The 144179-nt window shown below is 34.8% G+C and overlaps 2 protein-coding genes and 1 long non-coding RNA gene across 6 annotated transcripts; 1 reads left to right on the forward strand and 2 right to left on the reverse strand.

Annotated features, from left to right (window-relative positions):
* Positions 1-1711: 1711 nt before the first annotated feature.
* Positions 1712-10414, reverse strand: LOC128546087 (beta,beta-carotene 15,15'-dioxygenase-like). Of its 2 annotated transcripts, XM_053543964.1 has the most exons (4): positions 9369-10413; positions 7669-7770; positions 5357-5468; positions 1712-5110 (listed from the first exon to the last, which is right to left on the reverse strand). In XM_053543964.1, exons 2-4 carry the CDS (start codon positions 7732-7734, stop codon positions 4950-4952), a joined length of 339 nt encoding a protein of 112 aa, XP_053399939.1. In that variant the 5' UTR covers positions 7735-7770; positions 9369-10413; the 3' UTR covers positions 1712-4949. The 2 variants fall into 2 exon arrangements, with proteins under 2 accessions (XP_053399939.1, XP_053399941.1); XM_053543966.1 differs by having other exon boundaries at positions 7669-10414.
* Positions 10415-14865: 4451 nt separating this feature from the next.
* On the reverse strand, positions 14866-84855 carry LOC123542144 (uncharacterized). Of its 2 annotated transcripts, XM_053543951.1 has the most exons (6): positions 84555-84855; positions 73842-74021; positions 66046-66295; positions 53834-54087; positions 15694-15764; positions 14866-15016 (listed from the first exon to the last, which is right to left on the reverse strand). In XM_053543951.1, exons 1-5 carry the CDS (start codon positions 84789-84791, stop codon positions 15720-15722), a joined length of 966 nt encoding a protein of 321 aa, XP_053399926.1. In that variant the 5' UTR covers positions 84792-84855; the 3' UTR covers positions 14866-15016; positions 15694-15719. The 2 variants fall into 2 exon arrangements, with proteins under 2 accessions (XP_053399926.1, XP_053399919.1); XM_053543944.1 differs by lacking the exons at positions 14866-15016; positions 15694-15764 and having other exon boundaries at positions 47990-54087.
* A 43915-nt stretch (positions 84856-128770) lies between these two features.
* Positions 128771-134250, forward strand: LOC128557144 (uncharacterized). Of its 2 annotated transcripts, none has more exons than XR_008371062.1 (2): positions 128771-129537; positions 130126-134250. It is a non-coding gene; the product is annotated as an uncharacterized LOC128557144 (long non-coding RNA). The 2 variants fall into 2 exon arrangements; XR_008371061.1 differs by lacking the exon at positions 128771-129537 and adding an exon at positions 129561-129732.
* Positions 134251-144179: the final 9929 nt, after the last annotated feature.

A 144179-nucleotide genomic window follows, 5' to 3' on the forward strand; every position in this document is an offset into this window, starting at 1 on the left:
CAGATGCATACCCAGGTGGTGTGGAATGTGTCTCCCAACCACCACTTTATTTCCCTAATTTTCACTTGAAAAAAAGTGGATGGATGACAGCCGAGCTTCTAGCCGACTTTTTGTTCTGATGTTTATGTTTTAGCCTCAACCGGAAGTACGGAGCTAGGAATTTTAAAACACCCGCCGTGTAGAATCATTAACCGTTCCTCATTCCCCAGATATATTAAAGAATTAATAATGATAAATAACCAGTAAGATAGATATGCCTTTATATCTACCCTGTCCTGTTTATACAGAAAATCGACCGGGGCCAAACTACGAAACCGCTCCCCTGCCACCTTAATGTTTTGAAAATAGAAATTGCAAGACGCGAAAAGAAGTAAATTCAGCGGGTTGTATTTAACGAACTGTAATTTTCTTATATAAAAGTTAACACTCTCTTTTCTTTTTGGCTTTCTAAAGTAGCGATATAGTTCTTTATGGGAATATAAATCTCTGAAAATCTGCTAGAAGATGCCGAAAAACCGTTTTAAAGTGAGTTTATTTTATATAAAATAAAGAACAGCCGGATTTAGTGCTGTTCAGCATAAAGAGCAAATCTCGCAAAGATCACGTATAAACTGACTGAGATCTCGTTTTACCAGTGTATGAAACAGACAGCAGAAGGATAAATTTTTGTATCGTGAAAAACTTTCTGTCAGATCTTTTGTTTATAATGATTATGGTGTTGTTTTAATGTATTAGTATTTTCTACACGGGGAAGGAATGCATTTATAATTGGAAGTCTGAGAAATCAACAGCTGCTGTTTGAAAATTGGACCCGATTTGGTTTATTACATGCAGGCCGTATCGCCAGTGCAATACTTTAATAAGCGTCTGTTGACTGGATCATGAGTGATCAAGTCAGCAAACGTTTCAGTAAGATATTGCGGTGACACGAGCTTACGCAAGCTTATCTCCTGTTGCCATTCTGTGTATTTTATACTTCTTTGATGATAGATATGACTAAGGTGTATTCCTATATGCATCAAAGACATTCACCTACTAGAGGGCGCGCATAAAATTCATTTTCGTTGTTCTTGAGAAGCGAAGGAGCGAACTTGCGAGCCCGTGTAGCGTAGTCCAGTGTCATCTAAAGAAGTCCGAGTAAAAAAAGAGTCGTATTTACCCTTTTTGGCGTAGATCACACATTTTCAGTGCTAGAATGCATTCTGCTTGGGCTAAGATGGTTTTCCTGCTGATATTCAAAGGAGTGTCAATTTGGTCAATCGAATTTAAAACACAAGCCTATATGCGTCTTGTTAGGGTAGCAGACTACAATTGAAGTGGTTCGTAGTTTATATGAATCAATACAGGGTTTAAATTACTGACCTTTATCCTATAAGATCCTAGTTAAAACCTGTCCCGTGTGTATTGTTTTATCAAAAGGTTCGGGTATAATCTATATGTTTTAATGTAGGGAATATTGTTTAAACAATGAAAGCATACACTTAGAAATATTAAATTATCATGAAAAGTAATGCAGTACAACCATATTGTGCCTCAATTTCATTAATGCTACCTTATCATGAAAAGTCCCATTAACATCAGATAAAAGTACTGGGTATTATTATCAAAACATCCTTGCCCATATGTTGGGAGAAAGGCGAAAAAATAATGAAAAGGGTAACAAAACTAACAAATATATGTAGCTGCAATTTATTTACAATGAATAATATTAATGGACATACTTTGATCAATTTGTATCAGGGAAGTAATAACATTAGTGACAGCTTTGATCATTCGCAACTATAACTCAAGGGAATGACGTAACTATTTATCAACAGCGCATATCAATATCAGTTTTTTTGTAAAACTGGAACGCTTAAACATCGTTATATAAATGGGATATTTATAAATTATATATGTATACATTAACTGTAACAGCAATTTTGCAGGTAAGCAGCTTGTCTCTTAGAAGTAAGTATATCATATAAATAACAGGTCTTACATATATGAATTTATATTGATGTAAATTTTTAGCTGCATTCTTTCTTAAGCAATGTTATTCTTCTTTTTTCTTGCCCTGAAGAACAACAAAATTAAAGTTTCAAACTATTTAATTCCAAAATTGTGACAATTGCAATGTGCACGTTAACTACACTTTTCTGAACAAATGTATCTGATAGAAACTTAAGAGTATCATAAGTATTGAAAAAATACGGTCTCAGTACATCTTTTCTTGCATAATAATCGGTCTTCTTTGAAATTAACTTGTTTCACGTTTGATTAAAATTCGCCTTCGTGTTTCTGTATAATCACCGTACTACTCGCTTGTTTCAGTGCAAGATAGAAATATTTGTATTTATTAAATATATATATATATATTTTAATTTTAGCTCAATTATGGTAAAACATTAAATAAATAGATGATAAACGTTTGTTTGCCCGTATGATCATACTATCTGCCATCGAGTGATTACCAGACACAATATTTTCACAAGTAGCGCAGTGAAATATAATTTGTTTCTGTTGGGTATAACGTCGTACCGACACAATTATAGGTCATATGCGACTTCCGAGCTTTGATGGTGGAGCATTACTTCATCACGATCGGGCACCTGGGTAGAGCCATCGCACCTCCGTAAGCTAGCTGGATGGCTTCCTCACTTGAAGAATTCAACGCCCCGAGTGAGGCTCAAACCCACATCGGTGAGAGGCAAGTGATTTGAAGTCAGCGACCTTTACCACTTGGCTACGGAGGCCCCTGCAGTGAAATATAATCTTATATATGATCTTACATGTAAAACAAAAATAATGCTCTTACCGGTTCATGATCCAAATCTTACCAGATTTGTCAGCACAACGTCACGCGCAACATCGTAACGTCACTGACAATATCATAACGCCGCGCGCAACATCGTAACGTCACTGACAATATCATAACGTCACGCGCAATATCGTAACGTCACTGACAATATCATAACGTCGCGCGTAATAGCGTAACGTCACTGACAATATCATAACGTCACGCACAACATCGTAACGTCACTGTCAATATCATAACGTCGCGCGCAACATCATACCGTCATTGGCAACTTCATGGGATCACAATTTTAATGTTTGAAAATGTTAATTAAAATTTTCTGATATATATTGATTTCTCTTTCATGAAATGTTATGTATGTTTCCACTTACGAACTTGTATATGAAATAAAGTTTATCTTTGTCATATGTTTTAACACGAATTTCTGATTATTTAAAATTGAGTTTCGCTAGCGTTTACGTGTAGTTCTGTGCCAGAAAAATCATATTTAATATTTTCACTGCGAAAAATGCTTTTTATCCATTGATATTTTTCAATAATCCACTGAAAACGTAAAAATGTAGTTGATTGGAAGGAATGCATTAATTATATGAGGTAATGTGAATTCTATTCTACATTTAAGGGAGCTATTTTCTAAGATCTTATAAAACACTGAGACTTTTAATTAATCTTGATAATATTCGTATTTTTTTTCAGAATGGACGGTTCTGAATTCGGACTCAAAGCTTTGAACAGAAAAGTAATATACGATAATATTGTACTTATCTGTGTTATCAACACATTTGTGGTGATAGGATATTGTGGAAATATCTTGTCAGTATTTTTCTTTGGAATTAAGGAAAGACAACACACAAACGATGCACTTATAGCATTGTTAACCACGAGTAACGCTATTGCAAATATTGTTGCTCTAGGGGAGCTCGCAAAATACATAAACTACTTTACTTTTCACAATGAAATCGGATGCAAAGTGCATTATTTTCTGACACATTCTTTTACAAAGATTTCTGGTGTAATGCTTCTTTTTATTGCTTTGGATCGCCACCGGTTGTTATGCCACCCGTTCTCATGGCAATTAACACCAAAAATAATTTCAATAAGTTTATCATCTGTAGTTCTGTATTTAGTTTCTTCGTCCGCTGTTCAGCTTGGGATCGCTCATATTGAGCGTTTAGAAATAGTAAGGTATGACCACAATGGAACTGTACTCGAAGATTTGAAACGGGTGGAGCTGACGAGGGAAACAAACAGAACTGAACTTGTTCTAGATGAATTCGTGACCAATAAAACATGTCTGAAATTTGAATGCGGAAATATGACATCTGCAATAAATGGAACTAAGTTATCACATGTGAAAGAGTTAAATAAGACATCGGCGCACGCCACATTCATGACTGCACATGTTTGTACAAATATGGGTAGATTAAATGAAACAGATGACATAATACGCGAAATATTTAATGTTTCAGACCTTGTAGTAACCGTAACTTCTTTTTTATTGATACTGTACTGCTATGGTACCACTGTAAAAGTCATGTTTGACCACTGGAAACAAAGGAAGAAACTTTCTAGACAAAATAATGAAAGGTTCCGCGCAGACATCAAAATAACTCTAATGACTGTGACTATTACTGTCATGTCGCTGCTTTCTTTCACTCCCTATTATGTTGCAAAAGCCCTCCAAAACAGAACTCTTGTAAGTAGCGATCAAATTAGATTAAGAATTATCTTAGCGAGCTACATGATAAACAACACAGTCGACCCGTATGTACTTCTGGCGTTCATTCCAAATTTTAGACGCTTTGTCAAGCATCTGTTCTGTTGTGGTGGCAGTAAGAGGAGTTGCACAAGACCGCCTCAGCAAGAAGAAATCACATCATTTCAATAGTGCACAACTTGCAAGCATGCATGTTAGACATAATGAATAAAACTGCATTAATATATGTGTGGAAGTGATTTATGAGGCAAGGTATTTCCAGCATTCTCCCGTTGTTATAGAAACCATTGTTCCTATGAGCTACACTTACGGCCAAAGAATGCCAAAATAACAGCAGATATTTTTCAAATGCAGTCTTGAAGTATAATATTCAGTCTAATGTTATTGGAATAGGAATACTCTTTTGTACAATTTTGCCAAACAGCAAGTTCATTTTCACTGATTAGTTTTAAACATGCCATGGAAGCCATTTGTAAATCGTGAAACATCAAACTCTGCTCTGGCAATTTCTGTCATAGATTTTGCATCTAACATCAACAGGAAGGCGTTCTTCCCTTTGTCAAACTCAGAATTGTTCACGCATGATAACAACACACCTGGAAAATGATATTCAGTTATTAAAATTGAATCAAATGTTAAAATAGTTTGACTTTAAAAGTTAGATTTAAAAAGTAAACAGAAATTCATATATCACTTGATAGTTTTAATATATCAAAGGCATTTCACCCAAATCTTGGTTAGACTATCCAAACATTTTAATTCAAATCTTCAAATCCATACAGAATATATATTTAAAAATATCATTTTTTTTGGTATTTCAATGATATAAAAAATTACAATACCATCATCTTCCTCTGTACCGTCGGGGTTAGGTACAAACACTGGTTCTGATGGATAGCAATTGTCTTCACTCCATTCCTTGAATGTCTTTGTGTTGATGTCAATCTTCATAACCTGAAAAAGATCTTCATCTAAAATAATCAATATATTTACCGGATACCAGGTTGATTAACTGACCGACAGTGCACACAAGAAGTGTTTATTTACATGTCGTCAGAACTAAGTTTTGACTTAAGCCAAGTAAAGTGTTGAATACATGTAGAAGAACATAGAGCATTAAATGTGATCCAGCGATTTATATATTAAGGAGACATGTAATAAATTCCATTCATGATACCCACGATTAACGTTTGGTTAACCATTGAACACAAGAGCTGTCGGAGGACAGCAACGCTCGGCTATTCAACAGCCTTGTCAATTGAATGAATATAAAAGTCGAAAAAGGGACATAATTTTGTAACATTGCAAAACAGGGTTATGGAACCTGTACAGTGCATATCAGCTCATGACAATGGAAAAGTGTGTGAAGTTTCAATCCTTTCCCATTAGTAGGTACTGAGATATCAGCTTACATACAAAAACTTAACCAAAAACCGCTAGGTAAAACAGGGGCATAATTCTGTAAAAATTCAAATTAGAGTTATAGAACCTATACATCATGACAATGAACAAGTGTGTGAAGTTTCAATCCACTCCCATTAGTTGGTACTGAGATAGTAGCTTACATATAAAAACTTAACCAAAACTGCTAAGTGAAAAAAGGGGCATGAATTTGTCAAAAAGCAAAAAAGTCTTTCTTTGAAGCTGAGCGAATGTTTAATATTTCAGTAATTTCTTAAATTTATTCATCTGATATTTCATAGGATGTGTTGTAAAATAGCGACAAACGCTACGTCTCATTTTTTTATTTTCAGCAAAGATATTTGTAAACCATGCGTAAATTTATCAAAGGTATGGTGTTTATCTTAAGGTGATATTCATGATTTTGTTTCATTTCACACTTGGGTACATACATAAGCAAATATAAACTCAAATAATTAAGACCCGACGAAATCTAGTGACTTTCATCCCCCACAATCATTCTGATGATAGTGGTATAATCAAACCAATATGTTACAAGATGACGGATGGAAAATTGTAGGCTATCCTTTACTAATGTGTTCGCATCATTTCATCTGTTAGCTCTGTTAAACTACCAAAGAAGACCTAAGGCGAAGAACTCTAGATTGACCAATGAATCGAAGCCAAAATAACAGCAGTGGTGAAAAGTGGAGGAAACACTAAATCGTTCCATTTCCCAACAAATGATCAGGCTGACAATATATGACATTCATTTGTTAAAAAAATTCAAATCCATAGGCGTAGGAGAAGCCTGTAATTATGAGAGTGTGGATGGGGGGGCAGCATAATTATGTTTTTCTCAGAAAAAAGTAGATAAAGGAAAAAAGTCAATTTAGGAGAACATTTAGATGTACTGATATGGATTTGATGTAGTGGCAGTTTTTTGGTCGTCTGAAAAGCTTCATGGAAATTCTGGGTAGGTTTAGCTGACCGGCACCCCTTGTCTACCCCCTCCCCACACCCCCTAACTTTGAGTTAGCTCCTGTACTATTGTAAATGATATAGAACATTCACACTTTTCTCTTGCAACTAACAACTGTTTTGTCGGCCCTTCTGAGGCCCTGTCAGGAAAGTTTTGTTGCGTCAAAATTAAAAATGTATTATTTTCAATCATTAAAAGAATCTATACCAATATTTTTAGTGCGGAAAATTTTATATAATGTGAGTTGTTTGTTTGTATTGTTTTAGGTTTAACGCCGTTTTTCAGCAGTATTTCAGTTATGTAACGGCGGGCAGTTAACCTAACCAGTATTCCTGGATTCCGGACCAGTACAAACCTGTTCTCACACAATGTCGTTCACCATATTGTCACGGAGAACATACGCCCCGCGATATTTTATGCTTTACTCATTTCGGAGCATCTCCCTGCCTCTTCGGGCACCATTCACCGGAAATAAACTTACACAACGAGCAGCTATCATCAAATATAACTGTAACAAGTTAAACTAGTCGCAGTAAAGCTACCACATCGGAACGGATCCTGGTTGAGCTCGAACCATTGACCACCCTTTCCCCGAGGATGTCTAAACCACTAAACCAATAGGCTTTGGTGTGTATCATACGAAATAGTTTTCATTCCAAGACAAAAGTGTTGGGATGAAATTATTAGACCATTAGATTATTCGTATGTTTATACCAATTCAAAAGTTATTACACAAGTTAAATGTTTTGCAAATGTAATTAAAATACTTACTGTGTTGAAATGTGTTCCTTTCGGATGCCATCCTACCCCGTAAACATATCTATACTTTTTTGCCATTGAAACGAGGATAGTTTATTTGCGGGAACTCCATACCTAAATAGATACTTGTGATAGTTAAATACAGAAATGAGTACAATCTAAGTTTTCTGCTGTAATAAGTTTTACAGAAATTCAATTCGACATTTTTATAATTGTAAGGCCTAAAAGCAGGTGCTTTACACGAGCCTCGTGTAAAAACTGTTACAGATAATGTCTCAAGTAACCAAACCAAACAAGCACACTGGAAGACGGTTAACTATCCTAGAGTACACAATATCGACGCACCTAATAAACACCACGGCATATAAAGCTTTAAATATTAAGAGTAACTGAAAAATATACGTTTTCATAAATTTTGTGCGTCTTTCTTCATTTGGACATGCTTTTGCGTAAGCAGTCTGGCAGTATTAACTAAAACAGTGTATTGACACATGTTAATAAACATTGCCGAAACAAGAGTACACAGAAACGACGCACTTTACTTGTTTAACTTTTACTTCTTGTATAACCAATGCAACATTCACCAAAAATGTGATAAAGTTCTTTTTTAAAAGCTTTCCTCAACGCATTTGTGTTTCATTACATTGTATGACCTATCACTGATCATGGCTTTGCTCTGTTAAAAATAAAAGATGATTTTGCCATCACCTGCTTGAAAAGGTCGATAACTAACATATTATAAGCCAGCACAACTTACTTAAGTGCGGAATTACAACAATAACAAGAGCTGTCCGTAAGACAGCCAAGCTCGACTATTCGAAATATTGGCCCAGAAGCAGGAAAATATTACCCAAAAAAGTTAAATATCAAAAGAGTCTTAAGTTCAAAAGGGGACATAATTTGACCAAAATGCATATCAGTTATGGGATTTGCAGCTATCAACTAGTTTTATAACCCCGAAGGCACATGTCAAATTTCAATTCAATATCTGCATTATTTTTGGAGATAGAAACTTGCATGTAAAACTTTAACCAAAATTTTCTAAGTTCAAAAGGGGGCATAATTTGCCCAAAATACATGCCAGAGTTATGAGACTTGACCCAGTGAGGTTGGTAATTGATATAGAAAAAGAAAAAATAAGTTTCAAATCTATATGCCTTTTAGTAATAGCTGTATGTACTTGCACGCAAAACTTTAACCAGGATTTTCTAAGTCCAAAAAGGGGAATAATTTGCTCAAAATACATGTCAGAGTTATGGGACTTGACCCAGTGAGGTTGGTAATTGACCTAGAAAAAGAAAAAATAAGTTTCAAAGCTATATGCCTTTAATTGATGGCTGTATGTACTTGCATGCAAAAACTTAACCAAGGTGTGACGCCGACGCCGACGCCGACGCCAGGGTGAGTAGAATAGCTAGACTATTCTTCGAATAGTCGAGCTAAAAATTATGAAATTTATGACTTTGTCACTTGAATGCCGTGTGACATACACGAATACAAGGTCAAAACAAATATGGCGTCAAAATCAATGATGTACACGACGATGCTACTTGAAACGTGTATAATACAGATAACTGAAATATTAAAAACATTGTTATAATTTTATGCTAAAATGTCTTCTGGCAGTTTAAATGAGAAGACAGTGCCGACAAATATTAAAGCATACTGCTCTAAACAAGCATGTAATGGAAATGCCAGCAACTAAAGCCTACCTGTGTCAGCAAGTGTCTCATAAGTACAATGCACTGTGTCGTCTGCCGTCTTTTCTGCTTTGGCTTCAAACTCTGTTAATTCCACCAAGTTTTTGTTGCGCTGCGTCTGGATATATAGCAGCAGATATTTTTGCGGATGGGACCTCTATAGCCGTGTGGTTACGGTCGCTGACAACCGATTACTTGCCACGAACTGATGTGGGTTCGAAACCTCGCATGGGATGTAGAAATCTTCATATGCGGACGCTATCAATCTGGTTTACAGAAGATTGCTAGTTGTATCCGCTTGAAATAATTCCTTCACCAGCAAAAGCTGTAAAAATCGCTAAGTAACCCAAGTTGTGGTAGTCAGACTTTTAGCCCAGTGAAAAAGTAGTTAAAGCCTATATTCACAGATCCAAGATGAAACATTCAAAATAAATAGGACTGGACATACATCAAAAGAATGATAACAGGCTACTCTCAAAACTACTACGTACATTATGTTACTACATCTTCGGTGTAAGCCTTCATTTTCAAGAAAATGTTAGGAGCTTTTGGTAATGTGCTTCTAATCACTACAAGATTGTGGGGTAGGGATGGCTTACTCCGCTTGCACATCATTGATACTAATTATTCTATTACAACCACGGGTTGCGCTATTCATATGCATTTTGTTTCGCTTGAGCATACTCCTTATAAGAAATAAGGCAAAATGTAATAGCATATGACATGACGATATTTCCTGAAATTGAAAGATTTGAAAATTTCCTCGCTGCGCTCGCAAATCATGATTACATAATAATTACATTTGGTAATAATCTAGTAGCAAATAAAAAGATCTGCTCACGTAGCATAATATTATTCAGAGGAATAGATATTTCTTTCCAAGCATTAAATTTTCAGCTCACTTTGCTTCCGTGTCTTCATTTAATATCCTTTATACCAAAGGCCATGAACAGAGACAAATAGTCATGTTTAATATCTCCTTATATACATCACGCAAAAATAGACTTTAAAAGTATAAAAAAAAGTTCAAGCTCCTCCACCGCCCCCCCCCCCTCCCACCCCCAAACTTAATGTCTGTGCTCTGCTAACAACACACAGGAATTGTAAATTTACATCACTGCTCCTATAATAAAATATACCTGTTGGTTTACTCTCAAGGGTAGAACATATCGGCGAGGTTCTGGTGCGTCAATCTTCCTCCAGTTTTCCTCACATTGTGCCGAGGTTAGATCTTTCAGATATACGTATTTAAGTGCATCCTGGGACGTAAGTGCGCAGAAGTCCAGCACAATGTGACTTTATAAGAAACAGACATTAAGATACTTTTTTGCTTTTTCTTCTGCTTCGCTAAAAACGTATTGCAGTACTTCTTGGCTAAGAATTTTTGTCAAAAAAAAATCACATTTAAAAGCTTTTTATTTATGTTAGTATTGCATTAAACTCTGCAACTGATAACCAGTATTTTAGCACTAGCAGGAATTAATCCAAAATTTACTTCGTTAGAACATGCAATGCCAAATTATAAAAAAAATTCAAAGCACAGGAACTCGACACTTGGAACTTGTTCTCCTGATACATGTTTAGAAAATAGATTTCAAGAAATAAAGTGCAGAAATATTGTAAGGTAATTCATCATACCTCCATTTTCGTAAGCGTTTATATGATGAAACACCATCAGCGGGTCTGCCTCGTATTTGATGCCCGGGTTCACCTCCTCACCTGTTTTCTTGTCAATAATGCGAAATCGTGTCTGAAATTCACAAGGAAGCAAAGATGAATTAAGGATCATAAGCACAAATGAATATAAATATGTCAACTAATGATAAAATTTCAAATCATAAAAGTAACTGTACTTGAACATGCTGAATATTTCAGAACTGACTTTTGCAATGTTTGACATAAATTCGAACTACGTGTATTATAACATGATTATCGGGCAGGCAGAACGGCTCTTCCCTTTGTCATTCTTTTTGTGTAATATCATACAGATATATGCAAATTCGACCCAGTATCTCATGTTTTTTAATAAATTACTTTCATTGTTACTGCAAGCCTGACATCACAATAGCTCTCTTGGCTAAGGCAAATTCTCTAGGCAACAGAATGTGTGAAAAACGAATGTTTTTTTGTTTACCTTAATAGTAGAGTGCCAGTCGAGGGAATCACTTATAGGGGCTCCACGTAGTTTTGCCGTCAATATTTTCAGTAGATTTAGAAATATCGGCTGTTCAACATACACATAGTAATTATCCGTCATCCCGAAACTGTGTATATAGTTTACACTCATTTTCCCAGAGTATTCTATTGATGAAATAACCTGTCCTTTCGGAAACTCGTCGGTGTTCTCTTAGAAGAAATAAAATAAATGTTTTAGTTGATTTCTTCAAAGTACCTCATTCTACGTCTCTTCATCTGAATAGTGCAGAGACGAACAGTATCTTCTCGAATGACACTCATACTCCTCTTGTATGTTAATTTTTATCTGGTCGTCTAGGGCGATTAAAGTAGGCTAAAAACAGTATCTAACTTAAAACAATAACATTAATGAAGATAGACTAAAATAAACAACTTCACACTGTCAGGTATTATTCATCGTGCATAAACGAGATAAAATGTTTCTGAATTACAAATTTCATAGGTTTCGAAGTATTTTGTCAGTTTTAGATAAACATACACACACACACACGCAAGCACGCACACAGATATATAAAGCGTCTAGCAGTATTGACGAGAGTCTTTCTTCTTTTTTTGGGAGTGGGGGGGGGGGAGCGGGAGGAGCGGGGGGGGGGGGGGGGGGGGGTTAACATCGCACCGACACAATTATAGGTCATATGGCGACTTTCCAGCTTTGATTGTGGAGGAAGACCCCAGGTGCCCCTCCGTGCATTATTTCATCACGAGCGGGTACCTGGGTTGAACCACCGATATTCCATTAGCCAGCTGGACGGCTTCCTCACATAAAGAATTCAACGCCCCGAGTAAGGCTTGAACCCATATCGATGAGGGGTAAGTGATTTGAAGTCAGCGACCTTAACCACTCGGCCACGGAGGCCCTGGTCTTTTTTAAACTGACAGCGACCGGAGAAGCTGTATGGTTTGTTCTCTCTATATTCAGTTTGATAACAATTTGAACGAACATTATATTTTACCAGTATTGCATACCTTTCTTTGGAGGAAATTTGATGATACAGATTTTTGGTCTTCCTTTGTAAGAGTTTCCGATATTGTGAATAGTTCCATCAGCGTCGTAGTGAGGGTGAGCAGTAGCTGAGTTAACCGCCACATACTGAGCCAAAATATACCTGCATGTATACAAGCATAACACGTACAGTAGTTACCATTTAAATCTGTACTTTTTATTGTTATACTAATTCAAGATATTACTAAAAACTACAAAAAGATGGTTTAAAGACACACCACAACTGTATTCTTTTGTATTTCCATAATGGTACTTATACGTGGTTTGCATGAAAAACTGAGAAGTAACTAGTTTCTAGCTACAAATTGACAGCGACATATATAAGGCCAAGACAATGTGTATAATGTCTAATATATCATTAAATTAATGTAGCAGTATGCACAGTACTTGATGCATTAAGGTGAGTTTAAGCCACACTTTGTTTCTATAGTGTAATATAATATCATTCTATGTTTTTAAAACTACATGAGTATACTCGAAAGAAAATGGCTGAAGTTTGCTGATGAATTTGCGAAAACACAATAATCAGGGAGGACCTAAATTTTGCACATGCCATCTTGTAGAATAGCTGTATTATACCAGTATTATTAGAATGATTTGCACGAAGTTCATGCAGTAGGAAAAAGTAGGCCATTAGGTCGTGATGGTTCTTTAAAAGATTAAAATGTACGTGCTTGTATTGTTAAAATAGTATCGTTGGCCATAAATTACTGTCTTTTGATCATAAACAGATGTCTGATAAGCATAAACGGTGTACTGCGACCTTAAACTGGTATCTGGTGGCCTTGTCACCTTAAACTGGCGTCTTAAATACATGTACAATATAACTGATGTAAATATTAAGTATCTAGGTTCTTGCAGTGATTTTGATTTAATCAATGACTTATTGAGAGCTTCTAAAACAAACTGTTTTCAATTATGTTTAAGTAAGTTTCTGAATTAAATACTGTATACTTCGGCTGTCCCCGGGAGAGTTGAATTTTCAAAGATTCTTCTCTCATTTGAAAAACAAATGTCTGTCTTTACAGGAAAATGTTTATATGAACATATGTCATAACAAAGATGAAACTATATTCATAGAATCTAGATATAATTGCTCTAATAACTTACCCTTTCTAACGTCTCATGAGTGGTTGGATCTACTCTTATGATAAAATTAGTCTCTGTAGAGGCATACAGTTCGTCTTTTAAGGGATATAAGTTGACATTTGTGTTATCGACGTCTTTGTCTACCGTGAAATAGCTTAGAAATCTGAAATTGCATCACGTTAAAGTAACTGAAATACCTGATACTCAGAGAGTTTAGCCAAACAACACCGAGTTCAGCTGACGTGTTTATGGAATTGGATGGAAAAACAGTTATATTTTTACAGGTGATAAATTGCATGTCTAAAAAGAATACTCAGTAAATGTACATCTGCTGAACAAGCTACTATAAGGAAGTACAATAATTAACAAGTACAATAATTTACTGTAGTTTTCTTCTCCATTCATTATAGTATAACTACAATGCTAACAGTCATTTTCTTCTCCAGTTTTACTTTGTATTTTCAGCACTTGTATTGCTACAAGTTATACCTAATTTTGAACACAGCTGCATACCTTTGAAATATATTTTGACAAGGGTCAGGAACGGGCAAAGTTCCGAATCCAGAGATAACAATTCTTTGTGCCGCCACATTCTTCTTATATGACTCGCTTTTCAGAAAGCGATTCTGGTAGGTCACTTTCTTCTTTTCTACATAAGATATCAACATTTACACGTAGAGATACTTGCTTGCTTAAAAGTACATTCACTTCTCCATTTTATGTAATGAATGATACACCTTTTGTATGGATTGCAACTTACTAAAAGCTTACCTCACTTACAACTTGAATTTGACAAACAAGACCAAATTCTATTGCCTTTTTTTGATTAATGTAGTCTTTAAAACTTTAAAGGGCTAACGGTCAACCTGATATATTTTATATACAGGTATTTTAGTTACTGTAAAACACATTGTATTCTTTCTTGTCTAACAACCGCTTAGCTCAGTCGGTCTACAGATCGCGGGATCGCAAGTTCGATTGCAAGTTTCGATTTGATAAAAGACACTGTGTCTGAAATCATTTGTCCTCCACCTCTGGCAATTCATGTGGGGAAGTTGGCAGTTACTTGCGGAGAACAGGTTAGTACTGGTATAGAATCCAGGAACACTGGTTAGGTTAACTGCCCGCCGTTACAAGACTGAAATACTGTTGAAAAAAGGCGTTAAACCCAAAACAAACAAACAAACAAACAAACAAACAACTTTGAATAAACTGATATACCTATGTGGAATCTTGTGACCATTGAAAGAGGATCGAACCAATGATTGTATTTGTACTCTCCAACTTCGTAAATACCAGGACCATTTCTATACAGACTACCACATATCCTTCCAGGAATATCTCCCGTAAATAATGTACCATTGTCATATACCTTTAAAGCAACAAACAGGAATTTATAAACAAAAATTATCTATTCCCAATCTGAAGCCCTTATTACAAAAAAACCTACCTTAGGTTGCACTCTTACTGATAGAGTTATGAAATAATGAACATTGAATTTTAACATATACTATAAAGTTCGAAATGCAGGTGGGTTCTTTTTTTGTTGATTTTAGAGCCAGGTACATTCACAAACACAAACATGCTATCTGGAAAATTCTAATTTGAAGGTGACATATATATCCCGATGAAATAGCTCACTTGAGCCGCGCCATGAGAAAACCAACATAGTGGCTTTGCGACCAGCATGGATCCAGACCAGATCCATGCTGTTCGCTTTCAAAGCCTATTACAATTAGAGAAACCGTTAGTGAACAGCATGGATCCAGACCAGACTGCGCCGATGCGAAGGCTGGTCTGGATCCATGCTGGTCACAAAGCCACTATGTTGGTTTTCTCATGGCGCGGCTCATTTGGGTAGAAACCATGATATTCTTTGCCAGTATAATAAATGATTTCAAAATATGTGTTATGTGTTATATGTATTTACAATGATGTAGAAATTACAAATTTGATCATACTATGAACTTGAATTCATTATCATGTTACAATATTTGTGCTAATGTAATAATCCACAATAGCGGTATAAATCGGACTTAAATAAAATACCTGTAATTTTCCCTTCGACAGGCTTTTCATGTTCGTCTTTGATTGTCTGGAATAACTTGTGCATCTTCAATCTGAAAACAAAATAAATATGCAATTGTACAATTTATTTTCATATAAATGAAGACGCATAGACTAAAATATTGTTGTTCTTATAAATTTGTATTCCAATTCATCACTTTTAAATCATTTCCAACTAATAACAAAAAAAAATCCTAATTTTTGTTGACATCCAAACTCAAAAGTCTTGTCCGTTGGCGGAGCAATATAGTTGTGGGCTAGTTTCCTAAAGTATGACGAAATAAAGTGGACCCAGTCACTAACACTCAAACCAAGAAAGGGCAGAGCAACGTAGTGGTTACTTTAAGTATGTGTCAGTCTTTTCTATTCAGCAGAAGGTGTGCACTTCCAACGAAAACATTTTGGAACTTAGTAAGTAGTCTGTTAGTAAGGTAATTAATTGATTGGGATAATTCAGGCATACTGCTTTTACTTAACTATGTAATGGCTCAAAACTTGCCCAGGCAGTATTTTGCCATGGTCCTGCCATGGTAGTAAATATGTTAATTTATTTACTAAAAAAATAACAAGGCGAATTCCTGTTGTTCATGCATAAGAAAAATGGAAGACCTTATTATATTTGAACCCGAATCAAGATCATGTCATAAAAGAATGAAACTAGATGCCCACAGGCAACATGTCGAGCCCGCCAGTTTTTAAAATAGATTATTAAGCAAAATAGAATCAAAGCAGTACATAACGAGAATTTATAGTCGGTTAAAAATCTCATCAGAGATAATGTTACTTGTCATTGTCTTTCCGACTCAATTAAAAAATCTTATCTTAGAATGTCAAATGTGGGCGTTTGCTTGATGTGAAGTTTCTCGATTGTTTGCCTACATATGTGTCTCCGATAAATGAAACTGTTTGATTTCTTTTAAGCAAAATTGAATCAAAGCATATCAACGGGACATTTGCGTCTCCTCCCGATGATTTTCATGTGTATAGTTCTTTTTCTTATCTCAAAACTGCATGGAAGTCGAAACAGCAGGATCTTAAGGTAGATACAGGTCTAGTTTCTAGCTTGGTGGACCCCACTGACTTCTACTGTTGTTTTAGCAGGGTCGGTCGTTTGTACAAACATTTTTAACAAGGTAGCGGAGTTTAAAGACAACAACCCATGAATAAATGAAGTAGGGTTGCAACATTATTAATGTTTTGGTGTCACGATTACTCGTCGTGACATCAGTACATTTTATTTCTAGGGTCGACTAAACAAGAAGTTGATTTCGCAGAAATGTGTAGAATTATACAATCCCCTTCTTCAAGAATTGTGAAAACTGGTGTATTTAATATGTGATATCGTGTTAAATTTTGAAAAATAATAAGATTTTTCTATTCTACTCGATACTTTGAACCTAGCTAAATAAAAATACTTTTTAAAGTATGTCTTCTAGCTTACAGACTAAGTTAAGAGTAAGATTCTTATTTGTCAAAACATTATTCTATATATCTGAAAATTGTGTTTTTGATTTGTGGAAGGCGACAAAATGGCTTTTCATTAAAAAGTAGCCTTATTTTTAATACATAACGATTTGTCAAGAAAACATTCACTCAAACATTATACGTACAATAGACTGGTGAACATAGAAAGTAGTATTGATTAGGTCAAGAATGTGTATTATTTGTTGTTGCCTGCTGCCAACTGCTTTCGAATTCTTAACCTTTCTAGAACAGTCCTCACTTATATCAATCCTGCTAGAACAAATCATGATTCTCGTTTAATTTATCTATTAAGCCTCACAATTTAGCAAACAGTCATGGGAGATGAGCAAATTTAAAGTCTTTGCGATCTGATTATTTGGAGAATGATCTTGGAGTTAACTTTTGAGGTGTTGAATGTTTGGAGTTGAACTTTTCTGTGTGTTGTGCCTGCAGTAAGTGTATTCTGATACTGTACGATGTGCATTTCCTGTAGTCTTCTGATTTTACAATATTATTTTCATATCCTTCTAATTTGCGCTTATAATTGATGGGTGTAACCAGCATTTATTGGTTGTGTTGAATTAAAATTTATTTCATTAAGTTATGAGTTCATATAAAAGCAGTTTAAAAAATCTAGTCTACATGCATTCGGCGGTACAAGTGCGTTAAAAAACGGCCGCACATTTTTTTTTTACCAGTGCGTTGTATTGTTCATGATATTTAATTAAATTACGCTAGAATAGTCTGTGCTATGTGTCGGGGAAGTAATTTCTGGCGCAGTTTAAATTATGGTAAATAAATATATCAAGTGTTTGAGAGTTTTCCTACATTACACTTCAATAAAATAAGGTTGAAATTTTTGCTATGTAAATGGCTGTCATTCAATTAAACTTGACAAAGGGACATGTTTAACGTCCAAATGTTAAAAGGCGCCCTGTGCAAATTTAATGTTATTGCACTAACTTCTTATCAGAACCACATGTTTTTCGAAAGGTTTCAACCTTTCTGTGCTTTCAGCGCTTTGATTGTATTTTACGTTGTCTACCTAGAGGCGGATATCGACAAGTCAAAAAAATATAACGATATTCAACTCTCGAGTACAATTATTTGGACTAACCGGACAGGCGATTCCGGTAATTTTCCCCATGCCGGTAAAACGCATCCGGCACCCCCATGCCAGATGACTCTCGTGCTGTTAATGACAAATAGCGATTCATGCATTGATTATGTATTGTTTTTGTAAAACGAAAAAATCAGATACCCTGATAGTCTCACTCCGTTCCCTTTAGTATTTTTTTTATTCAAAATACGTTACTCTACGGTAAGAATACGGGAACTTTGTTATTATGCGTCACTTAAACGTCATGAAATCACTTCTGCTTACGGTCCCGTGATTTGTGTACATACTTCACTATAAGAAAGAGTGCTACAAAGGAAGTATTTCTATTTTTTATTTATTTATTTTTTTTTTTTTTTTGGATTTAACCACAGGAGCTTTGTGATAGAATTTCAGGCTCCTGTGATTTAACGTCGCACCGGCACATGATAGGTCATATGGCGACTTTCCAGCTTTTAATGGTGGAGGAAGACCCTATGTGCCCCTCCTGGGTAGAACCACCGGCCTTCCGTAAGCCAACTGGATGGCTTCCTCACACGAAGAATTCAAAGCCCCGAGTGAGGCTCGAACCCACGTATTTTTATTTGCTTTATCTATTCTATCATTTGTAAGATACGGTATGCAAGAAAAATAATCTGTCAGAATAAGAAGCTTCTATCTACCTATACGATATGCAAGAAAAAAATCAGTCACGTTTACGAATCGGGTAGAAATAACCGTCCCCCGGCCACCTGCGCATGGGCGGTAATGAGGCTTGTTCATCTGTATAAAATCAACATAATTTGTTTGCAAACAACATATTGGAAAATAGCTAACAAGAACTATTTAATATTCTATATTTAACATTTTGCTTTTCCGACACTTACATCTCTTCTATTTTTATTTTTACTTACGGTAACTTGACATGAACAACCAAGATGGCGTCACAAAATTAGGGTTGGTCACATTATTTATCCCTATAGACAATATGCTGCTATAGAGGTCTAAAGATGCATTTTAATCATTTAACACACACATAAACAATTGTAAAAATGCATTTAATTTATAAAATTATAGAATCAAATGTTCTAAAACTCACCATGAAAACTAGTCAATTTTTGTCCGTATTTTGTATAAAAGTTATGTATCCAAAGTGAAAAAAATTTATATCCTCATCTTTGAATGTGTCCTTCAGGTGCTCCACCTATGAACAAAAGAACTTATCCACTGAGTTTTATGCTATTTGCTCTGGAATTTCATCAGGAAATTCCAGAGCAAATAGCATAAAACTCAGTGGATAAGTTCTTTTGTTCATAGGTGGAGCACCTGAAGGACACATTCTAAGATATGAGGATATAATTTTTTTTCAGTTTGGATACATAACTTTTCTGCAAAATGCGCACAAAAATTGACTAGATTTCATGGTGAGTTTCAGAACATTTGATTATATATTTTTATAAGTTAAAAGCATTTTCACAAGTGTTTATGTGTGTGTTAAATGATTAAAATGCATCTTTAGACCCCTGTAGCAGCATATCGTCTATAAGAGTAAATAATGTGACCAACCCTAATTTCGTGACGCCATCTTGGTTTTCTCTGTCAAGTTACCTTAACTGTTAAATTAAAAAGAAATACTAATTACTCACATAACTTTGCTCTAATTATCCAAAAGAAATCCAATATTGCAAGTTAAATAACTCTTAATCACCACACTTCCCTCTAGAATTAGTCAAACAATTTTGTAACACTGAGCCATTTGTCTGGACTAAATCACACAGTAATACTGTCATACACGTACAAGTGACCAGCGAAAATCACGGTATATTTGCTACAACACAAGGCGTTTATTTTTCATTTGTATTTTACGTCGTGACATGTTCTGCTTGAGTACTCTGTGCTTATTCGCCTGTATAGATAATTGTGTATTCATTAGTCTTTACAAATGTATAATGATGTTATAATGATGTTATAATATATAAAGGACACTTTACGATGTCAAATCGTAAAATAAATAGCGGTTTAGTAGTTTAATTTGTATCTGAATACATAACGCGTGAGTTAAGCCGCGTTTGATATTAGATATTTACCGATTTGTTTTGTCTTGGTTTATCTTTATTTTAATTGATTCAATAATGCATATTCCTCCTCACGACAACATTGTCAACTTACTGCATTCATTGAAATAGCAAATGTGCCATGAACGCGAGACAATGCGAGTTTTCTTTGGTAAAGTCCAGTAGTGGTAAAGTCCGGTAGATATCCTTAGGACAGCCAGCACATTTCTATGCAATCCAGGCATATGCATGTTTTTGACAACACAGAAAATGACGTCACTCGACCTTCAGCTATTTCCGGAAGTAAAGAACGAAAGTAGACATGCTTCCGTCAAAATTTTCTAATGGGGAGTCAATTTTCAGCATTTTCTCACGATTTGAAAATGACTGGCCTTTAGCACGACATGTCAGCTTTTCATCTACGAAAACATTGTCCATTTGAACTCGGAATAAACACAAATTCCACAGGGGTCCGTAACGGAGCAAGGGTATATGGAGATTTTTTGATCTTCGTTAAATCGCTCAAATGTCCTTTTTGATGTCTGAAAGTGTCAGTATATGCCTCGAATGTAAGATGTTTCCGTATTTGAGAGCTGCAGACCTAGACATTTCAGAAATATTTTCAAAATGAGTTTCTTGTAATAAATGTTGATTCTGCGGAAGCGTGAAAGGGCCATCAGATGCTTATAACGTTTTATTACGTTACAGTTGCAGAAAGGTTAAACAGATTTCCTAAAATGCATTTTAAACGTTATTTTTGTCTCAGACGTCTGTTTTCGTGCAAACGTGTTAAAAATGTCGTAAAACACTAATTTTTAGAAAACAAAATGATTTTCCTAATATACAGATTTCCTAAAATGCATTTTTAAAGCTATTTTTGTCTTAAATGTCTGTTTTCGTACAAACGTGTTAAAAATGTCGAAAAAGGATTTTCCTAATATCCTTAGGGCAACCGGCACATTTCTATGCAATCTCGCCAGGCATATGTATGTTTCTGACAACACAGAAAATGACTTCACTCGACATTCAGCTTTTTCCGGAAGTAAAGAAAATGAAAGTAGAGGCATACAGACACTAAATAGAAAAATGGCGCGAAAAAAAATCCGCATAATGGCGGATAAAAATAGTCCTCAGTTTTTTTGCTCTGTAGAGCTATTTTCCTTATTTTCTTTGCATTTTTTTTTTGCTAAAATCACATGACAGATCTATGCTTAACATGTAGATTTCATAATGAAATAACAACATGACAAAATATTTCATGGAAACTTGGATCATACACCACCAGTATAATTTAGGGTCTCATTTTTTAGCTGATTTTGCAGTTTGTGTGTTTGACTGAAATTATTTTTCTTGCATCAAACATGACCCCCACTTTTCTTTTGATTTTTAGTTAGCACTGACAATATTCCTCAAGAAAATGTAAGTTACAGACATTTAAAATGGGTCCTGATGTGTGCTGCGGTCATTGGAAATAGGTCAGTTTTATAAAGAATAAAGAACAACAACTATTTAGTGTGTTATAACCTAGACATACTAAACTTGAAAACGAAAGTCGCCTTTGGATTGGTCGATAGTCAGGGGTCACGCGCAGGGGTCACCCCGTCGAAATGTATGCGCGTGGACTTTTGTTGTTTTGCTAATTGGGAGTCAATTTTCAGCATTAGCACGACATGTCAGCTTTTCATCTAAAACATATTTGAACTCGGAATAAACACAAATCCCACAGGGGTCCGTAACGGAGCAAGGGTACATAGAGATTTTTGGAACTTCGTCAAACCGCTCTAAAGGTCCTGTTTGATGTTGTCTGAAAGTCAGTATATGCCTCGGATGGAAGATATTTCCGTATTTGAGAGCTACAGACCTAGACATTTTTTTTTCAAAATGAATTTCTTGTAATAAATGTTGATTCTACGGAAGCGTGAAAGGGCCATCAGACGCTTATACGTTTTATTACGTTACAAGTGCTGAAAGGTTATGACGACTTATTACATGACTTGAGGTTTTGAGTTATCAGCTAGCCGTTGATAAGTCGTGTTTTGTCGGAAGAAATCATACCTTATATCAGTGCAATAACGATCCCACTAAATTTGTGCTAATAAGTGTTAACTGGCATTCATTACCACTTTGCAGACAGAAAAAATTGAAACATTTTCAGACTGGTTCCCAGGCTCCTGTTTTGTATATGATGATACATTTTATGATATATATGTATTTGGCTCTCGTCAATTTTGCATCAAAATGGACCTTTTGAGCGATTTGACGAAATTCCATAAATCTCCATATACCTTGCTCCGTTACGGACCACTGTGGGATTTGTGTTTATTCCGAGTTCAAATATGTTTTCGTAGATGAAAAGCTGACTTGTCGTGCTAAAGCACAGGTTTATTCAATTCGTTAGAAAATGCTGAAAATTGACTCTCCATTAGCAAAAAAGAAAAAGGAAAAAAAAGAAGAAGTCCACGCGCATTCATTTAGACAGGGTGACCCCTGCGCGTGACCACTGACTATCGACCAATGCAAATACGACTTTCGTTTTCAAGTTTAGCTTGTCTACTTTCATTTTCTTTACCTCCGGAAATAGCTGAAGGTCGAGTAACGTCATTTTCTGTGTTGTCAAAAACATACCTATGTCTGGCGAGACTGCATAAAAATGTGCCCGGTGTCCTAAGGATATCACGTGCAAACAAGCTTTCCCATTTGTTTTCTACCTGGAATAGATTTTTCTTACTTTTCCAAAAAGATAATTTTTGTGTCAGTTTTAAATTTTCTTGATCTAATATTTTACGATTACTATGCATCAAATATGAACCAGACAAGAAAATCGTATATTTTTCATCGTTACAGTAGTACTCTTTAAGAGCTTGAATGCATTTCTGAAGAATACTTGCTTTGATAATATGCCATTCTAATATCCAGTTTAAATTGTAAATTTTCCCCATTTGGATGGGGATGTACCTCAGGCTACATCTTATGGTGTATATATTTGTCAATTAATTCGATTTTTAAAGTGTGTAGTCATGTCAAGGATTTCAATGTATCAATATATTACAAGTAAACTTCTTCAGCAAGGCTATCGTTATTACAAATTGCGTAAATATTTTGCTAAATTTTACTATCGTAATTCTGATTTGGTTTTAAAATTCAATAGTAATTTAAAGACACTTCTGCGAGAAGGTATTTCAAAACCCGTTTTTTTTATGGGGATGTGGTTTACAAACTTCGTAAGATCTTGGGTCATGGTAATTTTCCAACTATATCTGGTAAAATTATAAAACATTTTATTAAAAGAGGTTACGACCCAACTGTTTTGAGACATACCGCATGTTTAGTGTTCAACCCGTTTACAGTTGGACACTACGCTTCCCCCATTGGGAGAGAGGGGTGGGGGGACTCTATGATAAGCAGTTTTTAAATCCCACCAGGACTGAACTGTTTTGATGTCTGTCTTCTGGCCTGTTTCGTCGGGCCCTTAAGGGTGTTTTTCTTGTTGCTCTGTCTTCTGCAAAGGTATATACGTTTTTGGTCCTTAAGGTTTGCTTTTTTATAGTTATACAGGAACATTTTTGTGTTTTACATGCCATGCCCTTTTGTTTCCATTACATGTGTTAAAGATTCACCTGGCGGGGATTACTTTTATTTACACTGTCCTTGTCTTTGGAACATGGTGGGGGTAAGAGTAAGGTTGGGTGCCCACCATAAACCGGTTTAAGCTCCCCAGTGGTGTTTGCCACTGACCGTTCCAAGGCGGTGCCCCACTGTGTTCCTTTGTTTGTTCGTTTTGTGTTGCGTGTGTGTGTTTGTGGTGTGCACGTCTGCGTGCTGTGCGTTTCGTTTTGTGGAGGCTGCGTTTTCGGAACATGGCATTCCCTGTTTGATATTTTTCCTTGTATTTTTAGAATATTATCAATTTTAAAAATGTACAAAATCTGCATTTACTAATGTAACTGGACTCCATTTGAATTTCCATGAAGACTTTTTAAATTAGTTCTCTTTTTAGTACCAAAGTAAACAAAGTATACTTGTTATTATTACAATGTAGTATGAATATACAAGTTCAGTTAAGGGACTTCCTTGTTGCAGTTAGTTATATTTTAAGGTAAATAAATGGTTACAATCTATTCGACACAATAGTACGGTGCCCGTAATGTGACACGTGAAACTTTTTTTATTTCGTTTTACGAATAAGATTTCGTAAAAACGAATTATTATTTCGCAAAAACAAAATGTTATTTCGTAAAAACTAAATGTTATTTCGTAAAAACAAAATCTTATTTCGTAAAAACGAAATAAAAAGAAAGTTTCACATGTCACTTTACGGGCACCGTACAATAGCATAGAAGTACATCTTTTCTGTGAACTAAATATTTACGAATGTTTTATACTTTTATCACCAGATTGTTTTTTGTCCTTCTCGACAAAATATGCAGATTTCATGGCAACGTTGCTAGTAAGTTTAAAAGATACATTAATTTGTTATTTAAATTTTAGATGTGATAAGCTACGGTCATTACATAAGGAAAATGTACATGTATTAACGTGTTTCAGCAGTATAATATATTTGTTTAATAAACATTAGTATGAACTGCATTCATTCGCAACTATCTTGTGAACGGCGTATTTATCAAACGCACGCAATTCATCTATATATTCTTTATCAATACGTTTTTCCTAAAACATGAAAGGCTTAAACATCAATCTATAAAAATATCAATAAATATACAAAGCCTTGGCATCGTTGATATAACAGAGTCTGAATGCTTATTTGAATGATACGAACACATAAGATACACAGGCAGAAAGAACAGACATTCGATACATTTTTAGTTCTACGATTTCAGTTCACTACAAACTAAAACAGAAGTTTGACAACTGGATGAAAATGCCATGAAATGTTAGTAGAGATTGTTATGAATTTGTAAAATAGTTGCTTTTCTTTTAAACAGTATATCTAATTGTTGGGCATAATTTTGATTATTGTCTCTATGATTGAGTATGTTTTTACTCTCTGATGGCCTCATGGAAGATTAGCATCAGTAAAATGTCACCATTTATAAATGAAAGAAAAGAATTTACTTACTTACGTTTTAAATGAAAGAAAAGAATTTACTTACTTACGTTTGAGGTCCCATATGGTTCTGGGACGATCTGTGTATGAAATGAATTGGAACCACTGCCTTACCCTTGCATGATCGTAAGAGGCGACTAATAGGGTCTTAACACTTGGTTTTGCAGTAACTCTGTGATTCCAGCCGGTATGCAAATTTTGATTCCATACCTTCTTTTTTTCGATGTAAATGAGATGTGGAACCAAAATTTGTAGTCCTGTTTGGCGCCATATAACCTATACTGTGTTGGTGCGCCGTAAAACCCAAATACATTGTAAATAAATAAATACTTACGTTTGAGAGTCAACATAGACTAGGTCGTTGACAACTTAATAACGATTACTTGTGATTTTACTTTTGTTTCTTAGTCAACTGATTCTGTCTTAACCACAAGTGTATTTTAATGAATCTGTTCGAGTAAAGTTTTACTATAGAGTTTGTACAAATCAGCATCAGTTTGCCCACAATATTAAAATACCCTGGTGTGCGTCAGTTAGAAAGTTTGGTGAGTGTATTCTTGTACATGTAGAGGCATACAGATGCTAGATTAAATTATGATTTTTTGTTTTTAAATTCAAGAGAAAATTTTCTCTTAAGATTATTCTATGCATGTTTCATATAGTATCTATTATAAGAACAAATTGTGGTATTTAGTATGATCCTCCATTTGAAGGAATAAAACTCCCAATTCTCAAAACCTGGCTTACTCTTATAGGTTACCCCTACTGAGCAATTAAACAGACCAAAATTATGTTACTTTAAAACCTGGCATCATTTTTAAATAATAAATGAACGGTTTTAGAAAATGCATCTCAGATAATCTTAACATGGATAAATTCTTAATCCATTACCTGCCATTCTTTCTTTTGATATTTTTTTTCACATGTTTTTAATTTAGTATAATATAATGTTTGATACGAAATAAAATCTGGATGTTTTCAATAAAATGTATAAATGCTGACATATACATCCTTCGACAGACTATAACATGCAAATGTTTGTCTTAACCAAATGGTAAGATATAAGTAAAAAATTTCTACATTATATTTTATCATATAGTCGATTTTCTATCTGGTTATAGATTACGATTTTTTTTCTCCTTTTTTGTTGGGTTTAACGTCACACCGACACAATCATAGGTCATATGGCGACTTTCCAGTTTTGATAGTTGAGGAAGAATCCAGGTGCCCCTCCGTGCATCACGAGCGGGTACCTGGGTAGAACCACCGGCCTTCCGTAAGCAAGCTGGATGGCTTCCTCACATAAAAAATTCTACACCCCAAGTGAGGCTCGAACCCACATCAGTGAGAGGCAAGTGATTTGAAGTCAACGACCTTAACCACTCGGTCACGGAGGCCCCCTTGTTTGTTTTGGATTTTACGCCGTTTTTCAACAGTATTTCAGTAACGGCGGACAGTTAACGAACCTAACCAGTGTTCCTGGATTCTGTACCAGTACAAACCTGTTCTCCTCAAATAACTGCCAACTTCCCCACAAGAATCAGAGGTGGAGGACGAATGATTGCAGATATTGATTATGACTGATTTCAATTAATTTTCGCATATCTACGCTAAAGTTCTTCATACATTACTATAAAGAAAACCTAAAATGAGCATAATGATCTTCATTATAGTTTATGCGTCAATATATACAATTGGAGCAGTGCCACTGTAATATAATGGCATGAACTTCGGCCTGAAATTATGTTTTTCAACGCAAATATATTTTGCCTGAAAAAAACGAGTCACGCACAAAACGTATAGTTGGCGCACGCTACCTTAACGTGAAAAATCAATATTTTTCTTCGAAATTAAAAATCAATATTTTTCTTCGAAATTACAAATTTTCTAACACAAGAGCCGCGCTATTTCTCGGTACAGATATATCTGTAAATGAATGTTAAAATGATACCCTTCCTTTGGAAAATTAATGTACTTTTATAAACAGATTTGTGTTACTTTTATATCTGTAACTGCATGTCTTGTTTTCATAGAAACAATAAAACATTTTACCTTAAAGCAAACAAGATAAAACTTTAAAACAAGAAATGCGGCAATGCCAAGAAACCAGGTTTTCAACACTTTTCATAAGAATAAACAAGAGTGCCAGAATGTCACAATATACGCCCGTCACAGCAAATTTCTTTACTCTAGCACCTGTATGCGCAGATGTAATTTTAATTTTGTGGTTGTTTAGTAATCATAATTTTTTTGTTTTTCTAAGTCCACAAAAAAACTCCTTACCAGGTAGAGATACCTTAAAATACACCTAAAATTAGAAAGTAACAACTATGTTGTACCACAGAAAAGTGGTCTTGGTTTTTCCCTACGGTCAATTATAAAAAATGTTACAATATAAGTTATTTATAGTAACAACTAAGGGAAGTTAATCTTAAAAACAAAATACAAAAATCCTTACCAGGTAGAGATTGGTCAAAATACACCTCAAAATTGGATGTAACATGCATGTTGTACTACAGAAAAGTGGTCTCGATTTTTCCCTACGTCTAGTAATGAAAAAGTTACAATATAAGCTATTTATAGTAACAACAAAGGGAAGTAATTCTAAAGAAGGGAACTGCGCAAGACACTTCGTCTCATGATGGTGTATAATTGTGCCAAGTTACATCAAAATCCCTCTATGCATGAAGAAGATATGCTCCGGACAAAGTTTTCATTCTTGTATCCTTTGACCTCTAAGTGTGACCTTGACCTTAGACCTAGGGACCTGGTTCTTGCGCATGACACTCCGTCTCATGATAATGAACAATTGAGCCAACTTTCATCAAAATCCCTCCATGCATGTAGAAGATATGTTAACCCTAACCCTATTTTTAGTAACAATGACCTTGACCTTGATCCCAGAAACCCCAAAATCAATCCCAAGCTAGAACTTTATATAAGTTTTCTATACACCAAGTTTCATCACGATAGCTCATTCCTAAGTTAAGTTATTGACCAGAAACCCTTTTTCTATTTTAAGTAACAGTGACCTCGACCTTGACCCCAGAAACCCCAAAATCAATCCCAGCCTTTGTCTTGGTATAAGCTATATACATACCAAGTTTTATTCAAATATCTTTAACAATACAAAAGTTATTGACCGGAAACCCTTTTTCTATTTAAAGTAAAAGTGACCTTGACCTTGACCCCAGAAACCCCAAAATAAATCCCAGCCTTTGTCTTGATATAAGCTAGAAACATACCAAGTTTTATTCAAATATCTTTACCGAAACAAAAGTTATTGACCGGAAACACCAGTTTGACGCCACCTCAGCCGCCCGCCCGCCCGACCGACATCTACCCCGATCTAATAACTCAGGTTTTCGTTGAAAACCTGAATAAAAAAAAAGATTGATGAATCAGACGTTATCAAAATAATTCGTCTAAATACAATCATGACACGTATTTGCTGACAATATTGGCAAGTTTCTGAGGTCGAAAAATTCACAACTGATTAAGGTTTAGGAGTATATCACCAAAACACAGAAATATTTTATAAACGAATAACATCGTTACCAATATTTTACTTAACCTTTATATGTTCTGCCGTACTGTCCCGTACTGAAAATATTCTGAAAAAGTTGTCCCCCTTTGAAAATGAAAGCCATTTGTAAAGAAATAAAAATAAACAATTGCTGAAACTGTTTTCCACTAAATTATGTGAAATTTCAACACTCGCAAGCGATTGCAAATGAATCAAAACCAACATGTGTAACAGTTCTTTGAAAATGGTGAGTTTTTGAAGGCGTTTGACTGCCCGGAAGTGGGTCTCATTTAGGCAGTCCTGTTTTCGGAATTCAATGTTTATTTTAGTATACTGATAATTGTTTTGTTGTTTCAGTAATGATAGCGTGTATATTAGGCAATAGAAAATTAGTTTTTAGATTCTCATCCCCGCCCGCCCCTATATGAAACCCCCCGCCTCGAAATTTTTATTAGTCAAAATTCGGATATCCAAAATTTTATATCCGGATACCAGTACACTTGCATAAACATTGCATAATTCTCAAGTTTAAAGAAAATGTTTGACATATTGTGGTGATGCAAAGACAATTTAACAGCATTTGACAGTATCTGATATTAAAATTTACCATGACATTACCTCTTATTATAATAAATTAAGAGAAATGATAATAAAATATCGGCAATTCACACGACTAGCAGACGTTCCGGCAACCTACTTTCGATTTCAAAAACTTTTAGAAAAAGATAAAGCCAATGTATTTTCTTATCCTGATTTGATTGTTATTGATTTTTATTGATTATAAATAAGTATCTGTTGTCTGGATTTCAATATGTCAATTGTGTTTTACAGGAACATTTGCCTTCGTGGGGAAGCCTGACATGCCATTTTCACGTGCAAAGAATACTGAACTAACTGGCTATTTGTTTCATAGATCTGGAAATAGGATAAAAATATGTTATGTATGCAAGTGCATCTAATTAAGAAACATCTAAAAAAAAATCTGGTGTAAAACTACTAGATTCCTCGTATTTTATACTTTAAGCTCAAAAGTCAATAGCATCATTATCGGTTACAGGGGTATATATAGCTTTTAGCACATGCTCAGCAGGATGACAGATTGATTGTTCTTTACAGGTCGTTGTTGTACTTTGACAAAACTAAATATTTTGAATTTGCAAACACTGAACAGACAAATATTGATTTGCCATTGTTGTAGATTTAATTATTTGTAGATCTACAGGATACAATCAACCTTCAGACAAAATGATTTACTATCACATTATAAATAAGATAAAAGTTTATCACATGAAATTATTTTTTTCCCCATAAACATATGTATTTCAAAATGAGTTTAACATATAAAAGATTTCAAAGACACAGCAACATACACTAAAATATCAATACAGTGATATTTCAAATATAATTTGTCAAATTGACCTCCAGACTCCCATATTTCCAAATTAAAAAATAAAAAATAAAAAGTGCCCACCCTCCCCATTTTTTCTCAAAATTCGGATGAGAATCTAAATATTTATTTTCTCTGGCCTTACTTATATTACTCTACAAAACAAGTGTCAGTATACTGATATAAGCATTGAATTCCGAAAAAAGAACTGTTTAAACAGGCCCCACTTCCTGACAGTCAAGTGTTTTTAAAAACTCACCATTTTCAAGGAACTGTTACACATGTTTGTTTTGATGCATTTGTAATAGCGTGAGAGTGTTGAAATTTCACATAACCAGGTGAAACACAGTTTTCAACGATTGTTTATTTTTATTTCTTTACAAATGGCATTCATTTTCAAAGGGGGACAACTTTTTCAGAATATTTTCAGTACGGGACAGTACGGCAGAACATGTAATGGTCAGGTAAAATATTGGTAACGATGTTGTTCGTTTATAAAATATTTCTGTGTTTTGGTGATATACTCCTAAACCTTAAAACCATTGTAGACATTCGCTACAAAAATCGAGCTGGTGTCCAAATGATAAAAATGAATATATTACATAAATGCTGAGTATAAATTTCAAAACTAATTAAGAATTATCAGTATGTGAGTTAACCAAACACGATACAGGAGTCTTAATATCACACTAATTCATTTTCACTAGTTTCTTGTTAACCCCAATGAAATATACGAGGGGCGTTCAATATGTAATGTTACTCCGTATGTAGTTCAGGTTTATGGAATATTATAAAGCAATTTATTTGAAACACAATGCTACATAAATGATAAAAATCGTTAGATTCAAAGTAAAAATATAATCATTTGAGTGAGGTGTACTCGGGTATACTGGACAATTTTATGTCCAAAATATTGAGATTGTAATATGCAATTCCTTGATTCTACTATTCAACAACTAGATCTATAGCTCAGTTTAAACAGATGAAACAAATCATGATATTTACAAAAACATTTGAAAACTAAAATGAAAAAAGTTTAAAACAGTATTAAATTGAGTGTGTGTATCTTTACTCGAAAAATGATAAGTTGAGTACGATAAGCCTCTGCAATTTTGTCAGGCGCGATAATCATCATTTAAAAAATTCTTGTATCTTAAGTTGATACTAGTACCTTAATTCTCGATTGCGAAACTAGTTCTTACAACTTTGATTAATCGCTCTCAACACCCATTCCAGATGGAATCAACCTCGAGTTTAGAATATTTTAGTTGTGTTGTAAAATTAAAAATGCAATAAATAGTTTAAAACGAAGGCAAACTCACCACAAATTGCTGTACCTTGTAGAAAATGATATTTTGTGATTTTACAAGTTATTCTATTTTTCTGAGACTCTGGATGCCCAGGACAAACCTAAATTATAATTATGGTCCAGTATACCTGAGTACACCTCACTCAAATGATTATATGTTTACTTTGAACCTGTCGATAATTTATAATTTATATAGCATTGTGTTCCCAATAAATTGCTCTATAATGTGCCGAAAACCGCATCTAAAAAAACAGCGGTTACGGAACTACATACGGAATAACATTACATATTGAACGCCCCTCGTACAGTGAAATGATATTTGTCATTAGTGACCATCATCAACATTGCCTTTGTTGTTACAGATAACATTGTTTTTAATTAAATGTGAAGCTTTTCTGAGTTTAATATGTATCTATTTATTTCCCCCAAGACTTTTCATTTTCCCGATTGGAATATGCTAGGATATAAAATAGTTAAATGATATCAACCAACATAGTCTTATTATTATTCTTTTTAATGTTTTATCATGTCTGCTTTATGGTAAAATATTTTATTGTGAACATACATTCACAGATTTTACAGATATTGAAGTATCACAGATCTATCACAAATCTATGTATTAAAGTGCATTAATTTTCAAATGGAAGGGTATACTTTTTACATTCACTTACAGATATTAAATTATCACCAATCTATGTACAAAACTTCATTCATTTTCGAATGGAGGAATATCATTATACAATCATCTCTATTGCCCATGGGAAATTTAAATGAATTTTGTGGTGCAACGTATTCTACATGTATGACCAGTTGTCTCTGCAACAAAGAGACTGTTCTTATGAAAATTGAAACAATAAGTTATCATCTCGGTAAAATATCTTCAAAAGTTTGCATGTATTTAACTGAACCACCAACACATATCACCTCCAACGCCCTGTAACTGGGCTGCTAAAGATAGTAAAACATTAATTATCTCACAGGTCTTCAAATATGGTAATGATACATTATTCTTATACAGACGGTGTTTCACATGTCATAGAATATATTTGTTGATAAGTATCATGTTTGTCCACATTAGATTTTTATCAATACAGAAAATATCTTAAGGTTTAGCAATATATCACCAAACCAACAAAACTATTTGGTAAATGAATAAGATCTTTACCATCTGTCTATCTGTCCAATATACGTTTTACTGTACTGTCCCATATGACTGGATACTTTAAACAGTCTGAAAAAAATGCCTCTCAGCACTGGGACGTCTTTGCAAATGCACCAAAACGAAGATATGCAACAGTTCATTCAGATATCAGTAAATTGACAATTGTTTTGTAGGGTAATGTACATGTTTTCTACGCTGTTCAATTTTCATGCAAAACAATTCTTTCTTTCCATGATTTTGTGTGGTTTGAATTTTTTTTCAAAATATGGACCTAGCCGTTAAGATAAAAATTATAGACCATTTGAGTCGTGCCATGAGAAAACCAACATAGTGGGTTTGCGACCAGCATGGATCCAGACCAGCCTGCGCATCCACGCAGGCTGGTCAGGAGCCATGCTGTTCGCTTTCAAAGCCTATTGGAATTAGAGAAACTGTTAGCGAACAGCATGGATCCTGACCAGACTGCGCGGATGCGCAGTCTGGTCTGGATCCATGCTGGTCGAAAACCCACTATGTTGGTTTTCTCATGGCACGGCTCATTTATTGAAATCACCATATTACAATGAATCAAAATAAACTCAATTTGTGTTTATTAGTGCGTATAAATATAGGAATTTATGATCCCTTGTGAAATAAAGCAGTGTTATTCTAAGTAGGCACGCAAAGCTATAATTTCTGCTTATTCTGTTATAAAATTTTAATCCTGTCCATATCATTTTCACGCACGAGCATTTCACGGGCGTGGTCAATTTATATATAAAATCGGTTCATTTCTTCACTAAAACTCGACGCTTCGTGTACAATAGTAATGTACATGACATGTTTGAGGACCTATTGTTTTTCAGAAACGTTGCCAGAGAACTAAAAGGAGAGAGGATTCAAGTGAATTGCAGATAATTAAATTGTTGAACAAAATTTGTCGTTTTAAGTTAATTACTAATTCCTGTGTTATTTGTGTCGAAAAATAATAAGCTATTCAATAATACCACAACTGGATTCTTTTCATGGGAAGCCCCCGTTTTTTGTAGAATAAGTAGCTACAAACATCAATCTTTCTTTGTTACCATTTTGAGAAGAAATTGCGTTTTTTGACATTAAGTCAGCTGACGACTTTGCATATGTCATGTCCTAGATTTGACACATCACCAAGTTTGCATGATTTTGGATAAAAGCACATATTTGTAACACAGCTTATGCAGTCACACTTGTTAGGCCACACTTAGTGAATAAAGAAAAGATCTTCAGTTCTTTGATGACAAGTGATCTCAATGTGTAGATCAAACGAGACCATGGAAGCCTTAATGTAAGTTTTTTGTAGTGACAATTTTGTGAGTATACGAAGGATTTTGCTTAACATGCAGAAAAGGACGATGTTGATGAAGACGACTGGTGATCAAGACGATTACGAGGAGCGTCCAATAAATAATGATACTCCATGTGTAGTTCCGTAACCGGTGGTTATTTTGAATGCGGATTTCAGCACATTATAGAGCAATTTATTAAAAACAAAATGCCATATGCATGATAAAACTCGGTAAATTCATGGTAAAAATATAATCATTTGAGTGAGGTGTACTCAGGTATACCGGACCATAGCAAATATAATCATAAGTTAGGTTTGTATTGGGCATCCAGGGTCTCAGAATAATAGAATAACTCAGAAAATCACAAAATTCTATCGTTTTTTTACGAGGTAAAGCAATTTGTGATGAGTTTGAGTTTTTTTAACTACTTATTGCGTTTTTTCATTTACAACAACTAAAACATCTAAGCTCAAGGTTGACTCCATCTGGAATGAGTCTCGAGAGCGATTAATTTGAGTTGTTAGAACTTGTTTCGCAATCGAGAATGAAGAAATTAGTATCAACTTAAAAACAAGGTTTTTTTTAACGACGAACATCACACCTGACAAAATTGCAGACTACTGCGGAGGCTTATTGTACTCAACTTATCATTTTTCGATTTAAAAGATACACATTCCATTTGATACTGTCATCAATTTTTTTTTTATTTTAGTTTTCAAATGTTTATGTAAAGATGATGATTTGTTTTAACTATTTAAACTGAAAATTGAACTACAGTTCTAGTTGTTGAATAGTAGAATCAAGGAATTGCATATTACAATCTCAATATTTGGACATAAAATGGTCCAGTATACCTGAGTACACCTCACTCAAATGATTATATTTTACTTTGAACCTTCCGATTTTTATCATTCTTATGGCATTTTGTTTTCAATAAACTGCTCTATAATTTGCTGAAAACCGCATTATGATAATATTGGAGGGTCCCAGTAGGCATTTGACGTCGGTTAGACGTCGTATAGACGTCGGACCCCGACGTCGGATTAACGTTGGATTTTGGTTGGATTTGCAAACCGTTTAGACGTCGGATCCCGACGTTGGCTAGACGTCGCAAACCGACCATTTTCCAACCTAAATCTAACCACTTTTCAACCAAAATCTGACCAAATTTTCTACGTAATTTGCGGTCTAACAAGTGATCAACACATGTATTTTATCATCTTTATTTTATATTATGACGACGTAAGTCAAATACAATAAGTCCAAAAAGTAATCCGATAATTGAAACTTTCAAGTTTCGTCAGTTTTGCATGATTCTTCAACTCCGTTAATATTTCCATCTGAAATGTATAAAATTTGTCAGTTTTATCATTTCATAAAAATAGAAAATTTATATAAATATACTAGTGCTATTAATAAGAGCTTAATTACTAAGTGCAAAACAAATATGTAATATTTTAAATTCTATGAAAAATCTTCTATAATTTCGTAAAATGTAAAAGTTTGGTGTTAATTGAAATTGCTTTACAAACAAATATGCATCAGACTGTGAAAAAAAACGGAACATTAATCTGTATAACTATTAAAATAAGTATAATTTTTAAAAATCTGTTACTCACTTTGCGGATCCCTCCCTTTGTGTAAAGTATTTATAAACTTGCCCTATCTTATCCCAACAAATATCAAATTACAGGAAGACTGTGTAAACCGATGCAGGCTTATCTCGCGGATGTATGACTAATAAATTAACATGAGAAGAGAAGATCCTTAGGTAGAATAATTTATACATGTGTATAGAATGCACTTTTATCTTGAACAGTTTAAAATTCGTGAACAAATCCGTTTCCGAAAATAGACAATCTCATGCGATATTATAATATAATTAACAATATTTGATGTGCGAATGAACTATTATTTATAAGCGCATGTCCAGGCCTTTATGAAAACATTTAATTTATATAATAAATAGTAAATATCTTGAAACTATACTAGCAAAATTATACTAGTTTAAAAGTTTTATAATTCATAACATTTTTCAGACTTTCTATCCAACCTAATTCCAACGTCTTCTAGACGTCTAAGTCTGACGTCTATTAGACGTCGTGGATATGACGTTGGTTAGACGTTGGATTCGAGTCGCCGACGTCGCGACCAAAATCCAACGTCTAACCAACGTCGATACGACGTCAGGTGTTTACTGGGGTGATAACGACGATCATCAATTTTATTACCGCTATTGTCACAAAAACTGATATTGGTGTTATTTCCTAATGGTTTTCTTTCATAGTTATAGTAATGATGATACCTCCAATTATAACTGTGTTAAAATTCCGAAAAGAGCATTCATTTAATTTATGCATCATATATATGACAGTGTTAAATTTGGTTAAGTATAGAGTGGTACAATTGTTTTGTTCTGTTTTATGTTTTAGTAGATATTGAAATTAGCCGAACGTAAAGAAAACATACATGAGGAAATAATATTTTGTGCTGGTATCTGGTAAATTTGTTGGTAAAAGTTGATTTGGTAGCAACAGTAGGGGAAACTTCCCGTTCGGGAAATCATTTATGGGTTTTTCCCTACTTCCTGAACGGGAAACTTGTTACTTTTTATAGTAACATGCTTCCCGTTCGGGAAGCAATATCGAACGTTTTAGACCAATTTCATTAATAATAGCCGGTGCATATAGAGGATAATTGTTGGTTTCGGTGTAATATCACGTTATAATTTCACCGAGTGGGCACCAGAAGTGATATTTTCACGAGTGGCGCAGCCACGAGTGAAAATAACAACTTTTGGTGTTCACGAGTGAAATTACCGTGATATTACATCGATACCAACAATTTTTCTGTTTATTTTATGTCTAAAACTCTACTTTTGTTGTGTTTATTTCAATAAAATGTCGAAATTTGCGGGAAATTTTATCAGGAAGCATCGCAAAGATGACGTCATTTTAACGACGTCATCGTCATATTGTTTCCGGCTTTCAGTACGCTCGGTAAACTTTTTGACATTAATCCGGGTATCAGATTTGATAATTTTCACTGAGTGGCCAGTGAGATTATCAGGATATAATTCACCGTTATATTTCGATAAACCACCGAAAAACATAAAATAAAAGAATATACATAAGATTTGCAAATTGAATATGCAACATTAAACTTGAATGATATATCTAAATTTCTACCGTTCAAAAATTTTTTAAATGTCTTATTGAATTTTTTATTTGACAGTGAAATTGACCAATTTCTTCAGAAATTGCTTAAAACAAGGGTGAAAGTATGGAATATAAAATCAGAGTTTCCCCAATTGGAAACCTAACTTCCTGATCGGGAAACCTAGCCTTTTAGTTACTTCACAACCAGGAAACTGAAAGCGTTCAGAATATTTATTCTTTTATTTTGTTATAAAAAGCAATTATTTCAAATTTCAAGTTTTCAGGGAATTGTGATCCTGTAATTTGATGTGTCTGGTTCCCCAGGACTCTAACAGACTCATATGAGTTTGGGTTCAAAGGCAGTGGGTCAGTTATTTGAATATTTACTTTAGACACATTCCAAGATTTTGTCTTGTGTGACTCCAGCATAGTTTCTGACGTAAATGTATTTCTTTCTCCTTATAGGTCGTCTGATTTAAAAAAAAAAAAAAAAAAAAAAAAACATCTATGAGGCATTTTGATAAAATAATTGCCCTTTACTGTACTTGGACAATTTTAGTTTCTTGGTTAATTTTTTTGTTTAGGTAAAAAAAACTATAAAAGCTACAGTTTTTACAGTTTTGAAACTTTGCACACTTGTTTATCATCGATCATTCGGGACTATATAGTTCAAGAACCATAACTCTAATCAGCATTTTGTCAGAATTACGGCCATTTTTGTAGTCTTAGAAAATCCCAACTATATCTTTTTAAGATCTCTTGTATGTGTTACTACATAATGCTCAACTTTTGCCAGTGCTTGACTCTGAATTAGAGCTTTGCAAGTACAAATTTTAATAGTAAAATTCAAATCATAGTTATGAGGATTTTTCTCCTAGTGAAGACTTTGATAGTAAACAACTATTTTAATTTTCAAGTCAGAATCTTTGATAGTAACAGAGATATTTGACTTCATTAAAAACTTTTTTAAAAAAAAGTGTAGTAAGTTAAAAAGGGGCATAACTCTGTCAAAATTCAAATCAGTGTTATGGGGATTGTTTCTCCTGGTGTAGACTTTAATAGTAAAAAACTATTTTAATCTTTGATAGTAACAGAGATATCTGACTTTTATCAAAAATTTCTACACTACAAAATCAAAGTTAAAAAGGGGCCTAACTCTGGTAAATATGAGGATTGTTTTCTGGTGTAGACTTTGACAGTGAATACCTATTGTAAGTTTTAAGTCAAAAACTTTGACAGTTGCAGAGATATTTGACTTTATCATAAACTTTAACAAAAAATCTAAGTTAAAAAGGAGAATAATTATATCATAAGTCAAATCAGAGTTACGTGGATTGGTGTAGACTTCGATAGTAAATAACATTTTTTTAAGACTGAAGTCATATTTTTGTTTACTTCTCTTTTTAGGTTTAAAACAGCCTGAAAGAGCATTTGTCGCCTTTGCATTTGGGTGTGCAGAAAAGGAAGACATATTAAGAGATTGTAATTCTGTATCAGCTATAAATAGAGACACAGAATCCTTGATTAACTTGAATTTTGATAAATATAAAAGTGAAAGAAACAAAATAGTTACATCTTTTCTTGAAGGTATCACATCTTACACAGTGAAAACACAAAATACTGTAAGAGCATGTGCTGTATTTGAACAGATTTACAGTTTCAGGTAGATGCATCTTATGGCCCCAGTTTTCTTTATGTTTAATGTTTTACAATATCAAGCAGCACAAGGTTAATTGTCTGTCAGTATTGGTTCTAATCTTTAGCTCGATTTTTAGAAGAAAAAGTTGAGCTTGCGATGGCGTCGCCCTTGATTAAAGTTTTTTAAAAGTCAAATATCTCTGTTCCTATCAAAGCATAAACTAGTATTCCAAAACAATATATACTCTGAAACCAAACCATGAGCTTATAGGGACTTGTCACTGCTTTATTCTATGTCATTATAAGTAAACCCCTTTCATATTTTATCGCTATGTTTTGTAATACTGTAAGTTATATTATCATGTATAATAAGTTACCTAAAGAACAGAATTTAATTAATAATTAATAATATTTCTGGTTCTAGCATATGACAGTATACTACTAAAGCTACTTTTTCGAATTTCTTAAGTTTGTTCAAATATTTTCAATTTGAAAAATACATTTGGTATCACCTTGATCTGGAAAAGCATTATGTATCCCTCGTGAACAAAATCAGAATTTTACATTGAAAAACATCTAGCATCAAAAATTGTCCTGCTTTTGGTATTTCTCAATATCACTTTGTATCAAACTAGATACTGTGAATTTATTACTGAAAAAACGATTTGGCATCAATTAAGGTAAAAACTGTACCTATACAAATATGTTTAATAGTATCGGTCTGTGTTGCTTGATCTACTTTCTTTGCATTCTGTATAATAGTTTTAAAGTTTTCAATGTAGGAGACACAGCCTTTGCAATATGACACTAGTTTGTGATTTTCATATTTATGTAGTTTATCAAGTTTTTTTCAGATCTTCCTTTGAAATGTTTCTTCTGGTTCTTATGACTTCGTCTGGCTTGATATTCCATTTAGTATGATAAAAAGATGTACCACGCAAATAAGGAGAATTTCTTGATTGGGAAGTTAGGTTTCCAAATCGGGAAACTCTGCTTTTTTTGCAGTTCATTCAGAAAAAGGGCAGCTTCAATGTGAAATTAAAAAAAAAATACTAAGACATTTAAGAAAATTCTGAACGGTAGAAATCTAGGTATGTCTTTTAATTTCACTATGGCGTATTCAATTTTGAGATCTCATGTATAGTCTTATGCACCGGGCATTTTTAATGAACCTACATAAAATATAGTGGTTTTACTTCCCGAATGGGAAGCATGTTACTATAATAAGTAACAAGTTTCCTGTTCGGGAAGTAGGGAAAAACCCATAAATAATTTCCAGATCAGGAAGTCCCCTACTGAGCAATGTATGAAGATAAAGGCTAAATATAATTAAACCAACTAAAGCATTTTATTTTGTTCCAAAATATACAATCCTGATTATACATTGGTTTAGGAACAAAACATTGATGTTAACGAGTGCTATTAAACTGTCTAGATGTGTCTGTTGTAACAGCCGATTTCTACGGAAGAGAGTCTGGTCGAACCAAGCTGAACGGCATATGTCATATTCATTTTGGTTTCGCTATATGACATTGACTGTTTTGTCTGTGCTTGATGCTTCCTATGCATACATGTTTTAAGAATTACCAAGGAAAGTAACCCCGTAATATATTTTTGATGGCTTAGTCGTGCGGGTATTGCTTGCAGTAACATTGATTCTGGAGTATTTTATCCGCAAACATGTTTTCCTGCCGCCATCTAGTTAACATCAATGGTTTGGTCATAAACCAATGCATAATCAGATTGTATATTGTAGCAAAATTTGGATATAGAAGAATCATCATTATGTTGAAAATTCATTGTGCATTTAGCCTTTGATTTTCTGTAGCTGGACTTTTCTAGCACTTTTCATTCTCCTTGCATTGTCTGGTGCACGTGTGCTTATCATGTTAGGCTTCAGCAGCGTAGCGCTATCTTTTTTTTCTATACATGTTAGCTAGGACTTTATTTCATGAAACTTATATTTTGTACAGTATGCCATGATATTTAAGCAATTTTCTGTAAACATATTGTAATAATACGGCTTTGGACTTTCTTTCAACTAGCACATTCCAAATCTATTTGAGATTGTATGGTCTCCTGGGTTTGAAATAAACAAATAAAGCATGTCCATTTTATGGCCGTGTTGTAGAAACTCAAGTAACAGTAATGTATAGATGGCATGATTCACTTTACGAATCAGTTATATTGTCTGTATCAATTTTAACTGGTCATGATTAATATATGGAGCTGTAAAATTGGCCAGCTAATAAACAATGATCATATGCACTATGAATTGCTCCAGAAAAAATTTGCCATTTTGCTAATTAGATAATTATGTTTCTTTCATGTCCAGTCACTACCTTTTTTTGCTGGGAAGTTTGTTCACATTAGTTAGATCCGTAAGGCGTAAAAAAATTGTTTGTTTCTGGTATCCCGACCTACCCTAAATTTTTGGCCCGACACTAAATGCTTTTATGGCCTAGCTTGGAGAATATTTTTTGACAAAAAGTTGCAAAACTTTTTTATGCTTTAAACATGGCCTGTTATGTTAGAAATCAACTTACGGATGCTCTAAAGGCATAAACCCCTTATTTGTATTCATTTTTTATCACAAAAATAATTTCCGAAAATTCTCCCTTAATAAAAAAATCCAAAAAAAAAAATAATTCTGACCTACCTACCTACCCTAATTTCTTTGAGCATGTTACCGGAAACAAAGTTTTTAGGCCTAATTTTCCCGTATCGTATTATACCTAAAAGACATTTGCGAATTAATCTCTGATACCGAATCCGAACCTGACTTTTGATATACTCTAGGGACTATCTCTAAACATGAAGCGAATTGAAATTCATGTGATTACGATACGATTATAGATTGATATCAAGTTTGATCTGTGATTGTCGAGTGACTACATATTTTACTAAACTTGCATCGAAAGAAATGCGAACTTATGATCGTCTCCAGCCCGCACACACTATTCTTAAAATAATTATTATATATATGATAATTCATAATGCAAACTTGTATCCTAGCGGATCTCACGTGTGGGAAAGTCAACTGTTCTGAATATAATTATATCCCTTAATGCAAACTATCTCTATCTCGGGATCCAGTTAGCTTTCAGTGAGAGAAAGTATAGCTTCTGATTTCAGATGTTTCAGATTTATTTATATAAATCCATGGCATATAATATGCATGTGGATAAAACAAAGTGAAATAATGAAATAGTCACAAATCAATATTGTGCAAAATGTTATGCAAAATGCGGTACAAACTAAACATGTCAGATAACAATGAACACGTCTGACTAAGAATAAAATCTGAATTGCACTAACCAAAGATGAAAGGTAGATAACTCAAAAACTACTTATACAGAAATATTGACAAAGTATATTCCCCCAAATATTGCTTATAAATAGACTTGAACACTTAAATGTTCTCCCTTATATTATATTATTACTATTATCATTATTATTATACCACATTTATATAGCACTCTTTTCAGGCACATGTACACGTTCAAAAGTGCTTTACAGAATAAATTGCAAAAATACAAACAAATACGCATACAAAAAATAATGCATTCCACATTAACAAAAGTCATGAATGTAAAACGTATAGATTAAACAAGATAAACATACATACATATTTAAAAGTATTTAAGTGACCCTAGGATAAAATACTGTTCTACGCTGTTTTATGAAGAAGAAAAAGGCATCAATGTATCGGTCAGTTAACAAAATATTGTACAAAGAAGTAGATTTTTAGCAGGCTTTTGAAAGCTAGCGTGTCAGCTTCCCTGATCTTTACGGGAAGGAAGATCCAAAGCTTTGGAGCAGTGCACGAAAAGCTGCGATTGCCATACATCGTGGTTTTAGTTTTTTGCATAACCAGTGACAGCGTGTCTTGTGATCTTAGGTTTCTGGCCGTTTTATACACTTCTACCATATCCCTAATATAGGCAGGGGACTGATTTTGTAAAGCCTTAAGGGTGTGGGTCAGAACCTTGTACTGCACCCTGTTTTTCACTGGCAACCAATGGAGCTCCTTCAGAACCGGTGTTATATGAATGCGACGGGGCGTCTTAGTGATGATGCGAGCTGCCATGTTCCGGACATATTGCAACTTGTTAAGTGTGCTGTTTGGGATATCACTTAACAAGGCATTACAGTAGTCTAACCGTAGAGTTACCAGGACTGTAACAGAATTCTGATAGCTAGATGTGAGGATGTCATTCTGTACCTTTATCAAAGCCGACTCATTTGAATGAAACTTTCTGTAAGCAGACTGCAGTCCCTCATGTAGCTTATTTTCACTCAAGTGCAGCTCAAGACGCGCATCTACTACCTTTCTAAGATTTTTGAAATGTAAGGGAGGTTGGACACAGGCCTGTAGTTTTTGAAAATGTTTGGTTCAAGTCCTGGTTTCTTAAGCAGGGGTCTTATCCTAGCACTTTTAAACTCTTTTGGTACATAACCTAATTCCATTGATGTATTTATGATATACCACATATGAACCTCAATAATGGGGGTCCAAAACGTTTACATATATATATATATATAGTAGAGAGAATTTATACAAACTAAATCACCACTACAATATACTAGACCAATTACGGCAAAGCGCCTAGCAGTACAAACGATCACGCACATGCCACAGCAAGTCCATTAACCCAATAAGATTAGTTTCGATGCTGCTTTATATACGAGCCCGAATTGTACTACACTTTCGTACTGGTTCAACATTTGCACATGCCACAGCAAGTCCACTAACCCAATAAGATTAGTTTCGATGCTGTTTATATAAGAGCCCGAATTGTACTACACATTCGTACTGGTTCAACATTTGCATATATATACTCAAATCTCTGTTTTCATGTCTCACAAATCAGTAGTGATATTTTAGTCTTTTTAACTGATTGGGACAAGAGAAGCTATATTTTCTGTCTCTGAAAGTTAACTTGATTTCAAGGATACATTGAATATATAGAGATAGTTAGCATTAAGGTATATAATTATATCCAGAACAGTTGACTTTACCATACATGAGATCCGCTAGGATACAAGTCCGCATTATAAATTATTATATAGTAGAGAGAATTTATATATATGCAAATGTTGAACTGGTACGAATGTGTAGTACAATTCGGGATCGTATATAAAGCAGCATCAAAACTGATCTTATTGGGTTAATGGACTTGTTGTGGAATGTGCGTGTACGTTTGTACTGCTAGGCCCTTGCCGTAATTGGTCTGGTATATTGTGATTTAGTTCGTATATATATACGAACTTATATTTCCAGGTTAAACTCTTGGTGTAAATGCAAAGTGCATAATCTGCACTGTTCGCTATTCAGGCAGTATCCCTTTTGGTAAGCACCCCTTTTAACAGTTAACGGTACAGTCCAAATTGGAAGATGAACTAGTCAATTATAGAAATTTAGCAAGGGTTTATCATATCGCAAAGCTAAAGAAACGCGGAACGTTTTAAAGCTGTTTACTTTCGATACTACGGTGGTATGTTTAGGACATATGTTATTTTTTTTAAGATTAAATTATCTTGTACGCATATTTTATCTTAAGCGATCAATATCTTATCTCGTGCACACGACATCTTATATCGTGCGCACGACATCTTATCTTGAGCGATCAATATCTTATCTCGTGCGCACGACATCTTATCTCAAGCGATCAACATCTTATCTCGTGCGCACAACATCTTATCTTGAGTGATTAACATTTTATCTCAAGCGATTTACATATTATCTTGAGTGATCAACATCTTATCTCGAGCGATCAACATCTTATTTTGTGGGCACGACATCTTATCTTGAGTGATTAACATTTTATCTCGAGCGATCAACATATTATCTTGAGCGATCAACATATTATCTTGAGCAATCAGCATCTTATCTCGAGCGATCAACATATATCTTGAGCGATCAACATCTTATATTGTGCGATCAACATCTTATCTCGAGCGCACAACATCTTATTTATATATATTAAGGCCCTTTGTGTGTTGATTTAGGTCATCAGTAAAACATACGGACAAGTTGTTAATTAGGGTCCCGCCTACTCCGCTGTTATTTAAACTTCCCACAAGAACATGTACAAGTTGATCACATCATTTGGGAGAGCAATGCATATCATTAGTCATCCTATCTTCAAAAGCCAAATGAATATAACCAATGATGCATACTGCATGTTAGAATAGCAAGAAATTTCAGTTCGACTGATAAATTCGCGCAGAAAAATTGCATGCATGAATGAAGGGAAAACAAGGAAATTCTTTAATATATGGGCGAGGCCTACATACTAATTCTTCTTTTGTCAAGGACTTAAATTTATTTCTTTGCATCATCACTGATTTTTGCTGCCTTTTTATCAGTTTGCGTATTTAAATTTCTTACCCTGCAAACATGTGAAACGGTTATAAGTATAATCCAAACAAAATCAAAAACGGTGGCAGCCGTATGTTTTTACTAATGATCTGAATTCACAGAAAGGTCCTTAATATATATTGATAAGATGACTGAGAAAAGATGTTGATCGCTCGAGATAATATGTTGATTGCTCAAGATAATATGTTGATCGCTCAAGATAAGATGTCGTGCGCACGAAATAAGATGTTGATCGCTCGAGATATGTTGATCGCTCAAGATAATATGTTGATCGCTCAAGATAGTATGTTGATTGCTCGAGATAAGATGTTGATTGCTCAAGATAATACGTTGATCGCTCGAGATAAGATGTTAATCGCTCAAGATAATATGTTGATCGCTCAAGATGATATGTTGATCGCTCGAGATAAGATGTCGTGCGCACGAGATAAGATGTTGATCGCTCGAGATAAGATGTTGATCGCTCGAGATAATATGTTGATCGCTCAAGATAAGATGTCGTGCACACGAGATAAGATGTTGATCGCTCGAGATAAGATGTTGATCGCTTGAGATAATATGTTGATCGCTCAAGATAAGATGTCGTGCGCACGAGATAAGATGTTGATTGCTCGAGATAAGATGTTGATCGCTCAAGATAATATGTTGATCACTCAAGATTATATGTTAATCGCTCGAGATAAGATGTCATGCGCACGAAATAAGATGTTGATCGCTTGAGGTAAGATGTTGATCGCTCAAGATAAGATGTTGATCGCTCGATATAATAATGTTGATCGCTCAAGATAAGAGATAATAATGTTGATCGCTCGATATAATATGTTGATCGCTCGAGATAAGATGTCGATCGCTCAAGATAAGATGTCGTGCGCACGTGATAAGATGTTGATTGCTCAAGATAATTTAATCCTAAGGAAAATAATTGCATGTCCTAAACATACCCCGTTACAAACGCGTTTTTAATTTTGACTGGAAAAAAGTAATATCACCAAATTCTCATTTGTTTCTATAACATATAGTCTGTCAGCAACTAACTTTCAATGCCTTCTTAAATATACCAATAATTTCTCTTAAATTTTTGTTTTTATTTGTTGACGCACTCTCTTTAGGTCTGTCCCTTAAATGCCTACTAGTAGTCTCGTTTGTCAAGTTGTATAAGGTAATTTTAGGTATTCGTGCTTATCTGTTCTCTTATTTACAAGGAACATTTAAAGAGGAAGTTAAAGTATAACATGCATAGGGGAACTTAATATTCGTTTCGCAACGGCTATTATGGGTATTCATTGTGTAAATCGTCTTTATCCGTCTCTGTTGTATATTCACACTATAAACAAAAATAAGTGTCAAGAAGGTAATGTATGCCATATACTTCACAACTCAGGGTCCTGCTATTCAGGTTGCTGTACATAAAGGCAAATCCGTAAATTCGAAGTTTAACAAGTTCTTCGAAAATTGAAGAAATATTTCAAAACGTGAAGACCCGCAACTGGTTTGGCCAATGTCAGATTGCTACATAAAAATGCCTCATCACACAAGGAGTCTATTGTACAAGACTTTCTGAAGCAGGAAAAGGTTGTTGTGCTCCCTCCATCACCCTACTTATTCGTCTGACCTTGCCCCGTGTGACTTCTTTTTGTTCCCAAGGTTCAAAAATAACTTTCTGGTCGAAACTTTGTGCAGTACAAACACCTTGGTTCTGCAATATTCCAGCGTCTTCATAGTATACCTAGAAAATACTACGAAAAAGGCTTAAACGTTGGATTAGAAGACTGAAATTCTGTTGGAGGCGAATACTTCGATAGGACCAACTAAGATTTTCATTGAAATCTATCAAGGATACATTTTTATATGCTCAGATGCATTCATTTTTGAACAGTCCTCAAAAAGAGTCAACCCGCTTTTGGCATGCTGTTCAGTACCATTGGAGGAGATAAATGTCCTTGAACTGGTTCTTGTTTTAACGAACTAATCCTATTATTGACTTAATGATATTGTTCGATGTTCTCCCTTGCTTTATGTTTTTGTGTTGATGTTTTTGTCAATGTCCGCAAAATATGTTAAATGTTAAACGAGCATGAAAATGTATTATATATATATTTAGTACAAAATATAGAAATGGCGGGATCATTATAATGATATAAAACTCTCCAAATTTATTCATTGTTAGGCTTTAATGACTGTTTTTTAAGACGAATAAGACTTCGTAAGTAAGATAAAGAACGGTATCCACTTGATTGCGTTGCATAGTGACCCACTCAAAACGGCGTTGCATTAGGTTTTCGACCGATTGTTCAGTACCAACCCTGAATATTTCCAATGAAAATACACACGCTTTGTTTTAAGAGGTAGCCCTTTACATAAAAAAGTGTTTAAACAGTTACTTGCTCCCGATAAACACTATATTTGAGGCGATATTGTCAAAAACTGTCAAAACTCTTCTTTCACTGCCGGACTGTACAGAAGTGTTTGAATAAACGGCACAAATCTCATCTAAATAGACACATGTGCTAAAACATAGACACATTTGCACTCCAGGTGTACCCATCGGTTTCATTTGATTCGTTATTTAATTCCTTTAAATCATACTTACAATACCGGAATTTTGTAGTATTGGCCATATTTCTCCATCTGATCGGCATAAAATTCATCGCTTTAACAACGTTGGAACCACTTGATCTGATAAAGCTATGGCCAGTGTGAAGATATGTAGTACAGCCAAAACACACAAAGTAATCTCAACAGTCCTGTTTTATTTCAAAGGCCTTTTAAATACATCAAACATATTCTCTTTTTAGTAGATATAAGTATTTGTTAAAACATTCTAGTGGAGATTCCTTCAACAATAGATAGCAAAATAGAAAGCTGCTCAAGAATATCAAAAGTTTAAAAGTAAACAGGAACTTCTTTGTTGGAGATATTCCTTTACACATGCAGCTGGAATTTAAACAGTTTATGCTGCTAAAATAACTTTTAAATGGACACTAGGTAAGTACATCTATTTACTTATTTTCTATTTAAACATGTTTTATAACATTCAGGAAGCTTCAGAATAAACTTGAGTAAATTAAATGCTGACTCAATCTTTTCAAATGACCATTTATTCTTCAGTTATTCATCTCTTGTCAGTTTATACACAAACTGAATCAATAATAAACATAAAAAGGTTTAAATTCTTTTATCATAATTACTTTTCAGATAAAGTATCAGGTGTGTATATGCAGTACCTGATATATGCCAAAACACACATGGATAAAATTATGAGGCCTGAGACATTTTCAGGCTTCAGTGATTTACACACTGCAGAATGAATGGTGCTCACAGAGAAACCCTATTGATGTGTAAACTTTTGTAAGTATTCTGCAGGTAATTTAATCCAGCACAAAACCCACTGAACAGTGTTAATTGTAAGGAATGTTCTTGTAACATCTTATTACTTAACAGTTCTAGTAAATTTCTACCTTTAATACAAAACAATTTTCTTTTATCTAAGCATATTCACTTCAAGAATGTTTAAGTCTAATGAGCAAAGTTGAATTAAGTGCTTTAATAATAACATGAAAATGATGTGAATTAATTGACAGTTTAAAAAGTAAAAAATACATAAGCTGCTCTAATGATTATATATATTCCTTTCTTTCATTATTTATTTCATATCATGTTTCAAACACATGCAGTGATGGTATACACCTCATGGACTTGACGGCAAATGGTGGAAAACAGTGGCATTCTCCATGCTGATTGGTGGAGATAAATCTATGGCAAACAGTGGCATTTAGAGAAAAACAGTGGCATATTTTACACTGATTGCCACAACAGTTATGGTGGCAAATAGTGGAAAATTTTAGTGGCAATTGGTGAAATACATTCCAATACTCCACTGATAGTGGCATTCAATGGAAAACAATGGCAGTTTTTACATCAATATGTGACAGTGGCAAACAGTGAAAAACTTTAATGGCAAATAGTGAAAAATGTTCCAATACTCCACTGATACTGGCATTTGATGGAAAAAGGTGAAAAATTTTGACTGGCCTTTCCATCCTTATTTTTTTTAATGTTTTCCATCAGTTTCCACTCAAAGAGGCTTGTTCCAATACCCACTGTTTTCAAATGATTTTTCAGTGGAAAATGATGGCAAATTTACAGAAGGGAACATTGCCCAATTTACATAGTACAACAGGTTAACCAGACAAATGCACCTCCTCAGTCTCCGCCAAATTCACGTCAACTCGGACTTCTTTTAATTTTCATTCTTTCCTCACACCACAGTCCTGTGGAACAGGTTACCACCGCATATTGCGACACTGCCGGATCTTGAATCCTTCAAGCAGGCAGTGGCCCTGTTCCAGTATTAAAAACAGCAGTTGTTTTTTACCTTCTTTTATTCTACTACTATTTTTAACATTTTAACAACCATACTATGTCTCATAGTCTTACTATGCCTGGAAGTCTTCTTCCAGTTTTACTTTTACCTTACTAACACTCGGCATGAACCCTGCCCATAATACTCTGAAGAGGCGTGAAGCAGTACATATAGATAGATAGAGATAATTTCGTCACAAATAAAACTGATAATTTACTTCATTAACAGAAATAGAAAATAATAATACATGTACTTGAGCACTAACAAATCACGCAAAAAACGCTAAATAATTTAAGATTTGAAACAAATAATTTACAAATTTCGATGCTAAAACTTAACATGATATAAAAAAAGAATCATTTCATTCATAAACAAGCAAGTGAAACTTTGTGTCAAGTGTCTATAAACAAGACTAATTTTGATTCTATACTGCTTCATTTAGATGAAACTGGTGCATGGTATGTCAAATTTTTCATAAGCTGTAATTTACATAAAACTTATAAAAAAATATATATATATATATACATGTATAATATGCTTGTGAACATTTTTAACCCATGATGACAACTAAAAGCATCTAACAGTGAAGATGTACATGTTTATACAAGAGGGCCATAATGGCCCTATATCACTCACCCGAGTTCAGTTGTTTGCTTTAACAAAATTCACGGCTTCAGAAACGAAAAACTAGGGTAAACTACTGAACATTTTGACCTAGTCTCATGAAGATATAGTCAGAAATGCAGTTTTTCCTTTAAATTCACTTGGTAACATAGTTTTTGACCCCTACATGACCCATATTAAAGCCTGACTTAGATGTCATCAAGACAAACATTCTGACAAAAGCTCGCAAGATTCAAACTTAAACAGTGGTCTCTATAGAATGTACAAAAGATTTACCTTTGACTTGACCTGGTGACCTAGCTTTGACCACTCCTCATCCAGATTTAAACTTGGACTAAAGATCATCAAGATTAACATTCTGCCCAAGTTTCATGAAGCTATGGTCATAAACCAGGCCTCTAGATTGTTAACAAGCTTTTCTAAATATCTGACCTGGTGACCTAGTTTTTGATCCCACATGACCCTGATTTAAACTTGATTTGGAAGTCATAAAGACAACCATTCTGACCAATTCTCAGGATTTTCAAACTTAAACTGTGGTGTAGAGTGTTAACAAGCTTTTCCTTTGATTTGACCTGAGGACCTTGTTTTTGACCCCACATGACACAGATTCGAACTTGACCTGAAGATCATCAAGAATAATATTCTGACCTAGTTTCATGAAAATATGGTCATAAATGTGGCCTCCAGCATGTTAACAAGCTTTTCTTATATTTGATCAGGTGACGTAGTTTTTCACCCCACGTGACCCAGATTCAAACTTGACCTTGAGGTCATCAAGACAAACACTGTGACCAATTCTCACAAGTTTCAAACTTAAACTGTGGTCTCTAGAGTAACAAGCTTTTCCTTTGATTTGACCTGGTGACCTAGTTATTATCGATCACACCCAAGATTTTATTAAGGGTAACATTCTGACCAAGTTTCTCTAAGATTGGGAAAAGTAGGTCACTAGGTCAATGTCAAGGTCGAAGTTATTTTCAGTGCACAAAACTATGCATGTAGTCCAAATTTGAAGGTTGTAGCTACAGAAATGTGAAAGTGGGTCACTAGGTCAAAATCAGGGACCATATTTGACCCTAGGGGGATAATTTTAACAAACTTGGTAGAGAACCACTAGATGGTGAGTATAAACGAAGCGTGAAAATGTCACATGATTATAACGGGCACTTAATTTCTATATTCGTGCGCTCATTTAAACTTATATAGACTATTAGTCTTTAAAAGCTGATTTCAAGAACATTATATAGATATTTAAGATTTCAAAATGATAATGCTTGAAACATGTTTATTGGCTCTTGTTTCTCTTTTGCTGCGCTTTCAAATCGGTCGACTGCGTGGGGTGAATTTGCACACATAGTCTTTCCTTTTTCAGATTTATAGCCACTGAATGTCTTATGGGTTACTTTACATTTAAATGAGTGGACTGAGTTATGGGACCAAAGCCCATCATGTTAGATAATCACAGAGAACAAGTGTGTGAAGTTTCAATCCATTCCCGTCAGGAGTTTTGGAGACACCAACTTGCACGCAAAAACTAACAAAGAATTTCTATGTCAAAAAGGGGCATAACTCTGTAAACAAGCAAATCATAGTTATGGGACCTGTGCCCATCATGTTAGACAATCACCAAGAAGTTTCAATCAATTCCCTTCAGTAGTTTTGGAGGTACCAGCTTACACGCAAAAACTTAACCAAATTGTGACGCTGACGCCCAGGTGAGTACAATAGCTCTCCCTACCGTATTTTGGTGTGTATTGGTCGCGGTAATGTATAGTCCGCATCTAATTTTTGCTCTGGAAATGGTCGGAAAATTGAACTTCTAGCGTATTAGTCGCAGTTAAATTTCGGATTTTTTCCCCAGCAATATTTAATATTTACCGGCAAAAAAGTTATGGCGGCGGCCATATTGATGCCGCGAACTGAATTATTATCAGAACCTGATTGGTGGAAATCGGACAGTGTTGTTTTCGTTCCCAACCGTTTCGTACCAACAGTAGTATCGGTAACAGATTATCTCAAAGAAAAGCGGCTTTTTGACACTAATTGGCAGCAGACGGTTTGCGTTTACATTCTGTTATCATGCAAGTTTAAGTGTGAATTGTTTGCACAGCAATTATAACACCTTTCCGTGTCATGTAATTAACCGCGTTCTTTTGATTCTGAGAAAAAAGATTAACAAAATATCTCTTTTTGGATTTTTTTCTTTTATTTAAAAATTAAAAGTAAAAAATTATCTTTCAAGTTTTTTAATACGCTAAGACTTAGTATAAACAATGTTTGGAATGGAGGACGGATCTGTCCAGAATTTATCCAACCCGGAGTACATGTCAATGGCGTCCAGTAAAACGAAAGTAGAAACAAACGTGATTCAGTCTGCAAAAACATCTTTGAATTAAAGTCATTCGTAATTTTAATAGTCTGTATGGGTTATTTACGATATATTTTATTGAAAGTAACCGCTATCGGTTGAAAAGCCGCCGATATTGATATTTTTTATCCATTTTGTTCGTTCGTAACAGATGCACGTAATTTTGCTAGAGCTACGGTCAGAAAATTGGCCCGAAAAAAAAAACTGGTGGCAATGTTCTGTCGTATAGGTCGCAGGAACTTTTTCAGGCAGCAGAATGGGTAGAAAAAGTGCGACCTATACACACTGAAATACGGTATTCTTTGAATAGTCGAGCTAATAAAACAAACGTCACGTTTTATTTTCTAGGAAAGAATTTTGCAAAAAAATCCTGGTCATGCCTGTATATCTGGACACAGGAAAGTTGTCAACAGTCGACTTTCAAGTAAATTTACATGACTGACATATTTCATTCATACATGTACATGTTGTACTTTGAAACAAAAAATATTATTTTTATCAAATCTGCCAAGTGTGAACAAGTTGCTTTTAATCCAAAAGGGGGATAATTCAGTCAAAATGTATGATAGAGCTATGGGTCTTTGTGAGTGACCTTACATTTTGAATTAACAGGACTGCCATGATTGATCTGAACATCTGTTAAGATCTGATAGGTTTAACACGATTAGGCTACGATAAAACAGTGATTTCAAAGGGTGGTAGTGTGAACCGTTCAAAACTTTTCTATGATTAACACGATTGCCGCGATTGGTCTTGAAGATCTGATACAATTTTATATTAAGCTCTTTCTATTGAGGAACCAGTACAGTCCTTCAGAACCAATTGTGTTTGGAGTGTCATTTGGAAAATCATAGTAATCGGAATTCATTATATTTTTCGAGTAACCGGATAAGTTTTTGAACGGCTCCAATTCAGATATTTGCTTATGAAAACCACTTCTAACACATGGCTTCTTAAAATTTGGATTTTTTAAAAAGAATACTCTGTGGTTTAAAATCATCCACAGAACAACAAAGGGCCTGAAACCAGTGGCAGGATCAAAGTCATCTTTGCTTCCAAACATCATGTAATTAGAAACAAGCAGTATGTCATCAACTGGGTTGTATATCACATACTGAAATCCTGACTTGTCAATTAATATTGACGGTATACATTTTCCCTTAGTTTTATGTCTATTGTATTCTGTAAAAGCAAATACAACAGCCTGAGCTATCACCTGATTGAGTGCTGGTCTAAGTCTAAGTCCAGAATACTTGACTTCAACATTTGTTCCATCTCCTGGACTTTCACCCTGATCTCCTTCCTCTGATACATCTTCACATTCAAACTGTTCTGTAACATCTTTACTTGTTCCATGCATATCTATGTCACCATCTTCTGTTTCTTGGTCAAAAGACACCGAGACGGAATCTCCCTTTATAGGGTTTCCTGTTAATATATCCAATTCTCCATACCAAGTGCTCTGTGATCCTTAAAAGAAATATGAAAATTACAAGAGCTGTCACTGTATGATATCACATGCCCCCTATGGCGCTTTGAACAAGAGCTGTCGGAGGGACAGCACGCTCAACTATTCTAAGTGCTTGATTGTATAATACAAGCACTAAGTTAAAGAAGGGGATATAATTCAGTCAAAATACATGATAGAGTTATAAGTTTTACTGAGTGAACTAACATTTGACCCCTAACACATGTGTGAAGTTTCAATTGAATACCTTTACCTGTTGTGGAGATGCAACTTTTACACAAAAACTAAAATTTAAAGCCGATTTTTTTCTAAGTCTGAAAGGGGGATAATTCAGTCAAAATAAATGAAAGAGTAATGGGTCTTGCCAAATGAGCTTACTCTTCGACTCCAAACACGTGTGAAATTTCAAATGAATATCTTTAGGGGTTTTGGAGTTAGACATTGAATGCAAAATTTGCATGCAAAACCTTAACCTAAGATTTCCTAAGTCCAAAAGGGGGATAATTCAGTCAAAATGTAAGATAGAGTTATGTGTCTTGGCAAATGAGCCTACTTTTTGACCCCGAACACATGTGTGAAGTTTCAAGTCAATATCTTTAGTGGTTTTGGAGATAGATATTGAATGCAAAATTTGCATGCAAAACCTTAACCTTGGATTTCTAAGTCCTAAAAGGGGTATAATTCAGTCAAAATATACCAAGTTATGTGACATGGTCAGTGAACCTCATTATTGACCAACAGAACATGTGTGAAGTTATCACTAATAACTATTCAGTGTTGTAGAGATATACAAACACACTTGCATGCAAAACCTTAAACATATACGCGACGCTGTACTAGATGAGTACAAAAAGCTCGGACTATTCGTCGCTTGATGTGAAGTAATAAATTGCTAAGGCATGGACGAATTATGGCATCACAAGAATTGACCTTAAGTCTAACTGTATTGACCTTGCTACAGACGATCTTGCGCACGCCATGCTACTGCTGCTACATTTATGCTAGTAACTTTAAACATCCCAATGGACAATATGTGAACATGCACTATCTAAATTATGACTTTAAAGTTAAGTGTGGCCTGACTTGGAGTAAGACCTGGTGTTGCCCGATGACATGTCTATGTACTACATATTAAACTAGTTTTAAAATAATACAACAAAAGATCATGACAACAAGCTAAAAAAATTTCTGAATCAATGCACTTTCAAGAAACATGACCTTTAAAGTCTGAGTATGACCTTGACCTTTGAGCTACAGACCTAGATCTTGCGCATGACACACCGTATTACTGTGATTCACATTTATGCTAATTTATCTTAAAATCCATCCATGAACGACAGTTATGGTCTGGACAAAGACCAGGACAAGCCTCTCAATGCACTATCATGAAATATGACTTTAAAGTCTAAGTGTGACTTTAACCTTGGTGCTACAGACCTGGGTCTTGTGCATGACACACAGTCTTACTGTGCCACACATTTATGCCTAATTATTTTGAAATCAATCCACCAATGAAGAAGATATGGACCAAACAAGCCTATCAATGCACTATCATGAAATATGACCTTTAAAGTCTAAGTGTGACCTTGACCTTTGTGCAATAGACCTGGGTTTTGCGCATGACACATCGTCTTACTGTGCTTCACATTTATGCCAAATTATTAAGCCCCCGCCATGATAATTGCAAGGGGCATATAGTGTTACCCCTGCCAATCCGTACATCCGTGCGTGCGTGCATGTGTTCTGTCTATAACTCTGTCATGCATCAAGGGATTTTGAAATAACTTCTCACAAATGTTAAGCATGATGAGACGGTGTGTTATGCGCAAGACCTAGACCCCTAGCTCCAATGTCAAGGTCACACACAGAGGTCAAAGGTCAGCAGTTAGAAAATCTTGTTCAGTCCATAATTCTGTCATGCATCAAGGGATTTAGAAATAACTTGGCATGAATGTTAAGCAAGATGAGATGGTGTGTCATGCACAAGACCTAGACCCCTAGCTCCAAGGTTAAGGTCACACTTAGAGGTCAAAGGTCAGCAGTTAGAAAATCTTGTCCGGTCCATAACTCTTTCATGCATCAAGGGATTTTAAAATCATCTGACACATATGTTAACATAATAAGACGTGTCATGCGCAAGATCTTGACCCCCAGCTTCAAGGTCAATGTCACACTTAGAGGTCAAAGGTTAACAGTTTGAAAATCTTGTCCGGGTCATAACTCTGTCATGCATCAAAGGATTTTGAAATAACTTAGCACAAATGTTAAGCATAATGAGACGGTATGTCATGCCAAGACCTAGACACCTGGCTCCAAGGTCAAGGTCACACTAAGAGGTCAAAGGTCAGCAGTTAGAAAATCTTGTCTGGTCCATAACTCTTTCAGGCATGAAGGGATTTTGAAATCAGTTGGCATAAATGTTGAACATAATAAGACAGTGTCATGCGCAAGACCTAGACCCCTAGCTCCAAGGTCAAGGTCACACTTAGAGGTCAAAGATTAACAGTTCGAAAATCTTGTCCGGTCCAAAACTCTATCATACTGTATATCAAGGGATTTAGAAATAAGTTGGCAAAAATGTTAAGCATGATGAGATGGTGTGTCATGCACAAGACCTTGACCACTAGTTCCAAGGTCAAGGTCATACTTAGAGGCCAAAGGTCAGCAGTTAGAAAATCTTGTCTAGTCTATATCTCTGTCATACATTAAGGGATTTGGAAATAAGTTGGCACAAATTTTCACCATTATGAGACACTGTGTCATGCACACAACCTAGATCCTACCTCCATGGTCAATGTCATCCTTAGATGTCGAAGGTTTACAGTTAAAAAATCTTGCACCTTCTGTAACTCTGTCATGCTTCAAGAGATTTTGAAATAAGTTGCAGAATGGTTCACCATAATGAGATATTATGTCATAATAGAAAACCCTGACCCCAAGCTCCAAGGTCAAGGACAAACTTTGATTGAGGTTAAATGGTACACTTAGAGATCAAAGTTTTATTTTGACTATCCTAGCATCGCACAGCGGGGGCATCCGTGTCCTATGGACACATTTCTAGTTTTTAAAATCCATCAACGAATGACAAAGTTATGGTCCAGACAAGCCTATCAATGCACTATCATGAAATATGACTTTTAAAGTCTAAGTGTGACCTTGACCTTTGAGCTACAGACCTGGGTCTTGTGCATGCACTGCGTCTTACTGTGCTACACACTTATGCACAGTTGTTTCAAAATCAAAAGTTTTGCTCTGGACAAAGACATGCGGATGGACAAACACTCCTGAAAAACAAGAGCTGTCAGAAAGTGTGCATGTGTGTGTGTGTGGGGGGGGGGGGGGACAGCACGCTCAACTATTCTCAGTGCTTGATACTAAGTATGAATCAAAGCATAAAGTCCAAAAAGGGACATAATTTAGTCTAAATGCATGACAGAGTTATGGGTCTTTATATGTGACCTCACATTTTCACCCCGAACATGTGTGTGAAGTTTCAAGTGAATACCTTCAGTGGTTGTGGAGATATAACTTGCAGGCAAATAATAAACCAATAACTAAGTATCAGGTTGTCATAATGCCGTACAGCAAGTAAATATATTAATGACCTGTACAGTTGTTAAATAGCCAATACAATTTTTTTCTATTAGAAGTCACAGTGACCTTGACCTTTGATCTTGTGACCCGAAAGTGAGTGCGGAATGTAGAACTCATCAAGGTACATCTGCATATTAAGTTTGAAGGTTGTAAGTAGAAGCACTTTCATTTTAGAGCCAATATAAACCATTTCTATTAGAGGTCACATTGACCTTGACCTTTGACCTTATGACCCAAAAGAGGGTGTGACAGGTAAAACTCATCAAGGTACATCTACAGGTACATCCACATAAGAAATTTGAAAGTTGTAGGTAAAAGCACTTTCATTTTAGAGCCAACGTTAATGTTTTTCTATAGAAGGTTAGAGTGATCTTGACCTTTGACCTTGAGACCCAAAAGTGATTATGGCAGGTAGAACTCATCAAGGTTTATCTACACGTGAAGTTTGAAGGTTGTAGGTAGAAGCACTTTCATTTTAGAGCCTATCTTAATTTTTTCCTATCAGAGGTCACAGTGACCTTGACCTTTGACTTTGTAACCTGAAAGGAGGTGTGGCAGGTAGAACTCATCAATGAAGTTTGAAGGTTGTAGGTGGAAGCACCTTCATTTAACAGCCAACGTTAAAGTTTTTGCATGACGGCAAACGGCAAACAGCAAACGATGAGCAGGCTATGACAGTACTTCGGGTTTTCTCTCAAAACAGACGAGCTAAAAATATAGGAACGTTAAACAAGAGGGCCATTATGGCCCTAAATCGCTCACCTGATTTAATTTGCTTTTCAAAGAAAATTTTAAAATTCAATGGACATTTGGAGAAGATTGTGTCTACAAGAAATGAACAAGATTAACATTTTGACCAAGTTTCAAAAAGATAAGTCATAAATGTTGCCTCTAGAGTGTAAACAAGCTTTTCCTTTGACTTTACCTACTGACCTAGTTTTTTACCTCACATTTACCCAGTTTCAAACATGACCAAGAGGTCTCTCAGACAAACATTCTGACCAAGTTTCATAAAGATAAGTCATAAATGTGACCTAAAGAGTGTTTACAAGCTTTTCCTTTTATTTGCCCTGGTGACCTAGTTTTCTATCTCACATGACCCAGTTTCAAACATGACCTAGAGGTCATTAAGATAACATTCTGATGAAGTTTCATGAAGATACAGACATAAATGTGACCTGTTGGGTGTTAACAAGCTTTTCCTTTAATTTGACCTATTGACCTAGTTTTTGACCGGACATGACCCAGATTCGACCTTGACCAAGAGATTATCAAGATAAATATCATGACCAAGTTTTATGAAGATAAAATCATAAATATGACCTCTTGAGTGTTAACAAGCTTTTCCTTGAATCTGACCTGGTGACCTAGTTTTTGACCCGACATGACCCAGATTCGAATTTGAGCTAGGGATTATCAAGACCAGCATTCGGACCAAGTTTCAGAAAGATACAGTCATAAATGTGACCTCTAGAGTGTTAACAAGCTTTTCCTATGATTTGACCTGGTGACCTAGTTTTTGACCCGACATGACCCAGATTCAAACTTGAGCTAGGAATTATCAAGACAAGCATTCTGACCAAGTTTCAGAAAGATACAGTCATAAATGTGACCTCTCGAGTGTTAACAAGCTTTTCCTTGAATTTGACCTGGTAACCTAGTTTTTTACCCAGGATGACCCAATATCGAACTTGTCCAAGATTTTATTGAGGGTAACATTCTGACCAAGTTTCATTAAGATTGGGCCCAAATTGTGACCTCTAGAGTGTTATCAGTCAAAATGTTGATGACCCACGCTATTGCTGGTTGGTGAAAAGGTGTCCATTATAAATGATTTATGATGTAGATAGTCATCATAATCTTTGAAATCATTACTTTATTTAGAATAAAACTACAGCTGATAATAACATAGCGGCTTTAAATGAGAAGTTGAAATATGCCAACAAAACTCAGTTTTAATTGTCTAAATACCCATAATGCAACATGAAACAAGACTATTGCCAAGCAATAAAAGTCCCCTACCGGAATGGACCTTTGTCACATGAAAAAGAACCAAAATTTGAAGAAAAAAAAGACATACATAGGTTAAACATTATCATTTGTTCCCAATGTATCACCATTTTTGCTATTTATTTGTTTTTTTCTATTTGTTACCAAAGCAACCAGATTTGTCAACATAGGGACAAATAAAATGACATTCAACATTTCTTTACTTCTATTTAATCTCTATTTTCCAACTATCCATCTTAAAATGTTATTAAATTTTGAGTACTTTTTGAGTTATCACACATTCAAATTGACATATTGACAGACAGACAAACAGACAGATTGACAGAATAAAATAATGAATCTCCATATTACCATCTATCAATGTTATAAGTTTCAAGAAAAAATATTTTGTGGTTTTAAAGTTATCACAAGTTCACAATATATCACCATTTTGCTGATTATTTAATATATTTGTTGCAATAGCAACCAGAATTTTTGACAACGGTACAAAATAAAATTATGTGCATAATCTTCATTAAGTCTTCTATCTTTGTTTTAAATTAAATGAAAAAATATTAAATACTTTTTAAGTTATCACAGGATCCCAAAATGCATCACCATTTTTGCCCTATTTTTTCATAGCAACTAGAATTTTGGGCATAGGAACAAAATAAAATGATGTGCATAACCTTCATATTGTCATCTAATCCATGCTGAAAATTTCATTAAAAAATATTATGTACTTTTAAAGTTATCGCAGGATCCCAAAACATATCACCATTTTTGCAATATTTCTAGTCTATTTGTTGCCATAGCAACCAGAATTCTTGGCATAGGGAAAAAATAAAATGACGTGCATAATCTCCATATTGCCATCTATCTATATTTCAAGTTTCATAAACAAATATTTAGTACTTTTTAAGTTATCGCAGGATCCATAAAAGTGTGACTGATGGACGGGGGGAGGGGGGGGGGGTCAAAAGTATCAAACATTAAATCAATATAAAAGGGGGGATAATTCATGAAATACTGGTGCAAGAGTTCTGGTCCATGTGTCATATGATGTGAGTGATGATGTTTAACAACTATTCTAAGTTTGAATAAATTCCACTCAGTAATAACAGAGATATAGTGAAAATGCATCAAATTAACCTTAAACTAGAGACTATTTTTGAGAAAAACATATGTCTCCCCCCACGTTTTAATGTTATGGAGATATGCTCAAATGCATTCAAATTTGGTAGAATCAAGGGCGGCAACTGCGCCAAAATTATCCCATCGCAACACACTGATAATATGCACAAGAACACGATCATTCCTGTGAATTTTAATCAAAACCCAACCTGCTGTTATGAAGAAGCGCAGACAGCCCAAATGTAGTGAAATTTGAAAGAATAAAGGGCCGCAACTCCCCGAAAAATCATCCAACCTCAACATGCCAATAAAATGCAGAACTACACATGGTAACAATCATTCCTATGAGGTTTGATCAAAATCGGACCAGCGGTTATGGAGATATGCCTAAATGTGTTCAAATTTGGACAAATCAAGGGCCATAACTTCACTGAAAATAACTGAACCAGAACATGCCTAAGATATGCTCAACTAGGCTTGGTACAAATGTATCATAGCAAGTTTCATTGAAATCCAACCAGCAGTTACGGAGAAGCACAGACAAACCCAAATGTAGTGAAATTTGAAAGAAAAAAGGGCCACAACTCCCCGAAAAATCATCAAACTTCAACATGCCAACAATATCCAGGACAACACATGGTAACAATCATTCCTGTGAGGTTTGATTAAAATCGGACCAGCGGTTATGGAGATACGCCTAAATGTGTTCAAATTTGGACAAATCAAGGGCCATAACTTCGCTGAAAATCACTGAACCGGAACATGCCTATGATATGCTCAACTAGGCTTGGTACCAATGTATCATAGCAAGTTTCATTGAAATCCAACCAGCGGTTACGGAGAAGAAGCGCAGACAGCTCAAAAGTAGTGAAATTTGAAAGAATAAAGGGCCAAGAACCCCGAAAAATCATCCAACCTCAACATGCCATTAATATGCAGAACTACACATGGTAACTATCATTCCTGTCAGGTTTGATCAAAATCGGACCAGCGGTTATGGAGATATGCCTAAATGTGTTCACATTTGGAAAAATCAAGGGCCATAACTTCACTGAAAATCACTGAACTGGAATATGCCTATGATATGCTCAACTAGGCTTGGTACCAATGTATCATAGCAAGTTTCATTGAAATCCAACCATCGGTTACGGAGAAGCGCAGACAGCCCAAATGTAGTGAAACTTGAAAGAATAAAGGGCCACGACTCCCCGAAAAATCATCCAACCACAACATGCCATTAATATGCAGAACTACACATGGTAACAATCATTCCTGTGAGATTTGATCAAAATCGGACAAGCAGTTATGGAGATATGCCTAAATGTGTTCACATTTGGACAAATCAAGGGCCATAACCGGAACATGCCTACAATATGCTCAACTAGGCTTGGTACCAATGTATCATAGCAAGTTTCATTGAGATCCAACCAGCGGTTACAGAGAAGAAGCGCAGACAAACTTTGTGACATACATATATACATACAGACAGAAAGGACAAAAACAATATGTTTCCTACACAAGACATAATTCTAGGTAAAAGGGGGCATTATTCATGAAATATAGTGCCAGAGTTATGGACCTTGTGTCATATGACTAAGGTGATAATATGGAACAAGTGTCTTAAGTTTATATAAAATACATAGTTATAAGTGAGATAGAGTAAAAGTGCACCAAAAGTTTATTCTAAGTAAAAAGGGGGAATAATTCATTATAATAATATTGATGCAAGAGTTATGGCCCTTGTGTAATATGATGTGAGTGATGATGTTGAAGAACTATTTTAAGTTTGAACTGAATCCTCTCTGTAATAATAGAGATATAGTATAAAAGCATCAAAATTAACCTTAAAATATAAGTAAAAGGGGGCATAATTCATGAAAAAATGATGCCAGAGTTCTTGATCTTGTGTCATATGATGTGGTTGATGATGTGGAACAACTATTTTAAGTTTGAATCAAATCCAATTAGTAATAACTAAGATAGAGTGAAAGTGCATCAAAACTTTAACCAGAAATTCTAATTTAAAAGGGCATAATTCATGAAATATTGGTGCATGAGTTATGAACCTTGTGCCATATGATGTGGGTGTTGGTGAGGAAAAACTATTTTAAGTTTAAGACAAATCTATCAAGTAATAACAGAGATAAAGGGAAAGTGCATTACACTTGAACCAAGGTATGCATCGGACGCCGACGGCGGGTTAAGTAGGATAGCTCGCCATATACTTCATATAGTCGAGCTAAAAATAGTTGACAAATACATAAATATTTTTCTGATATCGAAAATGATCTTTTCATCATACCCCACCCACTATTATTTTCATATGCTGATTTAACATTTTCTTTTCTGAAACAATATTCCACCCCATGTTCCAGCTAAATATTTTTATGTAAGATGTATATTGATGAGAGTTGTGTTGGAAAAGTAAGAAGCTGGAACACGGGGTGGAACAACGTGCTAGAATAAAAAGTTGACTTTCCTACATAATATATATGGAAATCTAAGAATTGTTACATCCAAAGTGACAGAAAAATATAATGATATAAGAATGTGTATCATTTTCATAAGCAATCATTTTAGAAGAAACAAGAGCTGTAACTACTGGTGACCAATACCCCCGAAAAGACCCCAATAATGCTACAGTATGTCAACACAAAATATATTAGAAAAGCTAGAATCAATAAGAAAGCCTTCTTGCAAGAAATGTGTAAAAACAATAAGAAAGCTTGTTGCATAAAATTTCCATTAAGCATATAATATGTGATCATTTTGTGCTTAAAAAAGTCTTAAGTGTGACCTTAACCTTTGAGGTGGGGACGTGGGTCTTGCCACGACATGTCGTCTTTATGTGCTGGACATTTGTGCCAAGTTATTTTAAAAATGTTCAATGCATAAGAAAGTTACAGTCTAGACACAAATGTGCACATATATAGAGGATTGTGCATATAAAGAGGATTCAATAACGTGCAAACTGAGTGTGACCTTGACCTTTCAGGTAGTGACGTAGGTTTTACACGTGACACATCGTCTTGGTGTACAGAACATTTGTGCCAAGTTATCTTAAAATCCTTCAATGCATGAGAAAGTTACAGTCCGGACACGAATGTGAACCTTCAAACACTTATTGTGAGAATGTGTACATTCAAACTCTTAAGTGTGACCTTGATCTTCGAGATAGGGACAAGGGTCTTTGATGCGACACATCGTCTTAATGTGGTAGACATTTGTGCCAAGTTATTTTAAAATCCTTCAATGCATGACAAAGTTACAGTCTGGACACGAATGTGTATCTTCAAACTCTTATTGTGACCTTGACCTTTGAGAAAGAGATGTATGTCTTAGACGCGACACATCCTCTTGGTGTACAGAACATTTGTGCCAAGTTATTTTAAAATCCTTCAATGCATGACAAAATTACAGTCCGGACACGAATGCATATCTTCAAACTCTTTATTGTGATAATGAGTACCTACAAACTGTCAGTGTGACCTTGATCTTTGAGATCGGGCCATGGGTCTTGAAAGCGACATGTCGTCTTGATGTGGTTAACATTTGTGCCAAGTTATTTTAAAATCCTTCAATGCATGACAAAGTTAGTCCGGACACGAATATGTGTACCTTCAAACTGTAATTGTGAGAATGTGAACCTTAAAACTGTCAGTGTGACCTTGACCTTTGAGGTAGGGACATGGGTCTTGGACGCGACACGTCGTCTTGATGTGGTTAACATTTGTGGCAGGTTATTTTAAAATCCTTCAATGCATGACAAAATTACAGTCCGGACACAAATCTGTATACCTTCAAAGTTTAATTGTGAAAATGTGAACCTTCAAACTGTCAGTGTGACCTTGACCTTTGAGGTAGGGACATGGGTCTTGGACCCGAAAAGTTGTCTTGATGTGGTTAACATTTGTGCCATGTTATTTTAAAATCCTTCAATGCATGACAAAGTTACAGTCTGGACACAAATGTGTGTACCTTCGAAGTTTAATTGTGAAAATGTGAACCTTCAAACTGTCAGTGTGACCTTGACCTTGGAGGTAGGGACATGGGTCTTGGACGCGACATGTCGTCTTGATGTGGTTAACATTTGTGCCAAGTTATTTTAAAATCCTTCAATGCATGACAAAGTTACAGTCCGGACACGAATGTTGTTTAAGTGTGGACGCACAGACGGACAGACAGACGGACGGTGCGATTTTAATATGCCGCCCTTCGGGGGCATAAAAAAATCTGGGTGTCATATTTTATGCATGACTTTTTATTGTATAAGTGTCCGATCACTTTCACTTCAGGGCAATTTTCAATAGAAAATGTCCTACATCCTTTGTTTATATCACCTCACTTCTTGGTGAAGTTACCAGTATTGACTTGAAACTATTTTTCTATTTTTAGTCACAGTTATCAAGCAACCACAACCAAGGTCTTCTCATAAGCTAGAAGCTTGCTATATATCAAGTTTCAGTACAATATCTCATTCATAACTTATGCTATTGACTGGAAACCGCTTTCTATTTTTAGTAACAGTGACCTTGACCCTAGATGACCCAAAAGCAATCCAAAGCGATGTCTTCACATAAGCTTGCTATATATCAAATTTCAGTACAATATCTCATTCATGACTTATGCTATTGACCGGAAACTGTTCTATTTTTAGTAACAGTGACCTTGACCATGACCCTAGGGGGCCAAAAGCAATCCCAAGCGAGGGTGTTCATATAAACTTGCTACATATCAAGTTTCAGAACAATATCTCATTAATTGACAAACTTTTAGTGTGCAAGGTTGCAGTGACCTTTGACCTTCTGACCTCAAAATCAATAGGGGTCATCTGCAGGTCATGTCATCTTATAAAAGTTATATTAACATCCAAGCAATACTTGAGAAATGGTCCTGACAAATTTTATTCTAAAATGACCATTAAAGGGCCATAGCTCTGTTAAAAATTATCTGAGCGGAACAAAATGATAATATGCAAATCTAGACCTAATTTAAAATTGGAGCAGGGGTATAGTAGATAAGGAGTGGACAAGATATTGCAGACAGACGTACGGTCGGACTGCAAAGGCCAAAACAATATTCCCCCCTTAAAATTTCAGGAGACGTAATTATATGAGTTGAGTACACTAGGTAGTGTGAGAAATGACAAAATGAGTGTATTGATGGCCAAATTGACGAAGCATTAACACAGTGTATTAATTTTGTTGTTTTGTTGTACTCCAGATTATTAAAAGTAGGCTTACCAATCCACATGTTCTCCTCCCCACTGATATTTTCAAGGCATCCACAGGGACATTTTCTCAAACTTTTCCTTTTATTTGTAGCTGCCTTCCCTGCCAACTTTGTAAAAAGATGAATTCCGAGGCCTATCTCAAGTTCCCCTTCATCTCTTGATTTTCTCAGCACAATCCTTAGACTTTCTAAGTTTTCCTTTTCAAGGAACGCATTCAGATTTTGAATAGCATCGCAAACTTTTTTGTCTTTGAAATCTAGCTGTAAAGACAAAACAACACATCATTAAAACTAGTCCATGTACTTGCAATAACAAACATAACAAGAGCCATGTTAGACATGGCCAATCCCCCCGCCGGGCATATTATAATTGAAGGCTAAAGTTCCTGGCAAGTTAGTGTCTGAGAGTATTAATTTTGGGGAAAGCTTTGAAGAACCATTTAGTTGTGGTCCGCATCAGGGGTTTTAAAGATGTGAAAGAAAGAATAAGTCAGTGGTGAGGTGGTTTACTGCTAAATTTTATTAATTTTCATGAACAGTATAGCTATGATGTTTTTCTATATGGCTACTGTAAAAAGAAGGAATGGAAAGCTAACAGGGAACACGAGTGCCAGAATGTCACAATATATGCCCGTCACAGCAAATGTCTTTACTCTAGCAGCTGTATTTGCAAATGGAATTTCAATTTTTGTGGTTGTTTAGTAATCATTGTAAGTCTTTTGTTTTTCTAAGTCCACAAAAAACTCCTTACCAGGTAGATATCTTAAAATACACATAAAATTGGAAAGTAACATCCATGTTGTACCACAGAAAAGTGGTCTTGTTTTTTCCCTACGGTCAATTATACAAAAGTTACAATATAAGTTATTTATAGTAACAACTAAGGGGAGTTAATCTTAAAAAAAAAAAAAAAAAAAAAAAAAAAAAAAATTGCAAGTCCACGAAAAAATCTTTACCAGGTAGAGATTGGTCAAAATACACCTCAAAATTGGATATAGCATGCATGTTGTACTACAGAAAAGTTGTCTCGATTTTTCCCTACGACTAGTAATGAAAAAGTTACAATAAAAGCTATTTAAAGTAACAACAAAGGGAGGTAATTCTAAAGAAGGGAACTGCGCATGACACTTCATCTCATGATGTTGTATAATTGTGCCAAGTTACATCAAAATCCCTCCATGCATGAAGAAGAAATGCTTCGGACAATATCATTCTTGTATCTGACCTTTGGCCTCTCAGTGTGACCTTGACCTTAGACCTAGGGACCTGGATCTTGTGCATGACATTCTGTCTCGTGGTGGTGAACATTTGTGCTAAGTTATATCAAAATCCCTCTATGCATGAAGAAGAAATGCTCCGGACAATTTTTTAAGAAAATATGATAAAGGGGAATTACTCAAAAAATAGGCAAGGTAGAGTTACTGTTCTTGCACACTGCACTTCCTCCCAACGTGTTCTATCAGTGTATGAAGTTTGAAGAAAATCCCTCCAGTACTTTTGGAGTTATGCTCCGGACAAAATTTTTTAAGAAAATAAGATAAATGGGAATAACTCAAAAAATAGGCAAGGTAGAGTTATTGTTCTTGCACACTGCACTTCCTCTCAATGTGTTCTATCAGTGTAGGAAGTTTAAAGAAAATCCCTCCAGTACTTTTTGAGATATGCTCCGGACAAAGATCGTTGCGGACGCACGCACGCACACACGCACGCACGGACAAAGAGCATTTCTAATATCCCCTTTGCCTTTGGCGGGGGGATAATAATGGCCTTGGAATATTTTTGTTTAAAATGAAAAACAATGGCCCTGAATCGCTCACCTGTAGCGGTTCATGAGAAGACGATTCAAAGTTCCTTTTTCTATATTTAGCCTAAATAGCTAGGCAAATAAACTCAAAATATCATAACAATTATGCACTTGGTGATGCAAGCATGAAACTTGGTATGAACATTTGTATATGGGGGACCTGCTTTGAAAAAAACCCGTTAGCCACTTAAAATTCAAGATGACCACTATGTATGCTCCTTTTTATAACTTTTTTTATGTTCTTGGTGTCTGTATGGTTTGTTTTCAAAGCATTTTTATTATCAGAGGAATCCAAAATCATACAAAGAGATATTTCTTGAAATATCCTATATCATTTATGTATCATCGTAACGCAATTTCCTACGTAATCTACGTTTATGTATGTTCTTTAATTCAAGAATAAAATATGTCCCTAAAACTTATATTTAATATCATCAGTCATTTAAAGCACTATAAAATTATAATCTATGTAATCTATTTTTATACAACATACCCCACTAGATGTACTGCTATGCAATTTCGATCGTAAATACATATTTCTGGATTTAGAAGTGTTTCCAAAAGTGGTAACCACAATTCACTGTATATCAATGAACTCAAACTGTAGTTAATACAATGTTTTGAAAATATTTTGAGAAGAAAATGTACACAAAATGAGTTTCTGTCTCCATTAAGTACATGTAGCTAAATTCAGTACGAGTCTTGAATTAAGCAATGAATTCAGGTAACGTTGAATTCATTTTTATTTTGGTAACGTAATTTTCATTTTCACGTTTCCACTGAGTTGCGTTTGTTCAACATTTAACATGTTGATTGATAAAAGTTTAATTCAGAGCTGTATATGATTCAGGTATTTCAATAAAGCATATTTGACCAAGAAAACTATTAGCATAAACCATATTACATACTGATTCGGATGTGAATATCATTAACTCTTTGCATGCAGGCAACCAAAACGAAAGGCCTTTGCAAACACCTTGGAACCAGACCAGACGCCGAGTAACATTCAGACAATATATATCTCTATTTTGCGAAAATTGGTCAAAATTACATTTACCAGACGACATACTAAGCTGACGACAATTTTTCCTAGCATGCAAAGGGTTAAACAGTCATAATTTACATTATAGTATCTTTAAGACAGCATATTTTTGTATCATTTATTGTAATGGCTACTGTTTCTGTTGTACATAAAAGCACATTCAGTCAATTTCAAAACAGGTTGCGTAAAGTACGCAGTTTATTCTCTATAATCAATAATCTTTGAGGCGGGTTTATTCAATATTTATTGTTTCTTTCTTAAGGCCTAAATACGCGGCACTTAGATAAAAATAAATTGTATATTCTGAATGTTTTTTTTACGAATCAACATGGGATGAAGGAATTTGATAGAGGGTCACCTAAGGATCATTTCTGTGAAATTATGTTGGAATCAGGCCAGCGGTTTCTGAGGAGAAGATTTTCAAAGTTTTTTCTTTTGGTTGCCATGGCAACCAGAGTTCTGCATGGAACCACTTCTATTGAAGGAATCTGGAAGAGGACCACCCAAGGAACATTCCTGTGAAGTTTAGTTAAAATTGTCTCAGTGGTTTAGGAGAAGTTGTTTGAAGGAAAATGTTGACGACGGACGGATGTACGACGACGGACAATCACCCTATCACAATAGCTCACGCTGAGCACTTTGTGCTCAGGTGAGCTAAAAAGGGCCACAATTCTGTCAAAAACCTTGACAGAGTTATGTACTCTTGTCTGTAGATGGAGGCTATGATGGTAAACAAGTATGGTAAGTTTCCAAGCCATACCTCTAATACTTTTGAAATAAAGTGGGGTGGTATGAAAACCTTACCCAAGATGTGACACCAATGCTGACGCCGGGGCGAGTAGGATAGCTCTCCTTTTCTTCAAAAAGTCGAGCTAAAAACGAAAAAAAACAGTCTAGAGATATTCACATTCCGGATATAACGACGCAGTTTTAATGGTTTTGCTTACTAAATGTAACAAGAAGGCCGTCGTGGCACTGGATTTGAGGAAGGATTTTATAAACATGCTACAGACCAAGTTTGATGAAAATCCACCAAGTGGTTCATGAGAAGGAGACATTTAAAGATTTTTCTATATTTAGCTCTAGCGGCCCCTCAAGTGGTCAAGTGCCCCCATTTGATTAAATTTGAGAAAGGACCTTATAAACATGCTACAGACCAAGTTTGATGAAGATCCACCATGCGGTTCACGAGAATAAGACTTTTAAAGGTTTTTCTATATTTGGCTCTAGCGGCCCCAAACAGGGGCCAAGTACCCCCATTCAAACAAAATTGAGAAAGGACCTTATAGACATGCTACAGACCAATTGATTGATTGAATGTTTATTTAGGTTTAAAACACACAATAATACAAGTTATAATTTTGAATCACATGAAAGACGGCATATTAAAATCAGTTGTGGGATTGCTGCTGATCAAAACCAAGGGTTCTAAATGCTGCCATAAAATTTAACATGTTTTAATAAAATCTGACCAGGAAAAAAAGCACAAAAGTGCGACAATAAAAAAACTCATAAGAACGAAGTATCACCTCAAATTAGATTTGAAGGGAACAGATCAGCAACTACCTCACACTTAAAAGGTGATAATTTCACACTTTAAATATAATATATTACGATTTCTAACTTATCACAGTTGTACATGCAATAATTTTCAAGTATCACAGATTTTCCAAATATGATATATCATAAAAACAATTTGCAACTGCCTTATGAAAATATATGAAATGTAATAGCTCAAATATGAAGTAACTTAAAACTAAGTTTGATGAAGATCCACCAAGTGGTTCATGAGAAGAAGACGTTTAAAGCTTTTTCTATATTTAGCTCTAGCTGCCCCCAAAAAGGACCTTATAAACATGCTACAGACCAAGTTTGATGAAGATCCACCAAGTGGTTCATGAGAAGATGTTTAAAGGTTTTTCTATATTTAGCTCCAATTTGACTTAATTTGAAGAAGGACCTTATAAACATGCTACAGACCAAGTTTGATGAAGATCCACCCAGTGGTTCTTAAGAAGATGTTTAAAGGTTTTTCTATATTTAGCTTTAGCGGCCCCTAAAAGGGGCCATGTGCCCCCATTTGAACATACTTCAGAAATGACCTTATAAACATGTTACAGACCAAGTTTAATGAAGATCCACCAAGTGGTTCATGAGAAGAAAACTTTTAAAGTTTTTTTTTTATATTCAACTCTAGCTGCCCCTAAAAAGGGCCAAATGCCCCCATTTGAACAAAACTGAGAAAGGACCTGATTAACATGCTACAGAACTAGTTTGATAAAGATCAACTATGTAGTTCAAGAGTAGAAGATGTTTAAAGATTTTGCTATTTTTAGCTCTAGCAGCCCCTAAAAGGAGCCAAGTGCCCTAATTTGAACAAACTTGAGAGAGGACCTTGCAAGGATGATACAGACCAAGTTTGGTGTTATTCTGACCAGTAGTTTCTGAGAAGATGTTTAAGTAAAATTGTTGACGCACGACACACGACGGACATTGAGTGGTCACAAAGGCTCATGGTCAGCTAAAAATTACCAAGGGTCCAAAATTAGGTGAGACAGACTATTGAGTATTTCTGAGTATTTTATCATTTCTGTTTAATTTGATCTTATGACCTAGTTTTTGACCACTCATGACCTACTTTCAAGATAGAGATGAACATTCTGACCAAGTTTCATGAAAACCAGAAAGAAAATGTGACATCTGGAGTGTTAACAGACTTTGTCAATGATTTGACCTAGTGACCTAGTTCTTGACCCCACATGACCCACTTTCGAACTTGACCTAGATTTGAGATGAACATTCTGACTGAATTTCATAATGATCAGGAAGAAATGGGACCTTGAATGTTAACAAAGCTTTCCTTTTATTTCACATAGTGACCTAGTATTTTACCCCAGATGACCCATTATCGAACTCGTCCATGATTTTATTGAGTATATTGGCCTTAGGTCAAAATTGTGACCTCTAGAGTGTAAACAGTCTATAAGTTGACGACGGACATTGACCCATCCTAATAGCTCAACATTTTAAGCACTTGGTGCTCAGGTGAGCTAAAACAAGAGCTGTCCGTAAGACAGCCAAGCTCGACTATTCGAAATATTGTCACAGAAGCAGGAAATTATTACCCAAAATGTGAAATATCAAAAGAGTTTTAAGTTAGAAAGGGGACATAATTTGACCAAAATACATATCAGAGTTATGGGACTTGATGTTATCAACTAGTTTTATAACCCCGAAGAAACATGTTAAGTTTCAATTCAATATCTGCATTAGTTTTGGGGATAGTAACTTGCATGTAAAACTTTAACCAGAATTATCTAAGTCCAAAAGGGGGAATAATTTGCTCAAAATACATGTTAAGAGTTATGGAACTTGACCCAGTGAGGTTGGTAATTGACCTTGAAAAAGAATAAATAAGTTTCAAAGCTATATGCCTTTTGGTAATAGCTGTATGTACTTGCACACAAAACTTTAACCAGGATTTTCTAAGTCCAAAAGGGGGCATAATTTGCCCAAAATACATGTCAGAGTTATGGGACTTGGTGCTATCAACTAGTTTTATAACCCCGAAGACACGTGTGAAGTTTCAATTTAATATCTGTAGTAGTTTTGGAGATAGTTACTTGCATGTAAAACTTTAACCAGGATTTTCTAAGTCCAAAAGGGGGCATAATTTGCCCAAAATACATGTCAGAGTTATGGGACTTGACCCAGTGAGGTAGGTAAATGATCTAGAAAAAGAAAAAATAAGTTTTAAATCTATATGCCTTTTAGTAATAGCTGTATGTACTTGCACGCAAAACTTTAACCACAATTTTCTAAGTCCAAAAGGGGGCATAATTTGCCCAAAATGAAGGTCAGAGTTATGGGACTTGGTGCTATCAACTAGTTTTATAACCCCGAAGGCACATGTGAAGTTTCAATTCAATATCTACATTAGTTTTGGAGATAGTAACTTGCATGTAAAACTTTAATCAGAATTTTGTAAGTCCAAAAGGGGGCATAATTTGCTCAAAATACATGTTAGAGTTATGGAACTTGACCCAGTGAGGTTGGTAATTGACCTAGAAAAAGAATAAATAAGTTTCAAAGCTATATGCCTTTTGGTAATAGCTGTATGTACTTGCACACAAAACTTTAACCAGGATTTTCTAAGTCCAAAAGGGGGCATAATTTGCCCAAAATACAGGTCAGAGTTATGGGACTTGGTGCTATCAACTAGTTTTATAACCCCGAAGACACGTGTGAAGTTTCAATTTAATATCTGTAGTAGTTTTGGAGATAGTTACTTGCATGTAAAACTTTAACCAGGATTTTGTAAGTCCAAAAGGGGGCATAATTTGCCCAAAATACATGTCAGAGTTATGGGACTTGACCCAGTGAGGTAGGTAAATGATCTAGAAAAAGAAAAAATAAGTTTCAAATCTATATGCCTTTTAGTAATAGCTGTATGTACTTGCACGCAAAACTTTAACCAGAATTTCTAAGTCCAAAAGGGGGCATAATTTGCCCAAAATGAAGGTCAGAGTTATGGGACTTGGTGCTATCAACTAGTTTTATAACCCCGAAGGCACATGTGAAGTTTCAATTCAATATCTACATTAGTTTTGGAGATAGTAACTTGCATGTAAAACTTTAATCAGAATTTTGTAAGTCCAAAAGGGGGCATAATTTGCTCAAAATACATGTTAGAGTTATGGAACTTGACCCAGTGAGGTTGGTAATTGACCTAGAAAAAGAATAAATAAGTTTCAAAGCTATATGCCTTTAAATGATAGCTGTATGTACTTGCATGCAAAAACTTAACCAAGGTGTGACACCGACGCCGACGCCAGGGTGAGTAGAATAGCTAGACTATTCTTCGAATAGTCGAGCTAAAAATGGCCATTTTTTCTGTGTAGTTTATCATTTTTGGTAACGTGGTTCTCCACCTTGAAAAAAGCAATGATGTATCAAATTACCTGGTCTTCACATTCTGGTTCCTCTTCTCCACATTTCATTAAATCTTGATTTTCAGCTGTACTGGAACCACTCTGACAATCTTCCTCTTTACTATCATGCTGTTCAGTTCTCATGCATTTTGCAGCAGGCTCAAAGCCAAAAGAACTTGAGCTCTGTTTTCTTTTTGAGGATGAACACGCCTGAAAATTTAGAATGCTAAATTTTATACAGGAGGACACTGTATTACTCACCTGAAACACCGTCTTATCACTTTCTTTAACAAGAGGGCCATCAAAGCCCTATATCGCTCACCTGAAGATGTTAATGATCTTAGGACCAAGTGCCCCCATTTGAACAAACTTGAGAAAGGACCTTATAAACATGCTACAGACCAAGTTTGATGAAGATCCACCAAGCGATTCATGAGAAAAAGACGTTTAAATGTTTTCCTTTATTTAGCTCTAGCAGTCCCAAAAGGGGTCAAGTGCTCCTATTTTAACACACTTGAGAAAGGACCTTATAAGCATGCTACAGACCAAGTTTGATGAAGATCCACCAAGTGGTTCATGAGAAGATGTTTAAATGTTATTCTATATTTAGCTCTAGCGGCCTCTAACAGGGGCAAAGTGCCCCCATTTGAACACATTGGAGAAGCGACATTATAAACATGCTACAGACCAAGTTTGAAGAAGATCCACCTAGTTGTTCTAAAGAAGAAGATGTTAAAGGTTTTTCTATATTTAGCTCCAGCGGCCCCTTAAATGGGCCAAGTGCCCCCATTTGAACAAACTTTAGAAAGGACTTTATAAACATGCTACAGACCAAGTTCGATGAAGATCCACCAAGTGTTTCATGAGAAGAAAACTTTTAGAAGGTTTTTCTATATTAAGCTCTAGCGGCCCCTAAAAGGGGCCAATTGCCCCCATTTGAACAAAATTGAGAAAGGACCTGATTAACATGCTACAGACCTAGTTTCAAATCAGCGTCCCCCGACTTATTATGATCAAGAGAAGGACTTTTAGTGATTTTCCACGCAATATTTTTGACAGGTATGCACTAAAAATTGTTTATAGCAATAATTATGTGTTGTATGTCCAATGTAAATCCATGACGGAATGTCACAGTGATATGTTTATATAAATTGAGTGCCATATTTAAGAAACATCAACGAAATTTTATTAAGAGAGAAAAACAAAATCGCATTTTACCGGTACAATATATCAAAATGCTGACAAGCCTGTGAAAAAGTTTGTTTTTAATATACCCTGTGCATTCTTCGAAGAATATGTTGAAAATGATGTATTGCAAATTTGTACTGGCAATAATTTCTAGACATTTGAGCAGTTTTTAAATGCCACTTTTACAGAAAACTATTGAATAATAGATTTTCCGGGGCGTAGGACTGTTTATGATCGAGGAACAGGACTAACTAGAAAATGCTTTTGTAAAAAAGCGCATGTCTCCCCCAATGCAAAGTCCTATAGGCAAGAAGTCAATAGGGGTCAGGAGCAAAAGTCAAAGAGACACTGATGGTTGGCTGCAATAGGGATCATCTACTTGGCATGCCCAGTCATCCCGCTAAATTTCAACACTCTTGGCCTAGTGGTTCTCAAGTCACTGTTCAGACTCCTGTGACCTTGACCTTTGATCAAGTGACCTCAAAATAAATAGGGGTCATCAACTCTGCATGTCCAATCATTTTCAACATTGTAGGTCAAGTGGTTCTCAAGTTATTTCCAAAAAATGATTTTACATGAACAGGCCACTGTGACCTTGACCTTTAATTGACTGACCCCAAAATCAATAGGGGTCATCTACTCTGCATGTTCAATCATCCTATGAAGTTTCAACATTCTGGGTCAAGTGGTTCTCAAGTTATTGATCGGAACTGGTTATCAATGTTCAGGCCCCTGTGACCTTGACCTTTAACGGAGTGACCCCAAAAACAATAGGGGTCATTCACTCTGCATGAACAATCATCCTATGAAGTTTCAACATTCTGGGTCGAGATTTTCTCAAGCTATTGATTGGAAATGGTTTTCCATGTTCAGGCCCGTGTGGCCTTGGCCTTTAACAGAGTGACCCCAAAATAGTTAGGGGTCATCTACTCTGCATGACCAATCATCCTATGAAGTTTCATCATTCTGGGTCAAGTGGTTCTCAAGTTACTGACCGGAAATGGTTTTCAATGTTTAGGCCCCTGTGACCTTGACCTTTCACAGAGTGACCCCAAAATCGTTAGGGGTCATCTACTCTGCATGACCAATCATCCTATTAAGTTTCAACATTCTGGGTCAAGTGGTTCTCTAGTTATTGATCAGAAATGGTTTTAAATGTTCAGGCCCCTGTGACCTTGACCTTTGACGGAGTGACCCCAAAATCAATAGGGGTCATCTACTCTGCATGACCAATGATCCTATGAAGTTTCAACATTCTGGGTCAAGTGGTTCTCTAGTTATTGATCGGAAATGGTTTTCCATGTTCAGGCCCCTGTGACCTTGACCTTTGATGGAGTGACCCCAAAATCAATAGGGGTCATCTACTCTTCATGACCAATCATCCTATGAAGTTTCAACATTCTGGGTCAAGTGGTTCTCTAGTTATTGATCAGAAATGGTTTTCAATGTTTAGGCCCCTGTGACCTTGACCTTTGACAGAGTGACCCCAAAAACCAATAGGGTCATCTACTCTTCATGACCAATCATCCGATAAAGTTTCAACATTCTGGGTCAAGTAGTTCTCTAGTTACTGATCGAAAATGGTTTTCAATGTTCAGGCCCCTGTGACCTTGACCTTTGACGGAGTGACCCCAAAATCAATATGGGTCATCTACTCTTCATGACCAATCATCCTATGAAGTTTGAACATTCTGGGTCAAGTGGTTCTCTAGTTATTGATCGGAAATGGTTTTCAATGTTCAGGCCCCTGTGACCTTGACCTTTGACGGAGTGACCCCAAAAACAATAGGGGTCGTCTACTCCAGCAGCCCTACAACCCTATAAAGTTTGAAGGTTCTAGGTCAAATGGTTCTCCAGTTATTGCTCGGAAATGAAGTGTGACGTACGGACGGACGGACGGACAGGGCAAAAACAGTATGTCTCCTGGGGGACACTTAATAATGATTCCAGTCTAGATTAGACAGATGTAATAGGAAATGTAAAGTTCATAAAACTTGTAATTGGGGCGGGGGTATATAGTGTTACCCCTGTCCGTGTGTGTGTGTGTGTGCGTGCATGCGTCCGTTTGTGCGTGCCTGTATGTAGTTCAAGAGTAGAAGATGTTTAAAGATTTTGCTATTTTTAGCTCTAGCGGCCCCTAAAAGGAGCCAAGTGCCCTAATTTGAACAAACTTGAGAGAGGACCTTGCAAGGATGATACAGACAGGCCTCCTAGCAGGCCTGAACAAAAATAAAGGTTTTTATAAAGGCTCCAATCTATGGAAATAAAGGCCTTTTAGTGTAAAATATTAAAAAATAAAGAGTAAATAAAGGCTATTTTTATCGGAATTCTCGTTGAAAACACATAATATATATAGATATTTACTAAAAACATCTACATGTATGTGGTCTGGTGAACACAACAGAATTCTGAAAAACTCAAGATGAAAGATACACAAGCAGTATCCTAATAACAACACTTAAAAGGGGGGAAGAAATACAGATGTATAACCATTACTTGCTTTAAACTGGCACGGCAAGCAGTCTGAACAAAAATATAGGTTTTGTGTGAAAATTACAGGCTATTTGGCCGTTTTAAAGGTTTTTTCAGAAGATTTAAAGGTTTTAAAGGTTTGCTCTGAAATTAAAGGTTTTTAAAGGTTTTAAAGGTTTCACTAGGAGGCCTGTACAGATCAAGTTTGGTGTTATTCTGACCAGTAGTTTCTGAGAAGATGTTTAAGTAAAATTGTTGGCGCACTACACACGACGGACATTGAGCGGTCACAATAGCTTACCATGAGCCTTTGGCTCAGGTGAGCTAAAAATTACCAAGGGTCCAAAATTAGGTGAGACAGACTATAGAGTATTTCTGAGTATTTTATCATTTCTGTTTAATTTGATCTTGTGACCTAGTTTTTGACCACACATGACCCACTTTCAAGATAAAAATGAACATTCCAAACAAGTTTCATGAAAACCAGATATTGTTATGATTTTTATCATTTGTGTAAGTCCCAGTTGCTTTGCGTCAAATGTACTCACGAAAATGATACCTCGAGCGTGTCTTGCTGTTTCTAAAGGGTAATGTACGCTGACACGCAGCTTATAAATCTATACCGCTGGGTACTAATGATTTTCTTTTGTTCTAGTATTAGTAGTAATTAGTTAGTTAGTAGTTACAAATTAACAAGAGCTGTCTCCATAGGATGACATATGCCCCCGATGGCAGTTTGAATGAGTAGTTATGGCCGATGTTAGAGTTTAGGACCTTTGACATACGGAGCTGGGTCTTGCGCGCGACACGTCGTCTTACTGTGCCACACATTCATGCGTAGTTATTTTAAAAACCATGCATGAATGACAAAGATATGGACCGGACACGCCCATCAATGCACTATCATGAAAAATGACCTTTAACGTCTAAGTGTGACCTTGACCTTTGAGCTACGGACCTGGGTCATGCGCGCGACACGTCGTCTTACTGTGGTACACATTCATGCCAAGTTATTTGAAAATCCATCCATGGTTGACAAAGATATGGACCGGACATGCCCATCAATGCACTATCCTTTAATGTCTAAGTGTGACCTGAGCTACGGACCTGGGTCTTGCGCGCGACACGTCGTCTTACTGTGGTACACATTCATGCCAAGTTATTTGAAAATCCATCCATCGATGACAAAGATATGGACCGGACACGCCCATCAATGCACTATCCTTTAATGTCTAAGTGTGACCTTGACCTTTGAGCTACGGACCTGGGTCTTGCGCGCTACACGTCGTCTTACTGTGGTACACATTCATGCCAAGTTATTTGAAAATCCATCCATCGATGACAAAGATATGGACCGGACACGCCCATCAATGCACTCTCCTTTAATGTCTAAGTGTGACCTTGACCTTTGAGCTACGGACCTGGGTCTTGCGCGCGACACGTGGTCTTACTGTGGTACACATTCATGCCAAGTTATTTGAAAATCCATCCATCGATGACAAAGATATGGACCGGACACGAAAATTGCGGACAGACTGACAGACCGACAGACCGACAGACTGACAGACGGTTCAAAAACTATATGCCTCCCTTTGGGGGCATAAAAATGGACTTGTATATAAAATTAATGATTTTTTTCTTTCAGTATTAATGTATATTTCTGAACAGATGGTAGCAACAAAATAGCTTCTAAATTATATGATTTTATTGAGATATTGATTTTCTAAAACTTTGTAAATTTGAACAAATTGGTAAAATTCCTATCACCTTAAGATTCATTTATATACATGATGAGTAGCCCAACAAATTGTGCGCCAGGCCTATTTGTTATATATACGACGTAGGGGTGTCACGATATGCCAGGAGCATATTGCGATATATTGCGATACACATGCAGCGTATTGCGATACGTATCACAATATATTGCAGAATTCAGTTCTTTGCAGTTTCAGTGATTTTAATATTCACAATTTTGGGAAAGAGGCTTTTACCAATCCAGTTGGGATTTTGAGCCCAATTGGGAATTTTCGAGTTGCATATAAAGTGCTTGCAATGTTCATTTATGTCCATAAAGAAGATAAAAACTAAATATAATTACATGATAAATCAAAATCATTTGCTATATGATACAATGTCCACGTATCCGAAAAAGTGTTATCCGAAAATTGGAAAACTCGAATCCAAGATCGGCAATTTTTTTTACTGGATTTTCGGCAATAAAGTGATACTTTTAGGAAGTTTTCTTTACTTTTACGTTTATATGACATTGTTCAAAGGAGCTGCGTGAAAATTGGGAATGTTTTGCCTCAAAATTCGGAAAAATGGTCACTATTTGCCATTGGGAATGGGTCCATTTACCGGTACCATACATGCCCATCGACCTGGATTTATCTCGATTAAATTTGGAACATTATTCTATTCATTTTTAATCAATCTCACCTTTAAAATACGGAAATAGCGTGTGAAAGGAAAACAAATGTATGGTTGAGAAGAAATTGTTTAAAATATCGGAAAAACCGGTATGTGGCTTTTGAATCGCGACACATTATTGCCTCTGAGATGTATTGCAATATACCGGTATACCGGTTTATCGTGACATCACTAATACGACGGCCGCCCTTTGCGCACAACCCACTTACGATTCAAAACAATGCGGAACGTTTTTCTTCCATGTGTATATCCCGGCGACAAGAATCTCGTCGCAAACTTTGACGGCTTCAAATATGTATTTAAACTCAATATATCTAAAAAATAAATACATACCGTATTTTTCCGAATTAACGCCCCCGGGGGCATTACATTTTCCAAAGAGGGGGCGTTTATTTGAGGTAATTTTCTTTTTCTTTTTTTTTTTCTTTCCCTCAGAAATTAAGAACATCGTTTAAACTAACTAGAAAGTGTTTCTCTGTTGTTTAATCCCCCCAAAACGTAATTATTTGGCATCCAATTTAATGCAATGGATCTTTTATGCATTTAAATACGTATTTTATGTATTCCATGTTTTGACACGCTCGCTATGTTATTACGTCATGACCCAAACAGCTGTTGTACTCCGATAACCCTTTCCTTAATTAGTACATGTGGGTAGATCTAGCTAATAGCCAATACACTTGTAAATCAACAATGGTCAGGCGCGCTGCTTATTTGCCCGCATTTAAGTTAAAAGTAATTAAAGTTGCTGAAGAAAAAGGTAAACATTTTGCGGCCAATTTGTTCAAAGTTGATAGAAAACGTGTGCGAGAATGGTGCAAAAGCAAAACAACAATTGAGGGATTGGCGGCTACGCAAAAACGAGCCAAAGGAGTTGGTCGGCCAATACGGTTTGCCGATATTGAAGAGAGACTTGTACAATGTTTTTTTGAAAGGAGGGAGGCTGGAGTTAGAGTCACCGGAAGAGCGCTTAAAGTAGAAGCATTGAGGCTTCACAGGGAATTCGGATCTCAGTCTTTTAAGGCGTCAAATGGCTGGTTCACTCGTTTTAAGAAAAGACATTGCATTACATTTCGCCGTACAACTCACATTCGTCAGAAAAACGTAGAAGTCACGAACGCCTTAGTAGATAAATTTTTGAAATACGTCATTCGCATGCGACGTCTACGTGACTATTCTGATATGGACATAGGTAACATGGACGAAACGCCTGTATATTTGGAGATGCCAGGCAAAAGTACCTACGCAGTGAAGGGCGATAATGAAATATCCGTGACCTCTACTGGCCGTGAAAAGTAGAAATATACTGTTACACTCGGAGCGTATGCGGATGGAACAAAATTGGCGCCTCTAGTTCACTTACCTGGAGTTAGGCCGCTCAAACAACAGGACATTCCATCGGGCATTGTAGTGTATATGTGCGGCGCGGGGAAAAAGTCGTGGGCTACAGAACACAGTATTCTCTTTTGGCTGCAGAAGTTGTGGGGAAAAAACAACATGTGTCGCCGTATGCTTGTTTGGGATGCTTTTCGTGGTCACTTGACACCTGCTGTTAATAATTACTTGCGTGTGAATTGCAACACCGATCTTAGCGTGATACCGGGCGGCTGTACTTCAATCTTACAGCCAGCAGATGTTTCCTGGAACGTCTGACCTTTCAAGTCGAGAATGGCTGAATTATACGACACGTGGCTGTTTGAGGGAGAGGTTGAAAGGACTGCTGGGGGTAATCGCAAACCACCGCCAAAGCCACTCGTACTGAAATGGATAAAAGAGTCATGGGCTTGCATTACCCCAGACATCATCCGCAAATCATTTAAGAAATGCGGTATCACTTCAGCCCTTGATGGTTCAGATGATCATATATTCCAGCAGCAGTCTGACGGGGAGCAGGACTTGGAGGATAGCCAGCTGTTCGAGGGCTTTTCCCAAGACGATGTTGACATTGGGGAACAGGTCATCGAAAATGTTATGTCGGCGAATTCTAGTGAAGTCGTCCTGTCTGAGAGTGATACTGACAGCGAGCACTCGGACGTAACCGACTGTGACAGTCCAGGGCATTAAAGTTTTAATGTCACCAGCTGACTCGAGACATTACACAAACCATTAGGCATTATCAGTTTGATGTATAAACGTTTGTGTTAACCGTTCACAGATTTATTGTTTTGATAATTGGATACTTAGTGGTATAATTTAGTAAAAACGTTTTGGACACTTTCGGCACAGGGACTGTTTGTTTTGAAAAGTGTGTTTATTTCTTAATAAATTGGATATTTACCTTTGAATTTCTTATCTTGTGGACTTATAAAAATGAGGTAGGTGATTTTTTTCGTTCTTGTTGACTTTTTTCCCTCCAAAAAGGGTGGGGGGGGGGGGGGGGCCTTAATTAGGGGGGGGGGCCTTAATTCGGGAAAATACGGTACCTGTAAAGCTTATTTCAAATAGAAACAATATAAGTGAATATCGATCAGAAACTATAATGTTTTTTATGCATAACACTTATAAACTCTACACATGTCAATGTGTATTTGTGTAACCGTTTTGGGTATGATGGTTGTTGTTGTTGTATCGCCAAGGGTCAAGCAAGTGCTTTTATGGCCGGTAGGGCACACCGGTCAAGGCCAAATAGATATATGACCTCGCACCAGCCGATCCCGTGAGGCAGAATGACTCTATCTCCCGAGTTCAACCTGTGTTCGGTATGTGGACCTTATCCTACTGGGATTCGAACTTTGTCCGACCCTGGCAATAAGATTTGCTGTGATATATCAGGGAGGTTACTGTCCCCTAGGTTCGACTCTGGGTACATCCATTGACTCTAAAATCCAGCCAACAAAGAAAGAACCAAGCTGATAAACAGTTTATGACTTTATTCAATTTAAGAAAAACTCCAGCTATTAACGTATAAATTTATACTAATTTCACTAGTAGTGAACCTTAAGTTTTATCCGTAAAATTTGACAGATTAACCCTAATCAATCATATAGTGACCTTAATAATTCAAGAACAGAAGGCTTATCTCTTAATACACAAAATACATAATCAAACAGAATAGTCCCTTAAAGACAAGTAACAAATGTGACCCTATAATAATAACACTTAAGTAGGAAATCAGAACCTACAAAAGCAATAATAAAACACATTTAGATAAGCGATTGCACTTAAATATTATCAGCCGACCACAATTAAGAAGACCATCTATCAAAAAGTTCGGGAATCCACTGTCGGAACCTTCCCTAGTGGCACAGATCGGAATTTGGCCGTCTGTTTACCTCTTTGTACATGCAACTGAGCGTGAATACAGAAAAACCTTAATTGACTTATAAATTATAGAATAAAGTGAAAGTTTCACGAATGCAATGCGCTGGACAGAATAATGCTGCCAGAACTGTGAAACACCCTTAAATGCAGTGTGAGACCTATAACGTAGGCTCCAGAACGGAATATGGCCGTCTGGGACCGTGAATTGATACCGTATATAGGACGGGAGTTAAACCTTTCTCCTCGATTAGAGCTGAAAAAGAGATTATAAATAAGCCGAGAAACGACAATCTGAATGGTTCGGCAATTGTCTACACAAAGTTGACAGGTTGTATATAATAAAACAACTTATAAAAAGACAAGAAATTTTAAAGTGTGGAATATTTCGTTGTCCAATACATAAAAATAAATGCATTATACAGTTCTTGAGAAAAACAAGGGAGGTAATTCAAGTAGTATAGATTTAGTGTTGTTACAAGAGTTATCATACGATGAACAAAAGTCAAAACCGCTACATTTGTTTACACTGCTAAAACTCTACTTGACGATAGTCTATCAATAGCTTTTATTTTTAAACCTCACTAGCTTGAAATATTTACTGCGAAAAACCTGTTGTTTACGCAGCCAACGGAAAAGTGCTTGGTGGTTGTGAATAAAAGGCAACATAACTTTTTCGCATACAACCTCCCGGAGTGTACAAATATGCTAATTGATTATCGCCTCTACACATCCATATGTAAACGACAGTTATCGTGGTAGGTTTAATAATAGTTTTTAGTTAATATTTGTCATTTTACTAATATTTTAAGGACGATTTATGTTTTATAACAACAAATGAACATGCCAGTGTGAAAAATTTCAAGTTGCAGGGAAAAAAAGGAAATTTAAATCAGTTCATATCCCCTACAATTTTGACCCTTACTGGTTGAGACGTAAAGACAGACGTCTATGTAATAGTAGTTGGTAAAAAATCGGTCCGTCATGCAGTCGAACTATTGAGACTACATGATGAGTACAAAAATGTCTTGGATATGAGTTAAAAACCGCACCAGAGGTCACCATTTGCAGTATTTACTTAAAAATTTTCTCTGGGGACACCACCCAAACACAGGTGCCAGACACATAACCGAATATTTTACTTAATAGACCTATATATGTATATAATAGACTTATATACATATATAGGTCTATTAAGTAAAATATTCGGTTATGTGTCTGGCACCTGTGCACCCAAACTCCCACCCTCTCCGCCTTGAGTTATTCCCACTTTACCCACGCTACCGTAAGCCTTGCCAGCCTGGTATACTCGCAGAACAATTTCTGTGAAATCTACTCGTATAATTTTTTTAGTGAGTGTAAAATTTGAACCCTGAAAAGAAAACTTATACATACTGTGTCTGTGCCCATGGGTTTCAAACGCCCGGTTTCTACAGTTTTCAATAAATCCTTCAACAGTTTCCCCCTAAATTGCTTTGGAAGATTCAAGCTTCGGAAGGCTTTATCGCTGACTCTGTTTGCTCTAGAGAGATCACTAAATGACATCGGTATGGGTGCCATCCAATCAAAACTGAACAAATTGAGCTGTAGATTCAATTTATCGATGAATACTCTTATGTCGTCAGAATCCATGATTTTTCCTGGAAAACACTCTTTTCCATGCTCAAGATTCCATACGGAAGGTTATACACCACTAAAAGACCGGTACTACGTCCGTCCGTCCCGTATTCTTCCTTGTCCGGAGTATTTCTACGTACCCGCTGATGATTGTAATCTACAGCGAAACTTCACAGACTTGTTGTTACGGTCAAATGATTTTTCTCGGATTTTTGCCCTTTGACATCTAACCGGCATACCAAAAACTGTTTTCGTTTAGAGTTTTTCACAAGCCCCAAAAGGAATTTAGGGCCCCTCTTTTATAGGGAAACTTTACTAACAAGAGGACAAACTGCATAAACTTAAATTTTAAATTTTTGTTCCGGTCTGATAATGTTTTTGAGTTATTCCCTTTAATTAATCAACAATATAAACTATAGTACCCTTCTTGTTTTTTATTTTCTCAGCAAACCCCTGGGTGGGAAAATTTGGGGAAAAATTTATAGGAAGGGTTCACTATTTAAAGTGGAGATGCCCACTATTATTTTTTTCAAAGTTCCCCCTTTTAAAGATTTTTCGAATTAATTTGCCCTTTAATTTTTTCCACAATATTTACTAATTAAAAGTTCTTGTTAGGAGTATAAACCCCGCAACCGCTGGTTTGGGAAATTTTAAAAGATCTTTTTAGAAATTTTTTCCCGAACCAAAAGGAAGTTTTGTTTAGGTTTAGGTTTTTGGTGAATTTTTAAGTTAAATTTCCCTTTTATTATTTTAACCCGTAAAATACTAAGTAGGAATTAAATTTTTCAAACAAAAAACCGTTGGAAATTTTTTGAAAATTTAAAAGGAAAACTCAAACTTAAAAAGGGGAAAGTGAATAAATCTAAATAATGTCAAAAAACACCAAAAAACCTGTCTCACTTGTTCTAAAATGGTCCCAGTAAAAAAAGGTTTAATAAACACCAAATTTTCCCCTAAACTAGTTTAATAAGGGAAAATAAAGAAGGGCAATAAAACACCAGGTTTCGATACGATTGTACAAATGGCTACAGTAAATAGAGGTCAATAAAGCACCAAGTTCCTAAGACAAATTGAAATGGCCACAGTAAAGAGGTTTAATAAAAACACCAAGTTCCATAGATTATACAATATGGCTACCTTTAAAAAGGGGTCAATCTAGCACCAAGGGTTTCCCAAATACTGTTGAATATGGGCCCAAAGGGAAAAGGAGTCGAATAAACACCAAGTTCCGTAAACACTTTTGGGAAAATTGGGCCCCAGTAAATTAAGGCAATATAACAAACCCAAATTCCCCCATATGATTTTTAAAAGTAAGGCCCCAGAAAAAAAGAGGTTTAATTAGCACCAAGTTTTCCCAAATGACTAGTTAAAAATGGTTTACAGTTAAAGAAGGGGAAATAAAAAACAACAATTTCCATATGATTAGAAAAGTAAAAGGGCCCCCGGGAAAAAGAGATCAAAATAGCACAATTTCCGATTGAAATAGTTGGGAAATGGGCCCCAGGGCATGAAGGGCAAGGGTAAAACCAAGTTTCCCATAAGACAAATTCAGTATGGCCACAGTAAATGAAGGTCAATATAACACCCCCGTTCCGAAATGAATAGTTCAAAAATGGCCACAGGGAAATTAAGGTCAAAATAACACCAATTTTTCCCATTTTGTTTAAAACAGTAAGCCACAGTAAATGAAGGTGAATAAACCAACAAGTCCGATATCACAAACCCCAAAAGGCCCCCATAAAAAGAAGGTCAATAAACACCAAGTTTTCCAAAATGATTTTTAAAAGTATGGGCCCCAGTAAACAGAGGCCCCTATAACACCCCAAATTCCCATAAGTAAGTAGAAATATGGGCCCCAGTAAAAAAGGTAAGATAACACAAAAAATTTCCATCGACTACTTCAGTTTTGGCCAAAAGAAAATTTTTGGTCAAATAGCACCCAATTTCCGATATGACTAGGGTTTTTATGGCCATAGTAAATGAAGGCCCAAAATTACCCAAATTCCGATACGATTTGTACATAAAGGCCACAGGAAAATTTGAGATCAATATAGCACCAAGTTCCGGGTATGACTATTTAAAAAAAGGCCACAGTAAAAAAGGTCAATATAACACCCCAATTTTCCCATATGACCCATTTCAATATGGCCCCCCCTTTAAAGAAAGGGAAAATAAAAAAACCCAAATTTCCGAATGATTTTGTAAAAGTATTCCACAGTAAATAGAAAGGGCAATATAGCACCAAGTTCTGATATGACTAGTTGAAATATGGGCCCCAGTAAATGAAGGTGAATAAAAAAATCAAAATCCGAATCACAACTCAATATGGGCCCCATTTAAAAAAAGGTCCCAAAATAACACCAGGTTTTGGGTACGATTAAAAACAGTAAGGCTACAGTAAATAGATCAATAAAGCACCAAGTTCCCCTTATGACTAGTTGAATATTTTCCAAAAGTAAAAAAAAGAGGGAAAAAAAAACCAAGTTCCGTAATTTAAAGAAAGGCTCCCGTAAATAGAGGTCAAACTAGCACCAAGTTTCCCATATGATATTGAATATTTCCAAAGGAAAAGGGGTCGAATATAACACCAAGTTTTCCCATTTCAACCCTTTTTGAAATGGCCCACAGTAAAATTTAAGGTCGATATAACACCAAATTCCGAATGAATTTGTACAGTAAGGCCACAGAAAAAAGAGGTCCAAAATAGCACCAAGTTCCCGATATGACTATTTTAATAAGGGCCCCAGTAAATGAAGGTTAATAAAAACACCAATTTTCCCATATGTATTGTACAGAAAGGCCACCGCAAATAGAATCAATATAGCATCAATTTCCCGATAAACAAATTGAATTGGCCACGTGCATGAAGGGCGAAAACACCAAGTTCCGATTTTGATACTTTATATGGGCCACAGTAAAGAAGGGCAATAAAACACCACTTTTCCCAAAAGACAAATTTTATTAAGGCCCCAAAATAAAAGAAGGTCAAAAAAAACACCAAATTTCCGATATTTATTAGAACAGTAATGGGGCCCGTAAAAGAAATGTGAAAAAACATCAATTCCCCATATCACTAGCCAATTTTGGCCAGAGTAAATAAGGCCAAAAAAACCCAAAATTCCAATATGATTAGAACAGATGGCCACAGTAAAAAAGAGCAATATAACACCAATTCCCCATAAGGGAAAATTGAAAAAAGGGGCCCCAGTTAAAAGAAGGTTAAGATAACACCAAAAATTCCGAACTGACTACTTTTATAAAGCCACAGTAAAGAAGGTCAATAAGCACCAAGTTTTCCCATATGACAAAAAAAAATATGGCCACAGTAAAAAAAGGGCAATATTTTCACCAAGTTCCGAAACGTTATAAAAGAAAAACCACAGTAATTAAAAAACAATATAGCACCAAGTTCCGATATGACAGTTGAATAAAGGCCACAGTAAATGAAAAAAAAATATAACACCAAGTTTCCAAATGACTAGGGTTTAAAAAATGGGCCACATAAAGAAAAGGGAAATATAAAACCAAGTTTCCCATATGAATTTGTACAGTAGGAACCCCAGTAAAAAAGGGTCAATAAGCACCAAGTTCTGAAATGACAAAATTTTAATATGCCACCGTAAAAAGAAAAGGGGAAAAAACCCCAAGTCCCCAAAACAGCTCAATATGGCCACAGTAAAAAGAAGGTGAATAAATCACCAATTCCATAAGATTAGTACAGTAAAGGGCCCCAGTAAATGGAGATCGATATACCCAAGTTCCGATAAGACTTTTGAATAGGCCACAGTAAATGAAGGGCCCCATAAAAAACCCAAATTCCGATATCCCAACTTCAGTAAAGGCGAAAAGTAAATAAAAGGGGGCCAAAAAAACACACACGTTTTCCCATATGGGCTACCAATAAAGGGCCCCGTAAATGAAAGGGAATTTCACCAAGTTCCGATAAATTTGTACAGAAAGGCCACAGAAAATTTTAAAAACGATATAAACAAAGAAGTTTCCCAATGACTAGTTGAATATGGCCACAGTAAAAAGAAAAGGGGCAGATAAAACCAAGGGTTTCCGATAATTTATTAGTACAGTATGGCCACAGTAAAAGAAGGTCAATATAACACCACGTCCGATAGAATATTCAAAATGCCCCATAAAAGAAGGTCCAAAATAGCACCAAGTTCCGTTTTGACTATTAAAATGGCCACAGAAAAAGAAGGGAATATAACAACAATTCCCCAAATGAAATTTGTCAGAAAGGCTACAGTAAAAGAGGTCAAACTAGCACCAAATTTCCCATAAACTAGTTAATAGGCCAAAGAAATGGAGGGTTTAATATAACACCAAGTTTCCCAATCCCCTTTTTTCAATAAGGGCCACAGGAAAAAAGGTTTAATATAACACCAAATTCCGTATGAAATTTTACAGTATGGGGCCCCAGTAAATAGAGGTCAATATAGCACCAAAATTCTGATAAGACTAGTTGAAAATGGGCCCCAAAAATGGGAAAGGGGAAAATAACACAAAGTCCCGATAAAGATTTTGTACCGTAGGCCCCCAGTAAATAGAGATCAAAAATAGGCATCAATTTCCGATATAACTAGTTGAATAAAACCACCTGCATGAAGGGCCGATAACACCAAGGCCGATATGACTACTTCATATGGCCCCCAGTAAATGAAGGTCAATTTTAACACCACGTCCATATACTATTTCATTATGGCCACAGAAAAAGAAGGGCCCAAAAAAACAAACCCAAATTCCGATAAAGATTAAACAGTATGGCCACGAAAAAAAAGGCAATAAAAAATAAGTCCGAATCCCCCTACTCAAAATGGCCACAGGAAAAAGAAAGGCAATATAACAAACCCAAATTCCCCAAAATAAATTTAAACATTTTGGCCACAGTAAAACAGAGGTCAATAAAAACAAACCCAATTTTCCCAAAAGAAAAAGTTGAAAAAAGGCCCCAGTAAATGAAGGGAAGATAACACAAAAAATTTCCCATCGACACATCAGTATGGCCCCCAGTAAATGAAGGCAATATACACCAAATTTTCCCATAAACTAGTTCAATAAGGCCACAGTAAAAAAAAAATTTAAAAAATCACCAAAATTCCCCAAACGATTAGTACACTATGGCCCCCAGTAATAAAGACAATATGCCCCCAAGTTCCGATATGACTAGTTTAAAAAGGCCCCAGTAAAAGAAAGGGCAATAAACAACCCAAATTTTCCCATATGACTAGTTCAAAAATGGGGCCCCAGTAAATGAAGTTAAATATAAAACCAAGTTTTCCCTTAATTTATTAGCACAGTAGGCCACAGTAAATAAGGAATATACCAACCCAAAATTTTGATATGACAAGTTTAATATGGCCACAGAAAAAGAAAAGGGGAAAAAAACCCTCAAGTCCGATAAAAAAATAGCTCAAAAAAACCACAGTAAATGAAGGGGAAAAAAACACCAAGTTCCCATAAAATTAGTACAGTATGGGCCCCAGTAAATAGAGATCGGTATTGCACCAATTCCATATTTCTAGTTAAAATTTGGGCCCCAGTAAAAAGAAGGGGGCAATAAAAAAAAGTTTTCCCAAATTAATACTACTTCAGTATGGCGAAAATAAAAAGAAGGTCAATATAACACCAAAGTTCCCAAATGACTAGCTCAATATGGCCACCGAAAAAGAAGGTGAATATATTTACCAAGTATTCCCATAAGATTAATTTCAGTATGGCCACAGTAAATAGGAAACGATATAGCACCAAAGTTCCGATATGACTATTTTTAAAATGGCCAAGTAAAAGAAGGTGGGAGAAAAACCAAAATTTCCCATAAAGACCATTTTATATGGCCACAGTAAAAGAAGGTCAAAAAATCACCACGTTCCGAAATGACTATTCATTATGGCCACAGAAAAAGAAGGTTTAATATAAAAACCAAGTTCCGAAATGATTAAATACAGAATGGCCCCGTAAATAGGGGGCCAATAAAGCACCAAGTTTTCCCATATACTATTTAATATGGCCATAGTAAAAAGAAGTGGGGTATAACACCAAGTTTTCCCGGGAAAGAAAAGTTCAATATGGCCACAGTAAATTAAGGTAAGTATAAAACCAAGTTTTCCCTTTTGATAATAAAAGTATTGCCACCGTAAATAAGGGGCAATATAAACAAACCCCGTTCTGATATGAATATTGAATATGGCCACAGAAAAAGAAGGGGGAAATAACACCAAGTTCCCCATATGACAAGTTCAATATGGCCCACATTAAAAAAAAAAGGTTTAAAAAAAACACCAAGTTTCCCTTATGATTAGTACAGTATGGCCAAAAAGTAAATTTGAGATCAATATAGCACCAAAATTCCGAAAATGGGCAAATTTAATATGGCCCCCATTTAAAAAAAGGGAATAAAAAAACCAAGTTCCGATATACTAGTTTTAAAATGGCCCACAGTAAATGGAAAGGGAAAAAAAAAACCAATTCGATATGGGTTAGTAAAAGTATGGCCCCCGTAAAAGAGGTCCAAAATTGCACCAATTTTTGATATGACTAGTTTAATAAGGGCCCCAGGGAAATAAGGGGAATATAAAATCAAGTCCCATAACACAAGCCCCAATATGGCCACAGTAAAAGAAGGTGAAAAAAATCACCAAATTCCGAAAAGATTAGTACAGAAAAGTCCACAGAAAAATAAAAACAAATACACCAAGTTCCGATATCACAATTGAAAATGGCCCCCAGTAAATGAAAAGGGGCAGGTTTAAAACCAAGTTCCGGGTAAAGACCAAAATTCAGTATGGCCCCAGTAAAAAGGTCAAAAAACAACCACGTTTTCCCTTTTGACAATTTTAAAAAAAGGCCCCAGTTTAAATTTAAGGGCAATATAACACCAAGTTCCCCAAATTTATTAGAACATTAAAGGCCACAGTAACGAAGGCCAATATAACCCAAGTTCCGATAAGATTAAGCAGTATGGCCACAGTAAATGAAAAGGGGGTATAACACCAATTTTCCCATAAAGACAAGTTCAATATGGCCAAAAGTAAAAGAAGGTAAAAATAAAAACCAAGTTTTCCCATATGACTAGTTAAAAAAAAAGGCACAAAAATTAAGGACAATTAAAAAACCAAGTTTTTTTAAAAATTATAAGAAAAAGTATTTGGGCCCCAGAAAATACAGGTCAATAAGCCGCAAGGTCCCATATGATTAGTTCAAAATGACCACCGTAAAAAAAGGTGAACATAACACCAAGTTCCGATAAACTAGTTTAAAAAAAGGTCACGTAAATGAAGGGCAATATAAAAACCCCAATTTCCGATATGAAAAGTACAGGGATGGCCACAGTAAATACAGGTTTAATTAAACACCAAAATTCAGATAAGACATTTTAATATGGCCAAAGTAAATGAAGGCAAAAAAACACTAAATTCCGATATGATTTTGTACAGTATGGCCACTGAAAAAGAAGGTCCAAAATAAACCCCCCCCAAGTTCCGATAAAATTATACATTAATTTGCCACGAAAACCGAGGTCAATATAGCACCAAGGTCCCGATATGACTAGTTCAATAGGCCACAGTAAATGAAAGGGGGAAAAACACCAACTTCCCATAAAGACAAATTGAATATTTCCCCCAGTTTTTTTAAAAAAAAAGAAGGTGAAGAAAAACAAAACAGACACTTTAGTAAGGCCAAAAGTAAAGAAGGTTTAATTTACACCCCAAATTCCCCATATTCTATTTAATAGGCCACAGTAAAAGAAGGTGAATATAACAAAAAGTCCGATATCACTAGCCAGTATGGCCACAAAAAATGAAGGTCAATATAACACCAAAATTCCATATAATTTGTCAGTAAAGGCCACAGTAAAAAACCTTTAAATAAGCAAACCCAAATTCCGATAGACTATTTAAAAATGGGGCCCCAAAATAAATGAAGGTGTTTTTAACACCCAATTTTCCCATATGACAAGTTCAATATGGCCACGTAAATGCAGTCAAAATAACACCAAGTTCCGTTTTTGATTAGTACAGTACGGGCCAAAAGAAAAAAGAGGCCCCAAAATGGCACCAAGGTTCGGGTTTTGACTAGTTTAATAAGACCACATAAAATTTAAGGCAATATTTTCAAACCCAAATTCCGAATGAAATATTTGAAAAAGGCCACAGTAAAAGAGGGCCCAAAAAAACACCAAGTTCGGATAAACAAAAGTTCCCCATAAGGCCACAGTAAATTTAAAAAAGGGCAATATAGCCCCCAATTTACCCATCTTCGTTCTATATGGCCACCGTAAAAGATGTCAATATAGCACCAAAAAATTAACGCCCAATTCTAAATGGGCCCCATAAATGAAAAGGGCAAAAACACCAAGTTCGAATGACAAATTTTTAGTTAAAGGCTACAGTAAATAGGGTTTAATCTAACACCAAGTTCCGATTTTGACTAGTTTTAATAAAGGCCAAAAAGGAAATGGGGGTGAATAAAACCCCCAAATTCCGAATCCCCTTGTTTAAAAGGCCACAGTAAAAGAAGGCAATATAACAATTTAAATTTCCCAAAAGATTAGTACAGTAAACCCCCAGTTAAAAAGAAAAACAATATAGCACCAAATTTTTTGATATACTATTGAATATGGCCACAGTAAAAAGAAGGTAATTTTAAAAACCAATTTTTTATATGATTTGTACAGTATGGCCACAGTAAAAAAGATCAATATATCAAAAAATTTTCCCAAATAAAATAAATATGGCCACAGTAAATGAAGGGGGCAGAAACACCAAGGGTTTCCCATAAAGAAATACTTCCCGTAAGGCCACAGTAAATGAAGGGCAATATAACACCACCCTTTCCCATATGACAAGTTCATTTAAAGGCCACAGTAAAATTTAAGGTCAATAAAACACCATGTTCCGAAATGAATTTTTAAAAATAAAGGCCACAGTAAAAAAAAGGGGAATATAACATCAAGTCCGAATCACTAGCCAATTTTGGCCACAGTAAATGAAGGTCAATAAACACCCAAATTTCCAAAATGATTAGAACAGAAAGGCCAAAAGTAAACAAGGGCAATATAACACCAAGTTCCCCATATGAAAAGTTGAAATGGCCACAGTAAATGAAGGGGAAGGGTAACACAAAAAAATTCCCACTGACTTCTTCATATGGCCACAGTAAAGAAGGTCAATATAGCACCCAAATCCCCATATTTACTTTTTTCAAAATGGCCACATAAAAAGAAGGTCAATATAAACACAAAGTTCCGAAACAATTAGTAAAGGGCCACTGTAATAAAACCAATATAGCACCAAGGGGTTCCCCAAATGACTAGTTTAAAAAGGCCACAGTAAATTTAAGGTCAATATAACACCAAATTTTCCCATATGACTAGTTCAAAATGGGCCCCATTTAAAAGAAGGTTTAATAAAAACCAAATTTCCCATATAATTTGTAACCCGTAGGCTACAGTAAATAGAGGTCAATATAGCAAACCCAAATTTTGATATGACTAATTGAACATGGCCACAGTAAAAAAGGTGAATATAAAATCAAGCCGATAAGACTAGCTCAATATTGGGCCCCATTTAAAAGAAGGGGAATATATTTCCCCCAAAAACCGAAATGATTAGTACGAAAAACCACAGTAAATAGAAATCGATAAAAGGGAACCCAAATTTTCCCATATGACTAGTTGAATATGGCCACATAAAATTAAGGGGCAGATAAAACAAGTTTTCCCAATAAAATACTTCAGTAAGGCGACAGAAATGAAAGGGCAATATAACACCCCCGTTTTTCCCATTGACAAACTTTAATAAGGCCACTGTTTAAAAGAAGGTTTAATATTCACCAAGTTCCGAAATGAATTTTTACATTATTTGGGCCCCAGTAAATAGAGATCGATAAAAACCCCCAAAATTTCCCATATTACCAAATTTAATATGGCCCAAAAAGTTTAAAAGAAGTTGGGAGAAAAAACCAATTCCGAAAAATGACAAGTTTAATATGGCCCACAGTAAATAAGGTAAGAAAAAAAACCAAATTTTCCCTTATGAATTTGTACAGTATTCCACAGTAAATAGAGGTCAATATGCACCAAAATTTTCCCATATGACTATTTTAATAGGCCACATAAATGAAGGGAAAATAACAACCCAAGGTTCCGAAATTACAATTTTAAAAAGGCCACAGTAAAAGAAGGTAAAAAAAACACCAAGTTCCGTTATGATTATTTCAGTTATGGCCCCAGGGAATTAAAATCAATATAGCACCAATTCCCAAAAAGACTAGGAATAAGGCCACAGTAAAATGAAGGTTTAATAAACACCAATTTTCGATATAAGTTAATATGGCTACATAAAGAAGGTAAATTTTAAAACCAAGGGCCGATATGATTTGTACAGTATGGCCACAGAAAAAAGAGGTCAAAATGCCCCCAAGTTCTGAATGACATAGTTGAAAAATGGGCCCCAGTAAAAGAAGGGGGTAATAACACAATCCGTATCACTAACTCAAAATGGCCAAAAAAGAAGGTGAAAAAATCACCAAAATTTCCCATATGAAATTTTAAAAGAAAGGCCCCCAGTAAAAAAGAGATCAATATAAACACCAAATTTCCATAAGACTATTTTAATATGTCCAAATTTAAAAGAAGGGGCAGAAAACACCAAGTTCCCAAAAATACTACTTAATTTTTGGCCCCAGTAAATGAAGGAAATATAACACCACCTTCCGATAAAGACTAGTTAATTATGGCCCAGTAAATGAAGGCAATATAAAAAACCAATTTTGAAAATTTAACAGTATGGCCACAGTAAATGAAGGGTTCAAAAAAACACCAAAAAATTCCCCAAAAAGGGGGAAAAAAAAGCAGAATTGGGCCCCATTAAAAAAGGCAATATAACACCAAGGGTTTCCCATATGATTTTGTACAGTATGGCCACAGTTTAAAAGAGATCAATAAAAGCACCATTTTCCGAAAAGACTAAATTGAATTTTGGGCCACAGGAATGAAGGGGGATAAAACACCCAAATTTCCCACATGACAATTTTAATATGGGCCCCCCATTTAAAAGAAGGTAAATATAAAAACCAATTCCTTTTTTATTGTTCAGTAAGCCCCCAGTAAAAAAAGCGTCAATAAAGCACCAAAATTTCCCTTTTGACTATTGAATAGGCCACAGAAAAGAAGGTCAATATAACACCAAGTTTTAAATATAAAAAAGTACAGTATGGCCACAGAAAAAACAGGGCCCAATTTTAAAAAGCCCCGGTTTCCGATATTTAAAAAGGTTTAAAAAGACCACAGTAAAAAAGAAAAGGGAAAAATAACACCAAATTCCCGAAATGACAAATTAAATATGGGGAAAAGAAATGAAGGGCTATAAAACACCAATTCCGATATTTAATTTGTAAAAGTAAGGCCACAAATAAAAAAACCCGGTCAATATGGCACCAAGTTCGAAATGCCCAGGAAAGGCCCCAGTAAAGAAGGTCAATAAAAACACCAAATTCCGATAAGATTTTGAAAAGTAAAGGCCACGAAAAAAAAAGGGCAATTTAAAAACCCCCAAATTTTCCCAATGATTATACAGTAAAGCCACAGAAAAAAAGAGGTTTAATATAGCCCCCAAGGTTTGATAAGACAATTGAATATTGGGGCCCCAGTAAATGAAGGTGAAGAATAAAACAAAATCGACCAAATTTTTGAATGGGCCCAGTAAATGAAGGTCAATAAAGCACCAAGTTCCGATATGAAAATATTGAATTTTGGCCACAAATAAAAGGGAAAGGGCAATATAACACCAAGTTCCCATACGATTATTTCAGTAGGGCCACAGTAAATAGAGGCAATAAAACAAACCCAAATTCTGATTTGAAAAATATTGGGAAAATGGCTTTAAATAAATGAAGGGTGAATGTAACAAACAGGGCCGATAAACCCCTAGCTCAATAAAGGCCACAGTAAATGAAGGGCAATTAACACCAAGTTCCGATATGATTATACAGTATGGCCACAGTTTTTAAAAAACTTCAAAAAGCACCAAGTTTCCCCATATGACTAGTTTTGAAAATGGCCACCCAAAAAGAAGGGGGGATTTTTAAAACCAAGTTCCGATATGACAATTCAAAAAAAGGCCACAAATAAAAAGGGAATCAAAATAACACCAATTCCGATATTTAATTTGTACATTTCGGCCCCAAAAATAGAGGTCAATAAAGCACCAAGGGCCGAAAATTTACTATTTTAATTTACCCCAGTTAAAAGAAGGGCAAAAAAAAACCAAGTTTCGAAAAAGACTATTTGAATTTTTGGCCCCCAGTAAAATGAGGTCAATAAAACACCAAGTTCGGAAAACACCCAGTTCTATATGGGCCCCAGAAAATGAAGGGCAAAAAAGCCCCCAATTACCATCTGTCTATTTTTAAAATGGGCCCCAGTAAATAGGGGCAATAAAAACACCAAATTCAAAAAGACTAAATTCCAAAAATTGGGCCAAAAAGTAAATGAAGGCAATATACACCAATTCCGATATGACAATTTTAGTATGGCCAAAATTTTAAAAAGAGGTCAATATAGCACCAAGTAACCCCATCTGACCCATTCCCATAATGCCACAAATAAATGAAGGGGCGATATAAACCAAGCCGAATAATTAAACTCAATATGGCCCCAGTAAAAAATAGGTCAAAAAAACACCAAGTTTCCCGGAAAAACTAGTTTCATATGCCACATAAATAGGGGAAAATATAGTACCAAGTAAACCCAACCGGGCTAATCCTGTATGGGGCCCCAGTAAAAGAAAAGGGCCAAAAACTGGTTTGGGGAAAACATTTTTATTCGCGTAGGACGAAAATTTTTTCGTAATTTTACGCAAAAACCATGCGCGAATTTAAAAATCCGGCTAAATTTTTAAATTTTTTTTTTCATTTTTTAAATTTTTTGGAAAAAAGGGGGGGCCTTTTTTTTCAAATTTTTGCTTAATTTCATGCCACAAAAAATTTTAAAAGAATTTTTCAGTATAACACCAATTTTCCCATATGACTAGTTTCCCTTTTGGCCCACAGAAAATACATGTCAAAATACAACAATTAAAAATTTTTACTAGTTTTGTATATTTGGGCCCCAGTAAAAAAAGTCAACACGGCACGAAGTACCCATCGACTATTTTTCTATGGGCCACAGCAAAAAGAGGTCAAAATAGTACCAATTACCCAACTGTCTATTTTTTGTAAGGCCACAGAAAATAAGGTCCAAAAATAGCAAACAAATACCAAACGACTAGTTCTATTGCCACAGCAAATGAAGTCCCAAAATAACCACCAATTTCCCCTTTGACTAAAATTTTAAATGGCCACAGTAAATAGACGGGGAATTTGCCCCCAAGAAACCCTTTTTACTATCCTGTATGGCCACATAAAAAAAAGGTCAAAATAGACCAATTACCCTTTTCAAATCAGAAAGGCCACAGTAAAAACAAATCAATATAGCAACCCCAAATACCCAATTTGGGCAAATCCTAAATAGGCCAAAAGTGGGATAGAGGCAAAATTCCCCATATGACTAGTTCTAAAAAGGGCCCCAGTAAAAAGGTCAATAAAGGGCCCCAATTTAAATATCTACAGTTCTATATTGGGGCCCCTGAAAAAACAAGTCAATAGCAAACCCAATTACCAATTTTACTAGTTCTATATGGCCCCAGTAAAAGAAGCTCAATATGGCACAAGTACCCATATTACTAGTTTTATGGCCAAAATAAATACACTAAAATTTTCAACAAATCCTCTTCTGACTAGATGACTAATCTTATTTTTGTCCTCTGGCCAAAGTGCTATATTAAAATTTATTTACTGTAGCCATATGTTACTAGTGATGAAAGTAAGATTGTTTTATTTAAGTGTTTTCACTTTGGCCAGAGGACACTAATAAGAACAGTCATCTAGTCAGAAGAGGATTTGTTGAAATATATATTTACGTGTATTTACTGTGGCCATATATAGTGCGATCAGTTCGTAACAGAAAATGCCAAAATACTTCAGAAAATGGGAAAAGCACCAAAATTGGCACAGCTATTTATTAAAGCATTAAAAACATTTTTTTCATGGGACCCATTTGATATCTGTCAAGATGGCCGATATGGCGACCATTTTCCAAAATGGCCGCCAAAACTCAATATTTACCTTAGAAGATTCTAATGAAAGGTCATTATATTTACATTCACCCCAAAATGCACTAAATATAAATGTATATAATAAAATAAATCCTAAATTTGCATCAAATGCAAAAATAACAATTCAAATGATGTCAGTTTCTTTCTGTTTCCATGGTAACGGCAAAAATCTAACCTTTAAAACTTTGTTTAATATTATCATTGTGTAGTTTTCATATTTTAAAGAATATTTTGTTTTAATATATGTAATTTATATTATTTCACTTTAATTCCGTCCACAGCAGCATACTGAAACATTGTTGTTATTCCCTTACCAGTATTTAGCCAGATGGGGCTTATGGGTTGCCCCTGTATGCATGTCAATACGTCAGCCATGCAGAGTGGGATACTGCAATAACTTTGAAACTACAGCAGAATTTTTCATGATACGTGGTACATGGATAGATGGCAATGCAGAGAATGCCAATGTCATTTACATTTGTTCCTATGTCAACAAATGTTGTTGCTATGGCAACAAATAGTGCACGAATATGACACAAAGTGTCATCCTGCATTTCTTCAAAACAAGGAGAGATTGTTTCTTGAGAAATTTTACATAGACAGAGGGACAAATTGAGAATATGCTTGTTATCTTATTTTCTCCTCTGGTACATCATTTTGTCCGTCTGTATGTCGGTCCATCATTTGCAAATGGCAGATTCTTCAATAACTTCAAAATTGCAAATTCTAAAGACTTCTTTATGAAACCTTGTTTATAGATGGTAAGTAATATGGAGAATGTGAAGGTCAAGTAACTTAGTTGCTTTATAAAATTGTAGTTTCTTTGTCACCAAGTACGACAACTACCCCTTTCAGTTTGGGACTTCGAAATGCAAGAATAGATTATAGCGACGGACTAGTAGGATCAAATGAAATAATGTTCCTTATTATGCACCTGCAGTCACAATGTCTGCGTAATAAATTGCTAACTGTGTAACAAAGAAGAGTAAGGCTGAAAATATAAAAGTTGCTTTCATGGACAACACTTAGTAACTATTCTGTGAAATATATTACTCTGAACAGTGAGCTGAAATATGAAATAAGGTATATGTCAGATACTCTTGTCAGTACACACAAGCACGAGATTGTCGACAACTCTAGTTAACTTGCATAAGGCAGTGCAGATCATTTAAGCACGTTTGAGAAATTACGTCTTCCTTGACAGACTTTATCGAGGTTGCAAATGCACTTGAGGAGCTATTGGTACGAGACTCGGGTACTTGAGACAAAACCTATTGGAAAGGTTCCAATATATCAAAGATCTCTCTGGTCAGCCTTATTTATCTTGACTAGGAATTTTAGGAAAGTGATAGAACACTCGACACCCATATGTGCCCGACCTAATGGGCAACCTTGTTTAGTATGTTCAAGAGGTGTAACAGACGATGCAGGAATGCACACTGCTTTTGCTTATTCCACCGCAGTCTCTCTATAAGACTGCTCTTTTTTCTTCATTGGGGCGTGGGGGTGAGGTAGGGGGGGGAGTCGTCGTTTATTGTAATTTATGGTTGTTGAGTGTAGATGCGGACACAATTATGTCAATATAACTTGCAGAAGGAATGAAAAAAAAGAGGCGCATGGCGTAGTATTTATAAGTAGCCGACGAATGCAGTAAAAAGGTGATAAGCATATGGTTAAAGCATGGTAAGCGAGAGGTGCAATCTGACTGATCGTACTAAGAATGTAGTAAGAACACACTGGACGTGAAGAAGCGCGTGGTAAGAAAATTAGTGTGAACGTGTTAGACGCCGTGAGAACCTGGCAAGGATGTTAAAAGCGCGCAGTATGAACTTTAGAACTGCACATTTTTCGAGTTTGATCCCCGTCCCCATCGCCTCAAAATTTTCAGGAAGCAGTATGATCTTCATGGTCTTTGCCTGAGAGTGATCAGGGCATTAGTGACTGTACATTATATGCTTATGACATTAAACTATAAAACCATTGTTATGGCACAATGTGCTACAATTTGACAAAAACAGAATATTACAGGGACATGCAAATGTAAATTTGATTACGCTGATCAACCGGCAATGACTTTTTCCCAAAGAAATCATGATGATCTGACAGGCCAGGGATGTTCACATGGTCTATCACCTAACATAATTAATGAAGTATATAGTTTTATTAAGTGTCATTAGTTCTCTTAGTGTAAATAAATTGAAATGAATACAGCAACACTTACAAATTCTGAGTCACGAAAACTAATGACAAATTGAAACACATATCATTTATTCACTAATACAGATTACAGACTAAAACTCCGTTTGCTCAAACTCTGATAATTCGAACACCATTCTTCAATTAATCTATCGTCAGGTCCCAAACAAATTCCTTTATAATATATTTTTCGATCACTCATACTACCGATAATTCGAATAAATTTAGTCGGTCCTGATGGGTTCCAGTTACCGAAGTTCGAATGTATTTATAATTAATTAATTTACAATTGTTGTAAAGTTCTGCACAGGACTGTTGCCATTTTAAACATTCTTGATATGCCAGTTACCATTATATACTTAATTTTGATTCATATAAATGCATTATGACTTTTCTTCTGCTTAATAGCACATTTTATCCAAGGGAGACAACTTTTTTCATTTTTGTTGGAAGAGCGGTATTTTTGTTAATATAATATGTTTGGATTTATTCAGGCAGGTGGTTTTAGCTTATTATACTGATGACTGTAAGTGTCAATAGAAATTTTATATATAATATTATGTATTTTTGAAAATATATACATATATGGCGGCCATCTTGGATTTTTCGGCCATATTGGATTTTTCGGAGTGGGCCTCATGCTCATTTTTAGTATTTTGCCCTGAAGTAGTTATGTACCAAGTTTCATGCTTTTCCCATTTTCTGAAGTATTTTTACACCATTTTACTGTACTAATATGACTAGTTAGTATTTAGTTCTAAATAGACGTCTATTCACTGTAGTCATAGGTGACTAATCACAAAATAGTTCCTGCTATATCTAAATGTTTTCACTGCGGTCATAGGTAACTAGTCAGTGGCATATTTACAGCTATTTGGAGGCTTCTTACTCTGGCCATTTAGGCGCAGTCAGGGAAGTATTTGATCCTATATTAAATAAGTGTACTTACTGCGGCCAAACGGCAGTAGTCAGAAGCGTATTTGGTGCTATATTGACGTCTATTTACTGTGGCCAAAGATGACCAATCTGAAGGGTATTTGTTGGTATATTAATTTTAAAATTATCTCATTAGTTTCTTCTGAACATGATGGTATCTTTGGTTTTCCTGATACAATTTTTTCCCAAAATTACGTGTCACTTTTCTTGACATAATAATATTAACGGCGTGTTTTCATTTCACAAGAATACTGAAAGGACCATATTTACCGGAAAGACAAGAAATGACTTTTTTTCTTTTTGACTGAATTTTGTTTCTTTAATTCAAATTGCTCTAAAAATGTAACATAGTTTATACAATTAACTTTGAAAGAAAAACCTAATTTGCTTTGGAAAAATACAGTGTGATTTAAAAAGAATAATTATAGTGTATTTCCTATAATTAGTCTATTGCTATCTTTTTGGTAAATGGGGATCTTTTCTGAAATTTAATTTAAACGAATTTTTTTCGTCAATATTCATTTTTCTGATTAAAAAATGCAAACTATATAATTCATACCTTCAAATACATGATTCTATGGACATAAATATTGTACGTTCATGTATGTTTTCATTTTTCTAGTTCTAAATAGCAGTTTATATTTCGTAGTTATTCATAAATCTATTCACTGTGTTTTGTTTACATTCCAACTGTTAAGGCATTTTTTTGGTGTTTCCTGGGGTACTACAATATTTCCATATTCTTGAGAAATTTAATACATTCCATAGTGGTCGTCTAACGAATCGAAGATTTGAAGAACTGCTCTTAAAAACTGGTGTAGCACTACATATTTTACTAAGGGAAGTTGAGGATTTAAGTAATCATTGTTACACCACTGAACTGCCTTTAGGTGACAACGAATATGAAGCAATTAAAGTGATAAATCTGTATATATTGCATGTTTTTACTGCTGGTGTCATGAAAAATATAACCAAACTCTCAATTCTAATAATAACATTCTAACAAAAATCAGAATTTCAATATGGCGACAGTGGTAAAATGCTAGTTTTGACACTTTGATCAACATTAATGCCTACTTTCTTCGACATAAGATGTTATTTTTCATGTTTCATGCTCAAATCAATTGTGTCTATACAAAGGAATAGAAAATTTGCTGTAGTTTAAGCGAAATAAAGCAAAACATCATCAGTACCGGAGTTTGTTGCAAAAAATATATTGACTCTGATATTGGTAAGTACATGTATACTAATCATAAATATCTATTAACACGCCCGTTTAACTCACAACGAGTCCGAAATGTCATTCCGCTTTAACTGTTGTGATCAACTTTTTGAGAACCATACCGTGGCGAGTTTTGGATATATTTTGATGAATACAGACTTTTGTGTGTAAAAATTTCGAAATGCAGTTAGCTAGCTATGGGCTTTCCGAATATGCACATATAAAAAAACTGATTGTTGGTGGACAATTTGATGGACAAACCCTAAGACGCAGTCACTCGGGGTGGCTCAAAAACTGGAATGAACTTCTCTAATTACAAAATTTAACACACACAAAACTTTATTTCATGTATTATCTTTACTTATGCATACATAGAAAATCTATCGCTAGCTAACTACGTTTCGATATTCTTGAAATTATTTGAAAAACTCACTTTATTTACCTTTTCAAAACTGCAATATGGGTGCTCACAATGAGGAACGAAAATTGCTCACAACATCTATAGTGGAGGACTCCTGGACTAGTTGTGAGTTAAACGGGCGTAATTTAGTATGCCGCTAACTAGGAAAATACTTATATCCCATGATGCATCATTGTTCTCATTTCGTTTTTGAACGGACAAAACATCAAATATCTTTCATATACAACATATAAGAAATTATTTTTCAAATGACTGGAATAACGAAAATCCACCAAGCAGAAACATGCGCCGTATGTTATGACTGATATTTTGTGCGCCGTACATTCCCAAATATTAATACTAGTATTTACAGTAATAATTGTAGTCAGAATGGACAATGATGCTAAGATGACGACAGGTTACAACTTCTGATACCCAGTTGCTTTTAAATAGTTTAAACGCAGATCTGTAAAAGAAACAGTGCATTTATGATCAATATATTCCGGGCTTAGGTCGAAATCAATGGAGAATTTTTGTCAAATATATTGAACCCGACATTTGTTAGAAATTATTGCAAACTGGAAAATTACCTCATTTATAAATATTAATGAAACATTTAGGATAAATACAAAGCATAAGATATATATAATGTAAATTATTGGGATCGGATGAATGTAGAAACGCTACTTCCAACATATATATTTCCTTTGAATTATTCATGACAAATGTCGAAAACAAAAAAACTCAAGTCTAATCTAATGCTGTGTAATATACACTCAACAAAATTTCTAACCGGCGACTTAATTGACTGCGATTTTTAAGTTATAACTGAATGTACATTCACATCTATTGTATGCGTTTCCATATCGATTTATGCAGTGAAAACATGCTACTAAAGCGGGATTTACTCAGTCGAGACGAAAATGCCGATTTTGAAAAATCGGCAAAAAAGCACGTGCACAGTATATTAATTCTTTATTTGATGCTGAAGTAAATCGTTGTTTTGTCTCTAACTAAAAAAACAAAACAAAAAAACATGGCTTGAATGACCGACGTTGAGCCTGGTAGAACAGTCTGCACAGACTTGAACTAAAATTAGACAGGTATACAATATTGTTTGTGTAAATTCGCCAAATTATTTTATATCTTGTAAATTAGCATATTCGCACAATTTCCTGAAGATTTCGTGTTTACGACACTTCAACAGGCGACATTTGGCGATTGCAGTTTTAACTGACCGGAAGTGTTGCCGACATGATTGACGACTGAATTATGAGTTACAACCCGCCGACATGATCGATATATCCTCAGAACACATTACCCGTGCTACTGGGACATGCTACTGTCGTGTGGTTTTTACTGTAGAAGGGTACCTTACGCGGTACTGAAACGCAATATGACGTTATCGCTCATTGTGTGACTTTTGTTTTCTATGGTGACATTACTTAATTAATATTTACGGCTAAAGTACTTAGTTACTGTCAACGAAATTAAAGGAAATCATTACAAATACAATGAACTAAAATGTGTGTAAATATCAATAAAGGCCCTTTATCGGTTGTCTTCCAATATATCAGAAAGTAAGGTGGCCGGTTAGAATTTGTCAAAAGATTTATGTACACATAATAAATCAGTTAAATAATTTATAACAAATATATCAAAGCAAACAAGTACTCTTTTTAATATGCAATCTGAATAAGTCACAAAAGCAAGAAACCTTTTCATATACAGACGACAATTGTAACAAGGAAAATCTTTTAAAAAGCACTTCTCTACATAAAAGGCTCTTATCACACCCTTATTCATGTGATACGCAGACCGTATTCAGCTCTTTCTTTAATTTGATATATGTTGGTATTTGAACAGGTTTTTATCATATTTATTAAACTTACTTATCATTTTGAAATATATCAATATTCTTGCTAAATATACTGAGCCAAAGTAAGCTTTAAAACTGTGAACAGCGTCGTTTAGGATAAACGCTTTGTCTACATTTCACTCAGCGTAGCACAATCAACAGAGTGAAAGAAGTTGACACTCTCATCCAATCAGGAAGAGTGTTGCATAAATCTTCCATTTTGATAAATTATCTATAATGCGTTATCAAGTAGTTTGATTTGCAAACTGAAGTCACGTGGCATAGGTAACGAAAACGAATTTAGACGGCGTCGCCGAAAAATAGAGTCCAGTCGAAATATGAAATGTTAAATATATTGAATATTTTTCGCGTCCTCTTTAACACACATTTATTGTTTATATGCCTTGTTGATTGGTGGCTTTAGTCAATAGTTTTTATTTTGCGGTGATATATTACTAGATATTTCTGTATTTCGGTTCATGTTCCGTCTTTACTAATAATTTCTATAGAACGGACTGCTGCAGTAGACTCGAAAGATAAGATATATTAATGATTAATATATTCCGGTCTTAGGTCGAAATAAAAGATGTCAAACATAAGGAATGGGTGGAATGTCTAGAGCTGATTGTTTTTCATTCAAAAGATTTATAATAAAAGTCCTTTTCTAGTCTCCGGAATCGATTAGGTATATTACGTTACCCAAAAATTTATAGGTGATTTAACCACTTTCTAGCTCAGACGTTTCGTTGTTAAGACCCTACCTGTCCCTCCGAGCATTATTTCATACACAGACAAATAAATTGGAAAAATAACCACCTTGCACCTGCTGTCAATATCTCGGTTCCACATGCAGATGCATGGTACTCTTTAACTTGCAGTTGTTTCTTATTTCTGTCGGAAAATAAACATAAACGCACTGAATACAGGATGCGTGGAACAAAATTTGAAAACAGCCAATTTTTTGTTTCACTAATAAAAAGCATCAAACAGACATATTGTCAAGCAATATATCTACAAATACAATGTAGCTTTGAGATTTAGGTTTCGGGGAGGCTAATAGTGTTGTTTCTTAATATGCTTGCTTGCGTTTTTGCTTCGAAAGGATCTTTTGTATTGTGTCATCAGTTCATTCGAAGATGCTCTTAAACCTTGATAATATAAATTTCGGTTGTAAAGTTTTTAAAGCAATCAACAGTTGATAGAAAATATATGTTGTCGATAACATGTTACGCAACTTGTGCGATTATATTTTTTCTAGAATCATGTCAACGGTTCCGGTTAATCATTTATATTTAATCTCACAAAATTCATATTAAGATATTGAGCAGATCATCTCGTACCCAAATCAACTGGTTGGTATGCGCCAATTTGATAGTTCTCAAATTGTTTTCAGTATAACTAATTAATAATATTTACCATTATCTAATAACAAAAAACTGAAGTACCATTTCGTGATAAACCAAAACAATATACGTGTTTCTTGTCATTCGCCGAAAAAGGTTAAGGTACGTAGGCAAATTTATTTTTTATAGAAGGAGGCATGAAAGAAAGGGCAGTTTGTTAATATGTTTGATAATTTCTGTCTTATCTTAGTTGTCGTATGATGTGCATATTAAAAGACAAAAAATGGTGTTTCAATCTCAACGAATTACATTTTCCATGGTCCTAGCACTGTCAAGGTAGAATTCTTCACTGTCTGTGAAAATACAACATTATATACATATTTATATTATGTGCATAACACATTTCAGTGATACCCAGACACTTTATCTATCGCCAGACCTGAACCCAGGACTTTCCAGTCAATGTTTACCCACAACGAAAAATTGTCATAAAGTCATCCCCACGACAACATAACATGTATAAAGTGAAAATGATCGACGATAAATGTATTTATGAGCATAAAAATTGGATGAATTTCTTAATTAACAAGTGATTAAACATAGTTAACAACATAAAGGCCTGATTATGGTTTAGATACGTTAAAATTGAGAAAAAAAGTGAAGCTCTTTCAACATATTATTCCAATCAGCCATCTGGTGCCTTCAATAACTTTTTTGTTCTTAAATCTATTTAGCCAACGATTGGTGCCGAGTAAAGCCAAAACGTAGCTCTTTGGACTGGCCATATTGGAATTAAAAGAAAAATGCAAACAAAGTTACACTTACGAAGTTTTCAGAAAATTCTCGACTGAAAAACGTCATTTTTCCGTCATTCTGACTCCCACAACAACAGCTCCTCACATAAAGGCTCCCACAACAACACTTTATGTTCGACCCCCTGAATAAGCTTTAATTTCGAAGTTTGTTTTTACAATATTGAATAAATTACCACAACGGAGAAAGGAAACAACAGGCTGCCGCAGGATGTTTGTTTTGAATATTCATTTTGTCGAGAACTTTCTTTCGTGAGTACGCATTTTTCCGTAGTATTTGTTTGACGCTGTTGTGTTTAAAAAGCTTTCTTTTCTGTATGCACTCGGAATATAAATCATTAATTATTTATTCATTCATTTATTTATTTACTTATTATAGTCTCGTCCATTTCTGATTACTTTACACTTTACATTTTGATTGTTTAAAAAACATAAATTGTTGAAAATGGCAATTTCCCTTGAAAGAATTATTTGAGACTGCTGATAAACAATGCCCAAACATGTGTTATATTAACATAATTTATACATATACACACTAATTAAATTATGAAAGGATAAACTGTGTGAGCCCTTTTTGAAATAATGGACGGTTTATAGCTTCGTAGTATCAATCTGACACAGTTACATGTATATCTACACTAGTCTGTATTTTAAAGCTGCTTTCCATAGAATCGCAAGCAATCTTATCATTTATCTATATTTTCTTTATGGTTTCAGACTATGCAAATAGCAATTATTTTATCTCAATTCCATTTTGTTACTTTGTAATCGCTTATTTTCTACAAAGTACCGAAACCTATTTTTAGAATGTGAAATTGAAAGTAGACAATGATAATCAAAAGAGCGCACACTTAACTGGTAAACAGTAACAGAATGGCTGCCCTAGCGCACAATAAGGCTTCTGGGTAAAGAAATTCGGTACTTAACGGCGAATATTCTAATATACGGCCTTACATGCAATATAAATGTTCGTTGGGGTATATTCAACAGCTTAAAGACAAACTGTCAGGGAATGTGACACAATTTATTATACATGAATTTAAACGTGATGATCGCGGATAACAACATATTATATAAAAACAAAAACTGGGCCACAAATGTAAAAAAGATACTAGAAGAGCATGGCTTCGGTTATATATGGCGGACCCAGAATATGGATAGAAGCACAGTTTTATCCATTAAACAACGAATTCTTGGTATGACGAAGTAAATAATTCGCCATGTCTCCAGGCATATTGCAGTTTAAAGCATAAGTTCGAACGCGAACAATATCTTGATTGTATACAAGACAGGAAGTATTTACTGTCACTTTCTAAATTCCGTGTATCTGCGCATAATCTGTTCATAGGAACTGGGAGATATTATAACACACATAGAGCTCGAAGATTCTCTAAATCCTGTAATATGAACCAAATTGAATCAGAGTTCCATTCCTATTAGTGGGTGGGTGAATTGTGCCCGCCTTTGTCAAAGTTAGTGCGGGAGGGCGGTGGGGGGGGGGGGGGGGACTTTTTAGGTGTATGTGGGGAGGGGGCGTAAACCAGATGGGACTATTTTCTTTAACCTAAATTTGTCCAAATGAATTATCAATGTGGTTGAAAAATAGTTTATTGCCTGTTCTTTATGAATCCCTTATTATCAGTTATAATGCTCACTAGTCAAAGCAAGGCAGTTGTGGATTTGCAAAGGATTACATACCATATTTTCCTTTGTCCTGCACTGGAAATTTGTAATAATACCGACTTACATAGACAAAGTTATTTGAAATGTGATATAACTTTAATGTAGTTTACATTCTCCGGTCATGACTTTTTGCCCTATGTAGAGTGCGCATGCGCGAAATATTACTTCCGTTATTAAGGAACAGGCCGAGTGTAAATAAATGCATCTAAAGATTTTATTATATTTAGATATATGTAAGAAGTTAGCCTCATATTTGTCTTTATTGAAGAAGCCTTTTCAAAATTCTTATTCTTATATGAGCATATAAGTGTAGCTCAATACTACTCACACATCATGCCGCTAACGAGATAATCCAATCTATGTTTTTTTTTAAAAAAAAACTGTTTTCCATACCCTATATTCTACACTAATATAATTAACTAACCCCGTATCTTTTTTTCAGAATGGATGATCCAGAATCCGAACTCAAAGCTTTAGACAGAAAAATTGTGTATGATAACATTATACTTATTTGTGTTATCAATATATTCGTGGTGGCAGGATTTTGTGGAAATATCTTGTCAGTGATTTTCTTTGGATTTAAAGAAAGAAAAAACACAAACGACATACTTTTAGCGTTGTTAACCACAACTAACGTTATAGCAAATATATTGGCTATTTGTGAAGTCACAAAATATCTAAACTACTTTACGTTTTATATTGACATCGGATGCAAAGTGCATTATTTTCTAACGCATTGTGTTACAAAGTTGCCGGTGTTATATTGGCTTTTATTGCTTTCCCTCATCATCGACTGTTATGCTACCCCTTTTCATGGCAAGTAACACCAAAGATGCTTTCAGTATGTTTGTCTCTTGCAGTTCTATATTTGATTGCTTCGTCTGTTCCTCAGCTAAGAATTGCTCATATTGAGCGTGTAGAAATAATGAGGCTTGACCACAATGGAACTTTGCTCAAGAATTTGAAACGGATGAATGATACTAATCTGTTACACGTGGAAGAGCTGAATCTGACATCTGGGGTAAACAGAACTCAGTTGCCAAATATAGAAGAGATGAATCTGACATCTGGGGTAAACAGAATTCAGTTGCCAAAGATAGAAGAGATGAATCTGACATCTAGGATAAACGGTACCAAGTTATCACATATGGAAGAGCTGAATCTAACATTGGCGCAAACCAAATTCATGACTGCACACATTTGTATAAATATGGGTAAATTAAGTGAATCAAATGACCTAATGCTTGAAATTTTTGATTTTTCGAACATATTTATAACCATATTTTCTGTTTTATTGATAGTCTATTGTTACAGTTTTACAGCAAAAGTCCTTTTCGACCACTGAAAAATACGCAAAACATTACGACAGAGCGATACTGGTAAGCAAAATGATGAAAAGTTTCGCACGGACATCAAAATGACACTAATGGCGGTAACTTTTACTGCCTTGTCAATACTCACTTTTACACCCTTCTATGTCGCAAGATCCCTTAATAAAAGAGATCTTACAAGCAGTGATCACATAAGATTGCGATTTATCTCAACCAGCTATGTGATATATAATTGCATCCACCCGTATGTACTTCTAGCGTACATTCCAATTTTTCGACGCTTTGTCAAGCGACTGATCTGTTGTTGCTTCCGTCGGAGAAGTTAAAAATAGATCGAGGTGGCAACAGGAAAATATCAACACATTGTTCAAAAACATTACCTACTGCAAACTAGCATAATATTATGACAAGCTTAGCTTTGAAAAGAAGTATGCGGCCTGTTGTCGACTTAATTTTGTGAAAATCCTTACTTTAGCATGTTTTAAACTTCTAGAAACTTTGTTCGAATGTAATATATTATATGGGGATTTGCTTGATTTTACCAGAAATATTTATCGACGTTCATCGATTACAATATGTCAGACGGTTGCTCCCCTTTACATGTATAATCAGTGCGAAAATAGTATATCGGATCCTATATCTGATACATAATTACTATTTTTACACTAATTAATTGAAGATGAATCCTGAAACAAATTCTACCAATCTAGACATCAGTCTAAACATCTCATTCATGCGAGATGAAGAGCATGTTCTATCCGCATAATGCTGGGCACATTAAGGGACAAACTGGTACCATTTTTCACATCCTTGGTACGCGACCGGGGATCGAATCCGCGACCTTCCGCACCAGAGGCGGCCGCTCTACCATTAGACAAAATTACTTCACTGAAAGTGGAATCGTGTGTTATGATAGCTCAGTGTTAGAGCGTTCGTCTCCGGATCGAGAGCTCCGGAGTTTGAGCCCCACCAGAGAGAGAGAGAGACAAAGACAGAGAGGTCACAATTAGGCAGAGTATCTGGTCCAGCGAAGAGTCTTTATTCCTGAAACTTTTTTAAGATAGATCTTCAGATGACGTTTAAGCTTTGCAGCTGGTCTGACGCAGAGAATTTATTCTTGAGAGAGTGTTTCCATATTACAATTAAGCACAGCTGCTGGTCCGATGCAAAGACTTTATTCCTTGGCGGGAACTTTTAATCAAGTTCCTTTTCTCCACAACCGAGATTTTCGGATTTTGTCGTAGACTTTCATATAAAATTCCTATTGTAATATCGCCCCACCGAGGCGGGCCGAAATTAAAGACTGTGTTCTTATACTTATAATGACTTTTTTAATTTATAAAGCAATAGACTGTGTTTTGGGCACATTGTGATTTAACTTCAGTTAAATCATTTCCACTTAAATCTGACCGAATGCTGGTGAACCAGCAAATTTTGATTATTTTCAACGTTTTGCTGTGGTCATATAAAAATCATAAAATAAAATATTGAGTAATTGAAATATCAAAATAAATCATGTATTGACTTTCTAGACATGATGTTTGTAGTAGAGAGGTTTTCCCTCTTCCTGAATGATTTTACAAGGTTAGCAAGAGAGCGGTATGGCGTATGTTTGAGAAAATCTTCAAATACTCATAGTCTAATGCTGGCACTTGAAAACAACAAAAGAATTAAAATCCTCTATAAGATACTTGTCAAATTAATGCAAATGTTCATTTCATTTATCCTATCCAAAGTGTCAAGGGATCGATGAGTTACCTTTCGAAATACTTTACTTTAACGGACCAAATTGCACTTTGTGTTGGAATTATGCCACATGCCACTTTTAAAAATGTATTTTGAAACAAATGTTTTAGATAACTCCAGCTTACCATAACATGTGAGCGAGTTACTTAAGTAAATGTATATGCTATTTTTTTTCCAAATTGGGTTGGGATATTGAAATAAATAAAATTATGTGATTGTATAATTCGATATTGCTGTAATTTGGCTGTAATTTGGACATGTTATTAACATTATATTTCATAAACGAGTTTAAATCTTAAAAGTGTTCATAAAGCATTTTGAAAGATACTTGCAAAAACACTAAATGTTGTATTGAATTTAGAAGATTTGTTAAGTGTATATACTTTTGAGAAATTGCAAATAAAACAAAGTTAAGAAACAGGTTGTACATTCTAAAACATCCATTGCTGAAATGTTTTGAATGATATTGTTTACCAGTCTTCATTGTTGAAAAGGACAAATATATACACAATGGTGCACTGATGGAATAAACTGTACCACGACATTCATAGAAATTTCCCATGGTCAAAAAGCACACCCTATTACCTGTTGTCCCTCACTCCGAGTGATGTCTACAAAAAGTAACAAAATCAATAACGCTTAGTAGTGGTGTTAGTTTTTAAGCTGTAACTTTTTATTTCGGCTTCTCATTAGGTTATTCTAGTGCACGCACACGTGTAAATGCCTAAACATATTATACAATTAATTCTGATCGCTATCTTTGTGAAATAAAGAGGAACTGAACTGTTTATATTGGGCGTTTATTGAAAATTAAACGAAATTTGCTTTCAACGGCCCGATTTAAAGTGTTTACAATAAACTTGTAAGTATCTTTCATTTCTAGGTATTCTGTTACATGAATAACGACCAGTCTGTATTCTAAGAGAATGTGCAGATAACCGCAATCTTGTGTAATACATTCTAAGATCAAAAGGTAATACATCAAAATATGATTCATAAGATAAAGTTTGTTTAAAAAGTTTGTAATGATCAAGTACTGCACTGTTAGCTACAGCAGCATTCCATTCTTAAGTATCACAATCAATAACACTTACGCCTGCTATATACAAATACAAATACAAATTGTTTATTGGAACTAAACTGATTCATAGAACAGTGTTTTCCATGGCATATACTGAGCAAACAGCATATCATGAACTATATAGAGTTTATAAATACATCAGCAAATCCAAATTTTATATTTGAAATCCAGTTAGTATGGTCATTATTACAATCACTTAAACCTTGTTCTTATGTTTTTTTTGCAATATGATATTATCTGAGTGTAATAATTTACACCAGTATTTGAGTATTCTATCATATCTTGTTACGTATAGAGGATATCTCCCTAGCTCGCCGTAAACCCTACATTGCATGTTGAAGTTCTGACATTTGAAAGACGTTTAAAAATATTTAGATGGATTCTTTCAATTACTTTCGATTTTTATAACCCCATATTTCTGATGATTAGTTTAGTATAACATCGACAAAAGCATCAAATAGCTGGCATAAAATTTTAGGTTATTACATTTTATTAAGAGTACATTTACGGCCTTTAAGGCTTTGCCTGGCAAATGATTATGATTCAATGAAAAATTGCCAGTATAGTTAAACACTGTTCCCAGATAATTTAGGTCATTTACATTTTCAATGTTTTGGTCATTGAAGGTCCACTTTCATTTGATAATACACGTCTTCACTTTCTAAACACTATGATTTTTGTTTTTATCTGAGTTAACCTCCAAACCCCATTTATTGCAATATAAGTATAAAAGGTCTAAACTTTACTGAAATTCAGATTAGATGGGGTCTTCCCTAAAATGACCACATCATCGGCAAAGAGAAGTAAAATCAATGCTTTATCATCTATACATACACCAGGGTTTTCAGGTGACTGTAATTACAATTCTAAATCCTCATCGAACATTGCAGCATTGCAAAGAGCAGAGGAGACATTACTTTCACTTGACGTAAGCCTAATGCATAATATTTAGAAATGATCGGAGTACGAGTTTCATTTCTTTACACACGACTTAATGTTATCATACATACACCTAATTATTCGTAACAATATTCCCTGTATTTCGTTTCTATATAGTTTCAACCACAATGCATTTCTGTAGATACTGTCAAAACACGTTTTTAGATAAATAAATGCTGCATAAAGTCGTGTGTTAGTATTTAAGAAATGCTGCACGGAAGATATTAAAACAAAAATAGCATCGACTGTTGAACGACCTTTCCTTAAGCTGAACTGTGCGTCAGATATTAAATTGTTGTTATCACAGAATGCAACAATGCTATTATTAAATATCGCAGTAAAAACTTTTTATAACACACTAGCTGAAATAACTTGTCACAAAGGCCATTATTACAGCTTTTGTATATGTTAGAGCCCACCAAAATTTCCCCCATATACCTATATTAAAACATTCCGAAAGTCGTCATATGACATAATTGTGTCGGTGCGACGTCAAACCCAACAAAATAAAATAAATAAAACATTCCGATGAATACTGACTTCACAAAATCTGATTCAATTTAGAGATTATTAGAAATACAACCTAGACTGATACTGATTATTACTGTTTTACAGATGCACTCGGCAATGAAAATTAAATGTAGGTATAAACAATGCATACTACAAATAATCCTACGACCTTCCAGGTCTTTAAGTGGAAACAAACAGCCAGAATCGATGCTTTACACCAATTTTCCTCTGTCGAAAACCGCGTCCTGTATTATGACTCCTCGGTGGTGTGGAAGACAAAATTATCATTATTTTAATACGTGTCCATACCCGGGTCACTTTGGAGGGCCAGAGCGTCGGTGTAGAAGTACGTACAGACTAGAAACTTGTCAGGATTATCCTTCAATAGTTAATCGTTTGTCGCGTCAGGTAAAGGTGTTCAAAGTGTATGGTGAACACTTTGAATTGGGCCGTTGAATTCAAATTTTGCATCATTTTCAGTAAACGTCCAATATAAACAGTTGAATCCTTCTCTATTTCACAAAAAAATAGCGATCAGGATTTTTAGGCATTTACATGTGTGCATGCACTAGAATAACTTAATGGGAAATCTAAATAAAAAATTACGCTAAAAAAAGCTAACATCAATACTCGGCGTTATTGATTTTGTAACTCTGTGCGTGGGGGACATGAAGTCATAGGGTGTGAAAAGGATGATTGTACTGTTATACGCTTCCATCCGAAATTGAATGCGTTTCGGACTTACACTGTTGATAATTTAATATATATTTAATATATAGTTATTTATTTATTTTTGAACTAGCTTCCTACACCTGGTTTGAATAATACCAAACACAGCCGTAGCTTTTACTTAATAAGTGCTCTTAAAAATCTTTAATTAGGTCACGTCATTCAAAGGTAAAGGTAAATGTAACATGAACATTGGTTCTGTAGAACTCAGCTGGGCAATATGAGAGATTGTAACATCATTGTTGCGATATCACTTTAAGTGACAGCTAATCCCCAAAACGTGTTTGCTTGTATTCACTTTGTCAAGTTTAATCTATTAACTGAACGCTAATTATGAGCTGGAGGATTAGCTCTGATTTTGTGTCTAAAGTAGAAATGAAATAAAGTTGAAAATGGAAAAAAAAATCCCACTTGTATCAGACCATTTGGATTATATACGGTATTGCCACTGCTAAAACAGAAGTATCTAGTTTCTCTTGCTGGAGTTTTTGCATCAAGAAGGTTAATTGAATTCCTTGTTTTATCAGGTTTTATCAATAAGCCTGTATTACAATTCATTCTTCTTATTTTGTACAGAAATAAATAACCATATTCACTGAAAATGCAACAATATGTCTTAATGGCAGCTTTTTAAAAAAAAGTCGAGTCTATTCTGAAGTAAAGAACAGACTGGTGTCACCGTGATGAAAGGATGCTATGTGTTAAAAAGTAAGTATCTTTTCTCGCGTCCTAGATGCAGCGGTCCAGTGGCGAGTCGTAGCAATCTATATTCTATCACCTTCACGTTAAAGAATCTGGGGTAGCTTAAGACTGTATGGTATCTTCTGTATCTTGCATTATAAACCAAATAGACCAGGAGTCTGTTCATTACAGGTAATGAAATATGAAACACCCTTCATGCCCGACAGCACCGGCTGATTCGAAAATAAAATTGAACGAAAATATAACAACAGTGAGTCCAAACACGGGGATACTTTTACAGCCGCCAGTTTATTAGTACTCGGATAAATGAATTCCAACATAATTTTTGTCAAAATATTTCAATAAACATATAAGAATGAAAACAGTCAAGGTTTTCTTATGTTTAATCTTCTTATTTACCACGGTTCATCGTTCAGATGCTTAGGTCTTTAACCACTGGGTCTGACGCCCTCGTGGTTTAATTCTTGCGTATCTGAACTGTGATAAATCAGGCGACAAACCATTCAAAGAACTTGATTATTTGTTAAACATTATAATGATCTGGACATGTTCATTGTCTGGTATGGTGGCTGATTTGTGCCATTTATTAATTTTGTTCTGTCGCAGCGACACAACGACAAAACGTCGAAGTAGAGCCCTGCTGAACGTCACCTCGCCAAACGTCGACCGTCATCATAATGTACAGATTTAATTTTAGGTAATAATTTGACATACCCAATAATTGACCATTTTTAATATACATGAAGGTTTTAATATATTTTTCAGATGGAACATCATCTTTCTATATAAAATATCAGAAGTATGTTCTCAGCACAAATAGATGTATGGAGGACCAATTAATTTAGTGACTCATTATCAGAGTTCAGAGAGAGACTCAATCTATCAGTTCAAAGATAGGTTATCACAATGTTAGTATGTATCAGTAGTATTATACATCTACACGCTTACCTCGGTACTATATTTGATATAATGTGGGTAGTTGATAAAACTTCCCAACAGGACTGAATAGACTAACCTATTTCCAGCCGAACCCAAAGAAAGTTTGATAAATTTCTGCCTTTTATCAAGTCGTGATCGATATATAATGACTTAGAAGTACCAATGTGAATGTGAATGCGAGGTTGGTAATTGGGAGGAACCAAACTCGGTCAGCATTTATACTGTATTATACCAATGCCCGAGTCCAACATATCAGTCACTGCGCTAGAAAATAGAATATCGTCAGGTATCTATCTAACTTTATTAAAACTGTATTCTAACAACATTTAAAAGCAATTTGAGATATACAGTGTTTTTATTTATACAAAATATGAATTATTGTAATATTTGCTTAAATCTGCAATGTTACCCATATCATAAAGATGCTATTATTTAGAATATCATATATGTGCGCTTCTAAGTTTAGCAGATCGAGTTTTTCAATTTGAGTTGCAAATAAATCTATTTTTGCCTGATGTACATCTGGTGGTCTATATACGAATTGCACTAGAAACATTTTATGCGGTCTGTCTTTTCTCTCAAATGAGAAATTATTAATACTTAAATATTGGTTTTAGACGTTTTCTGTGAGACATGTTTCATATAGTCAAAGCATATCACTTGAATTTGGTAAACTTAAATGATACTTAAGGTTACCAAATTCAAGTGATATCCTTGGACTATGTGAAACATTTCTCACAGAAATCGTCGAATTCCGCAATTGTAGACTCTGCAAATATTAGTATAAATAGTAAATATTATTTAGCATTCAGAGACATTTTTAAATAGTATGATGAAATATGTTTCTTTCATCTTCCGAAGGGTAGTACTATTTTCTTTCGGCTTATAAAATGGAAATGTGTGGAATTCCGGTGTACATTTTATTTTGCATATCCTGCTATATGTAAGCTTACATGAAGTATCACCGTGTCTGCTTGTCTTATATGTTGATTATGAAGTGTTACCCCGTTTCTTGAGATGTCTTGAGATAATGTGCAGTGTATTGTTGTGTGCTCCGGATAGTTTAAAGCACATGAGATATGTCATGCGCTTGAGTTGAAATGTTGTGTGCTTGAAAAAATTAATCAAGGGATTGGTATAATAAGTTGATCAGACACTCATAATACGATGCAGAGTGATTGGTTTTGTGAACAAGGTATTAAGTTAGGCAATCAAGATATAATGTTATCATTCATGTACTCGAGATAAGATGCTGTGCACTACAGATAATAATTAAACAAAGATCTAGAGCACCAAAGTGCTCTCGATGTCTTGAGATAATCATGTTTTGTAGTCGAGTTAAAATGTCAAGTTTCATTAATATTCATTAATTATTTCAAAGGATTATCGATATCAGGGTTTCACAAATGTGCAATTTTATTGGTAGCCCATTTGGTTATCCCTATTTTGTCCAGTAGCCCAAATTTTTTGGTTTGTCTGGAAATATTTATTTAGTGCAAGTGTACTACAGTTGGATGGTAGGCGTAATTATTATGATCCTGATAGATTTCGTTCTCTAAAATAGTAAAAATTATTACTCAGGTTTTTTCTCCTGGGATCTTTCATTCTTTAGCATTTAGAAGATAACACTAATTGAATTGGAATTTTTCCTACCTCTAGTTATTGAAAAACGACAATATCATAAAGTTACCAATTCCTTACAGTATCAAATGCAATTTATCTCATAAAATCATTTAAAACCGACAAATGATTTTATTTGAATTTTAACATATTTTATGAGTTTGATACTTATCATATATTAATGAGTAGAAAGGAAAAATAAAACGGAGTAAAAGAATTCATTTTCTCCGCATTGTGTTTTCACATTGAGGTATACTGATACTTAGCAATCTTTCAGTTTTCTGTTTACTTGTTATACCACAGGAACCTGAAATTCTATACATAAGCCAACACAAGCCTATATAAAAAAGACCCCTACCCCTCTATATAACAGAAAACCACCACATACTTTGATTTGTCCTTTATGAAGTGTACAATTTAAATTTCCGGACTTCTGGACACCTGGTTTGAAGGTAGCCCGGTGGTCACGCTCTGAAAACAATAGCCCTACGGAATTTTGGGTAGCACCCGAGCTGCGGACATGGAATTTCTGAAACCCTAGAAATGATGTTTGGAGAATGCGTAACAATAATGATGTATGACATATCAAAATAATATGTCGCGTTCTCGAGATAAAAGTTGATCGCTTGATATAATAACTTTAATAAGTCAAGTGCTCAAGATACAATGTGTTAGGCTTGGTGCTTGAAATAATATGAAAGAGCATGGATTTTGTGTTTATCTTTAAATGAAAAAGACCAAGGTGTTTATTTCACCTTTCAAAGACATGTGACCTATACGTTTCAACCCACAAGACACTCCCCGGTCACCTTAATGGCAAGAAAAAAATGCCATTCCGTTTTTGTGATAATCGAATGTTCCGGCATCCACCGGTCACGTGAGGTGCATGAAAAGGCTCAAACGGTTCTTGTACGGTTTGTTCAAAATAAGATAGCTGTCTTGTAGTGTATTTCTACTAGAAATGTCTTACTTTATTTAAAGAAGATAAAACATAAAAACATATAACAGCTATTAAACATATTAAAAGTCTTAAGTTTCAATGTGGGTTTCTGTTAAAAACAATAACACAGAAGAGTTCAAAATAAAATTTGATAAAAATTGGTAATTTAATTATATGAATAAAAGAGAAAGATCAATTTACGTAAAATACAAAAAAAATAACACACACACGCAAATTTATCCTTGAGAAAAAAATGATTTAATCGTAATTGATAAAAATAATTCTTAAAAATGTCAGACCACTCATCGATAAACACGATAAAAATGTCAGACACAAAAAAAGAAGACAAAGAAATAGCAGTGACAGAGACATAAGACATAATATTCATTAAAACTGGCTAAATTCACTTGGAAAATATAAGGAATATTAAAAACTCTAGCACAGGAATAGATGCAAATCGTTATTTTTCATTTATCACTCATATCTTTATTAATGTCTGTGTCTATACCAACCCACTCCCAATATCCCACGGCCATATTGTTAACTCGCTTTCGACTTAAGGACCATTTACAACCACACATAACGATTAACAGCATGTGTTCTCGTTTTCACAAAAATGAGCAGCTCAACACGAGTAAATAAAGGGTTGAAAATATTAAGTAGGCCTACAAGACATTTCAGCGATCTGTTACCGGGAAATGAAGGTACAAATGAACAATGAAGCTATGCAACTTAACAAATATCATAACTGTAACATCAGTTTGGTGTGCCTATCGTACGTGCATCAATACTGTGTACAAACTGTTACAGAAAAAAATGTTGAACGCTTTGCAAAAACAACAATACGTGGGCGACAGTGTGCCGTGCTAAGCCAGTCTTTCAAAGTAAAGCAAAAATGATGGACTACCCGAAAGTACCAGTAATCATTTGTAGTCAGTTGACTCAAGGTTGATTAGGAAGAACATAGCTTCATAGAACACTATTAAGCAATGCCCACAAGATAGTCATTCAGTTACTGAAGAAATCGCAACACTGGCACAACTTTCTTTGGGCTTGCGTAAGCTGGGGAATAAAACTTAGAGATGGTATCAGACTTTAACTGTAGTCTCAAAAATGCGTATCTAAATTTCATATGTTTTAATAAATTATTCACATTTCCTCTTGCTGACATGTGTCTTTTTTACCACCCACAAACTTACTGCAGCAAATTATTTGTTTGAAAAACTGTCGAAAATTCGGAATAAATGCTACAAGTACATATGGGTCGATTGCACTGTTTAGCATATAACTAACTGCGATCATTCTCAACCTTATCTGATGGTCATTTACAAGATCTGGTGTTTGTAAAGATTTTACAATTAAAAATGGAATAAAAGTAAGCCCTGTCAGTACAGTAAAGGTCACTGCCATCAGAGTTATTTTGATATCTGTGCGAAACTTAAGGTCCTTCTTTCTTTGTTCTTTCTGTAGTTCCTTTCGTTTTTTCCAGTGGTCATAAACAACTTTAGCGATAGAACCATATAAATATATCAATAAAAGTACAATAGTAATAGTTACAACAGCATCGGAAAGGTTAAAAATTTCGAAAAGTGTCTTGTTTGAATCAGTTGTACCTATATTTGTGCACACATGTGCAACTACACTTTTCCTGCAATTATTTGTGATATCGAATGTTTGATTTTTCGGCATTAACTTCTTTTGCGTAGATGTATTATTGCCATCGATTGCGACATCTTTACCCTCTGTATTCATTTCAGTTCTGTTACAATAGACTGTCATTTTTTCCCGGATAATGTTGGATGAAAAATTAGCTCTCATGTTCTCAGTGGTAGCATTCATTTGTTCTAACTGTTCAAACAATTTTCCATGTTCCATTGTTGTTACAATGTCAAACTCTTCCACGTGTGCAATCATTAGCTGAACGAAAGAAGAAGAAAGGGAATAGAGTATAGCTGCTAGAATACTTAATGCAAGTCCTTTTGGGGTCAGCTGCCATGAAAAAGGATGGCAAAGCAATCTTTGACGATTGAAAGCAATAAAAAGGAGTATCAGGGTTGTTAATTTTACAATGGAATGCGTTAAAAAGTAATGAATTTTGCATCCAATTTCATCTGTAAAAGTCATGTAGTTGAAAAGTTTCTTCGCTTCGGTCGCTGCCAAAACGTTAGCCACTGCGTCACTAGCAGTTAAAGCTGCTATAAGTATATCGTTCAAGTTTTTCCTTTCCTTAAATCCAAAAAAGTAAACAGACAAGATATTTCCAAATAATCCACTTAACGCAAAGAAATAGATCAAACAAATAATTATGATATTGTCTTCAACTATTTTCCAGTTCAACGCCTCAATCTGTGACTCAGCCATTCTGAAAAAAAAACGTTTGGTATCTATCATTATATACCGCATAAATGCTATACAATTACTGCCTTTTAGTGAGGTCGATATGTGGATTTATCGACCTGATAAAAGCGATATCGACCGAGGGCTCATTCCAAGGCTGATATCGCTTTTATCAGGTCGATAAATCCACATATCGACCGAACCTAAAAGGCAACAATTGTTTTATTATTAAATCCAGCCTAATTATAAGTATAAAAATTAAATACAAATATCTGCAGCCTTTGGGAATTTTTCGTAGTAAACTGTGTACAACGTCGCATTGTCTTGACGTCAAACCATTGTTGTTTACGTATGACGTCACATTTATTCGTATCTAAGCGATTGCGATCGCACGTGACGATTTTCGGTGCGGTCAATATTTACTTTAGGCCCAGCCCACCAGTCAATATGATAATTTATCACAGATCATGTGACCGTGTTTAAACCAATTGCAATCAATAAAAAAATCAATTGAATAATAACATACAATTATTGCCTTTTGGAGAGGTCGATATCGCTTTTATCAGGTCGATAAATCCACATATCGACCGAACTTAAAAGGCAACAATTGTTTTATTATTAAATCCAGCCTACTCATAATTATAAACATTAAATACAAATATCTGCAGCCTTTGGTCATATTTCGTGGTAAATTGTGTACGACGTCGCATTGTTCTGACGTCAAACAGTGATGACGTCACGGCTGGAGGTCAATATGTATTTTTGGCTCCGCCTTCGAGTCAATACGACTTTTGATCATTGATCATGTGACTACATCTAGCTTTGGTTAAGAGTTCCTTCTTTGTTTATTTGTGTCATTCAATGAGTTTAGAAGTCTTATGAGCTTGTATTTTCGTCAAGGTAGTTGAAAATGTCTGGCAATGCCAGACGTGTTTAGTAATTAAACATGTCTTTATAACTTAAGCATGCGTTCAGTTCATAAACATATAGTTATGTTTACAAAATGATGTTACTTAAAAGATAAAATTTTCAAATTATGAGATCATTTCTACTGTTTTCTGTTCCAGCGTGGAAAATCATACTTTCACTTCTTTATTAATGAATCACCATTAAGTACGTGTTTGCGTGCAAGGTAAGAGTAAAATACATTATTTTACGTCAAACATAAGCCCCGCAAATAATAATACGGTATGCTCTTTTAGACCTCTATGGAGTACTTTCAATAGTGTTCAATATATTTTAATACAATGAAATATTCCTATCAACAATATGATTGATATAAAGATATTGTAATAACAACTAGCATGAATTATTTCTATAGATCTCACAAAACTATTTTATTCTTTGTGACATCATGACGCTGTGTGTATCATTCCGCGAAATAGCTCATACCATTAATTATTACCATTGAAAAAACTCGAATCCTTAAACTTCAAAAAAGTTACGATAACTGGCCACTCTTGCTTTTTCATAGATGTGTGACCGATGTGATACAAATTTAAATACCTTTAGATCTATTTATTAGTTTCTTTAATACAATGATAATGTAAATGTCTGGGACTATTAACTTGTCTGTGACTCTGACATGGTTATAAGTTAAAAGTAAACAGTAAAATGAAGTGGATTTATATATGGAAGAAAGTCAAGAAACAAAGTAATTTTGACCGTCATTACTGTCACAGCAGACGACAAAGTTTTTTTACTTGATGCAGTTCCAATAAACACAATTTAAAAGGAATTAATGACATTTTATCAAACCTTGAACTTGAGAAAATAGCATTTAAGTGTAAAAATAAAGAAGAATTTTCTTTTCAATTTATGAATTATTTAAGAAATCTTAAGTTCTTGCTAAGTGACCTAATGTCATCTATTTGTTTTCGAAACAATTTACAGATTGTTTTAACATGCTTTGTTGTGTTATGTTGTGCTGTTGTTCGTAAGTTCATTAATAAAATTAGTTTCACTATATTTGATAATTTCCTTTTGGTTGATAGTTCCTTCTTGTTTACTTGTGTCATACAATGGGTTTAAAAGTCTTAATATCTTGTATTGACGTCAAGATAAGTAAAAATGTCTGACAATGCCAAACGTGTTTAGTGATTAAACATGTCTTTATAACTTAAACATGTGTTCAATTCATACACATAAAATATCAAAATACTAGATTTGACCGGAAACTTAAGTACTTACATATTATCAAAGTAAATGAAACAACGTTGGACAACAAAACCACCGTACTATCCAGTAAGAAGACACCAGTTCAGAGAAATATGCTGTTATAAACTTTCTTAATTATAACATGTATGTTGAATATAAAGTAACAAGTTTGGTTTACTAACCTTTCTGCTAAACGGAGGTGCTGTTCAATATTTTAGCAAAAACAATGTTTCAAGTCTAGCTAAATCACAAATGCTCATATAATGCGTATCTCTAAAGTTTGCTTCCGAGTACTGAAATGTAAAATTTTGATTTTAAAAAAAAAACATACTAGATTTTGATAGTAAAATGTTTACATGGATTAGCACACAATTGTTCTGCGATCTTAGCTCTTTCAGCTCATCTTAAAGATCTGAATAAATGATACAATCCGCGTTGCTGTCCAATGTGGAAATCATTATCGGACGCAGATTCTGTAATGAAACGAGGAATAAAATGGCCTCTTATGTGGGATCAAATATTTATAGTTGTATAACTTTCCGAGCAGGTGGATAACAGCTTTTTTGTTTTGACAATGAACTCTGCCTCCTCCAAGTCTAGGTAGAATCTCTGAAAAAATAGCAATTTAGCACTCCCTGTGATACATTTTATCTGCAAATCTGATAAAAATCCTTGAGAAATAATTCTTGAAAGCTTCTCGTGTGTAACTGGAAGTGTGTCGAGTCATTGTTGCCTATGTCTATATTAAGGTACTTCCGCAAATTGAAATTAGAAATTTATGTGAAAAATCAGAATCCTCGAAACAGCTTTCGAAATGCAAGGACATAAAATATATATGATAAAAGTTGAAAAGATATATCTGTAGGTAAACTTGCGAGCATGAAAGCTACGCTGAACCCTATCTCCACAGTGCTTTGGAAGTAAATGAATGAACATTTTTGGTGCAAAATTTTGGTATCGTATGCAACCTAAATTGCTATAAAATATTTATTTTCAAATCAAAGAAATGCCAAAATAGTGCACACGAGCGTTACTTTTTCAAGAAAATGTCGTTAAACATTCTAATTCGCAAAACACGTGCACAATTTTTCTAAAATATTTCGCCGCCATGTTTATTTCAAGGAATAAAATATATGATTGTTCTTTTACCTCAGATTTCCTTACTGAAATACGTATGTCTCCTTATTCACGGCTAGAGATATCCATTTAGTATAGTTTTTCACTGTCCGATCTCCTTAATTGTTACCGATCCTTACATTTAAAGAATAAACCAATGTGTAATGATAGTTTTTCGCTTTACAACCACTTCTTGGACAAGAAAGCCGTTTCACTTAAAATTTGTAAGCATACGCTGGCAAAATATAAATGAAAGATCGGAACTTTTTCTAAAATAAAGTTGAATTTCAATCATTTTCAAAAACTAGAAATATTGCACATTGTGTTGAATTATAAATAAACAAAAATCACCAAAATAAACCATTTTAGAACTTTTCCGGGGACTATACGTTTCAGCCGAACAAACGCATTTCAAGATGACACAAAACTGATATCTCTTCGTAAACAATGTCAAAGTTCACTTGAGGAACATTGCTGAAAAAGTAAAAGTGCTTACTTGTTTCAGTTTTAGTCCTGTAGAAAACAATCAACTTTCAACTTTAAATGCATATATGTTCTATAATTATTCCAATATAAAAAACAGTCCGATCTTTTCCGTGAGAAATAAACGAAGCAATTTAACTATTTGTTTACACTTCAACCATGCGAAATTAAAGGCATGTACTAGCCGAGACTCCGTGCATTTTGAACCTCGTGGTGAATAAACGAATTTACTTTAAGTATGTGGGTCTCAGGTTTGAGCCGTTATTTGTTAATTTCAAGAAACAACATTAAAAAGTTTTTATAATTATGCATGTGTATCGAATACTACTAGTTACTTTTCATTAACGACGATAGAAAACAAGTTGCACTCGGCAAATAGCAAGTCTATTATTTTTCGGGTTATATGACACTGATCCATATTTCAACTTTTCAGTAAGAATCACCATTATGTACTGTTTGTACGTGCAAGGTAGAGTACAATCATTATTTCGTCAACATACCGCCGCAAATAATAATACGGTAATGCATTCATTTTGACCATTATGGAGTACTTTTCAATAGTGTTCAATAATTTTAATACAATGAATATTACCTACAACAATATGATTGATTAAAGATATTGTAATAACTAGCATGATTATTTCTATAGAATCTCTCAAACATTGTATTTAAGTGACATCATGACGTGGTGTATTATTCCGCGAAATAGCTCTACCATTCATATACATGAAAAACTCGAATCCTTAAACTTCAAAAAAGTTACGATAACTGGCCATATTGCTTTTTCATAGATTGTGACCGATGTGATACAAATTTAAATACCTTTGATCTATTTATTAGTTTTTAATACATGATAATTAAAGTTGGACATTAACTTGTCTGTGACTCTGAAGTTATAGTTAAAGTAAACATTAAAATGAGTAGATTTATAATGGAAGAAAGTCAAGACGAAAAAATTTCTCATTACTGTCACAGCGACGACAAAGTTTTCTTGACTTGATGCAGTTCGCAATATAAACACAATTAATAGAATTAAACTTTCTTATCAACCTTGAACCTTGAGAAAATATTGCATGTTAATCTGTGTAAAATAATAGAAGAATTATCTTTTCAATTTAAGACATTTTAAAAATCTTAGAATTCTTGCTAAGTGACCTAATGTCATCTATTTTTGTTCGAAACAATTTACAGATTTTAATGCTTTGTTTGTATTATGTTGGCTGTTGTCGAGTTATTGAAAAAATTAGTTACACTATATTTGATAGTTCCTTTTGCGTTGATAGTTCCTTCTTGTTTACTTGGTCATACAATGGTTTGAAATCTTGAACTATCTTGTATTGACTCATGAATCAAGTAATAAATGTTGACAATGCAACGTTTTAGGATTTAAACATCTTTAAACATAAAATGTGTTCAATTCATACAGTAAAATATCAAAATCTAGTATTTGACCGAAACTAAGTACTTACATATACAAGAAAATGAAACAACGTTGGACTACAAACAACGTCTGATAACGAAGACACCATTCACAGAAATATCTGTTAACTTCTTAATTATACATGTATGTTGAATATAAGTAACAAGTTTGTTTATAACCTTTCTGCAACGGAGGTGCTGTAACATTTTAGCAGAAAACATGTTTCAAGTCAGCTAAATCACAATGCTGCATATACAGGGTCTCTAAAGTGTGCTCCTCGTACTAAATGCAAAATTTGATTTAAAAAAAACGCTATACATACTAATTTGATAGTAAAATTTAATGGATAGCACACAATGTCTGCGATCTTAGACTCTTTCAGGTCATCTTAAAGATCTGATAAATGGTACGAATCCGGGTTGCTGTCCAATGTGGAAAATCAGTTCGTCGCAGATTCGTAATGAACGAGGAATAAGGATATGGCACTCTTAGTGGGATCAAATATTATAGTGATATTTCCGACAGGTGGATACAGCTTTTCTTTTTTGACAATGACTCTGACCTCCTCCAGTCAGTAGAATCTCTGAAAAAATAGCATTTAGACTCCTGTGATACATTTTATCTGCAAATCTGTAAAATCCTTGAGAAATAATTTTGAAAGCTTCCATGTAGTAACTGGAAGTGTGTCGAAGTCATTGTGCTATGTCTATTTAAGTAAATTTATGTTCTCTTATGAAATAAATTGTTTTAATTTTGGTGGGTATCGTCTTGTCTAACATAACGCCTCACTGCTAATCCGCACCTGTATTTGTATTTATAGTCGTATCAGTTCAAATACTAGTCTGACAAGTTTTAATCCCACGGGATTTTCATGGGCAAATTTAGTGCAGTGACAGGTACATTCTTGATCGGAAATCCGTAGAGGACAGATCGTTTACAAAAATTTAAAGAAGATTACGACGGAAAACTGCAGCGCTACTGTTTTGAGAATTCGCATTTAAGATGAGTATACATAATATATTTTCTTTAGATGTCTGCGCTTATAATTTTGATTGCTGAACTTTCTGTTTATACGGCATTTGAATATGTTCTCTGGAATGTAATGGAGACACGTGTTCATCGTACAATCAGCAAGATATTGGTTATTTGGTTTTATTCAATCACTGACAACATCAGTCTGAAGTGAATTTTAGTTATATAAAAAATAAATAAATAAATAAATAAATAAATAAATAAATAAAATGAACACACATAGTGAGCTGACAAACACTCACAGGTAAAACATGGGTGTGGTCGAGCGTTTTTTTTTTTGTTGTTTTTGTTTGCATGTACATGCGCAAAAATGCAGTACGTTAGTTCCTGTACATTATTCTCGGTCATTATTATTTATGGACAGTAATCATATGTACAATATGCATGTACTGGTTTCACCCGAGGTGTATTGAGGTTTATGCATTTCTAACGTACATTGTTGCGGAAATATTTTGTAACATGATGATGATTTAGTATCGCTGGGATTAATCAAAGAATTTTGCTTTGTAGCCTAATATAATTTAAAAAAAAATTACAAACTATTATGTCATTAAATCAAATAGAAATATACATTTGGTTGTTTCTTACCAATTGTCAAAATAATACTTTAAATATCTTGCTTCAAATGATAAAAAGTATGCTGCATAGTCTAGTTACAGCTTAACAGATCCGATGAGAAAGGAGCGACATACAATTAATTGGTTCCATGCCGTTTTCAACAGTATTTCAGTCAGATGGTTGAAGTGTTCGTAGAGACTGCACATAGGAAAATTAGTATGTAATAAGGTAATGTAAGCTTACGCTTTTTACGTGTCCAGGAACGAAATTGGCTATATTAACTCGATTAGCTATACTGGCAAGAGAGCGTTCCAGTTGGGTTCGTACCATGGCATGAAACATTAACAGCTGACAAGAAAGATACGTGTATATTGGATGTTTTCATAATGTAACATATTGGTTAGCTGCTGTTTGTTAGATATCGAAAGAAATGTAAGATATATTTTCATTTTATACATCAGCAGGGTAACCTAGATCTCAACTGTTGTAATGTATAACAGTAAATGGTAAGTGATGATTATGAAAATTAATAACATATTGTCACAATTCTAAGTCGTAGAAATATTTCTTAAAGCACGAAAGCGTCATGTTTAAATCAAATAATTCACGGATATATAGATATATTATTAATTCATTGTAATGAAATTACAAAGCTCTTTCAGAACTGTTAAACAATATAATGCGGACATGTTCGAAGTAAGGTAAGATGTGTTTTTCATACTTAAGTCTGGTTACAGTTTCTGGGAGTATTTTACATAAGAATAAAATCCAGCAAAACAACGAAACTTATGGAGAACGGTGCTATAGAAATAAAAACACAAACATTCTGAGCTAAATGGAATAAGCCACACTATACTTGGGAGTGCCACGAGTGATTTCCCATGAACCAAGTTAATCGAACCGAATCTGCTAATACTTTGCATGGTTCCGTTCTGCAAAAGATTATCATATACAAGGACTTATATAAATTAATACAGATTATAGTTATATCTTGAACAGTATTCAGCTTTAAATGTATTTCTTAATGACTAAAATATGGATTTGGGTTATCAATTTTGTTACACGCTAATGAAATGCATACACATTATTTTTAGACGCAGTTCTAGCCTGTACGCTTTGATGCGGATAATCCATTACGTCAGCAACTGTAACACCAGCATTAACACGGTCAATCTCTGGTATAAGGGGCTGCAGAAAACTAATGTCGTCAACCGGCTATTCTCCTAATGTCTTTAAACAGTTTAGCTACAGGAGCGGCGTGGCATGGTCGGGGTCGGCAGCTATTGGGGCACCTTGTGTTGAAAGGTAACTGCTGTACCTGGTTAATTTTATTAGATCCGATTTATCTAGATCTGTTGCATGCATTACTTAACTGCCTGAATGTAAAAGAATAAGTTATAAAAATGCATTGATATGGAAAACGAAATAATCAAGAAATATCAAAAATAGGTGTAAAACAGAATTGAATCAATTATAAGAATAATGTTAATAATAATAATTACAATAACAATAATGATATGAATAATACTTTGAATAATATGAATGCAAAGAAGACGTCACAGGAAACTGTTCAAACATATTCTGTTTATGACGTAACAAGTCAGTGACAGTAAGACTCTTCTAATTGAAAGTCTTATGGCTAATGGTTTCCTATTCGTCCGCCCGTCCGTCCGTTCGTCTGATGTTCGTTCAAAATAAATAGATAATACATTTTGACTGAAACCTCAGCATAAGGTTTCATGATGACCCTGGCTTATAGTAATCGAACTATTGGATAATATGTACATGTACCTGAATGACATTGTAACATTTAAAGATATACAATATGTAAAATATGCAGCGAGTTTCATAGATTTTGATACATCTTGAAAATTAAGGTACATAGCAAAAGGGAATTTCTAGCTCTAAACTTTAACTGTCTGTCAATGACCTGCTGTACCTATTGAGTAAATGTGTATTCACTGCATACCTCGTTTTGGCGAATTTTATTTTCATAAAATGTTGAGTGACCCTCAATACACGTAATGTGCATTTCGGTATGGCATATTGTAAATCTTATTAGTACTAAAATCTAAAATGCATTACATTCGTTGAAATCTATAGTTATCATCTTATGTCATAGAGATCTCTGAGAGCATCTTTGCCTCGTTTCTCATGAGTGCAAAGTACTAGAACCTACAATTTCCTATTAGGTCTGGTATGTTCTGCGCTTATTTTCATAGTTTTCTGTACCTTCGCGTTGCTATGTTCTTCCAGGCATTTTAGCTGGAGCTTTGTCTTTCATATTTTCTCATTATTTTCATATATACCATGCTATATATTTACAATATGCCATAATTTTCATTTGAAAATTTACAATAAAGTCACGGCCTTATCCCACATAATTTTGTTTTGTTTTTGCTATATTACTTGGTACATTCACCTTTGTCATAGAACCGATGAACTCCCTTATGCAGTCGGACCCTTACTGTAGACAGCCTCCAAAAAATATAACCTGCTTACTATGGTCACACGTCACCTGTCTTGAGAAAATATATGTTTTCACAAATACCGGCATTTTTCAGTCCCCAAGGGCGGTTCTGCAGCCGGGTTTGACTGTATATATATATATATATAAATACCCTAGCACCCACCCATAAATTAAGTAAATTTATGTTCTCTTATGAAATAAATTGTTTTAATTTTGGTGGGTATCGTCTTGTCTAACATAACGCCTCACTGCTAATCCGCACCTGTATTTGTATTTATAGTCGTATCAGTTCAAATACTAGTCTGACAAGTTTTAATCCCACGGGATTTTCATGGGCAAATTTAGTGCAGTGACAAGTACATTCTTTATCGGAAATCCGTAGAGGACAGATCGTTTACAAAAAAATCCCTCCCTTCCTTCCCTTTACAGTTACTTTGTTGTTTTTTTACATATTTCTGCCGTCAAGTTTAATCTGTTTCAAGGTCACGATGGTGAACCATACTGCTGAACCCTGCCACAAAATTTACTGCTGCACCAAACATGTCACGTCGCTTCTGTAATCTATGGTCTATTGGAGAACAAACGCTTTACAGTGTGTGTGTGTATAAACTCAATTTTGGTAGTATGCTTCTGTTGGTACATTTAATCATCATGGAACAATACGGTTGAATGAAACGGGCTTGATTTTTAACTGCATGTATTCATTTATAAACATTCCGAATGTTACTATCTTTTTCTTTTTGGTACTCTGTTTGTTGTTTTTTGTTAAACTTGGTTTGAATTTAAGCACGAAGATATCATGAATTAGTGCGGGTTTACTACACAAAGCGATAGCATGCTGGTTCGCCAAATTCTGGCATTGTATTTGCAGAAATATGAGGAGATGGTCTTAATGTCATTTATTCTGTAAAAAACAAACAAACAAACAAACGTAACTGAAATATTTTTGTAGGACATCGTTTTGTACATCGATTTATAATTCGATGACAGCTCATGTACATTACCCAGTTTTTTCGTGTTGTTTTTGTTCTGTTTGGCACATTTATTTTATCTACTAGAAACATTGATGATAGTAAATACTCGGAAAGCAGGGGTGGAGAGAGCCTTTTCGCTGGTCAGAGCCTCGGATTCTCCCTACCTCCCCCCTCTTATATAAAAATATCATAAAAAATAGAAAAGAGTTAGGGTTGGGGCAGCCGGCTCGCAGCATACGATTAACCTGTCTTTCTGGGTAATTTTAGATGAAATTAAAACAAAAAATAATAATTATAATAATAATAATGCGTAAAGATTAAGATAACATGACAAGTATTTGTCATATTACATATGAATTGTCCATTCTGTATTCTGTCTTACTGCATATGTTCATAAATAGTCCGGTATATTTTATGTTTCTTTCGGCATTTTGATTGCTTAAGTACATGCATATTTGGAAAGAATTATGATATTTCTGTCTATATATATTTCGAAGGCGTTCTACTGATGCATTGTGTTACTGGGATATTGATTGTTATATGAACAGTAGTCAACCACCATCTTTAAAACCAGTCTAAGTTGTTTGTTTGGTATTAGTTATATAGTAAAGGAAAGAAATAAGGCGTGTATGCGTATATAAACTTGATTTTATTAGTAAACATACATTATTTGCATTGATCTGATTTCATCAATTTAGAATTATTTTATTGTCGTGACTTAAATGGCGCTTACAAATTGTAATCTTTATACGGGGTACAGTAAAGAAAGTCTTCTTTATTAAAATGTTTGGCTCAAGTCAATTCTAATTTCATTTTAATGTTTGTCCGTGTTGTGAGCAATATTTAGTGATCCACAAAATATTTTATTCTTGTATACTACGGCAGTATCAAAATAAAAGCTCACTTGTCTAGGTTGACCTTCTCGTATCTGCAATCTCGCGCTCGGTTGGTCATCTCTTATTATTGGTGTTATTGGGCGGGCGCTCTTTAACCGTTAGAGGGGGCCTTGTACCATGTGGTCGGCCATTCACCTGGTCCATGGATTGACTGTGTCTTATATAAATAGGGTTGTTCAACTTATCGGCCATACGATTATTAGTGATCAGTCGAAAGTTGCATTTGTTATATGTACGTGTAGGTCCGTACATATTTTTATGATTTGTGGATCACTTTGCTACAAACCTCTAACACATGGGTTATGTTGAAACAGACAGGTAATTCCCCCCTGTTTTCTTACGTTTCCAGTCTGCTGGTTAGCTCAGTCAATCGCTTGGATGGATTATATATTATTATTGTAGTATAGTTTGCTACAACCGTTCCCTCGCACCGGTCCGTTTGTTCATATATTACATTGAAACAATTTTTTCAATATTTTAATATTTTTGTGCGTTTGTTTGCTGAAGACTTTCTTGACTTGCATCAGATTTTATTTTGACCTTGGTTTTATGTTTCATTTCGCATTTACTTAATCTAGGAAGAATTTTTTTGTTGATATATCATCTCATGTCATAGAGATCTCTGAGAGCATCTTTGCCTCGTTTCTCATGAGTGCGAAGTACTAGAACCTACAATTTCCTATTAGGTCTGGTATGTTCTGCGCTTATTTTCATAGTTTTCTGCACCTTCGCGCTGCTATGTTGCTTCCAGGCATTTTAGCTGGAGCTTTGTCTTTCATATTTTCTCATCATTTTCATATATACCATGCTATATATTTACAATATGCCATAATTTTCATTTGAAAATTTACAATAAAGTCACGGCCTTATCCCACATAATTTTGTTTTGTTTTTGCTATATTACTTGGTACATTCACCTTTGTCATAGAACCGATGAACTCCCTTATGCAGTCGGACCCGTACTGTAGACAGCCTCCAAAAAATATAACCTGCTTACTATGGTCACACGTCACCTGTCTTGAGAAAATATATGTTTTCACAAATACAGGCATTTTTCAGTCCCCAAGGGAGGTTCTGCAGCCGGGTTTGACTGTATATATATAAAAATACCCTAGCACCCACCCATAAATTAACTATGATTAGTTCGCATTTTCACATCAAGCTTATATCTTCCAACAATGAATGCAAATATGGCCGTGTGGATATATAATACATGTAATCTATTATGTGTATAATATACCATTAATTGTGATTTATAAAATTGCGAAATGATAATGACCAGAAATTCTGATCCGAAATTTATTTGTTTACATCATTAATTCTATAATTTTACATCGGAAAGTTCTGAAAGCAAATTAATATAACATGTAAAAAGGTAAGTTCTCACCATACCCCGAAACTAGAAAATGTAAAAACAAATACAGTAAAAGACACAAATACAAATCTAGTTCCGATCCAAAAATAAAATATCCAACTCATGCATCCACAAGCACTTCCTTAATCGAAATGATTACCCGCGCCTACTGGTAACGTTTCATTGGAACTTAAAAGAGCTATTTCATTGGTTTCTGTTAGCTTGGTGCGCAAACTACATTCATTGATGCATGATTGACAGCAAAGTAATGTTGTATGCACCATCTGAATCCAATTAGTTATACAGGAAGTACTAAGACTGGCTAACTCTACCTGCTTGTAAGCAGATTTTACGATGAAGTGTAAATCATAAATAAATTTATATATATTAGTAATACCAATTACGATTTTACATTGACTGTAGAGAAAGTTCCATCCACTAATGTTAACCTTTACCTTGCTAAATTCATAAAATGGACTGGTCCATCATTCAATTTGGGCAATACTATTTATTATTTGAAGGAGTGTTTACTGAAAATTTACTGACTGAATAGCGAACAGTGCAGACCATGATCAGCTGTATGTATACTATGTACTCTACTCTTAATATGTCACCTTCTTAAATTAGTCTGCACGGATGTGCAGCCTGTTCTTGGTCTGTACTTGTCGCAAAGGCAGAATCACTTGTCGCCAGCAGGCTAAAGGTTAAGTATGACTGACGGCTACTTCCTGGATATCTGATGTTGTACGCACTGTCATAGGCCAGTAACAACTGTCTGTAACAAGACTTTTAAGTGCTCTCTTTGGGCACAATAACATATGTACATTGTTTTTAATAACTACACCATTTCTTACTTTTGTCATCAGATAACATATATCTCTCAGTACTAAATCATTTTATGACTTTTTATTAGGCCAATAATATATATATTATATGTATTATATATATAAATAAATATACACATTAATATTTGGCCTTGTGTTCACAAAACTACTTGAGATTAATTTTCAGTCTCAATCTGAGTTTGATCATGAAATTTTGAGAACGTTTTTAAGTTGATGTTCATAAAAGAACAACGATCTCAAAGATTGACTTTCATCTGAGTTTGAGTTTGAATTTCCGAGACAGCATATTAGCATATTAGCTATCTCAGAAATGATAATCATTCTCGGTCTTCCATGTCGACAATTGGAACTTACAAAAATATGGCGGACATTGAAAGAAGGGTGAGGAGAGTCTAGAACCTTTAACTGAAATTGAGATTTAAAAAATGATTTCTGCTTTGTGAAGACGGGCATTGAGCGTCACTGATGAGCGGACCAAATTTAAAGAGTCGTAATGCTTTTGTTTAAAATGTGACTGCCATATTTTTTTTTTTTTGTTTTCAACATTTAATATAATATTTTCTTGTTATATCCTACTTTTGATAATTGTCTTCTTAAATATTTGCCAAAGGTTAGAATATTCCATGAGCATAGTAAAAGTATAATTAATTCGTTGTTTTGATTTCCTTCCTTTATAGCACTGACTGTATAAGTTAATGTGTAATACTGAAATGATTGCTTTCCTAATCATTTAACTATACATATTCTGTAGTTGGACAGCTGCTTTTTCTGTTTCTTTTACATCAATTAAAAACCTTTTGAAATTTAAGCAAGGAATGTGACACCTGAAATATCGCCAAAGGTTTAGGTCATTGACCAAATAATGTGCATTTTAATTGATCAGTATTCACCCAGCGTTTTACAACGACTCAGGCAATACTTTACAGGTAATTTATGGGATTAATATTTATATGTAAATTTTATAATTATACGTAAGGTACGGAATTACTATAATTCAGGTCTGAATGTCACAGTAATAAAAATATGCTGATAATAAAATCGCAATTTTTATCCATATTCTGACAAACATTTGTTTTGTAAACTGTTTCAGATATATGACTCATAAAAACGTGTCTACTATATAATGAAAATTATATCCTTCTTCTCAGGTTTCTAGCATCGTTGCCTTAGCATGCTTTTCTAAGGTTAAATCGAAAATTCACACACTTTTTAGGTGTTTTAATTTTTCTACTGTGAAAGTGACAAGTGGTGCAATTTTACTGACACGATTTTGCAAGATATCTCAATAAATTACCAAACATAAACATATAGTAACAGTGGCAGTTTTGTTTGACACGATTTTGCAAGATATCTTAATAAATTACCAAACATATAGTAACACTTTTGAAATAATGGAGAAAATCAAAATTCTTCTTGCAAAATTGCATTTTACCATTTTACCATTTTAACTAAAACATATTTTCACTCGCTTTAACATTTTCAGTTTCATACACAGATTTACGTCAAAAGATTATAGCGGTTTTGTTACTTGCAGTCGCTCTATCAATATTCAAATCGTTTTTATTTTTTTGAATCTATTAGTTATCATAATCCCTTGATATATTATGTAATGAATATAAAACTGAATTCATAGATAAAAGCAATTATAAAGATAAATACTACTTTATACTAATTTATTTTAGGTCGATTGTGAAACAAGTTCTACCACTTATATTAATCACTTTTAACACCTCATTCCTGACTGAATCCATCTCCACGAGGGTATGGGAGAAGAGAAGCCAGTTTCCCTTTCAATGTTGAGCGCCAAGACTAAGTACAATTTTTCACGTCTTTGGTATGACGCGCCCGGGGACCGAACCCACTACCTCACGCACTCGAAGAGGATAGGTAAGTACTGAAAATTATTACGAATGATCGCTTTCAAACGAAATGCATAATTGGTGTGCGTCATGAAATTCCTGTCCACAGGGTCAGGTGAGACTTTTATATTGTCCGCCAGCCAGTGACGGTATCAATAAAGTAATAGCTCTGTCAAACACACTCAAGCCTTAGAAGTAATAGCGCATTTCAAATGTCACAAGACCTTAGAAAGAGTTGTCACACAAATATATTACACTCAAGACTATGCAGTACTGTTGCCCTGTATATTTAATATTTTAACACAATATAGAGCAGGCCATACTGTCACATTGTCAATCATAAAATTACATAAAAGAATACTGTTATTGTCACACTGCTGATAAAACAGTAACTGTTTCACTTAAATGCTTAATGTCACATTTCTGATCAAAACATATTGTCACATCTAAGAGCATAATGTCACAATGTATACCAAAAAATATACCACGTCAGGTCATTTTATCATTTTTTTAAGAATTGTTTCAAAACTGTGCAAAACAGAGCCACCAGTCACAATGGCAGGGAAGGTTTTAAATTGTAAGAAGGTTTGCATAACTCGAAATGTAGTTTAGAACAGACAACATTAATCTTCGAAAATAATAACATTGAAGTTAAAGGTTTGGCGAAAAAATCTTAGATCACATTTCTAAAAGAGGTTTTAAAAAACTGAGACTAGTGACCAGTCCAGATATATAATCTTGCCATTGTTCAATTCTAAAAGTGTGTTCAAAACCAACTAATCTATTAACATAGGAAAATGTATGTATTTCATTACAATGAATTCTCCTGGTTAAACAAAACAAAATTACATTTCTCTGTAGAAATTGAAGAAATGTGGTTCTTTGATGGTTCAATTAAATTTATACAGAAAAACGTTTTCCAAAGGGATAATAAACAATCTGTTCTAATCTAGATAAAATCCTTTGGAGCATTCTCATTTCCAGAAAATATCTGGTATTAAAACAATATTACGAAATTAATAAAACAAAATATAAGTTTCTATCATTTATAAAGTTATAATTTTTAATTGTCAAAGGAATACAATCTTAAGATCATAAGTGGAAGGTATGGAATTATACAAAGTTAGCATTTATTTCAAAAGACAAAATGAAAATACAAGATCAAAGGGCCAATTGTGCAACTGATTAGAAAGTGCAAGAACGAAACATATCACACTGTCTGGACTCCTGTAACCTATGCTTATACCGGTATTTACAAAGACTAAAGTCGAAATTTAACTATGAAAAGATTTTAAACCAATGGCCATTACATCTGCCGCATTATTATTTAATGACAAACCTTTTTGATTTATATTTTATGGCAGTACGTAAATTACATATCGTAAAATTTAGCCAAGCATGTATTTTGGGTATTTTGGGGTCAAATCAACCGAAAACATTACTTCAGAACAAATGTTGCAATAAAATACTATCATTACGAGTCCGACAGTCTTTTTCATTAATAAAATAGCTTTGCAAAATGTAATGTTTTATTAAATGGCGGCTTTGGTCCCTACTTAGACTGTCTGCTAAAATGTACATGTATTATGCCAGATCTCAAATAAGCGATATTATCGAATGCCCCACGCTCATGACGATTGCACATTGTACATGTGCGTCTGCTACAAAGGTGTATTCTTCGTTTCACATAACTGAGGAGAATCACAGGAGTGTACATACATTTATCATTGTTTTTCCTGGAAAAAAAACAACTCACTGTAATCTCTTCCGCTCAGGAGCTTTTGTGTACCCCATGTTCCGTCTTAAATATTGATATATTGCATAATTTATTTCTCCTTTTCAATCTTATTATTTTGCAAAAAATACTGAGTACATATAGCATCAGAATGTAATTTGTTTGGTGTCATCCTACAAATGCATTCTAGCGTTCAGGAGAGATAATCCTGTTAACATTTTGCATTAATGAAAGTCAAAATCCTACAAAATGCGATTGCTCAAACTATGATAAAAACTATCCCGAGTTATGAAATTCTATACTGATGAAGACTTCTAGAAGAAAATGAATAAATTTAATTGATGATAAGAGCATTACACCGCCCATTGATTAAATTTGTCCAAACACGAAAAAAGTTAAATAAAGCGAGATATTGAAAACAATTTTGTCTGTCGGAAAAAAAATGTGTAAAACAGGTAACATTTTGCTTTTGTCCAGTGCACATAACATATAACATAACATAACATATAGTTTATTCGACATAAAATTGTCATTCAATTCATAGTCGATAATCAATTCCAGTACAGAGTATGAAGCGTGAGAATTTTACCCAGAGAAATATTGTACACCTTAACAAGTACAAAGTGTGAAAAATTTGACATTATTCTAATAGCCGTTAATAAAACATTATTAGAAGTATCAATATTTGAGATACATTTGTCTCGTATAAAACGCTACTAGTAAGTGTAATGACAATGTAGAAAAAGAAACGTACATTGTGTAAAAATTGTTTCGAAAAATGAATAAATGAACGAATATCAATATTTGAGACACATTTACCTCGGATACAGCGCTACTAGGAAATAAATGTGGTGACAATGTTAAAAAAAAAAGTACATTGCATAAAATTGTTTTGAACAATGAGTAAATGAATTAATAGGCAAAACATATACTTATTCAAAAAAGGCAATTGCATAGAATATATAAAATGGATTCGCAATGAAAATGCAAAATCACAATCTTTCTTTTAATGCATAGTACAAATATTTTGCTAGATTGATCAGTACTTTATTATTTGTAGCGGACATGAGGGTTTCAAATTTCTGTAGCGTAGGCCACCTACAAAAATACGGCTTGAAAAATTTTCGACGCAACTGATAGTATTTTGGACATACTAATAAAATATGGTATTCGTCCTCTATCAAATTCATAGAACAGTTTCGGCACTTTCTTTCTTCTCTTTGCACATACACCCCCCAGCTTCACAAACAAGAAACAAAAGAACTTTCATTAGTATTACATTAAGCATTTTTACCAAAAAATTCTTAAGTTTCAAACTCAAAAAAAAACTTGTTTAAATGAAACAATTTCTAACTCAAAAAATCAATCAAGATCTCTTAAAGTAAAAGCATTCGTTATTTTTACTTGGAATTTCCGCATGTTTCCATTGTTTAAAGCGAACTATGCTATTGTATGCAAGAAGTGTTTTCAATGTGTTGTAAGGTTGCAATTTTCAGGCAAAGGAGTTAATTTTCCTAACTCCGACATTTTTTTCGGTTTTCATAGCATCCCAATTGTCATTTTTCGGCGAATGCAGCACTAAGAACGAATTCGTGGCCCGGACCGACCCATGCCACATGACTTTAGTTTGCAAATCGGACTACTTGATAGCGCATTATAGATAATTTATCAAAATGAAAGATTTATGCAAGACTGCTCGTCTGTTTGTTTTTTTTTTTTTTTGTTTTTTTTTTTTTTTTTTTTGTTTTTTTTTTCTTTTTTCACTCTGCTGATTGTGCAACGCTGAGTGAAATGTCAGACAAAACGTTTATCCTTATTAATGACGTTGTTTACAGTTTTAAAGCTACGTTTTGCGCAGTATATTTAGTAAGAATATTGATATATCTACAAAATGATAAATATGTTTATTAATATAATAATAAAAAAAAACTATTCAAATACCAACATATATCAATTTACAGAAAGAGCTGAATACGGTCTGTGTATCATATGAATAAGGATGTGATTAGCCGATCTATTCAAGTCTTCTAGGTAGAGCTGCTGTAATTATTCGTCGTAGAATAAATGAAACAAAATTGCACACCTACGAAACCTTTGTGAAAAAAATGAAAGAGAACCATTTAAATTGTTAAAATGTGTTGTTAAGTTTTGCTATATGCAAAATGTTAGATAGATGATAGAATAAAACGAATCATCGAATGGTATGAAAACCTCATAAACTTCTTGTCTTACTAAAATTCGCCGACCATTTTTAAAGATATATCTTGTTGGCTTTATTTGCTCGTTAAATAATTGTAATCGCTAGTTTCATTCAGCAACAAACAAAAAAGAAAAACAGTAAAAGAAAGCAGCGAACAGCATCTTAGGGACAAAAGTTTGGGTATACAAAGTAACAACAACCGCGGAAGAAATTATTTCTAATAAGTATGTTTTTCAAGTTGTTTCCTTTGAAAAGAATACCACGAGGCGGGCCTCATTACCCTATGGTCTGTTTAATAGTGTTTTCAGCTTAAAGGTAATTAGTGCATTTTTGTCTATGCACCATTTATCCTTACAAATTTCACATTGAACAGAAAGAAATAAAATGCATGTATATCTACTCCATCTTAAATTACAACAGAATTAATATATAGTTTATTTGACATATACACAACACGATAAATCTTATGCATGAAGTTATGCCATATGGATCAAAACTAACAATCACAATGCTCCAATGATGGGTTGTCCCATTTTCAGTTCCATAATCACTATGACCTAGACCTTTGACCTACTAACCTCAAAAACAATAATGGTCATCAGCTTTATAAGCCTAAACAAGCTATCAAATTTAAAAGTTCTGGGTCAAGTGGTTCTCAAGTTACTGGGTTGAAACCGTTTTCAGAGTTCAGACCCCTGTGACCTTGACCTTTGGGACATACTGACCCCAGAAACAAAAAGAGTCCTCTGTTACCTTGACCTTTGACTACAGACCCCAAAACTATAGGGGTCAAATTCTTGATAAACCCAATCCTGGTACTTAGTGTGAAGGTCCCGGGACAAGTCGTTCTCAAATTATTGGGCGGAAACCGTTCAATCTACCGACAGACTGTGCAAAGCAATATATATATTATACTAATTCGTCATTAGTGCGGTGTGTATAGCAGAAGGAATGTCAACCTATATTAGCTTGAGGGCCATAATTTTCAGTGTGTCGTTCTATTACACATACCTGGTACATCTGGTTTGAAATTATTTTTTGAAATAGGATGTAATAGTGTTTGAAAATCAAGATGATAAATTTCTGAATCGGAGGAGGAATTTCAGAAACGTACAAAAATAAAAGTTATGTGATATAGCCTTTCTCCAGTATATATAATTTTACGAAATATGTATGATCTGCTTATTTTGCCTGTATATGTTATACATTTTCCTACATGATGGGTCAGAGTTAAATGGTCACTTTTTGGCTTGGAACTACGGCTCCAAGCCTATATATTGTTTTCGGTTATTTTGCCTCCCCAAATGTTGTCTTGTCTACTACAAGAAGCCGGGAAGCAGAATATATCCAAGTTGCAGGACGTAAGGAGTCTACCGATTGGTCACAACTACATGCTTCGGTCCAAAGGGTGTTTGCGTAAAATTATGACAGTCTATTATAAATTCGAGGGTGTTTTACGAACAATAATATGATAACAAAATGTAAATCAGTTACATATATTAAGATTTTATTGAAAAGAAAATTCTCTCATAACCATTTGCTTTTCCGCAAATTTCAGCTGAATCTAGATGGATGGATGACCGTTTTCATAATTCATAAACTAAATACATAAATGTAGAAGTATGAAGCAAAGTTTTATAAAACATATAAAATAAGGTACACACGATATATTAACATATTATACATCAATACAACAAATGTATCAATTTTGTTCGCGAAGAATTCTATAAAACTAGATCTGCTCAAACTATGAAGTGTGTTTTTCGACGACGCCGTCTAAATTCGTTTTCGTTACCTATGCCACGTGACTTCAGTTTGCAAATCAAACTACTTGATAACGCATTATAGTTAATTTATCAAAATGGAAGATTTATGCAACACTCTGCCTGATTGGACGAGAGTGTCAATTTCTTTCACTCTGTTGATTGTGCTACGCTGTGTGAAATGTAAACAAAGCGTTTATCCTAAACGACGCTGTTCACAGTTTTAAAGCTAACTTTGGCTCATTATATTTAGCAAGAATATTGATATATCTCAAAATGATAAGTAAGTTTAATAAATATGATAAAAACCTGTTCAAATACTAACATATATCAAATTAAAGAAAGAGCTGAATACGGTCTGCGTATCACATGAATAAGGGTGTGATAAGAGTCTTTTATGTAGAGAAGTGCTTTTTAAAAGATTTTCCTTGTTACAATTGTCGTCTATATATGAAAATGTTTCTTGCTTTTGTGACTTATTTAGATTGCATATTACAATGAGTACTTGTTTGCTTTGATATATTTGTTATAAATTATTTAACTGATTTATTATATATGAATATTTTTCTTTAGTATGGTATGCAAATATTGAACTCAGTTGAAATCTGTTTTATTATATATATGCTATATAATGACTGAATCTCATTACACTGAAATGAAGGTACGCTGCATACAGTTTATCTGTGTGATATGACTACGGTCAAACTTTGCTTATGAAACAGAAATATTGAAATAATTACAATTGTATGTTTTGCTTGACCTTCACTTTTTTATAGGTGTGACGTCATTGTCCAAAGATTCATGAATAGCGAATATGCTATTTGTTAAAGCGGGATCAGTTGGCCTATTTTAGAAATAAATAAAAAAAATCCTTTAATTGATTTTTTTTCATGTATTCTATTCAAACTTGATTTGTAGCATCTTTATTAGGTCCGCAGCCAACTTTGTTCAGCTGGGACATTTGACCCCTTTTAGGGGCTGCTAGAGCTAAAACTAGAAATACCTTTATACAGCGTTTCATGAACAGCTTGGTGGATCTTTGTCATACTTGG

The sequence above is a fragment of the Mercenaria mercenaria genome, chromosome 1 (genome assembly GCF_021730395.1).
Source record: "Mercenaria mercenaria strain notata chromosome 1, MADL_Memer_1, whole genome shotgun sequence".
In the NCBI taxonomy this organism is placed as follows: domain Eukaryota; kingdom Metazoa; phylum Mollusca; class Bivalvia; order Venerida; family Veneridae; genus Mercenaria; species Mercenaria mercenaria.

Excerpts from the sequence above, each read along its gene's own strand:
- LOC128546087 (XM_053543966.1), bottom strand. The coding sequence starts at position 7,734 with ATGGCAAAAAAGTATAGATATGTTTACGGGGTAGGATGGCATCCGAAA. Across the intron at positions 5,469-7,668 it reads AAGGAACACATTTCAACACA|GTTATGAAGATTGACATCAA; the intron begins GTAAGTATTTTA and ends GATCTTTTTCAG. Across the intron at positions 5,111-5,356 it reads CGGTACAGAGGAAGATGATG|GTGTGTTGTTATCATGCGTG; the intron begins GTATTGTAATTT and ends ATCATTTTCCAG.
- LOC123542144 (XM_053543944.1), bottom strand. The coding sequence starts at position 84,791 with ATGGATTCTGACGACATAAGAGTATTCATCGATAAATTGAATCTACAG. Across the intron at positions 74,022-84,554 it reads AACCCATGGGCACAGACACA|GCGTGTTCATCCTCAAAAAG; the intron begins GTATGTATAAGT and ends CTAAATTTTCAG. Across the intron at positions 66,296-73,841 it reads AACCAGAATGTGAAGACCAG|CTAGATTTCAAAGACAAAAA; the intron begins GTAATTTGATAC and ends TTGTCTTTACAG.